The sequence below is a fragment of the Oncorhynchus nerka genome, linkage group LG11 (genome assembly GCF_034236695.1).
Source record: "Oncorhynchus nerka isolate Pitt River linkage group LG11, Oner_Uvic_2.0, whole genome shotgun sequence".
In the NCBI taxonomy this organism is placed as follows: domain Eukaryota; kingdom Metazoa; phylum Chordata; class Actinopteri; order Salmoniformes; family Salmonidae; genus Oncorhynchus; species Oncorhynchus nerka.
In genome coordinates, this window is record NC_088406.1 from 53,158,254 (window position 1) to 53,294,921 (window position 136,668).

Below are 136,668 nucleotides of genomic sequence, written 5' to 3' on the forward strand. Positions count from 1 at the left end.
TATTGCAAAAAATATGTTCTGACTACATTAGGCTATATGTAACTAATATTATTAGATGAGAGATGAGAGTTATATTTGCTGCATGGAATGTGTATTATACTGTTATTGATTACTCTATTTTAAGCCTTTTAAAGCCTCTACATTCTTCTTCATATTCTTCAAAAGACCTATGCATAATTTTTCTAGAGAGAAAGGGGAAATTCGTGGAAGTGCCTGAAAAACAAATGAGAAAGGACAGGGAAAGGAAATATGGTGTTGAAAAATCAGCTCTTCCCTTTCCTCCCTTCTGGCTTCCTGTCAGGGGCCAATGCTTTGCACACTCCTCTGAGCCCATGAACTCACTGCGATCAACTCTCCTCACAAGCAATCCGATCCTAGATCAGTACTCCTACTCTAAGACTGGTGGAGGCATAGAAACCATGTGTTTGATACCATTCCACCCATTCCGCTCCAGCCATTACGACGAGACCCCCCCCCCCCCCCCCCCCCCCCAATTAAGGTGCGATCAACCTCCTGTGTCTAGCACGCTTTATGAACACAGGCCCTGGACTTTTCCATTTCTGATAGTTACAGTCAAAACACAAACTGAAAACTGTTCACTATAGGGGTAATTAAGGTTTCCAGGTTTAACATACCTGGCAACCCTTTGCTGTTTGTTTCCAAGTTAGCCAACCCCTTCCCATGTAGCCTAGGCCACAGCATATAACCAACTGTGTTATTATGGTAGAGTCTGAAGTGACTGATGTTGGTTTTCTGAGACTACCAGATTAGCATCAACACTCAATCCTATCTCAGGTCTGCTCTGGCATAAAACAGGCTTTTTTACTGACTGACAATGTGTAAGTTATGTTGATACAGATTTCAGGGTCATTGCTATCTGGTTATCATATCAAATCAAATCAAATGTTATTGGTATACACCCCCACCCTTCTTTTTCCCACAGAGGTGTTTATCTCTGTCGGCACGATGCTTGAAGAAGCCCGGTGGCTGAATCGACTCAGACAACATATCCCGAGAGAGCCATGTTTCTGTGAAACAGAGAATGTTACAATCTTTGATGTCTCTCTGGAAGGCAACCCTTGCTCTAATTTCGTCTACCCTTGTTGTCAAGAGACTGGACATTGGCGAGTAGTATACTCGGAAGCGATGGGCGGTGTGCACGCCTACGGAGCCTGACCAGGAGGCTCCGTCTGCGGCGATGTTGTTTTGCCTCGGCTTCTGGGATTAGATCCACTGTCCCGGGTTGGGGTCCGAACAAAGGATCCGCTTCAGGAAAGTCGTATTTCAGGTCATAATGTAGGAAAATTGACATTGTTTTCTGGGCTAACAATGTAAGAAATAATACTTAAAAAATAAAAATAAAGTTTTCAAAGGACTCAAAGTGAGGCAAACATCTCTGTCAGCGCCATCTTGCAGTCGGTAATCACAAAACAACCTCACAAAAACTGTCTTGTATTGTCTGGAGTTTGCTGCCTGGAACAGTCTCACCAAAGTTGTCCATGTTGTAGCCTCATTACTGGCTAAATTAACACGCACCACCCGGCCCTAGAATTTCCTAATTTCCTCAAGTGAAAGAACACAATGTTCTCCTCAGGCTAATGCTTGACCATTACATAATTAATTCCCAATTTTTCTCTTAACTGTTTTATTTCTTATTTCCTGCCCTGGTTGTCAAATCTTTCCCCCAGCACACAGTAGATCTAGGCTATAATAGCAGGAACATTTGTATATGAATGTTTGATATTCAATGAAAGTAGTGTGTGTGCGTGCGTGTGCGTGTATGAAATAGACGTTTGCTAAACATGTACAATTCTCGTGATCAGTATAGCATATCACTCAAAGACATCTTTTCAGTCTCTCTTCCATTCTTATCAAATAAATGTGACTTTGATTAGATTATTGTGTGGGTGCAGCATGGAGTAGCCTAATTTCATTATGCCTATGAGTGCAAAAAAAACATAGCAAGGTATGACAAGCATTCCTCCTTTCCTCCTTTTATCTTCGATGGATTTACTCAAAATAATGAGCCTTTCGCCGTGAGAGGGGTTTAAAAAACGCTTTACCGGATCCTGCAAAAACTTCGACCTAATTCTGATTGGACCATATGCGATTTTTCGCCCCTCTCTCAGGCTTTGACGGGCGGTTACGGATTTTCTCGAATTTACACGAAAGTTTAGTGAAGATGAAGAAATGGATTTTGTTAAACTGCTCGGGACTGTTCTCGCCGTTTTCTGCCACTTAGGATTCACCCAATTTGAACACAATGGTGAGTGTTGACAGGGAAACAATGTCAAACTTGTCAAAGCCCGTTGTCAAAAGTTAACTGTATGATTAACCAAAGGTTATCTAATGCATTGCAATATTGCGCTCTATTGATTGTGCGAAAGAAAATCGTATTATGTAGTACCCAACGAAAGAAGAAAGATTATGGAACGTTAAAATGTTTAAATAGAAACTTCAAATGTCACCCAAAATCGAGTGATTTTGTAAGCTAGATGGCAAAAACAGTCACTGCAATATTTCTCTTCAATAGGCCTAGACATTGCCCAGAGCAGGCTTTTTGTTTTGGTTTGTGTGTTGGGAACCTATGATTCGTTTTGAGATGGGCCATTATGCTCAGAAGTAGGCTACAGATTTAGAAGACCAATGTGATATGTAATAGCATAAAGGTGGTGCAAATATCAAGGTGGGTCATATTACTTTACATATTATTCACTGTGGTTTGCAACATTATTAGTAAAAGCTCTAATAATAAAGAAAATATGGCAATAGGTCTACATAAAATCAAGAGATCTTGCACATAGGCCTATTATCATGTAATCCATGTATGCTAATACATGTGCCTTATGTCCTCCTGAATGACCATTCTGATTTGACATTATTTATTACCCACGTTTAGATTTGCAATTTTCCAATTGAATTTGCAATTTGATTTGCTTTCTTGATTTGCAATTTCTTGTTTTCCAATGCGATGCACTGTAGGCCAGAGGATCTGCCTGCGTGGCACAGAGCGACCCTGCTACAGGATCAACTACTTCCAGGACCCACGGCGGAGGGTGACCTTCGATGATGCCAGGCAGGCCTGCAGGACGGATGGGGCAGAGCTCCTCAGTATCGAGACTGACAATGAGCAGCGTCTGGTCGAGAGGTTCATCCAACAGTTGCAGGCCACTGATGGGGACTTCTGGATCGGGCTGCACAGAAGCCCACGCCACTGGGTGACTACCATAGGATGCCCTTCGCAGTACTACTGGCTGGATGGCAGCAAGGCCAGATTCAGGTGTTCTTGTGTTTTACTTTGGTTTCAAGTCTAGGAGATCCCTGCAGCTGTTGGCATGTACACCACAGGAAAATACAGGGCCATAATAGAGATACCTCACATGACTCACATGAGAGTCATCAAAGAGCATCAGGGATTAACATATGTTGGTGTCTACATGCTTTGAGAGTCATTGCTATTTTATCGGTACAATTTGTATTATCATGAATGTTGTGGTATTGGTAGTGTTGGGAAAGCTACTCTGAAATATAGTTTACCCAGCTACCAATTACTTCACACTGAAAGAAGTTAAGCTACACTAAAGGTACCCTTAAAAAATATAGTTGACTTAACTAAAGTTACTTTGAAAAAGTAGTTAACTTCATGCAAACTACTTAATGGAAAAATATGATATCTAAATCTGAAATGTCATAAGACGACAAGTTGCCAGAACAGATCACCGTTGTCAGATGTCAACAGATGTTATTTACCCTGTTAATCACAAAAATAAAATGCTTCAAGTGAGAATTAGGCAGGTCTGAGGCCGAAAAAAGGATTGCAAAAAGAGTAGTGTGTAGTTCCAGTAGTTAGCTACACCACTACATGGCAAAAGTGATTAACTACTGAAAACACTACCTTGATTTGAATTTAGTTCAACTACCACCAAACTACTGCAAAATGTAGTTCAATTACTAGTTGAACTACATAGTTCACTACTCCCCAACACTGGGTATCAGTAGGATGAGAGTCCATTTTCAGAGGCATGCTGTTGACTATCAAAGGATCTCTGATAAAGTTGTTGACCTATGGAAAACACGCTTGTTGCAGAAACTGGCATTGGGACGAGCCATCGTGTGGCAACGAGATGTGTGTGGTGCTGTACCACCAGCCTTCTGCCCCCCCTGATGAGGGGGGGCGCTTAATGTTCCAGTGGAACGATGACAACTGCAACACCAGGAACAATTTTGTCTGCAAGTACTCCGAAGGTGAACTGTACCCTGGACATGTTCTGAGTAGACAAACGTTGTGGAACATTGCAGATAGAAATGTTATGAATAGAGTTGACATGATTTGTTATTCTACATGTCAGAGAGTTATGTTTGTTTCACATCGTGTTTTTCTAGCTGAACGATCCACAACATTGTGCCCTGCAAAACATGGCCCCGGTGTCCTTGATAGTGTTCATATTTAGACATGAACAGATTAAAAGGGTTGTATTCAACAGACAGCAAATGGAAATAAAGGAGCCTAAACAGGGAGGGACTAACTGAATTTGTCCAATTAGAATCTCTTTTGTTGACAAGTTCTTTTGTTACGGATTGCAACGGTGTGCACTAATGAATTTGGCAATGTTACATTACATTTATCCTATCTCAATCCTGTAGTTTATCTCCGCTGAAGGAGATAATATTGCATGGTATGATTTTGATTGAATACCAGTTTATCAACAAGGAACCATAGAAAATATAATTCACAGTCAATATAGTCCATATACTTTTGCAGCTGACGATTCTCTTTCTCTCTCTCACAGAAAAGTTACCAGTGTTTACTGTGGTGTGGAATTCATTATACACAGGTAAACCCACCCCTGCAACTAACATTTAGATTTTTTTTAAGGTCAAATATGTGAATCCTTGAGATGAGCGATTTGTTGATACTGAGATCAACAGCTTGAACATTGTTATGACATCACAATTCTCAATCTCCAAAGTGTCTATGTAAAGGATGACATCTAGTGGCAAAGATTTATTAATCACAATATAATAGAAGAGAATATAATAGAACATAAAAACCTCATCAGTGTCATTGAATCAATCCTCTTACCAGATAATAGAGGCTATGCGTGACAAATACAGTAGGCTATAGTACAGTTACAGATTACCAGTGAATTTGCTTGAAACTGTTGCTCTGATTGAGTTTATTCCTAGAGAGTTTATTTGCATATTAGTCATCCTGTACTTGTTTACACATTGCTGAATCACACATGCTCAATCTTTCTTCTCTGTTGAAGACAAATGTTGCTTATTTTGGTCTGCACATTTATATTTGGGCAATATGACGTTTTTGTATATCAATCCAATTTACAGTGTCTGTCTATTTACACGTTTTGCTCATTATCTATTTTCCAGTTGCCCCAATTATATCTTTAATACCAATCCTCCCATCAGCTAAAGTGAGTGATGAGAAGACAAAACTAGGACTGTCTGAATCATCAGGTAAAAAATCTGCACTCTTCATGTCTATCGAGTTTGATCCTTGGTTATGAAATATTGTACATTATAAACTGAGTGGTTCGAGCCCTGAATGCTGATTTGGCTGACAGCCATGGTATAACAGACCGTATACCATGGGTATGACAAAACATTTGTTTTTACGACTCTAATTACGTTGGTAACCAGTTCATAATAGCAATAAGGCACCTCTGGGGTTTGTGATATATGGCCAATATACCACGGCTAAGGGCTGTGTCCAGGCACTCCGCATTGCGTTGTGGGTAAGAACATCCCTTAGCCATGGTATACACCCCTTCATGCCTTATTGCTTAATTGTGTCCCAAATACAATAAATGATCTCCTCATTTATTTTCCAAAGTTTCTTTCCAAAATGATTCATAGTGAGGTGCCAACTTACTGTCATTAGCCTGGTCCCAGATCTGTGTGTTTGCGCTATTATGTCAGCTCCTTTTCATTGACAATGACTGACAAGGAGTTGACATGATAGCGCAAACAGATCTGGGCCCAGGCTATAATGCCATTGTCTTACCTCTGGTGTTTTTTTCTCTCCCTTCAGTATCTCTTTCAGATAATGTCCTGTATGTCTCCTACATTCTATTTGCTACCATCCCTATTCTACTGCTGCTGCTTGTGGCTACAGGAGTCTTCTGCTATAAACGGGCTGCCAAAAGGTAATACTTGTTCGCTTCATTGAATAATAACAGGTAATAATACATTTTGTATGTTAGGCACCTGTCACGGTCACCAAACATTATTTAAAAGTATGTCAAAAAGAATCTATGGGTAAAAAATGACACGGGTAAGAGGGGCAAAACAGAGGGAGCTTTGCAAGAGGGCTTGTGAAACACAATCAACATCAGACGTCACAGAGCATAAGAGATGTTTTGTTTTGAGGTTGGTTTAAATGCCGTACTTGAAATAAGCAATGATGGAGGTGTTTGTGGCGCGCTACATGCCTCTGTAACTGATAGTGTAACTCTTTATGCAGGAGAAAGTCTCCAACAGACAGCTACCCTAAGCAAGAGCAATGGGGTACAATGTCCACTGCGGCCTGCAACATCCAAGGACCCTATGCCTACCAGGACATCACCAAGCTTCAACCAGCCGAACTGGAGAGCATGGCACCTGAATCAATCAAGAAGATGTCCTTCTGTGCCTCCTCTTTTGATTCCCAGTGTGATGATTACGAGAATGTTTCAAACATGGAGACAGTGACAGAGAGTGGCTTTGTGACCAACGATATCTACGAGGACTGGCAAAACCAGGGTCGGCACTATCTCAACGAGACTGGATGGGTGGAGAATGAGATCTATGAGTAATGTTGCGGCCCTGCAGTGCCTCTCTCTTTACCACATGTCCACTGGGCCATCTGGGCATCTGACTCTTTTTGTCTCCATTCATCTTTCATATCTCCTGCTGGTGGGTTGTATGGCACCATGTGATGCGAGACAGGATGGACAGATCCTGTGTGGTATTATATAGTGTTCGCTTTAGGGTACGCCCACTAACCGTACAAAGAGGCCTATGGTGTCACCCCCATTTGAGGTTTCCTGTGTGGAAGTTGATGTCAGGGAACAAGACAATATCTTCGGAAATTCGGATAACAGAAGTCTGACCCCACGAAACCTCTGAGCAATGGCTGCCTGCGAGAGATGATCCTACCAGTGATGTTTAACAAAGCCTCCACTGCTATGACTCCAGTTTGAGCTGGCTGGATAAAGTCATAATGTGCCTTTTCATGGCTACACCAAAGTCCTGGTTGAATAACAGAGTGTAGCATTTGTTTATTTGCCTATTCCTGTGTCTTCATCTTAAAATCTTGTATTTATCACAATGTCGTGAGAAAAATCAAGAAAATACATGTTTTGCGTACATGGTAGATTCATGTGGGCCTGACTAGAGTGTTGTGAAAAAGTAGTCTTAACGAGCTAAAGCTGAGTGTTCTTGGAGGATGTCGGACAGGAAATACCAAAAGCACATCTGGAACTCGCACATACAGGAAATCTAGCAGTGACAGCAGATGCTTTTGGGGTGCTGCGCTCAACAGTTTTCCATGTAAGGCTGTCACGATAGGTTAATTAACAAAACATGTACTTGCTGGACCTGTAGGCCTATATGAGTGATATTTCAAATATTGCGCACCGCTCTGGCTACAAATAAATGTTTTGTTTTAAGTTTTTTTTATAATAATGTGCCTTTTATTGTGTTTTTGTGTACAAGAAGAAAGAAAAATAGACCATTTATAAGCCGTAAAACCTTTGGTAAGATATAGCTTACTTTACTGTACTATAGCAAACAGTACATACTTATGGCTTCCATATTGTTTGTTTGACCAGCAGATGGTGCTGTTTCATGTCATATTTCAACTCTTTCCATTGGTCTCGAACTCCAGCAGTTTCACTCAAATTCTATGTTGATCGCTAGATGTGCAATAGGTATGTTAAAAAAAGGATAACAATGTGCTAATATTCTGTCATATTATTGTATTATTCTCAAACCAATTGATTTGGCTTAATAACATGTATCTAAAATGTATACTGAACAAAAATATACTGAACAAAAATATAAACGCAACATGCAACAACTTCAATTTCAACAATTTTACTGAGTTACAGTTCATACAGTATAAAGAAATCAGTCAATTGAAATAAATTCATTAGGCTCTAATTTATGGATTTCACATGACTGGGCAGGGGTGCAGCCATGGCTGGGCCTGGGAAGGTATAGGCCCATCCACTGGGGAGCCAGACCTAGCCAATTAGAATGAGTTTTTTTCCCCACAAAAGGGCTTTATTACAGACATAAATACTCCTTAGTTTCATCAGCTGTCCAGGTGGCTGGTCTCAGACGATCCCACAGGTGCAGAAGCATGATGTGGAGGTCCTGGGCTGGCATGGTTACACATGGTCTGCGGTTGTGAGGCCGGTTGGAAGTACTGCCAAATTTTCTAAAACGATGGAGGCGGCTTATGGTAGAGAAACTAAGATTCAGTTTTCTGGCAACTGCTCTGGTGGACATTCCTGGAGTCAGCATGCTTGCATGCTCCCTCAAAACTTGAAACATCTGTGGCATTGTATTGTGTGACAAAACTGCACATTTTAGAGTGTTTTTTTTATTGTCCCCAGGACAAGGTGCACCTGATGAATGATCATGCTGTTTAATCAGCTTCCTGATATGCCACTCCTGTCAGGTGGTTGGATTATCTTGGCAAAGGAGAAATGCTCACTAACAGGGATGTAAACCATTTTGTGCACAACATTTGTGAAAAAATACACTTTTTGTGCATATGGAACAATTCTGGGATCTTTTATTTCAGCTCATGAAACACTTAACATATTTTGTATATATTTTTGTTCAGTGTACAACCCTGAATTGCAGAACACACACCATCCAGCATAATCCAAATTAATGTTGCCGTTTTGTCCGTAGCTGGGAAACCTGGCAAGCATCTCACACTCTCTTCTCAAAATGTATGATTATTTTACCACAGCCGTAAAGGGCAATTGCAACCAACAAAAGTTATAATAACATGTATTCGTGGTTGCATCACTTGCATGCATCATTTGCGTTGTGCACAAGCATGTACACATTACATAGTCAGAGACCAGCTGCACACACACCTTCACACATCAAAACAACATGCATGCATGGATTAATGTGCTAGTATAAATGTACATAAATAATTCACCAGTCCAATCCCTGCACTTTGACTCAGAGTAACAAAAGCTTTTTCTGTGCACCTGCAGGTCAAACTTCAAAGTCAACCCTCCACTCAGGGCGGCGAGCAAACAGATATCAGAATAGCAATGTAACCGGTTGACGTAAGAGGTGGGTCCGGTTGGCTTGGAAACGAATTGGCACTGAAGCGTGGAACCGCTTCAGAGGCCCGCCCCCTGTAGAAATACCCCCATGGCTCTGACGTCAATGTACGTCAACGAGAGAATATGATGCCTCCTGCAACTCAACTCATGTACTTTAGCTAATATAGGTAGCTAGCTGAAACAGTATAGCTCTATTGTATTGGAGAAGGTGGCGTGACAGCCGTAAAATGTATTCTGTCGTCTCGTTGGTCTGAAGGGTCTTTAACGTTCAAACTGGCCGGGCGACCGAGAAATGGACTTTGTCTATTTTGAATAGACAACATTTTAGCGGGCGGTTTGTTTTCCCTTCAACATCTGTAGGCTCAAGTCGCGAGTCCCTAGGTCCTCACCCCCAAACCACATTTAATAAAGCATGGTCATGGCTGACAATCACCAAAAACCGATGGTCCGGGGTCCTGTCCGAGTGGGCTTCTACGATATCGAACGTACTCTAGGAAAGGGTAATTTCGCAGTTGTGAAGCTGGCTAGACATCGCATTACCAAGACGGAGGTGAGTGCTGAGAATTAGCTAGCTGGCTGGCTAGCGTGCTAGTTAACAGTGAGCTAAGCGTGTGATTCTCTTGCAAAGGGCACTAACCTTGTCTTTTAACTAACACGCTAGTGGTTACTTGCCCCCTGCATTGCAGTTGTAAGTTAGCTAGTTATCTAAAGTTATATTTGCACATTTATTCTGTAGTTGTCTCATTCGGTTCACATTTGACATTGGCATGTTTAGACTTCACACCTACCTAGTTTACTATGTCTTATTTTTGCAAAGATTCTGAACCTTACATGAAGAAAGTTATAGACTAGAAATTTACCAACTATTATGTAACTTGATAATCATAACTGTCTATGATTAGCAAAATTGTGTGTCACCCAGTTTTACATTTAGGCAACGTTAGCCTAACTGTGAAGTTGATTCATTCATGTGTGTTCATGCCATGAGATTCACATTATCTCATCCAAATCAAATTTGATTTGTCACATACACATGTTTAGCAGATGTTAGTGCGAGTGTAGCGAAATGCTTGTGCTTCTAGTTCCGACAATGCAGTAATAACCAACGAGTAATCTAACCTAACAATTCCACAACTACTACCTTATTAACACAAGTGTAAGGGGAAAAAGAATATGTACATAAAGATATATGAATGAGTGATGGTACAGAACGGCATAGGCAAGATGCAGTAGATGGTATAGAGTACAGTATATACATATGAGATGAATAATGTAGGGTATATAAACATAGTGACATAGTTTAAAGTGGCTAGTGAAACATGTATTACATAAAGATGGCAAGATGCAGTAGATGATATAGAGTACAGTATATACATATGAGATGAGTAATGTAGGATATGTAAACATTATATTAAGTTGCATTGTTTAAAGTGGCTAGTGATACATTTTTACATCAATTTCCATTATTAAAGTGGCTGGAGTTGAGTCAGTATGTTGGCAGCAGCCACTCAATGTTAGTGGTGGCTGTTTTAACAGTCTGATGGCCTTGAGAGAGAAGCTGTTTTTCAGTCTCTCGGTCCCTGCTTTGATGCACCTGTACTGACCTCGCCTTCTGGATGATAGCGGGGTGAACAGGCAGTGGCTCGGGTGGTTGTTGTCCTTGATGATCTTTATGGCCTTCCTGTGACATCGGGTGGTGTAGGTGTCCTGGAGGGCAGGTAGTTTGCCCCCGGTGATGCGTTGTGCAGACCTCACTACCCTCTGGAGAACCTTACGGATGTGGGCGGAGCAGTTGCCGTACCAGGCGGTCATACAGCCCGACAGGATGCTCTCGATTGTGCATCTGTAGAAGTTTGTGAGTGCATATGGTGACAAGCTGAATTTCTTCAGCCTCCTGAGGTTGAAGAGGCGCTGCTGCGCCTTCTTCACAACGCTGTCTGTGTGGGTGGACCAATTCAGTTTGTCCGTGATCTGTACGCCGAGGAACTTAAAACTGTCCCGTCGATGTGGATAGGGGGGTGCTCCCTCTGCTGTTTCCTGAAGTCCACAATCATCTCCTTTGTTTTGTTGACGTTGAGTGTGAGGTTATTTTTCTGACACCACACTCCGAGGGCCCTCATTTCCTCCCTGTAGGCCGTCTCGTCGTTGTTGGTAATCAAGCCTACCACTGTAGTGTCGTCCGCAAACTTGATGATTGAGTTGGAGGCGTGGGTGAACAAGGAGTACAGGAGAGGGCTCAGAACGCACCCTTGTGGGGCCCCAGTGTTGAGAATCAGCGGGGTGGAGATGTTGTTACCTACCCTCACCACCTGGGGGCGGCCCGTCAGGAAGTCCAGTACCCAGTTGCACAGGGCGGGGTCGAGACCCAGGGTCTCGAGCTTGATGAGGGTACTATGGTGTTAAATACTGAGCTGTAGTCGATGAACAGCATTCTCACATAGGTATTCCTCTTGTCCAGATGGGTTAGGGCAACCTCAATGTTGTGCAATACACTGCCTTTCTTTAACCATGGATCAATACCTTGCTTCATTACTCTCACTAACAATTGTGTGCAGTTTTGTATAATGTTATGTATAATGTGGTCAACAAGCCACCCCATAGTCCTTGCCCCCCCCCCCCCCCCCCCAGCACTACACAGCTGATTCAAATAACCAACTCGTCATCAAGCTTTGATTATCTGAATCCGCTGTGTAGTGTTAGGGGGAAAAACCAAAACATGCACCCAGGGGGACTCCGGGACCAAGTTTGGGAAAGCCTGCACTGTTGTAAACAACCATGGTGTAAACAATCATATAAATATCTAGGGAATGCAACATGGGTTAATGCATTGGTTACATAACCCAATAAAAATATAACTTTGTTGCCTCTTCTTGGGACAATCAGTGTGTAGCTGTTGTGTACACTATTCACAGACGCTAATAGTCCTTGATCATGACTCTCATTTCCATTACATTACACATAAGTCTTTGGACGAAGGCATCTTCTGTGCAAGGGAGTTTTAAGTGCACTGACACTCAATCTGAACATTAACGAGCGTAATGACCGTATCTTTCGTATCAGCGATTTCCAAAAGGTTAAATTGATCAAATCAAACTTTATTTGTCACACGCGCCAAATACGACAATTGTAGACCTTAACCAACAGTGCAGTTGAAGAAAGAGTTTACCAAATAACAATAATAAATAGTAACACAATACAATAACAAGGCTATATACAGGAGGTACCGGTACCGAGTCAATGTGTGGGGTTACAGTTTAGTTGAGGTAATTTGTACATGTAGATAAGGGTGAAGTGACTATGCATAGATAATAAATGATGAGTAGCAGCAGTGTAGAAAACAAATGGAGGGGGAGTGTCAATGTAAATGATCCAGTGGGCTTTTCATTAATTGTTCAGCAGTCATATGGCTTGTGCTTAGAACCTTTTAAGGAGCCTTTTGGTCCTGGTCTTGGCGCTCCGGTACCGCTTGCCGTGCGGTAGCAGAGAGTACAGTCTATGACTTTGGTTACTGGAGTCTTTGACATTTTTTGGGGCTTTCCCCAGACACCGCCTAGTATATAAACTCAGCAAAAAAAATACTTCCTCTCACTGTCAACTGCGTTTATTTTCAGCAAACTTAACATGTGTAAATATTTGTATGAACATAACAAGATTCAACAACTGAGACATAAACTGAACACGTTCCATAGACATGTGACTAACAGAAATTGAATGTGTCCCTGAACCAGGGGGGGGGGGGGGGGGGTTAAAGCAGAAGTAAGTCCATATCTGGTGTGGCCACCAGCTGCATTAAGTACTGCAGTGCATCACCTCGTGGACTGTACCAGATTTGCCAGTTCTTGCTGTGAGATGTTACCCTGCTCTTTCACCTAGGCACCTGCAAGTTCCCAGACATTTCTGGGGGAATGGCCCTGACCCTCACCCTCCGATCTAACAGGTCCCAGACGTGCTCAATGGGATTGAGATCCGGGCTCTTCGCTGGCCATGGCAGAACACTGACATTCCTGTCTTGCAGGAAATCACGCACAGAACGAGCAGTATGGCTGGTGGCATTGTCATGCTAGAGGGTCATGTCAGGATGAGCCTGCAGGAAGGGTACCACATGAGGGAGGAGGATGTCTTCCCTTTAACGCATAGCGTTGAGATTGCCTGCAATGACAACAAGCTGAGTCCGATGACGCTGTGCAACACCGCCCCAGATCATGATGGAACCTCTACCTCCAAATCGATCCCGCTCCAGAGTCCTTTGACGATAACCGCGAATCCGACCATCACCCCTGGTGAGACAAAACCGGGAGTAGTCAGTGAAGAGCACTTTTTGCCAGTCCTGTCTGGTCCAGCGACGGTGGGTTTGTGCCCATAGGCGACGTTGTTGCCGGTGATGTCTTGTAGGTGTCAACCGACTATGATTTTTCAACGCCGATACCGATTATTGGAGGACCAAAAAAGCAGATACCGATTAATCAGCCGGTTTAAAAAAACAAACATTTTATTTATTTGTAATCATGACATTTACAACAATACTGAATGAACACTTATTGAACACTTATTTTAAATCAATTTAGCCACAAATAAATAATGAAACATGTTCAATTTGGTTTAAATAATGCAAAAACAAAGTGTTGGAGAAGAAAGTAAAAGTGCAATATGTGCCATGTAAGAAAGCTAACGTTAAAGTTCCTTTCTCAGAACATGAGAACATATGAAAGCTGGTGGTTCCTTTTAACATGAGTCTTCAATATTCCCAGGTAAGTTTTAGGTTGTAGTTATTATAGGAATTATAGGACTATTTCTCTCTATACCATTTGTATTTCATTAACCTTTGACTATTGGATGTTCTTATAGGCACTTTAGTATTGCCAGTGGAACAGTATAGCTTCCGTACCTCTCCTCGCCCCTACCTGGGCTCGAACCAGGAAAACATCGACAACAGCCACCTTCGAAGCAGCGTTACCCATGCAGAGCAAGGGAAACAACTACTCCAAGTCTCAGAGCGAGTGATGTTTGAAACGCTATTAGGCGCACCCCGCTAACTTGCTAGCCATTTCACATCGGTTACACCAGCCTAATCTCGGGAGCTGATAGGCTTGAAGTCATAAACAGCGCAATGCTTGAAGCACCGCAAGGAGCTGCTGGCAAAACGCACGAAAGTGCTGTTTGAATGAATGCTTACGAGCCTGTTGGTGCTTACCATCGCTCAGTCAGACACAATTTCACCTGGTTAATATTGCCTGCTAACCTGGATTTATTTTAGCTAAATATGCACGTTTAAAAATATAATTCTGTGTATTGATTTTAAGAAAGGTATTGATGTTTATGGTTAGGTACACATTGGAGCAACAATACGCACAGTATTGCCATGTAGGACACGCTAGATAAACTAGTAATATCATCAACCATGTGTAGTTAACTAGTGATTATGATTGATTGATTGTTTTTTATAAGATAAGTCTAATGCTAGCTAGCAACTTACCTTGGCTTACTGCATTCGCGTAACAGGCAGGCTCCTCGTGGAGTGCAATGAGAGGCGGGTGGTTAGAGCGTTGGACTAGTTAACTGTAAGGTTGCAAGATTGAATCCCCGAGCTGACAAGGTAAAAATCTGTCGTTCTGCCCCTGAACAAGGCAGTTACCCCACCATTCCTAGGCCGTCATTGAAAATAAGAATGTGTTCTTAACTGACTTGCCTAGTTAAATAAAGATTAAATAAAGGTGTAAAAAAAAAATTGGGGCCCAAATTGGTGTCCAGAAATACCGATTTCCGATTATGAAAACTTGAAATCGGCCCTAATTAATCAGCCATTCCGATTAATCGGTCGACCTCTGTCTTGTGAGGACCTGCCTTATGACAGGCTTACAAGCGCTCAGTCCAGCCTCTCTCAGCCTATTGCGGACAGTCTGAGCACTGATGGAGGGATTGTTTATTCTTGCTGTAACTTGGGCAGTTGTTGTTGCCATCCTGTACCGCAGGTGTGATGTTCGGGTGTACCGATTCTGTGCAGGTGTTGTTACACGTGGTCTGCCACTGCAAAGACGATCAGCTGTCTGTCCTGTCTCCCTATAGTGCTGTCTTAGGCTTCTCACAGTACGGACATTGCAATTTATTGCCCTGGCCACATCTGCAGTCCTCATGCTTCCTTGCAGCATGCCTAAGGCACGTTTACGCAGATGAGCCGAGACCTTGGGCATCTTTCTTTTGGTGTTTTTCAGTCCGTAGAACGGCCTCTTTAATGTCCTAAGTTTTCATAACTGTGACCTTATTTACCTACCGTCTGTAAGCTGTTAATGTCTTAACGACCGCTCCACAGGTGCGTGTTCATTGAACAATCATGGGAAAGTGTTTAAACCCTTTACAATGAAGATCTGTGAAGTAATTTGTAAAAATCTAAATAATCTTTGAAAGACAGGGTCCTGAAAAGGGGACGCTTCTTTTTTTTTTGCAGAGTTTAGGTCCTGGAATGCAGGAAGCTTGGCCCCAGTGATGTACTGGGCCGTACGCACTACCCTTAGGCCGCCCCCCTACAGCGCCTTGCGGTCGGAGGCCGAGCAGTTTCCATACCATGCAGTGATGCAACCGGTCAGGATGCTCTCGGTGGTGCAGCCTTAGAACTTTTTGAGGATCTGGGGACTCATGCCAAATTTTCGGTCTCCTGAGGGGGAAAAGGTGTTGTCGTGCCCTCTTTACGACTGTCTTGGTGTGTTTGGATCATGGCAGTTTGTTGGGGATGTGGAAACCAAGGAACTTGAAACTCTCGACCCGCTCTGCTACAGCCCGTCGACGTTAATGGGGGCCTGTTCGGCCTGCCTTTTCCTGTAGTCCACGATCAGCTCCTTTGTCTTGCTCACATTGAGGGAGAGGTTGTTGTCCTTCAACCACACTGCCAGGTCTCTGACCTCCTCTCTATAGGCTGTCTCATCATTGTCGGTGATCAAGCCTACCACTGTTGTCATCAGCAAACTTAATGATGGTGTTGGAGTTGTGTTTGGCCACGCAGTCGTAGGTGAACAGGGAGACCAGGAGGGGACTAAGCACACACCTCTAAGGGTCTCCAGTGTTGAGGATCAGCGTAGCAGACGTGATATTGCCTACCCTTACCACCTGGGGGGCGGCCTGTCAGGAAATCCAGTTGCAGAGGGAGGTGTTTTATTCCCAGCGTCCATTACTTAGTGATGAGCTTTGTGGGCACTACTATGGTGTTGAACACTGAGCTGTAGTCAATGAACAGTATTCTCACTTAGGTGTTCCTTTTATCCAGTTGGGAAAGGGCAGTGTGGAGTACGATTGAGATTGCGTCAACTGTGGATCTGTTGGGTTGATATGTGAATTGGAGTGGGTCTAGGGTATCCTGCAGGATGCTGTTGATGTGAGCCATGACCAGCCTTTCAAAGCACTTCATGGCTACTGACGTGAGTGATATGGGCAGTAATCATGTAGGCAGGTTACTTTGCTTCCTTGTGCACATTACCAAGGTCGTCTGCTTGAAACATGTAGGTATTACAGACTCAGTCAGTGAGAGGTTGAAAATGTTAGGCAAGACACTTGCCAGTTGGTCCGCGCATGTTTTGACTACACGTCCTGGTAATCCGTCTGGCCCCGCCGGCTTGTGAATGTTGACCTGTTTAAAGGTCTTGCTCACCAAGAGCGTTATCACACTGTCGTCCTGAACAGTTGGTGCTCTCATGCATGCTTTAGTGTTGCTTGCCTCGAAGCGAGCACAAAAGGCATTTAGCTCGTCTGGTAGGCTCGCGTCACTGGGCATCTTGCGGCTGGGTTTCGCGTTGTAGTCTGTAATAGTTTTCAAGCCCTGCCACATCCGACGAGCATCAGAGCCGGTGTAGTAGGATTCAATCTTAATCCTATATTGATGCTTTGTTTGTCTGTGGGCATAGCGGGATTTCTTATAAGCGTTCGGATTAGTGTCCCACTCCTTGAAGTGGCAGCTCTAGCCTTTAGCTCAATGCAGATGTTTTCTCTAATCATTGGCTTCTGGTTGGGATATGTACTTGCGGTCACTGTGGGGACGACGACGTCAATGTACTTATTGATGCAGCCGATGACTGGTATACTCCGAAATGCCATTTGATGAATCCCGGAACATATTCCAGTCTGTGCTAGTAAAACAGTCCTGTGGCGTAGCATCTGTGTAATCTGACCACTTCCGTATTGAACGAGTCACTGGTAATTCCTGCTTTAGTTTTTGCTTGTAAGCGGGATTCAGGAACATCGGTTTGTGGTGGTAAATAGACGGCTACGAATAATATAGATGAGAACTCTCTTGGTAGATAGTTTGGTCTACAGTTTTTCATAAGGTGCTCTACCTCAGGCGAGCAATACTTCAGGCGAGCAATACATTGAGACGTCTTTAATATTAGACATCTCGCACCAGCTGTTATTGACAAATAGACACACTCCCCCGCACCTTGTCTTATCAGACGTAGCTTCTCTGTCCTGCCGATGCATGGAAAATCCCACCAGCTCTATATTATCTGTCGTCGTTCACGACTTGGTCAAACATAAGATATTACAGTTTTTAATGTCCCGTTGGTAGTATAATCTTGACCGTAGGTCATCCATTTTTATTTTCCAATGATTGCACTTTGGCCAATAGAACGGATAGCAGTGGGAGTTTACTCACTCGCCTACGAATTCTCAGAAGGCAGCCCGACCTCTGCCCTTTTTCCCCCGTCTTTTCTTCACGCAAATGACAGGGATTTGGGCCCGTTCCTGAGAAAGCAGTATATCCTTCATGTCGGACTCGTTAAATATTTTTTTTTCCAGTTCGAGGTGAGTAATTGCTGTTCTGATGTCCAGAAGTTGTTTTCGGTCATAAGGGATGGTAGCAGCAACATTATGTACAAAATACGTTTTTAAAATAAGTTACAAACAACGCGGAAAAACTAACAAACTAGTACAATTGGTTAGGAGCGCGGAAAACGTCAGCCATCCCCTCCGGCGCCATTCTACACGCCATATCTCCATGCTACAGCACTTGTTATTCTACCCCCCCCCCCAAGCCATAAGACTCCTGAACAGCTAATCAAATGGCTTCCCAGACCAGGCCCACCCATTTACTCTTTACTGGTACCCTCTGTATATAGCCTCACTATTGTTAATTTACTGCTGCTCTTTAATTATTTGTTACTTTAATGTTTTATCTTTGACTTATTTTTCTTAACTGCATTGTTGGTTAAGGTTTTGTAAGTAAGCATTTCACTAAGGTCTACATGTATTGTAGTCGGCGCATGTGACAAATAAAATGTTATTTGTTCATGGAAAACAGACGGAAGACGAGGCGACCACCTGTGCTAATTAGCTACGGTATCTAGCATACTCCGAACACCTGTGTGTAACTCAGGAAGTGTAGCAGGAGTGACATTTCATCAGATGGAGGCAACCATAGCTTTATTGATCTGTGCAAAACGTATGCATGGCTGAAAACTGTAGGGAGAAGGCAGAATGCCGCCTAGAGTTTGAGAGCAATCTGCTTTAGTGACTTTGACGGTAGAATGTAATGAATGGGTGAGTTTTTTGTTGAGCCCCGATGCTTGCTCTAAATGTTAACACGCATCCTTGTGGTACAGTTCTGGAAACATAAGGAACTTATCTTTCATATCGGCAAGAAATAATAATAAAATAAAATTTAAAAAAAGGTTAAATTACTACACACCTTTTTATAGGGTTAGGCTTCAAACACGGCCGTATTTCCATGTTACATCGCTTGTTTATGGAAACAGACGGAAGAGGGGTGGATTAGGGAGAGGCTATATGGACACACCTAGTGCCCAAATTGATGACATGTTGCGCAGTTGAGTCGGGTGGAGCTTAATGGATTCGGTTCAGTCAGTCCTCCTGATACACCCTTCCCAGCTTTTTAGTTTATGCTTGCTAGCTTGCAAAAAGAGCAGCATGGTGCTAGTTAAAACTTGTAAAATAAAGTAATGTTTGTTTCGATGGGCAAGGGAGAAATAACTTGTTGTTAGGGCTGGCACAATTATCGTAGAATCGTGTAACCGACAATTAAGGACATAAACCGTGAACACATTTTTTGTTGTTGTAATAATCGTCTTACTACTTACTACTACTTCTTAAGGGTGGATTCAACATTATATTTAGTAGACATACACTGCTCAAAAAAATAAAGGGAACACTAAAATAACACATCCTAGATCTGAATGAATGAAATATTCTTATTAAATACTTTTTTCATGACATAGTTGAATGAGCTGACAACAAAATCACACAAAAACTATCAATGGAAATCTAATTTATCAACCCATGGAGGTACACTCAAAATTAAAGAGGAAAACCACACTACAGGCTGATCCAATTTGATTTAATGTCCTTAAAACAAGTCAAAATTAGGCTCAGTAGTGTGTGTGGCCTCCACGTGCCTGTATGACCTCCTTACAACGCATGGGCATGCTCCTGATGAGGTGGCGGATGGTCTCCTGAGGGATCTCCTCCCAGACCTGGACTAAAGCAGCCGCCAACTCCTGGACAGTCTGTGGTGCAACGTGGCGTTGGTGGATGGAGCGAGACATGATGTCCCAGATGTGCTCAATTGGATTCAGGTCTGGGGAACGGGCGGGCCAGTCCATAGCATCAATGCCTTCCTCTTGCAGGAACTGCTGACACACTCCAGCCACATGCATTGTCTTCCAATCTAGCATTGTCTTGCATTAGGAGGAACCCAGGGCCAACCGCACCAGCATATGGTCTCACAAGGGGTCTGAGGATCTCATCGCGGTACCTAATGGCAGTCAGGCTACCTCTGGCGAGCACATGGAGGGTTGTGCGGACCCACACCATGACTGACCCACCGCCAAACCGGTCATGCTGGAGGATGTTGCAGGCAGCAGAACGTTCTCCACGGTGTCTCCAGACTCTGTCATGTCTGTCACGTGCTCAGTGTGAACCTGCTTTCATCTGTGAAGAGCACAGGGCGCCAGTGGCGAATTTGCCAATCTTTGAGTTCTCTGGCAAATGCCAAACGTCCTGCACGGTGTTGGGCTGTAAGCACAACCCCCACCTGTGGACGTCGGGCCCTCATACCACCCTCATGGAGTCTGTTTCTGACCGTTTGAGCAGACACATGCACATTTGTGGCCTGCTGTAGGTCATTTTGCAGGGCTCTGGCAGTGCTCCTCCTGCTCCTCCTTGCACAAAGGCGGCGGTAGCAGTCCTGCTGCTGGGTTGTTGCCCTCCTACGGCCTCCTCCACGTCTCCTGATGTACTGGCCTGTCTCCTGGTAGCGCCTCCATGCTCTGGACACTACGCTGACAGACACAGCAAACCTTCTTGCCACAACTCGCATTGAAGTGCCATCCTGGATGACTCCGTCTCATGCTACCACTAGAGTGAAAGCACCGCCAGCATTCAAAAGTGACCAAAACATCACCCAGGAAGCATAGGAACTGAGAAGTGATCTGTGGTCAGCACCTGCAGAACCACTCCTTTATTGAGGGTGTCTTGCTAATTGCCTACAATTTCCACCTGTTGTCTATTCCATTTGCACAACAGCATGAGAAATGTATTGTCAATCAGTGTTGCTTCCTAAGTGGACAGTTTGATTTCACAGAAGTGTGATTGACTTGGAGTTACATTGTGTTGTTTAAGTGTTCCCTTTATTTTTTTGAGCAGTGTATTATTATTCTAGTCTTACCATTGTTATTGTAGATGTGGACACGTTGTTTTTAGAGTGCACAACCTACAGTAGACTACACATGTGATTAAAATTATGATTTCATTCCATTTACGAGTTGTCAATTTATTCATTGTCTTTTTGTTTGGAGCGCTCCTGTCAATCTGGAGGGAGGACACGTACTTGATTATTCACAGAAGGAAGTAAGCGGCCAACAAGTGCTCAGCATATGTGGGAACTCCTCCAAGACTGTTGGAAAAGCATTCCAGGTGAAGCTGGTTGAGAGAATGCCTAAAGTGTGCAAAGCTGTCATCAAGGCAAAGTGAGGCTACTTTGAAGAATATAAAATATATTTAGATTTGTTTCACACAAGTATTTCTCTACACCTGCATTAACATCTGCTAAACACATGTATGTGACCAATAAAATTTGATTGGATTTTTTGGTTACTACATGATTCCATGTGTTATTTCATAGTGTTGATGTCTTCACTATTATTCTACAATGTAGAAAATAGTAAAAATAAAGAAAAACCCTTGAATGAGTAGGTGTGTCCGAACTTTTAACTGGTACTCTAGCTAGGTAATTAGCACAGGTAGGGCACTGGGAGAGGCTATACGGAGACGCCAGGTGCCCAAAATGTATGACGCACGTCATGCAGCAAGAGTTGAATGGGGACGAACGGATTCAGTTCAGTCAGTTGTGCTAATGAGCCCTCACCAGCTAGCTAATTTATTCTTGTGAGTTCAATGACAATTAGAAACTTGTCTGCCAAAGTTGGGACTTGAGAGAGTCATTCCATTTCTATCGGGGTAATTGTTTATTTTTATGTAGATATTAATGCCGTAGTTGTACATTTTCGGTAAAAATCACTACAATAAATGTGCTTTAGCTGTCATCCTGGCATGATATTGGCCACACAATCTAGCTACTTCCCTCTCCTTACTGCAGGACAGCAGGGCTCGGCATTAGCCGGCAAGCAGGAACTAAGGACACACTGTGCCCGGTGATGTTGTGTTGCCTGCTTGCATTGCAAACTCTCATTGAGCAGTAGACTGTATCACGGTGACTACCAATACTACAAGTTATTTGTTTTGTGTAGGCTGCTATCCTACTCAAAATATAATCAAGTGGGATGGAACAAATTGGCTACGTTAGCTGCTGCCAGCAACATGATACATCTGCCCGGTGAAGCGAAACAGTGGGAAGAACCTCGATACAAACTCGTTACGCTAACTAATTGGCATGTCAAGGTGACATCCAGATGGTGACAAATGTTTCCATATATAGGCACACACCCTATATTTCAATAAAATCAACTATACATAGGCTACTGAGCTTGTCTGACGCTTTAGGCACTGCGATTTAAAAAGACATACATTACAACAGGGAGCCAGAGATCACTATAGCCTAACAAGAAGAAGAAAAAAAACTGTTCTTGACCAGATTCTGTCCCTTGCACTCCTGAAGTTGCTGGTAATAGGCTTCACCAGCGGTCGGCAACCTTTTCCATTTGGAGTGTCAAGTCGTACCATTTCTACTGATCTGCGTGCCAGTTGTGATTATTCAGATGCACATTTTCGTGGAACAGTTTCATTTAATTTTATAATAAGTCTTCATATCTCAAAATCAATGTCGTGGTTTGTATCTAAATTATACAAATCTAAAAGTATCTTTTATAGCCATTTTAATAATAGGTTGCATAGCTTACAAATATATTTTAACACTTTTTTTGGGCTACTACATGATTCCATATGTGTTATTTCATAGTTTTGATGTCTTCACTATTATTCTATAATGTAGAGAATATTAAAAATAAAGAAAAACCCTTGAATGAGTAGGTGTCCAAACTTTTGAATGGTACTGTATATGCGTCTCCACACCTGTATGTAAACAGAAGACGTATGCCACAAACGTGTTGTCAATGAAAAATACCGTTGGCTGCAACTGTGTAGAGTGTATGTGTATTTGTGGAATTATTTTGATGTGATCTGAAAGTAGGGGGATTTATGTTTCTATAACCGTACCGCATTTGAGAATCAATTCACATTTAGTTGGAGTATTTGTCTGTTTTGGCTTCCAAAGCCATTTCCCCTTTAACTAGAATATTTTTAGGTCCTTGGATTATAATGAGTATCGTTAGGCTCCTTTAGTCCATTATGGGGCTACTCTGTACATAACTAGTAATTGCAAAGCAAATCCGTCAGCCCCTGTTGAGTGTTAACCGCTTGGATATGGTATTAGCAGCAGCCCACTCTCCTGGATTCTTGACTTTTCAAGATTTAAAATCTCTCTCGTTACTCATATCGTCTTAGTGATCTTGTGGTCAGTAGGTCCTCAGTTCAAGAATGCCCCCGACCTTACTTGACCTCCTTGTAGAGGCTGGCAGTAGGCCTAACGCCTCATTACTCCGAAAGCGTCTTTGTGTTTTGGTACACCAGAAGTACATTAATTTCCAATGGAACACTGCGTTTGCCTTGCAGTGCCTTCTGTGTGATGCATACATTGGAAATATTGAACGTATGCGTCAAACAATATGCGTAGACGGCTTGACAGAAATGGTAGCAGGAGGTGAATGTTGAACACATCCAGATAATGCTGCGTACCATTTTGCGCAATGATGTAGGTGTGATCAAGATGGACATGTCTTCTGTTCATAACGAAGAGGGAGGGAGCATTAGTGCTGTGATATGGATGTAATCAAGCATTGTATTGGGTAAGATTAGAGTAGAATGATTTAAAGGCCTCCACTCGTTTTCGTTTACTCCAGAGCTTGGCTTGCAGACACTTGTATCTCTTCAAGTCCTGGTGGTGATGAAATGCTGTTTATGAGAGAGCGAGGCTTGGGATATTGCATGTTATCATGACATGGACACTGTTAATCAACTCTTGCAAGGATGAAGAAATTGCCTGTTTTCCAGCAGCTTCTGCTCGTGTCTGCCCCCCCTTACCTCTCACCCAGTGTGGATGACAGAATATAAAAGCTGTTTATGATTTCCCCTAGCAAACAGTTTTTTGTGCAAAGGATAGCGTTTGAGTTTTATTGTCTGTGCTCGCCTTGCAAGAACTTAAGAGTGCTGTGGGATTATATTAGGGAGAGCTAGGCCTACTGCTTACCGCTTTTGCTTTTGTACTTTCTTAGAATTATCTGCCTCAGTTTAAGCAACACTTTAAAATGTATGCCTACACATAAAAAAAAATATATATATATTATTATTCCTTTACACAAAAAAGACCTCAAGGGAATCCTTTTGAATGTTTTGTCCAGGGACTCATCACTGTATTCTGTGTTCTACAGGTTGCCATTAAAATCATCGACAAGAGCCAACTAGATGCTGTGAACCTGGAGAAGATCTACCGGGAGGTACAGATCATGAAAATGTTGGACCACCCGCACATCATCAAGTTGTACCAGGTAAACCTCTCCTTTTTTTAAAACACCAGTATTCAAAATATAATCCATTTTTATTTGTTCCTCCTGGGTTTTTGTATAAATGTGCAATGCCTATGGTCATTCAGGACATTTTCTAATGGGTGAGCAAACATCTCCAATCTACCTGGCCTTCACAGTCCTAGACCTTCATAGATATCAGAAGTGACGTCTGACGGAGTTAATAACTAACCAACCAAGCAACGTGTCAAGGTGCTTAACAAAATTTCACACAAACTGTATTGTAGTGTTCAGCCTCTCGTGTTAATAGCAGGGGGGGGAAGCAATGTTCAGCTGTCAAGCGCCACAATCAGAGGAGGTCCTCTACCAGTCATCCCGAAAATCCCACCCCAGACTTCACTTTTTTTACATAAGACTTTAGGTCACTTTGGTCGTTGGGAATGTGAATAGCAGTTAATTATTATTACACAACCAAATGGCTCTGGTCCAGGCTTTTGCTGTGTAATCACAGTGTATCATTATTTCCAACAGCTCTTCCATACAAACGGCATGGGTCAATTAGTCATTTCCTTTCAGGCCTCATAAACAGAGGGCAGTAGGCTTGGCATCGGCTCTCTCATCTCCAAACAACCCCCCGTTCAGTTTGTCTTGGGGTCTTTGCTTCACAGGATGCCCCCTCAGCGGACTCAGAGGCCCAAGTTTCCCACAGTCACATACACAGCTCTTCACTGTTTCCAATGAACTCCTCATCCCCACCTTCATCAATATATGGCCTATTTGTCCCCATCAAGCGTTCTCAACAACTCAGAGAAGTTGTAGGCTATAATGTTGATATTTGCATGGGATAACAATCCATGTAATTTCTCCATTTGCATCATTGACCAAGTACTGTGACAGAATTTGGATAGTAAGTGCCATGTGATCGGCATGTTATGGAAAGCACTGGGATAAGTGACATTGATTATCCCTACAGGGTTTTTGGTAAAGTCATGGAGACAGGGGCATATTGGTCAGAAATGGTGCAGAGTAAAGGGTAAGTTAGCCCAGATGGGAATTTACATGAAATAACCACTTTGTGGGATTTCTATGTGAATGTATCTGATGCGTTTGTGTTAATAATAATAATGTGTTTATATATATATTTTTTTTAATTTTACCTTTATTTAACCAGGCAAGTCGGTTAAGAACACATTCTTATTTTCAATGACGGCCTGGGAACAGTGGGTTAACTGCCTGTTCAGGGGCAGAACGACAGATTTGTACCTTGTCAGCTCGGGGGTTTGAACTCGCAACCTTCCGGTTACTAGTCCAACGCTCTAACCACTAGGCTACGCTGCCGCCCCAACCCTTTGTTTTCTTTGGCTAATTCTAGGTCACGTCCCAAATGGCATCCTATTCCCAATGTGGTGCACTACTTCCCATAGGTCCCTGGTCAAAAAGAAGTGCACATAGGGAACAGTGTGCCATTTGGGATGCTGTGCACATAGGGAATAGTGTGCCATTTGGGATGCTGTGCACATAGGGAATAGTGTGCCATTTGGGATGCTGCCCTGGTGTCCTCCCACACACACCTCTGGCACTATCAGTACCCTCTCTCTACTGGGAATAGCGGAGCCATTCAACCAGAACTTCGTTCCCATTCTCTCATGTGTTCCATATTTGTGTCATTTTTGTAATTCCAAAGAATAAAGCATTCTTTTTTTTGCTGTGAGCATCATATATGAGCGTTTACGGTGTGACATTTGCAACATTTACTCTGCTGATCAATGCAAGTTTGTATTAATTCATTTGTTCTTTTATGATCCTTTCATTTAAGACTGTTCTGCTGTTCTCAGTACACCCACGTCAGCCAGCATAATACTTCCAGGAATCTATGCACGAGGATTATCAGATGAATTTACATCTTAACAGCAGCAAGGTCATTGCTGAGGTTGGCCTTAATCTGTTTTGCTCTGTGCTTATTGCTTACTCATTGTTTCCTTCCCTTTTTCACAGGTAATGGAGACCAAGAACATGCTCTACTTGGTGACAGAGTATGCCAAAAACGGGGAGATTTTTGGTAAGTGAAGCAGACGTACCAAGTGAATTTATTCCCGACTGGAAACGATGTCTAACAAATTTAGCTGAAAGATTTTTTTGTCATGAGTTGTCACCTCTCCTCCTGTTAGTAATATTGTATGCTGTAGCCTATATGCTGTGTACAAAACATTAACACCTGCTCTTTCCATGACATAGACTGACCAGGTGAAAGCTATGATCCCTTATTCATGCAACTTGTTAAATATATTTATATCAGTGTAGATGGAGGGGAGGAGACGGGCTTAAAATCCTTCTTTAACTTTGAGAGAGTTGAGACATGGTTTGTGTACAGTGGGGCAAAATATTGTCAAAGTTCTCCCACTTAAAAATATGAGAGATGCCTATAATTTTCATCATAGGTACACTTCAACTACGACAGACAAAATGAGAGAAAAATCCAGAAAATCACATTGTAGGATTTTTTTATGAATTTATTTGCAAATTATGGTGGAAAATAAGTATTTGGTCACCTACAAACAAGCAAGATTTCTGGCTCTCACAGACCTGTAACTTCTTCTTTAAGAGGCTCCTCTGTCCTCCACTCGTTACCTGTATTAATGGCACCTGTTTGAACTTGTTATCAGTATAAAAGACACCTGTCCACAACCTCAAACAGTCACACTCCAAACTCCACTATGGCCAAGACCAAAGAGCTGTCAAAGGACACCAGAAACAAAATTGTAGACCTGCACCAGGCTGGGAAGACTGAATCTGCAATAGGTAAGCAGCTTGGTTTGAAGAAATCAACTGTGGGAGCAATTATTAGGAAATGGAAGATATACAAGAACACTGATAATCTCCCTCGATCTGGGGTTCCGCGCAAGATCTCACCCCGTAGGGTAAAAATGATCACAAGAACGGCGAGGAAAAATCCCAGAACCACACGGGGGGGACCTAGTGAATGACCTGCAGAGAGCTGGGACCAAAGTAACAAAGCCTACCATCAGTAACCCACTACACCGCCAGGGACTCAAATCCTGCAGTGCCAGACGTGTCCCCCTGCTTAAGCCAGTACATGTCCAGGCCCATCTGAAGTTTGCTAGAGAGCATTTGGATGATCCAGAAGAAGATTGGGAGAATGTCATATGATCAGATGAAACCAAAATATAATTCAACTCGTCGTGTTTGGAGGACAAAGAATGCTGAGTTGCATCCAAAGAACACCATACCTACTGTGAAGCATGGGGATGGAAACATCATGCTTTGGGGCTGTTTTTCTGCAAAGGGACCAGGACGACTGATCCGTGTAAAGGAAAGAATGAATGGGGCCGTGTATCGTGAGATTTTGAGTGAAAATCTCCTTCCATCAGTCAAGGGCATTGAAGATGGAACGTGGCTGGGTCTTTCAGCATGACAATGATCCCAAACACACTGCCCGTGCAACGGAGTGGCTTCGTAAGAAGCATTTCAAGGTCCTGGAGTGGCCTAGCCAGTCTCCAGATCTCAACCCCATAGAAAATCTTTGGAGGGAGTTGAAAGTCTGTGTTGCCCAGCAACAGCCCCAAAACATCACTGCTCTAGAGGAGATCTGCATGGAGGAATGGGCCAAAATACCAGCAACAGTGTGTGAAAACCTTGTGAAGACTTACAGAGAATGTTTGACCTCTGTCATTGCCAACAAAGGGTATATAACAAAGTATTGAGAAATGTTTATTATTGACCAAATACTTATTTTCCACCATAATTTGCAAATAAATTCATTAAAAATCCTACAATGTGATTTTTGGGATTTTATTTTCTCATTTTGTCTGTCATAGTTGAAGTGTACCTATGATGGAAATTACAGACCTCTCATCTTTTTAAGTGGGAGAACTTAAACAATTGGTGGCTGACAATACTTTTTTGCCCCACTGTATCTGTGCCATTGAGGGTGAATTGGCAAGACAAAAGATTTAAGTGCCTTTGAACCGGGGGCATGGTAGTGCAGTGGTTCCCAAACTGTGTTGGCGGGGAGTGGGGGTCTTTTAAAATTGTATTTATTTTTTTGCAACTCAGCCCGGCTTCCAAGATACTCTTGAAAGTTGTAATAGTAGAATGCACAAGGTGTGCACTTTCAAAATTGGGTAGTGCATCATCAGTTCCTCTTGTCTGGTCAGTCATTGCATACGTTCGAGAGCTTTTAAACGTGTAAGAAATGTCTGGATCAACTAACCCATGTCAGCTAATGTTTTTTAGCCCATAGATTTTATTTATAATGTTGTAGTCACTCAAATGTCACATGAATACACATTATACATTGCAAAATGTAGAATGTTCTCTGCAGCCCATGCCAAAATGGGTAGAATTGCTTGAAATAGGCTTTAAACCGGCAACATTTTCTCTCTGCCAACCAGAGGGGTGTGTCATGAACCATGCTTGTGCCCATAGAAATAAATGTGGCACGCACACAGGGGTGGCGCAAAATGTTCCCCAATGCTGGAAGGGTGGCCTGAGTGAAAAGGTTTGGGAACCCTGTGGTAATGGGTGCCAGGTACACCGGTTTGTGTCAAGAGTTGCAATACTGATGCGTTTTTCACGCTCAATAGTTTCCCGTGTGTATCAAGAATGGTCCACTACCCAAAGGACTTCCAACCAGCTTGACACAACGGTGGGAAGTATTTGGTGATAACATTGGCAAGCATCCCCGTGGAACACTTTCGACACTTTGTAGAGTCCATGCCCCGATGAATTGAGGCTGTTCTGAGGGCATTGAAGGTCCTCAAGAACATAGTGGCCTCCATCATCCACCACCAAGGCTCTTCCTAGAGCTGGCCACCCAGCCACACTGAGCATTCGGGGGGGAAGGCCTTGGTCAGGGAGGTGACCAAGAAACCCGATGGTCACTCTGATAGAGCTCCAGAGTTCCTCTGTGGAGATGGGAGAACCTTCCAGAAGGACAACCATCTCTGCAGCACTCCATCAATCAGGCCTTTACGGTAGAGTGGCCAGACAGAAGCCACTCCTCAGTAAACAGCACATGACAGCCCACTTGGAGTTTGCTAAAAGGCACCTAAAAGGACACTCGGACCATGTGAAACAAGATTATCTGGTCCGATGAAACCAAGATTGAACTCTTTGGCCTGAATGCCAAGTGTCACATCTGGAGGAAACCTGGCACCATCCCTACGGGAAGCATGGTAGTGACAGCATCATGCTGTGGGGATGTTTTTCAGCGGCAAGGACTGGGAGACTAGTCAGGATCGAGGGAAAGATGAACGGAGCAAAGTGCTGTGAGATTCTTGATGAAAACTTGCTCCGGAGCGCTCAGGACCGCTGACTGGGGGGGGGCAAAGGTTCACCTTCCAACAGGAGAATGACCCTAAGCACACAGCCAAGACGATGCAGGAGTGGTTTCGGGACAAGTCTCTGAATGTCCTTGAGTGGACCGGACCAAAGACTGGAGTCTCTGGAGAGACCTGAAAATAGCTGTGCAGCGACGCTCTGTATCCAACCTGGAAGAGTTTGAGAAGATCTGCAGAGAAGAATTGGTAAAACTCCTCAAATATGGGTATGCCAAGCTTGTAGTGCCATACCCAAGAAGACTCAAGGCTGTAATCGCTGCCAAAGGTGCTTCAACAAAGTACTGAGTAAAGGGTCTGAATACTTATGTAAATGTGATATTTACTTAATTTAAAAAAAAAAAAAAAAAAAAATTTTTTGCTTTGTCATTATGGGGTATTTTAGAATAAGGCTGTAACGTAACAAAATGTGGAAAAAGTAAATGGGTCTGATTATTTTCCAAATGCATTGTATGTTACTGATTGGCTTTTACGTAATCTTTTGTCTGTTGAAGGACAGGCCGTAGGGAAAAGGAATGCCTCCACCTGTTGTGAGATGATTTGATTAAATGTTCTCTTGAGTTCCCCACCATTTGCATTTCTTGCCCCAAAGCTTACTTTCAGTGAAGATTGTCATAGGTGAGACCCATTGTGTTAAAACCATATAATTAGAATTCTATGATTGTGAGTCGAGTAGATAGTGAATTTGGAGATGATTTCCTAGACTATGTTTTGACTTAACAAATCTGGTAGTTTGTTCTAAGACCATCGTTTACATTGTTGTGCCACTTGGATGGCACCCACCGGAGCAGGGAGAGGGCAAGGAGGCGGCACGGGTTAATAGCGCTTGTCTGACCTCCATATTCAGTTTAGAAGTCAGTCAACAACAGGCTTTCTTCAATACCCTTCTGTATCTGTACAGAGATGATACCGGCTTACCTGTCCGTTCTATATGCCCACCATAAGGTGGAATCTAAACCTAAGATAATATCGTATGATGTAGGTCAGATGTGAAAAGCATGTTAGCAAAGTTAGCTTTTCTACGGTACATGGATGTCACAGACAGGCCTTCTTCCCAACGCAAGCCATTTCCCAATGGTTATGTAAAGTGATTTTGAGTTGTTTTGCATGATGTTTGACACATCATTGTACTGTAGGCAGTGCAGAGCTGTGTATAGTGATCCTCTTGTTCTGTGTGATTGAGGCTGTGCACAAGGTGAGTGGGTTGGTTAACCTTTGCCCCATTTAAAAAGTGGAAGACAAACATTTGGGATTTTACTACTGGACTGCAGCAGTTATTGATTTGAAAAAGCGAGAGGTATACTAGCTGTGAAGAATTAATAAGAAAGTGGTCATGAAAGGAAGGAAAAACCAGAAGAAATAACCTAATTCGGTTCTGTAAGTCCTATCTTGATGTACCATTGCGGTAGGAGGCGCATGTTCTATCACCAACAGACGCGCCAGGCTCTCTGGTCTGCTCCAATATGAACCAGCACTGCTGCCACCAGCCATCTTGGTTAGATAAGCAGCATTTTCTGCTTCTCGCATTTTTTATACAGTTGAAGTCAGAGGTTTATACACCTGAGCCAAATACATTTACTACGGTTTTTACAATTCCTGACATTTAATCCTAGTAAGAAATTGACTAAGGTCTGTTAGTCACCACTTTATTTTAAGAATGTGAAATGTCAGAATAATAGTAGAGAATTATATATTTTTATTTATTTCTTTCATCACATCACAGTAGGTCAGAAGTTTACATACACTCAATTAGTATTTGCTAGCATTGCCTTTTAATTGTTTCACTTGGGTCAAATGTTTTGGGTAGCCTTCCACAAGCTTCCCACAATAAGTTGGGTGAATTTTGGCCCATCCCTCCTGACAGAGCTGGTGTAACGGAGTCAGGTTTGTAGGCCTCCTTGCTCGCACACGCTTTTTCAGTTTTCTATAGGATTGAGGTCAGGGCTTTGTGATGGCCACTCCAATACCTTGACTTTGTTGTCCTTAAGCCATGTTTCCACAGCTTTGGAAGTATGTTTGGGGTCATTGTCCATTTGGAAGACCCATTTGCGACCAATCTTTAACTTCCTGACTGATGTCTTGAGATGTTGCATTTCTCCAAAAAGTACGATCTTGGTCCCCATGTGCAGTTGCAAACTATAGTCTGGCTTTTTTTATGGCGGTTTTGGAACAGGGCTTCTTCCTTGCTGAGCGTCCTTTCGGGTTATAATTTTCTAGAATAGGCACAGTCAACTTAGTGTATGTAAACTTCTGACCCACTGGAATTGTGATACAGTGAAATAATCTGTAAACAATTGTTGTAAAAATGACTTGTGTCATGCACAAAGTAGATGTCCTAACCGACATGCCAAAACTATAGTTTGTTAACAAGAAATGTGGTTGAAAACGAGTTTTAATGACTCCAACCTAAGTGTATGTAATCTTCTGACTTCAACTGTATTTTTGTATAGAGGGAGCAAAGGGAGTGCTTGCTTGACACGTGAATGATGACATTTCTTTACCCGTGAACAAAGTGAAGAGACGAGGCCCGCCGCAACGTTGTCTGCCTTATCCATGCCCATTGACGATGCACAGAGTGCGGTTGAGTTTTTTGCTTGTCCATGATGGAGCTGGTAACATGAGTGCAGGCAGATATTAAGTACAGTGCCTTCAAAATCTACTTTTTCATCATTTGTTGTGTTACATGGTGGGATTCAAATGGATTTAATTGTCAAGGATCTAAACAAAATACAACATTTCTAACTTAAACAATATATATATATTTTTTTAATTATACAAAATTACACTAATACAGTGTGTTTGGAAGTATTCAGATCCCTTTACTTTTCCCAGATTTTGTTACGTTACAGCCTTATTCTAAAATAGATTTAAATCGTTTTTTCCTCATCAATCAACACACAACCCCACAATGACAAAGCAAAAACTTGTATTAAATGTTTGCAAATGTATTAAAAATTAACTGCAGTATCACATTTTACATAAGTGTTCAGACCGTTTACTCAGTACCTTGTTGAAGCACCTCCGCCAGCAATTACAGCCTTGAGTCTTCTTGGGTATGACGCTACAACCTTGGCACAACTTATATAGACAGGTGTGTCAGTTTGTGTGTGTTTCTTTCTAAATCATGTCCAATCAATTGAATTTACCACAGGTGGACTCCAATCAAGTTGTAGAAACATCTCAAGGATGATCAATGGAAACAGGATGCACCTGAGGTCAATTTTGAGTCTCATAGCAAAGGGTCTGAATGTGAATAAGTTCTTTATTTTTCTAAATATGAAAAAATACTAAAACCTTTTTTCACTTTGTCGTGGGGTATTGTGTGTAAATTGCTGAGGTGTATTTATTTCATCCATTTTAGAATAAGGCTGTAACGTAACAAAGTGAAAAAAGTCAAGAGGTCTGCATACTTTCCGTAGGCACTGTATATATTGATTACATAAGTATTCAACCCCCTGAGTCAATACATGTTAGAATCACCTTTGGCAGTGATTACAGCTGCAAGTCTTTCTGGCTAAGTCTCTTAAGAGCTTTGCACACCTGGATTTTACAATATTTGCACATTATTCTTTTGAAAATGATTCAAGCTCTGTCATTACTAGACAGTCATTTTCAAGTCTTGCCATAGATTTGCAAGCAAATTTAAGTCCAAACTGTAGCTAGGCCACTCGGGAACATTCAATGTGGTCTTGGTAAGCAACTCCAGTGTATATTTGGCCTTGTGTTTTAGGTTTGTCCTGCTGAAAGGTGAATTTGTCTCCTAGTGTCTGTTGGAAAGCAGACTGAACCATGTTTTCCTCAAGGATTTTGCCTGTGCTTAGCTGTATTATTTTTATCCTACAATACTCCATAGTCCTTGCCAATGACGAGCATACCCAGAACATGATGCAGCCGGCACCCTGCTTGAAAATATTAAGTGGTACTCAGTGACACTGTGTTGGATTTGCCCCAAAGGTAACTCTTTGTATTCCAGACATGAAGCTAACTTTTTTTTGCAGTTTTGCTTTAGTGCCTTATTGGAAACAGGATGTTTTGGAATATTTTTATTCTGTACAGGCTTCCTTCTTTTCACTTATTTAGGTTATTGTTGTGAGGTAACTACAATGTTGTTGAGACATCCTCAGTTTTCTCCTGTCACAGGCATTAAACTCTGTTTCAAACATTGGCCTCATTGTGAAATATCTGTGCAGTTTCCTTCCTCTCTGGCAATTGAGTTAGAAAAGACGCCTGTGTCTTTGTAGTGACTGGGTGTATTGATACACCGTCCAAAGTGTAAGTAAGAATTTCACCATACTTCAGGGGATATTCAATGTCTGCTTTTTATTTTTACCCATCTACCAATATGTGCCGCCCTTGTGAGGCATTGGAAAACTTCCTTGGTCTTTGTGGTTGAATCTGTGTTTGAAATGCACTGCTCGACTGAGGGACCTTACAGATAATTGTATGCGTATGCTACAGAGATTAGGTTGTCATTCAGAAATCCTGTTAACCTCCACGGGATCGATGTCCTCCCCACGGTTGAGCTAATGTGATTAGCATGACGCTGTAAGTAAACAAGAAAATGTCCATGTCTTATATGGGCGGAAAGCTTCAATTCTTGCTAATCTAACTGCACTATACAATTTTACAGTAGCTATTACAGTGGGGGGGAAATGCTATTGTTTGAGGAGAGTACACAACAACAACTGGTTTGATACATTCACCTCTGAAGGTAAATAATGTACTTACATTGAGTAATCTTGCTCTGATTTGTCATCCTGAGGGTCCCAGAGATCAAATGTAGCATAGTTTTGTTTGATAAAATCCGTTCTACAGTTTGAACCCCTGCTGTGTCTGCCCCCCACCCCCACACATATGTGATTATTATCATATCATTTGTGTATGTTCTCTATAGTTATGTACTTGAAAATATATAAATTGACCAGACTTTGAACAGTAATGCAATGGTTCATTGGATCAGTAAAACTTTGCAAATACACTGCAATCTAAATTACATCTAGACTCCTAAGTGATATAATGGCATTTCTCTTGCATGCCATAACAAAGGTGTTAAATACATTTCAGATTTAAATTTTTAATTCATTTGTAACAATTTCTAAAAACACAATTCCATTATGGGTGGGGTGTGTGTGTGTGTGTGTGTAGGCCAGTGACCCAACATCTCAATATAATACCTTTTTAAATTTAGGCTGTAACTCAACAAAATGTGGAATAAATCCAGTAGTGTGAATACTTTCTGAAGACACTGTTTTTCGTGTTCCATTTTTTTACATTTTCTTACACACACACTCACGTCTTAGGGTGTGTGATTTTGCCAAGTCAGAGTAATGCATGTATACAGAGGTTCAGGCGAAGGGAAATGTAGCAAATCAAACGGTTGATGCCTTTTGGATGGTCATCGTGTGTGTGTGTGTGTGTGTGCACAAAGCAGCGATACTGCACTAAATAAACAGACTGTGTGTTTGACACTGCGTCTCCCCGTGCCTGGGTTATGCCAGGGCCAAGCTCAGAGCTGACACTGGTGTTGATTCTAACAACAGCCATCTTGTTTTCACCACGACTGATAATGAAGGGTACAGAGTAGGGGCGAGTGAATGGGACAAAGACGACTGCATTGATTCCGGGCCCGCATCCCAAATGACACCCTTATTCCCTTTTTAGTGCGCTTCTTTTGACCAGGGCCCTTAATGTGTGCACTACATAGGAAAATAGGGTGCCATTTGGGACTCTTTTCCGGGGCCGTATTGGCTTCTGTGGCACTTGGAAGACTTGTCTTGCAATCAGCCTATTATGATAGAAATAGACTGGACTTGATTGTGCGCTCAGTACATTGGGTAACCTCATTTCAAAGAATCCTACCTCTACCCCTACCCCTTTCAACAGCCCCCACCCCCCCCACAGCAACTTGCCCAAGCCTCCCCCAAATAAAGGTCAAATAAAAAGATACATGTAAAAGAAATCGCTGTTTAGAAGTCCTATTTATAAGCCTACTGCTCTCGGTCTGTGTCCATCCAGCTTTGTCCTAGACTCTTGAGTGTCAACTAGCTAGTTGTCTGGGAGCAGATCTAGTCTGTCCATCCCATATAATTACTAGAATAGACATTCCTATACAAGTCAATGACTTAAACTGTTTCAATAGGTCTATTTCTACGATCCATCCCAGCCCTATGGAGTTTGAGTCTGGCAGGGTAGTGGGTGCCGGACACAGTGAAAGCAGCCATTCCAACCTGTCTGCTGGCTAGTGAGCCTCACCCACCCAGCCCTGCAGGAGTGGATCAAACCTGGAGAAATTGGGTCAACCACAAATAATGAGAAGGAGCGGCGGAACAGAACCTCCAGGCAGAGGAGAGGGGGGAAAGAGGAAGGGGATGTCCATTTGAATTTGGAAAGAGGGTGAAAAAATGTAGGCCATGCATATTAACTGCCAGAGAGTGGGTGGGTGGGTTTTATTGACTAGGCCTGAACACATCTGTCTTCTTGATAGAGTGCCCCGGCGAGATTAATTTTGCCTGTCAACTTCTTTTGTCTGCTGCAATAGTTGGGTCTATAATGTTTTTCTTCTGTTACTCAGTAGGTATCTGTTTTTTTTTCTGAGCAGAAAAGGCTTGGCTACACTGTTGACTCACCTAGCTGACACTAGTATCATCTCTTTGCTGGCTGATTTGACCTGGGGCATGCTCGGTAAGTGTTGGATTGTGTAGCCTATGGGTACGTCTTTACTTCAGCACTAAGTTTCAGGAAAATACATTTGGAGCTGAGACGTTGAAGGCAGGAGAGCGTCGTTATTGCCCTTGTTCGGTGGGCAGGTTCTGCTTGGCTGTCTGGATGCTGGCCAGCACAGAAATTTATGGACGCCGGGTCCTGCTCTCGCTCGGCTCTCCAATCTCTTCTAAACCTGAGCAGCTGTTAAAAGATTACACATCTCCCCAACAGACCTGGAACTCGGTGCTCTTCTGAGCTTTTTCCTCATTGTTTTTAACACCCTGTCCTAGATCTGTGATTCATCATTCACCCCCACTCCCCCTCTTTTTCCCAAAATGCAACACTTCTTTGACTGAGTACACCTGACTGTGCCATGTTGTCGGTCCTCCTTGCCCCTTCTGACGTTCAAGCAGTGCATTACTCATACATCTACTGGTGTGATGAACATGCTTTTTTTGTGTGTCATTAGCCCTTAGCGGAAGCACTCTGGAGTGAACCAAACGCTGTTGCTAGTGTGTGAAAGGAACAGATTAGGCTAACAGTGATGCTGAAGGTCTGGCTTGCCAGGGCTGGTTTACCTTCTAGCTAGTACAGTGCCTATAGAAAGTCTACGCCCCCTTTAACTTTTTTTCACATTTTGTTGCATTACAAATAGGGATTAAAATAATTTTTTTTTGTGTCAATGATCTACCCAAATACTCTGTCAAAGTGGAAGAATTCTAAGATTTTATAAAGATTCATAGAAAAAAAACACACAAATACCTTGATTAGATAAGTATTCCCCCCTGAGTCAATACATGTTAGAAACACCTTTTGGCAGTGATTACAGCTGTGAGTCTTCTTGGGTAAGTCTCATCAGAGCTTTGCAGACCTATATTATGCAATATTTGCCCGTTATTATGTTAAAAATTCTTCAAGCTATGTGAAGGTGTTGGAGATCAAGTCATGCCATAGTTTTTCAAGAAGATTCAAGTCAAAACTGTAACTTGACCACTCAGGAACATTCACTGTCTTCTTGGTAAGTCACTCCAGTGTAGATTTGGATTTGTGTTATTATCCTGCTGAAAGGTGAATTCCTCTCCCAGTGTCTGGTATAAAGCACACTGAAGCAGGTTTTTCTCTATGATTTTGCCTGTGCTTAGCTCCATCCCATTTATTTTCATCCTGAATAATTCCCCAGTCTTTGCCAATGTCAGGCATACACATACAATGCTGCAGCATGTTGGAAAATAAGGGGGCTGAGTGTTGTTTTGGATTTGCCCCAAACATAAGGCTTTGCATTTAGGCTTTGCAATATTACTTTAGTGACTTGTGCCATGCATGTTTTGGAATATTTGTATTCTGTATATGTGTATTTTCTGTATAGGCTTCCTTCTCTTCACTCTGTCATTTAGGTTAATGTGTAGTCACTACAATGTTGTTGATCCATCCTCAGTTTTCTCCCATCACAGCCATTGAACTCTATAGCTGTTTAAAATCCCCAATGGCCTCATGGTGACACCTAAGCAGTTTCCTTCTTGTCCTGCAGCTCAGTTCAGAACGACTGTATATTTTATGTGTCTGGGTGGTTTAGTACATCAGCCACAGCATAATTATTAACTTTCAAAAATCATGTCAACCTCTGTGTTGTGTTTCTCGTAATGTCTATTTCAACGCAATATAAATAGTATGTAGCACAGTGAACAACACTTCTATTGTCCAATGTCATGGTGTCAGCTAATTCCAGCCAGACTGGTATCCAGGATCCAAAGTCCAAACTTTCTCTAGCGAGGGATTGGTCAGGTACGATAGAGCTGTAGGCCTACTACTCGGTGTATGCAGAGAGGTTTATCGCATAGCTGTGTTGTGTAGCTGCAGCAGCCCTAGCCCACCCAGTCTCTGTATTCAGAGCACCTCGCCACATTCCCATGCCAAGTGCGTTTTTCATATTTTTTTTTATTAGTGACACGCCACAAAGACAAGCCTCAGTCAAGAAGGGTAACAATATGAAATGTGGCACCCTCTCTAATCAGTGTAATGTTTTTCTCATTTCCTCTGAAGTTAACCATTTATCAGAAGCACTGTCTGTCTATAATATCACAGTTTCCTGGAACTTTAGCCGTGTTCTTTCCCATCTGCATGATGATCTCTATGTATATGAGTGAATTATAATTCAGCTTAATGCTTGCTATTGCCCTTGCTCCATCTGTCATTTTTTATCAAGCCCTCTTGTTTAAGCACAGGATGGTCAACGGTGTTATTGTGAGGTACATCGACCCCCACCTAAATTACTTGAAATGACTCGGACTCTAAAAACCCAAACTCTGGTTGGGCACCTGAATTTCTTCAACGTCATTTTGCCCTACTGTAGAGGGATATGGGTGCTCATTCCTCTCCGTCTCCTTCCCTCCATGCTATGTGAGGGTGTGAAGTACAAGCCTGCATGCATGGTTGCCTGCTGGTTGGAGGTGTGAAGAGGCCGCCATGAAACGTGTTCCCCAGAGGCTGTTGATGAGGCTGGATGAGAAACGATGAATTAGGAAGTATTAATTCTCTCCCCCATTATATCTGTTCATGGGCCTGCAGGATTTGAAGGTTGTAATTGGCGTAACGAGTTTGATTTGATTTGACATTTGCGGATGGTTACAAATAATTTTTAAATGCCACATGCACTGAATACAACAGGTGTAGATCTTACCGTGAAATGCTTATTTGCACCATTTGATTAACTGTTCAGCAGTCTTGTGGCTTGGGGGTAGACTCTGTTAAGAAGCCTTTTGGTCCCAGACTTGGTGCTCTGTTACCTCTTGGATAGGGAATTCAGTGTGGATTATGCAGCGAGAATAATTTTTGGAGTTGCTGTGTGCGCTCGCATAGACTATTAGCATCATTGAATACTGATTAAAGAAATATAAACAGAATCGAGCCATGATGGGTCCATGATCGTTAGAGATGGACAGTGGGAGTTTTTTATATATATATATATATATAATATATATATATATTTTTTACATGTAGACTATTCTAGTTGTCAACCAAAACAAGATAAGCCAAGTCCAAAATAGATTCAAATGTAAGCATTTGTCTCAGGGAAAGGGTGCGTGGCCCAAATAGTTTCCTCCTGTTTGTCCCTCAGAAAGGCAGCGTAAACGTCGGGACAGAAGAGTGTGGTACAGCTCTTTGCGCAACATTGCAGCAGCCAGGGACGTTGGAGTTAGGTAACTCCCTCCCCCTCTTATGAGCAATTTTTATATATTTATATACACACACACAGTTGAAGTCAGGAAGTTTACATAAACTTAAATTGGAGTCATTAAAACTAGTTTTTCAACCACCCCACAAATTTCTTGTTAACAAACTATAGTTCTTGAGAGTTGGTTAGGACATCTACTTTGCATGTCACAAGTCATTTTTCCAACAATTCTGTACAACAGACCGATTATTTCACTTATAATTCATTGTATCACAATTCCAGTGGGTCAGAAGTTTACATACACTGAGTTGACTGTGCCTTTAAACAGCTTGGAAAATTCCAGAAAATGACATCATAGCTTTTGAAGCTTCTGATAGGCTAATTGACATAATTTGAGTCAATTGGATGTGTACTTGTGGATGTATTTCAAGGCCTACCTTCAAACTGCTTGACATCATGGTAAAATCAAAAGAAATCAGCCAAGATCTGAGAAAATTGTAGACCTCCACAAGTCTGGTTCATCCTTAGGAGCAATTTCCAAATGCCTGAAGGTACCACGTTCATCTGTACAAACAATAGTACGCAAGTATAAATACCATGGGACCACGTAGCCGTCATACCGCTCAGGAAGGAGATGCGTTCGGTCTCCTAGAGATGAATGTACTTTGTGTCACGCCTTGGTCATTGTATTTTGTGTTTTTTGTTAATTGTTTGGGTAGGCCAGGGTGTGACATGGGTTTATATGTTGTTGTCGTATTGGGGTTTGTATTATTTGGGATCGCGGCTGATTAGGGGTTTGGTATAGGATTGGCTGCCTGAGGCGATTCCCAATCAGTCAGGTGATTCTTGTTGTCTTGGATTGGGAACCGTATTTAGGCAGCCTTAGTTTCGCTTTGTGTTTCGTGGGTGATTGTCCCTGTCTTTGTGTATTCACCAGATAGGCTGTAATTAGTGTCACGTTCCGTTTGTTGTTTTGTGTTGTATAGTTATTTCATGTATCACGTTTTTCTTCATTAAAGTAACATGAGTAACCTACACGCTGCATTTCGGTCCGACTCCCTTTCTACAAACGAAGAACGCCGTTACACTTTGTTGCAAAAAGTGCAAATCAATCCCGGAACAACAGCAAAGGACCTTGTGAAGATGCTGGAGGAAACCGGTACAAAAGTATCTATATCCACAGTAAAACGAGTCCTATATCGACATAACCTGAAAGGCCGCTCAGCAAGGAAGAAGCCATTTCTCCAAAACCGCCATAAAAAAATCCAGACTACGGTTTGCAACTGCACATGGGGACAAAGATCGTACTTTTCGGAGAAATGTCCTCTGGTCTGATGAAACAAAAATAGAACTGTTTGCCATAATGACCATCGTTATGTTTGGAGGAAAAGGGGGAGGCTTGCAACCCGAAGAACACCATCCCAACAGTGAAGCACGGGGGTGGCTGCATCATGTTGTGGGGATGCTTTGCTGCAGGAGGGACTGGTGCTCTTCACAAAATAGATGGCATCATGAGGGAGGAAAATTATGTGGATATTTTGAAGCAACTTCTCAAGACATCAGTCAGGAAGTTAAAGCTTGGTCGCCAATGGGTCTTCCAAATAGACAATGACCCCAAGCATACTTCCAAAGTTGTGGCAAAATGGCTTAAGGACAACAAAGTCAAGGTATTGGAGTGGCCATCACAAAGCCCTGACCTCAATCCTATAGACAATTTGTGGGCAGAACTGAAAAGGCGTGTGCGAGCAAGAAGGCCTACAAACACGACCAGCTCTGTCAGTAGGAATGGGCCAAAATTCACCCAACTTATTGTGGGAGCTTGTGGAAGGCTACCCTAACCATTTGACCCAAGTTAAACAATGTAAAGGCAATGCTACCAAATACTAATTGAATGTATGTAAACTTCTGACCCACTGGGAATGTGATGAAAGAAATAAAAGCTGAAATATATCATTCTCTACTATTATTCTGACATTTCACGTTCTTAAAATAAAGTGGTGATCCTAACTGACCTAAGACAGGGAATTTTTACTATGATTAAATGTCAGGAATTGTAAAAAAAATATATATATAGTGACGCCTCCAGCACTGAGATTCAGTGCTTTAGACCGCTGCGCCACTCAGGAGCCCTTTATTTCCTCATGCACAAACAGGCCAGTTCTGAGTAACCTCCCTCCTAGTTGGCTGATGAGGAAATAAATTGGTCAATCGCTTCATTTTGAATGTTTTCTGTGTGTTAAAGTAGGCATAGGCTATAATGTGTTTGTTACTACCCAGCGGAGCAGTGTCTGTGTTAGTTGGGCCTGTTAGGGCTGGGTCTGTGGGCTTGGCTGGCTGAGGGCCCGGGGGCTGACCCAGCACTCCTGGGTGTGGTGACTGACCGCATGATTACATCCATGCGGGGGGATGTTTACTCTGCTTCATCAACCCGATCACAGAATCACAGGCCAGGCTCCTGATTGTGGCTCATCACTGTCCTGTCGGCTGGCTGTCTGGCTGGGAGAAGGGTGGTTACTGTAAGAGTAGTTGAGCGAGCTGAGGTATTCCATGCCTCTGTGATTGTGCTCTACAAACATGGATTTGGCTAAACAAACCCAAATGGAATTGTACTAGCCAATTACTGTTCAGGCATGAGCAGAGTGGTGATTCTATTAGTTACACTGATGGATTTGGTCTAATATGTAGTCTAGCAAGCCTTAGCTAGGAAGAAGACTTTGAGAACACAAGTCTACATGTTTGAGGCCTTTGCAGCTTAGCCACCCCTGATTTGAATGTAAGACAGCTGAACTTATGACCCTCTCCCCCTCTCTAGACTACCTGGCCAAACACGGGAGACTGAGCGAGCTGGAAGCGCGGCGCAAGTTCTGGCAGATCCTGTCAGCGGTGGAGTACTGCCACAACCGCAACATAGTCCACCGAGACCTGAAGGCTGAGAACCTGCTGCTGGACGGACACATGAACATCAAGATAGCAGGTAGGCGGTCGGTGCATTAAAGCCCGAAGTTTTGTCTGTTTTTTCCTGATCCAATTACCTGTGTCGTTTTTGACAAAGTTACCTGAATTTTGCAACCCTACTCTTAGTGTTTCAGGGTAACCTAAGAATAATCTTGGAATTGCCAGCGGGATGGACTGTGTGAGAGTTTCACAAAGTCATGAAGAACCTGTAAATCGACATAGGCCTAGAAAGTGTAAACCAAGTCTTTTTTATATTGCAGTGAGAACAACTTCACAACTTGTTTTGATCAGAACATTGCTGTTGGATTACATGGCCAGGAGCAATGACCTCAGCGACGGTTCAGTTCTGAAATGTCTAACGACCAGAGCAGGCCATTTGCACTGTGTTGAGAGGCAACCAAAGTCCCCCAGCTAGATGAGGGAAGCGGGAGCTGAAGCTAGGCCGTACTGCACAGAGCCCTGGGCTGCTGTTGCATTATCAGGAAGATGGTATTTTGAGCGGGCCAGTGAAAAATGTCATCGAGCATCTGGGAGAGTGCCGGGCGAGAAGGAGTGTTCTGAGACACGGTGATACGATGTGCGCATGCCCACAGAGTCCCCGTGTTCCTGCTCCAGGGGTGTTAGATCTAGGCTAGTCCGGACAGTGACTGATGGAGAGAGAGACGTGGCCGGGGCTTCCTAAGAAGCCTGTTTTCCCTTCCTTGGCCGTGTTCATTAGGGCAGGAATGGAAAACGTTTCCAAACATTTTTCAGCTTAAAATGAAAATGAGTCCCTGTAGTCCCTCGGTTTTAGTCAGTTTTGTTCTGTTTGATGTCTAATGAACACAAACCAGTTTGTGTCTCTGGATGTAAGAGAAGATTATCAGTTGTTGTGAGTGGTGGCGGGTGGTTATTGTTATTACCAAAGGCAATATCGCCACCACAATAACTCCGATCCAATTGTTGGGGAAGGTACTTATTTTGAGAAACTGACCAATGAAACGACATTAACCTAGGATTACAAATACATCAGGCAGGCACACAAGAACATTGGTACATCCTGTGCTTTGATTGGCTTAGATGAGGAAGTTTGTTGTTTTGTTCGAGTCTCTCTGGATTTAAAAGAGACTCACTGCACAGAGAAACAGATAAATATTCCCCCAGTGATATTTAACCCCTGTTTTACCTCACCGAAGGACATTGTGTGGTTCACGTTTCATCCTCAAATAAGAGGATTTACTGCCACATTAGTCCCCCTTTCTAAAGGTCTCCTTTTGTATACCCAGAACTGCCCTGGTGGTCAATCGCTCAGAAGCTCTGTGGTGCTGTGGTGGTTGATGGTCAGTCAAGGAAAGGTCACCCAAGTGCCAGGCAGCGAGGGGTGTTGCCTTTGTTTCCACTTCAAAGAGAGTGGGTGTGTGTGTGTGTGTGTGTGTGTGTGTGTAAGCGAGCTCAGCACGTTCTAAGAAGCAGCCAGATCATGCACTTATCAGGAAGCCTCTTAAATGGATTGGTTCTGCTGCTGCAGAAAACAACATTTGATCACAGGGGTACACTGCTCGCCACCCCCCCCCCCACCCATAGTATGTCTTGTTTTATTTTTCATGGACCAAGCTGAAAGACCACCCTCTACAGAGAATAACATGTTCATGGTGCAGGTGTTATATCATCATTCAGCCACCCCCTCATTCATCCTCCCCAGTGGTGGAAGTCATTTGATATGGCCAAAATGTATGCTTTTGTACCTCAGACAGGATAATACTCAACCACACACACATTTCCCCAGCTGTATAAATCTCCATAGTAAGCTGAGCTCTCTATGCACTTGTATCAACTTGCGCAAGGACACATCGCATTATCCCTCATTATAAACACACAACCACTGTTGGCTACTAGCTAGCGTTGACCCCCCAATATTTGGAACAGGAAGTAGTCTAGATAGTGTCTACATCCCATATTACACTTTATTCTTAATTTAGTGCACTACTTTTGACCAGAGCCCTGCTCAAAAGTAGTGCACTTAATATGAAAAAGGGATCCATTTGGGACACAGAGTGATCAGGGCTGGGCGTGGCGTTGCACAGCCCACCGTCCACACATAGCGAGCCCCTGGCCTGTTGGGAACATTGACGTCAGCCAGCCGCGCTGCTCAGTATGCAGCCCGCAAAGTGGGTCAGCTCCTCTGATAAACCCTCACTCCTTCCTTAGTCTGCCTTAACATGCCTTGCCGTGACTCTCACCGTCATATCATTATCTCGCCTAGTCTATTTTTTTAAATTTTTTACTTAACTAAGCAAGTCAGTTAAGAACACATTTTTACTTACAATGACGGTCTCGGGCAGAACGACAGATTTTGACCTTGTCAGCTCAGGGATTTGATCTAGCAACCTTTCGGTTACTGGTTCAACGCTCTAACCACTAGGCTACCTGCTGCCCCAAAATCTACAACTTACTTATAGGCTTGAGGTGTAGGATTGACCGCTTCTTTTGTCTCTAGTTCAAATGTAGGCTAAAGCCAAGGCTAAATCTAGACGTACGTATACGTTGCCTCTCATTGTCACATTTTGACCTTGATGCAATTGCATTGCTAGAGCCAATTTGTCATGTGAGGTATAAAAAAAAGGGGGAGAAGCATATTTCAGATTACTATCATTCAGTAAACCCAGATTCACAGTATTACTAGACTATAATCCAGACGTGCATGGGATGGATTCGTGTACATTTTAGATGATGGTTAAGAAACCTTGTGTTTTTAGATAGGCTGGTCAATGGCAATGCTGCCCTGCTGCTGTTAAGTGTGTGCTGTGCAGTCTGGTATACATCACACAGTGTTTCCTTTAGCTGGCAATTGCCCGCTTTTGCCTTTATGAAAAGGCCATTTAAATAAATCTGTTGCTGGCCAAAATGACTGGGAGAAAAATGCTGTTTATTCATTTATGGAAATACCAGTTGATATAAATACATTTGATCGTCATGCTTTTCAGTCTATAGGGTAATTTGCATAATTTAGAGGAATTAAATTGGCCTGTGTATTTCCATTAGTCATAATGGAAGCCTATCTTATTTATCCAGCACAACTATCAGACGCGCACAGCATACAGAGACAATTTTGAGTGGGATTTCTGCTGCAGCTCCCAGTTGGCTGCTGGAGTAAAACACGTGCTTTTATAAGCCAATTCATTGCACAACCATTCTAAAGGCATGTTGTTAACAGTTTTGGTGCACAATTAAAATTCTACGTTTTATTTCTCAACTGTTCATTGAAGCACACCTCCCATTAAAGTGCAGGCAACAGGCTATCATATCAGCGTGTCACCCACCACTTTACAATGTGAGCTGGAGGCAGTATGCACTTTGAAATTATATGTAATTGTTTGAAAGCTGAAAGTTTTATTTCATGTTATGAGGCATGTCTTACCTTGCTTCAAAGTCGCCTATAGGCAAAATACGACCATGGACTTGAAGGTAATTATTTTATAAAGACTTCATAGGCGGTGCATGAGTTTCAAGGGTGGGGAAGATTACAATTTATTCTACTGTTCTGTGTGCCAGTTATTATTTTATATATGCATTTTCATGGAACTGTTCCATTTCAATAATAAAGTATTTTTTAAATAGCTTTCTGTGAGGAATTATAGTTTTAATATATTGTCATTTGCAATTGATGATTAAAAAAAACGTTCCTACATTACCTAGCAGCAGGCCAGGTAGTCGTACCTGCGTGCTCAGGCTCCCTAAAACATTATCAGGACAGAGAAACGGGGGGTGTTCATCTTAAGATGAATGCACTAAGCTGCTCTGGATAACACTGTCTGCTAAGTGACTAAAATCTCAAATGAGTACAGGAGGAGACTAAGCACGCACCCCTGAGTGGCCCGTGTTGAGGGTCAACATGGCGGATGTGTTGTTGTCTACCCTCACCACTTGGGGGCGGCCTGTCAAGAATTCCAGGATCCAGTTGCAGTGGGAGGTGTTCAATTCCAGTATCCTGAGCTTAGTGATGAGATTGTAGGGCACTATCGTGTTGAATGCTGAGCTATAGGGAGCCCTCACTTCGGCAAATCTGACCACGACTCAATCTTGCTCCTACCGTCCTCAAACAGGATGTACCCGTGACTAGAACCATTCAACGCTGGTCTGACCACGCTTCAAAATTGTTTTGATCACATGGACTGGGAAGACTTCCAGGCAGCCTCAGAGAATAACATTGATCTATACATACGCTGGCTCTGTGAGTGAGTTTATAAGGAAGTGCATTGGAGATGTTGTGACCATTAAAACCGACCCTAACCAAAAACCTTTGGATGGCGGCATTCACACGAAACTGAAAGTGTGAACCACCGTATTTAACCATGGAAAGAGGACTGGGAATATGGCCAAATATAAACAGTGTAGTTATTCCATCCGTAAGGCAATCAACCAAGCAAAATGTCGGTATAGGGACAAAGTGGAGTCACAATTAAATGGCTCAGACACGAGAAGTATGTGGTAGGGTCTACAGGCAATCACGGACTACAAAAAGAAAACCAGCCACGTCACGGACACCGACGTACTGCTTCCAGACAAACTAACCTTCTTTGCCCGCTTTGAGGAATTACAGTGCCACCGACGCGGCCCGCAAACAGTCAAGGGGAGGTCCTTCTCCGTGGCTGATGTGAGTAAGACATTTAAGCGTGTTAACCATCACAAGGCTGCTGGCACAGACTGCATCCCTAGCTGCGTCCTCAGCATGCTCAGACAAGCTGGCTGGTGTGTTTACGGACATATTCAATCGCTCCCTATCCTAGTCTGCTGTCCCCACATGCTTCAAGATGGCCACCATTGTTCCTGTACCCAAGAAGGCAAAGATAACTGAACTAAATGACTACCGCCCTGTAGCACTCACTTCTGTCATCATGAAGTGCTTTGAGAGACTAGTCAAGGATCATATCACCTCCACCTTACCTGCCACCCTAAACCCACTTCAGTTTGCATACCACACCAACAGGTCAACATACAATGCAATCACCATCACACTGCCCTATCCTAAGAGGAATACCTATTTAAGAATGCTGTTCATTGACTACAGCTCAGTATTCAACACCATAGTGCCCTCCAAGCTCATTATCAAGCTGGAGGCCCTGCGTCTCAACCCTGCCCTGTGCAATTGAGTCCTGGACTTTCTGACGGGCCGCCCCTTGGTGGTGAAGGTAAGAAACAACATCTCCACTTCGCTGACCCTCAACACTGGGGCCCCACAAGGGTGCGTTGTGAGGGCACTCGAAGTGTGGTATCAGGAAAACGACCTCTCACTCAACAAAACAAAGGAGATTATCGTAGACTTCAGGAAACAGCAGAGGGAGCACCCCCAATCCACATCGAAGGGACAACAGTGGAGAAGGTAGAACGTTTTAAGTTCCTCTGTGTACACATCACAGACAAACTGAAATGGTCCACCCACACAGACAGTGTGGCGAAGAAGGCGCAACAGCACCTCATCAATCTCAGGAGGCTGAAGATATTTGGCTTGTCACCTAAATCCCTGACAAACTTTTACAGATGTACAATCGAGAGCATCCTGTCGGGCTGTATCACTGCCTGGTACGGCAACTGCACTGCCCTCAACCGCAAGGCTCTCCAGAGGGTGGTGCAGTCTGCACAACGCATCACCGGGAGCAAACTACCTGCCAGGACACCTACAGCACCCGATGTCACAGGAAGGCCAAAAAGAGAATCAAGGACAACAACCACCCGAGCCACTGTCTGTTCACCCCGCTACCATCCAGAAGGCGAGGTCAGTACAGGTGCATCAAAGCTGGGACAGAGAGACTGAAAAACAGCTATCTCAAAGCCATCAGACTGATTAACGGCTATCACTAACTCAGAGAGGCTGCTGCCTACATAAACTCACTAGTCACTTTAAACATTGCCACGTTAATAATGTTTACATATCTTACATTGCTCATCTCATATGTATATACTGTATTTTATACCATCTATTGCATCTTGCCTATGCCACTCACCCATATATTTGTGTGCATATTCTTATTATATCCCTTTAGATTTGTTTGTATTAGGTAGTTGTTGGGGATTATTTGATTACTTGTTAGACAGTACTGAACTGTCGGAACTATTTTGAAATGCACAAGCATTTCGCTACACTCGCATTAACATCTGCTAACCATGTGTATGTGACCAATAAAATGTTATTTTTATTTGTAATCAATGAACAGCGTTCATATGTAGGTGTTCCTCTTGTCCAGGTGGGAGAGGGCAGTGTGGAGCGCAATAGAGAGTGTGTCGTCTATGGGACGGTATGCAAATTGGAGTGGACCCAGGGTGTCTGGGATGATGGTTTTGATGTAACTTGTGACCAACCTTTCAAAGCATTTCATGGCTACAGATGTGAGTGCTACGGTGCGACAGTCATTTAGACAGGTTACCTTGACGTTCTTGGGCACAGGGACTATGGTGATTTGCTTGAAATATGTAGGTGTTAGACTGGGTCAGGGAGAGGTTGAAAAGGTCAGTGAAGACACTTGCCAGCTGGTCAGCGCATGCTCTGAGTATGTGTCCTGGTAATTCTTCTGACCCTGCAGCCTTGTGAATGTTAACCTGTTTAATGGTTTAGCTCACATCGGCTACGGAGAGCAATGTCACACACTCGTCCGGGAACAGCTGGTGCTCTCATGCATGGTTCAGTGTTGCTTGCCTCAAAGTGAACATAGAAGGAATTTAGTTTGTCTGGTATGCTCACATCACTGGACAGCTCGCTGCTGGGTTTCTCTTTGTAATCCGTAATAGTTGTAAGTCCTGCCACATCCAACAAGCGTCAAAGCCGGCATAGCAGGATTTGATCTTAGTCCTGTTTTGACATTTTTACTCTTTGATGGCTCGTCGGAAGTCTTAGCGGGATTTGTTATAAGTGTCCGTGATTGATGTGGTAAACTACTCAATGTTATCGTTTGAATCACGGGAACATATTCCTGTCTGTACTAGCGAAACAGTCCTGTAGCTTAGCATCCACTTCATTGGAACCCTTCCATATTGATCGTGTCAATGGTACTTCCTGTTCGAGTTAGTCAAATGTTAGTCTGAAGTACTGCCTATGGGCTTCCCAATGGGCCCTGGTCAAAAGTAGTGCCCTAGAAATGGAATAGATTGGCGTTTAGGATGCAGACAGGGACACTGCTGCAGCTTGATAAGGGTTGATCTTGGACATTGGATCTCACGGGGTCGACAATCACTCAGGGAGAGGTGAGCGCATCATTTGGCCGGAGCAATGAAGAGACTAAATCAATTTGAAAAGCTGTTGAACACTGCTTTGTGCCACGAGGTCCAACACTACCTGCCCCCATTACGTAAACCAGATTATTAATATTTGTCGCAACGCATCTTCTTCCCTTGGCTTTATATAGCTGTGATGATGGTGATTAAAAACAAATACTAAAAATAGTTATTCATCTGATAAATGTTAGTTGTTACAACAGGGTCCTTTAACACCGACGAGCTCCACAGATAACGGTCTCTCCATTCTCATACTCGAGGACAACGACACTGAAATGTATTCAAATAGAATCTTAAACATAAGGAACAGACAAGCGAGGGAGTGAGACAGATAGAGAATGAAAGGGGTGGGGGGGCAATTTGCAAAAGTAAAAGCGAGCAGCTTCATACTGGTAAAAGATTTGGCAACACGTTGTTGAATTTTAATGGAAGGCAGACTTTTTTTTCGAGTTATGATTAAGATCAAGTTGTAAGTTTGTCTCTCGCTCTCTACCTTCCTTGGAACAATCAGAACAGTCATTCTATGAGCTAAAGTCAGTCTCCTGGGAGATGACCTCATGAAGGCCCAGCTAGCCCATCAATGGCCTCAACACACAAATATGTGCATTACATATTGAGCATTACATATCGCATTGGCAAAAAAAAGCAACGTCAGGTTGTTCTACAGTGCGTCCTAAATAACACCCTATTCTCTAAATAGTGTGCACTACTTTTGACCAGAGTAGTGCACACTATATTTTGACCGCATGCACACACACATTTGTTTGTTCTAATCTGGAGCTAGCTTTAAAGCTACCCCTGTGCTATAGGTAGTCAGTGAATCAGCCACCTTCTGATCCTCTGACCCGTCTGCTGTTTCTCCCTCTACCTCGCTCTCTTTCTCCCTGAGTAGTCACTGTTCTGTCTGCATCTCCCTCTGTTCCGAGCCGTTCCCTTCCATCCTTCCCTCACCTCTTACCACCCATTGCTCACTTACTCAGCCAGCCAAATGTGCCCAGGCAGAACCCTCCATACTATCTATGGTCAGAAGAACTCAAGGTGAAGGTGTGTAATAATGAAGTTAACAGTGTCATTCTCCCCTTTGTTAGATTTTGGCTTCGGGAACTTCTTCCAGCCCGGAGAGCCCCTGGCCACGTGGTGCGGCAGCCCGCCCTACGCCGCTCCAGAGGTGTTCGAGGGACAACAGTACGAGGGCCCCCAGCTGGACATCTGGGTAAGACAATGCTCTTGTTTGCATCCTAAATGGCCTCCTTATTCCCTCAATAGTGCCCTATTGGCCTTGTTCCCAAGTAGTGCACTATATAAGGAATGGGCTGTCCATTTTGGGGACACACCTGCTCTGCGAGGAGTCACAAATACTGCTACTAGTACCTCTGTATTACACACCGAGTGTCCCTGAACTGACTGTACATTGTCTTTGAAACTGGACCTACTCTAATCATGGGCATTAGAAGCAATAGTGAGGCCAACCAATGTGCTTCCAATCAGATTAAACAAAGAGAAAACTGGGGCAAAGTGTTGCGTCCCAAATGGTACCCTACTCCCCACATAGGGCGCTGGTCAAAGGTAGTGCACTATCAAAAGCAGTGCACTGTATAGGGATTAAGTTGCCATTTGGGATGCAGCCAAGGTGCTCAACTGAGAGGTGAGATTTTTTTTAAAGATACTGGACATGATTGCGTTGGGGGATCTGATTGTGAATCAACAACCCTAGTCTGCTGATCAATTGTTTCCTTTCCCTCTAAGCCTTGCAGTGATAAGTTTATGATAATTACATCTTGCCATAAACCAAATAGCCCTACCTACCCTCTTTTTCAAAGGTGCCCTGAAAACATCATGTGCGAGCATAAGATTTCCCAACCTCTTTTTATAGCCCTCCCTGTTTTACGGCATATTGAACTCGCCGTCGCATACATCTAGGTGCCTTTGTACATGATTGATCTAGTTAAGTGAGTGTAAAGATTTTTTCCACTGCAGCCCCTGACCTAGTGTGTGTCTGTCTGTCTGCCTGCGTGCATGCCTGCGTGGTTGGCTGTCTCAATGTAGAGTATGGGGGTGGTGCTGTACGTGCTGGTGTGTGGTGCCCTGCCCTTCGATGGCCCCACCCTGCCCGTGCTCCGACAGCGCGTCTTGGAGGGTCGCTTCCGCATCCCCTACTTCATGACAGAAGGTGAGACTCAATAACATAGTGCTTACACCCCAAAAAAGCCTGAAGTAACACCAATGCTCCTTTGGAAAAACACCATCCGAAGCCAAAAAGCAGTCTGTGTTGTTGTTGGAAAGGTTTTTGTTCGTTGGTGAATACCAGTAGAGGACATTAAAGGGGCAATACGGGATATGAAAAACAACAAAATGGTCACTCCACCGCTTGTTTTGGTAAACTGCTGAGGGATGGGGCTTTAGAATTTTAATCTCCTCGAATCAATGGCGACATAGTTAATTTAATAGTCCCCAAAAATGTATATACCAATCCCGGATTACCCCTTTAAATGGCTGCTTGGAGCTCTTCAGAATCCACTCTGTTGTGTCTCACCACTGCACAGGGGTCTAGCATGTAAGGAATAGATTGACCGCTTTTGACATGAGGCTCAACTGCATTGCATAAATACCTGTTCGAAACACCTGTCCAAAATGGAACCCATCTACTACTAGGGCAGGGAATTGCCAGGGACATCACGATACTATATATATATATATATAAGACTGTTGACATCAAGTGGAAGCGAAAGGAACTGCAAGCAACTGCCTTAGAATTCTAGATTCCCAATGAAAACCATATTACATTTAACATTTAAGTCATTTAGCAGACGCTCTTATCCAGAGCGACTTACAAATTGGTGCATTCACCTTATGACCTCCAGTGGAACAGTAGTGCATCTAAATCTTTTCAGGGGGAGGGGGGGTGAGAGGGATTACTTTATCCTATCCTAGGTATTCCTTAAAGAGGTGGGGTTTCAGGTGTCTCCGGAAGGTGGTGATTGACTCCGCTGTCCTGGCGTCGTGAGGGAGTTTGTTCCACCATTGGGGGCCAGAGCAGCGAACAGTTTTGACTGGGCTGAGCGGGAACTGTACTTCCTCAGTGGTAGGGAGGCGAGCAGGCCAGAGGTGGATGAACGCAGTGCCCTTGTTTGGGTGTAGGGCCTGATCAGAGCCTGGAGGTACTGAGGTGCCGTTCCCCTCACAGCTCCGTAGGCAAGCACCATGGTCTTGTAGCGGATGCGAGCTTCAACTGGAAGCCAGTGGAGGGAGCGGAGGAGCGGGTTGACGTTCTCCCAAGAGAACTTGGGAAGGTTGAACACCAGACGGGCTGCGGCGTTCTGGATGAGTTGTAGGGGTTTAATGGCACAGGCAGGGAGCCCAGCCAACAGCGAGTTGCAGTAATCCAGACGGGAGATGACAAGTGCCTGGATTAGGACCTGCGCCGCTTCCTGTGTGAGGCAGGGTCGTACTCTGCGGATGTTGTAGAGCATGAACCTACAGGAACGGGCCACCGCCTTGATGTTAGTTGAGAACGACAGGGTGTTGTCCAGGATCACGCCAAGGTTCTTAGCGCTCTGGGAGGAGGACACAATGGAGTTGTCAACCGTGATGGCGAGATCATGGAACGGGCAGTCCTTCCCGGGAGGAAGAGCAGCTCCGTCTTGCCGAGGTTCAGCTTGAGGTGGTGATCCGTCATCCACACGGATATGTCTGCCAGACATGCAGAGATGCGATTCGCCACCTGGTCATCAGAAGGGGAAAGGAGAAGATTAATTGTGTGTCGTCTGCATAGCAATGATAGGAGAGACCATGTGAGGTTATGACAGAGCCAAGTGACTTGGTGTATAGCGAGAATAGGAGAGGGCCTAGAACAGAGCCCTGGGGGACACCAGTGGTGAGAGCACGTGGTGTGGAGACGGATTCTCGCCACGCCACCTGGTAGGAGCGACCTGTCAGGTAGGACGCAATCCAAGCGTGGGCCGCGCCGGAGATGCCCAACTCGGAGAGGGTGGAGAGGAGGATCTGATGGTTCACAGTATCGAAGGCAGCCGATAGGTCTAGAAGGATGAGAGCAGAGGAGAGAGAGTTAGCTTTAGCAGTGCGGAGCGCCTCCGTGATACAGAGAAGAGCAGTCTCAGTTGAATGACTAGTCTTGAAACCTGACTGATTTGGATCAAGAAGGTCATTCTGAGAGAGATAGCGGGAGAGCTGGCCAAGGACGGCACGTTCAAGAGTTTTGGAGAGAAAAGAAAGAAGGGATACTGGTCTGTAGTTGTTGACATCGGAGGGATCGAGTGTAGGTTTTTTCAGAAGGGGTGCAACTCTCGCTCTCTTGAAGACGGAAGGGACGTAGCCAGCGGTCAGGGATGAGTTGATGAGCGAGGTGAGGTAAGGGAGGAGGTCTCCGGAAATGGTCTGGAGAAGAGAGGAGGGGATAGGGTCAAGCGGGCAGGTTGTAGGGCGGCCGGCCGTCACAAGACGCGAGATTTCATCTGGAGAGAGAGGGAGAAAGAGGTCAGAGCACAGGGTAGGGCAGTGTGAGCAGAACCAGCGGTGTCGTTTGACTTAGCAAACGAGGATCGGATGTCGTCGACCTTCTTTTCAAAATGGTTGACGAAGTCATCTGCAGAGAGGGAGGAGGGGGGAGGAGGATTCAGGAGGGAGGAGAAGGTTGCAAAGAGCTTCCTAGGGTTAGAGGCAGATGCTTGGAATTTAGAGTGGTAGAAAGTGGCTTTAGCAGCAGAGAGAGAAGAGGAAAATGTAGAGAGGAGGGAGTGAAAGGATGTCAGGTCCGCAGGGAGGTGAGTTTTCCTCCATTTCCGCTCGGCTGCCCGGAGCCCTGTTCTGTGAGCTCGCAATGAGTCGTCGAGCCACGGAGCGGGAGGGGAGGACCGAGCCGGCCTGGAGGATAGGGGACATAGAGAGTCAAAGGATGCAGAAAGGGAGGAGAGGAGGGTTGAGGAGGCAGAATCAGGAGATAGGTTGGAGAAGGTTTGAGCAGAGGGAAGAGATGATAGGATGGAAGAGGAGAGAGTAGCGGGGGAGAGAGAGCGAAGGTTGGGACGGCGCGATACCATCCGAGTAGGGGCAGTGTGGGAAGTGTTGGATGAGAGCGAGAGGGAGAAGGATACAAGGTAGTGGTCGGAGACTTGGAGGGGAGTTGCAACGAGGTTAGTGGAAGAACAGCATCTAGTAAAGATGAGGTCGAGCGTATTTCCTGCCTTGTGAGTAGGGGGGGAAGGTGAGAGGGTGAGGTCAAAAGAGGAGAGGAGTGGAAAGAAGGAGGCAGAGAGGAATGAGTCAAAGGTAGGCGTGGGGAGGTTAAAGTCGCCCAGAACTGTGAGAGGTGAGCCGTCCTCAGGAAAGGAGCTTATCAAGGCATCAAGCATATATTAGGTATTTTGGATATAAAAATAATCTTTATGGAACAAAATGAACTTTTATTGTGTAACTGGGAGTCTCGTGAGTGCAAACATCCGAAGATCATCAAAGGTAAGCAATTTAATGTATTGCTTTTCTGACTTTCGTGACCAATCTACTTGGCTGCTAGTGTTTGTAATATTTTGTCTACTGAGAGAGATGTTCTTACATAAACGCTTGTTATGCTTTCGCCGAAAACTGTATTGAAATGTGTCACGCCAGGTGGATTAACAACAAGCTAAGCTGTGTTTTTGCTATATTGCACTTGTGATTTAATGAAAATTATATATTTGTAGTAATTTAATTTGAATTTGGCTCGCTGTATTTCAGCAGGTGTTGATGAAAATGATCCCCGCTAAAGGGATGGGTGCGACAAGAAGTTAAACAGCTTGGGAAATTCCAGAAAATTATGTCATGGCTTTATAAGCTTCTGATACGCTAATTGACATCATTTGAGTCAATTGGAGATGTACTTGTGGATTTATTTCAAGGCCTACCTTCAAACTCTGTAGCTCTTTGCTTGATATCATGGGAAAATCAAAAGAAATCAGCCTCAGAAAAAAATTGTAGACCTCCAAGTCTGGTTCATCCTTGGGAGCAATTTCGAAATGCCTGAAGGTACCACGTTCATCTGTACAAACAATAGTACGCAAGTATAATCACCGTGGGACCACGCTGCCGTCATACAGCTCAGGAAGGAGACGCGTTCTGTCTCCTAGAGATGAACGTACTTTGGTGCGAAAAGTGCAAATCAATCCCAGAACAACAGCAAAGGACCTTGTGAAGATGCTGGAGGAAACCGGTACAAAAGTATCTATATCCACAGTAAAAACGAGTCCTATATCGACATAACCTGAAAGGCCGCTCAGCAAGGAAGAATCCACGGCTCCAAAACCATAAAAAAGCCAGACTACGGTTTGCAACTGCACATGGGGACAAAGATCGTCCTCTGAAACAACATAGAACTGTTTGGCCATAATGACCATCATTATGTTTGGAGGAAAAGTGGGGGAGGCTTGCAAGCTGAAGAACACCATCCCAACCGTGAGGCACGTTTGACCCAAGTTAAACAATTTAAAGGCAATGCTACCAAATACTAATTTAGTGTATGTAAATTTCTGACCCACTGGGAATGTGCTGAAATATACCTTAGCCAAATATATTTAAACTCAGTTTATCACATTCCTGACATTTAATTCTAGTAAAAATTCCCTGTCTTAGGTCAGTTAGGATCACCACTTTATTTTAAGAATGTGAAATGTCAGAATAATATTTGAGGGAATTATTTATTTCAGCTTTTATTTCTTTCATCACATTCCCAGTGGGTCAGAAGTTTACATACACTCAATTAGTATTTGGTAGCATTGCCTTTAATTTGTTGAACTTGGGTTAAACGGTTAGGGTAGCCTTCCACAAGCTTCCCATAATACGTTTGGTGAATTTTGGCCCATTCCTCCTGACAGAGCTGAGTCAGGTTTGAAGTCCTTGCTCGCACACGCTTTTGCAGTTCTGCCCACAAATTTTCTATAGGATTGAGGTCAGGGCTTTGTGATGGCCACTTCAATACCTTGTCTTTTGTTGTCCTTAAGCCATTTTGCCACAACTTTGGAAGTATGCTTGGGGTCATTGTCCATTTGGAAGACCCATTTGCGACCAAGCTTTAACTTCCTGACCCATGTCTTGAGATGCTGCTTCAATATATCCACATCATTTTCCTACCTCATGATACCATCTAATTTGGGAAGTGCACCAGACAGTCAATGATACAGTAGAAAAAGCATATATACAGTGTGTGCAAATGAGGTAATATAAGGGAGGTAAGGCAATAAATAGGCCATGGTGGCGAAGTAATTACAATATAGCAATTAAACACTGTAGTGATAGATGTGCAGAAGATGAATGTGCGTAGAGATACTGTAGAGATACTGGGGTGCAAAGGAGCAAGATCAATAAATACAGTATGGGGATGAGGTAGTTGGATGTGTTATTTACAGATGTGCAGTGATCTGTGAGCTGCTCTGACAGCTGGTGCTTAAAGTTAGTGAGGGAGATATGAGTCTCCAGCTTCAGTGATTTTTGCAGTTATTTCCAGTGATTGGCAGCAGAGAACTGGAAGGAATGGTGGCCAAAGGAGGAATTTGCTTTGGGGGTGACTAGTGAAATATACCTGCTGGAGTGCGTGCTACGGGTGGGTGCTGCTATGGTGACCAGCGAGCTGAGATAAGGCGGGGTTTTACCTAGCAAAGACTTGTAGATGACCTGGAGCCAGTGGGTTTGGCGACGAGTATGAAGCGAGGGCCAGCCAATGAGAGCGTGGAGGTCGTAGTGGTGGGTAGTATATGGGGCTTTGGTGACAAAACGGATGGCACTGTGATAGACTGCATTCAGCTTGTTGAGTAGAGTGTTGGAGGCTATTTTGTAAATGACATCAACGAAATCGAGGATCAGTAGGATGGTCAGTTTTAAGACGGTATGGTTGCTTTGTTGCGAAATAGGAAGCTGATTCTAGATTTAATTTTGGATTGGAGATGCTGACGGAGAGTTTACAGTCTAACCAGACACCTAGGTATTTGTAGTTGTCTACATATTTTAAGTCAGAACCTTCCAGAGTAGTGGTGCTGGACGGGCATGCAGGTGCGGTCAGCGATCGGTTGAAGTGCATGCATTTAGTTTAACTTGCATTTAAGAGCAGTTGAAGGCCACGGAAGGAGAGTTGTCTGGCATTGAAGCTCGTCTGGAGGTTAGTTAAGTGTCCAAAGAAGGGCCAGAAGTATACAGAATGGTGTCGTCTGCGTAGAAGTGGATCAGAGAATCACCAGCAGCAAAGCACCCCCACAACATGATGCAGCCACCCCCGTGCTTCACGGTTGGGATGGTGTTCTTCGGCTTGCAAGCCTCCCCCTTTTTCCTCCAAACATAATGATGGTCATTATGGCCAAACAGTTCTATTTTTGTTTCATCAGACCAGAGGACATTTCTCCAAAAAGTATGATCTTTGTCCCCATGTGCAGTTGTAAACCGTAGTCTGGATTTTTTTGTGGCGGTTTTGGAGCAGTGGCTTCTTCCTTGCTGAGCGGCCTTTCAAGTTATGTTGATATTGGACTCGTTTTACTGTGGATATAGATACTTTTGTACCTGCTTTCTCCAGCATCTTCACCGGGTCCTTTGCTGTTTTTCCGATTTGCACTTTTTGCACCAAAAAAAACGGTATGATGGCTGCGTGGTCCGGTGGTTATTACACATGCGTACTATTGTTTGTAGGTAAACTGGGATATGACTACAGTTAATCAGGGTGATTTCCCCCCCCCCACAAAATAGACAGGTATTTTCCTTTCCAAGATCTTATCTATTTTTGCTAACTTTCTATAAAAAGGTATTGGAGTGAGATCATTTCTTTCTTTCGGGATATGTATACCGAGTATGGCCACATCCCTGTCAGACCATTTTATTGGTAAACTACACGGTAATGTAAAAGTTGCATTTTTTTGTATGTAATAAAGTTCACCAATCATAATTTGATTTGAATCCAGAGAGGTTAGAAAAAGTATCTAGATCCTCTATTATACTGTGGAGGGATCCAAATTGTGGATTTAAAAGAACATGAATCATTAGCGTACAATGACACCTTTGTTTTTAAGCCCTGGAGTTCTAACCCCTTAATATTATTGTTGTGGGGGTCAACAGGCTTTGTTCAGGGAACTATTTAGTCCTTGTTGAGAATGTAGGAGTGTTACTTAAGCCCCCTCGCCTGCCTGCCTGCAGCCCCCTGGCCCGCTCCGGTCCTGTTCCCTCCTTTTGCTTCAGAGGAGAAGAACAGAGTGCCGTTTCCTCCTCCACTTCCTCCCTACATGTTCTCACACTCTGCTACACGCACGCACACACAGTACGGTACAGAGGCTCTCTATAACAAATCAGGCAGCACTGTACTGTTAGTACACTGCTTTGTTTTACCTCCAGTACTGTACATTCTTTGAAGTCAGTATTGAAGTTGCCCTGGGCTATTGGGTGTAACAACATAAATCCGAGATAAAGAAAGCAGGGGGGGGGGGAGTGTTAACTGTCCCAGCCCTGAATATTTCCATGGTAGTGTCATAATGTACAAAAGAGAAAAGAAGAGGGTCAATGTGGATTACATAGTTTCTCTTTCTCTCGCTCATTCCTCTCTCATACCTCTCTCTTGCTGGCTTTCTCTCCCAGAGAAGTGCTCATTTGGCAGCAGAGCAGTCATCATGAATAAGACCGTAGATCGAAGGATGAGGATGAGTAGGTTGCTCGGGCTGAAGAGGTGAGAAGAGGAGAGACGCAGACTGGCGCGCACGCGCACAGAAACACACAGATGCAAACACACGCACAGCCTCAGCCCAGTGGGCGGTAATCCTATTAAGACCCTGCGGTTAGTGACGTCAAGCTCATTTAGCCGCTAACTGAAGGTTAAGAGTCCTCTCCATCCTCCTCTATGAGAGACGAGGGAGAAGGAGAGATGGAGAGGGATGGAGTTAAGTCAGAGAGAGTACGAATGAGAGGGGGATAGAAAGAGGACAACGGGGGGGGGCTAGAGAAAGGAGAGGGGACGAGCCCACTGTGCATTCCTGCCTGAGATCATTTGTTTTTCTTAGCGTGAGTAGTGGAGGCACTCCTTCCTGTGGCCTGCCCTGCTTCAATAGAACCGCTTTGTTTCCCCCAACGTAACGTTTCAGCTGGAGCGCTCTCTTCACTCAAATGAGGGTTTTCTTCCCTCTGTACTCTCGGTACATGGTGCACTCAGTATCACTGTCCCGGGCTGCGTGTTGTTGTGTATGGTCTGATGTGTCAGGGGAAAATGTGTAAAGTCAGACGTGACAAGAGAACACTCTCCTCTCTGTCATCAGACAATGTCTCAAGTGAGGGCTCTCTGTAATGGTTCTGAGTACCAGGGATTGTACATACATTTTCTTCCCCTTTCTCTCTCTGTCTCCGTCTTTATTATTTTGTTCTCTCCCCTTCTCCCTCTCGTCCTCCCTCTCCCAGACTGCGAGCACCTGATCCGGAGGATGCTGGTGCTGGACCCGTCCAAGCGTCTGTCGGTAGCCCAGATCAAGGAGCACAAGTGGATGGCACTGGACGTGCCGGTGCAGAGGCCCATGCTGTACCAGCAGGAGAGCGACCTGGGCGTGGGCGAGTACAGCGAGCAGGTTCTGCGGCTCATGCACAGCCTGGGCATCGACCAACACAAGACAATCGAGGTGAAAGATGACCGAGAGAGATGGCGCCTTGTTTCTTATATAGGGCTCTGGTCAAATGCAGTGCACTGTAAAGGGAATAGGGGTGCCATTTTAGAACGCAGGCAATATCTATGCTAGCAGAGCCGGCTTTAGCCTTTTGGTGGCCCTAAGCAAGATTTGGTTGGACGGCACCCACCTCGTGGCAAAACAACACTGTTTTGAGACCCAGGCTGAGTTCCTTTTTTAGTCGCTTATGTCTGGAACCGGCCCCTACACTAGCAAACTAAAGAGAATGAAGCAATGTGTTATTTTATTTATTTGAGATTTTATTTAACCTGGTAAGCTAGTTGAGAACAAGTTCTCGTTTACAAGTGCGACCTGGCCAAGATAATGCAAAGCAGTGCGACACAAACAACAACACAGTTACACATGGAAGAAACAAGTGTACAGTCAATAACACAATAGAGAAAAGGAAAGTCTATATACAGTATGTGCAAATGGCGTGAGGAGGTAAGGCAATAACTAAGCCATAGTAGTGAAGTAATTACAATTTAGCAAATTAACACTGGAGTGATAGATGAGCAGATGATGATGTGCAAATAGAAATACTGGTGTTGTGCACAGATTCGAAGTAGTGTGCCAGAGTGGATATTGGCTGTATCTCTTAATCACACCCTATTATGAGTATTGATGTTGGCACAGCTGTGGTCCTCTAGCTCAGCTGGTAAAACATGGCTCTTGCAATGCCAGGATAGTGGGATTCGAACTAGCGACCTTTCGCTTACTGGCCCAACGGCTAGGCTACCTGCTGCCCTATGTGTAGTGGCTGTTTCAAGAAAACCAAACCATATATTACATTCAGGGTGAAGAACAATCTAACATCAAGTTATAAAATACTGAACTATCCCTTTAAAGATGCACTATGCAGAAATTCTAATAGTTCGCCTTATTTCAGTTTGTGACAAAAACAAGCAAGTGTCGTGTAGAGACTCCATTGTACCATCTAAACCAGTGGTTCCCAACCTTTTTTTGGTTACTGTACCACCAACTGAATTTTGCTCTGTCCAGTGTACCCCTGAAGTACTCCCCGCTCGTGCATTTTACCAGCAGGCCTATGATCTCCTGGGTCTTCTCAAGTACCCCCTGTGGATAGGCCAAGTACTCCTGGTTGGGAACCACTGATCTAAACTGCTGTGAAATATATTTTTTACCCCCCCCAAAAAAACTAAACTTAAGTACGGGATGCATAGAAGTGGTGCACATAGAACAAATCTACCTCTTCAATGAGTGACAGATCAATAACTCAGATTTCTATGTGAATTTGGTCGGTCGGGTCTCCCAAAAAGTTACATATTGCAGCTTTAACATGGTTTGTCCCTCCCTGTGTCCAGTCGCTCCAGAACAAGAGTTACAACCACTTTGCTGCTATCTACTACCTGCTGGTGGAGCGTCTCAAGTCCCACCGCTGCAGCTTTCCTGTGGAGCAGCGGCTTGACGTACACCAGCGCCGGCCCAGCACCAGCGCCGATCAGACTGTCGTCAAGGTAACCCCCGCTATCTTCGTCGCCGGTTTTCAGCGCCACAAAGCAGATCTGTCTGTGTGGTGCATTAGTATGGTTGTCTGTGGTCCTAATGATCAAAGACATTTCCATTCACACACCTGGCTTTTCAAAGAACATGTATTCATTAATTCATTAATGAAGCGTCTTTTCTCTTCCTTTCGCTGCCATCTTTTTTTTCCCCCTCTATCCATTCAACTTCCTTTCTTCCTTTTTTTCTCTTTCTGTTACCTTTCACCCTCTTCCTCTCTTTCTTTGATTCACTCTCTATCCATTCCTTTCACCCTCTGTCTTTGATTTGCTCTCTATCCATTCCTTTCACCCTCTTTCTTTGATTCGCTCTCTATCCATTCCTTTCACCCTCTTTCTTTGATTTGCTCTCTATCCATTCCTTTCACCCTCTTTCTTGGATTTGCTCTCTATCCAATCTTTTCACCCTCTTCCTCTCTTTTTTTGATTCTCTATCCATTCCTTTCACCCTCTTCCTCTCTTTCTTTGATTCTCTCTCTCTCCAACTTTTATCCTCATCTCTTTCTCCTGATCTTCTTCCCTCATTCTCTCTCGCTCTCTCTGTACCCCTCCATCTATGTCCCCTACAGCCGAGCGGTGGCTCCCCCCAGGTGGGTCTCTTGCCCCAGGGGGTGCGGGGTCTCCTACGCTCCCCGGCCCTGCCCCAAGCCTCTGCCGATGCCTTTAAATTCCCGCAGTCACCTCTTCTGCCTGAGCACAGCTTCATGGTTGAGGACGTGGCCACTCCTAAAGTAAGTCACGACGCCAAACAACATGTAATCTAAGGTTACGAGCTATTCTGAACCACCCTGGCCTGTGGACACCCACTATGTGGAGTGTTATCCAGTTTTCCAGCTGGATACAAACAAATTGATGTTCATATTGAACAAACTCATGGAGAACCTCCCCTGTTTGAAAACGTTTCAAAAGGTTTTCTCCTACTGAACACGACCCTGTGGTGCACTTATTGCAACTGGACAGTGGTGACGCTACAGAGGACCGATCCTCCCCCCCCAGGCCACCCCAACCCCGACTGGCCACTGCAGTTGAGTTATCCAAGAGGGGACTCTTGTCTGTATTTAATTTAGTTTAGCCCACTCATGCTGCCTTCTCCTTTCTCCCTCCTTTCCTCCCCAGGGGGCTCTTTGTTCAAGGCTGTCCCCAACGCCCCACAGCCAGGCAGCGAGAGAACAGAGCGTTGCCAGTTTGGCACTCAATAGAACAACAACACAAAATCAGCTGAGGACTGACACAGTCCAGCCCCAGTCCCCTCTTACCCCCTTTTATACCTTGTGTGGGAACTTCTAGTTAATTCCACCTGAGGCTGCATCCTAAATGGCACCCGACTCCCTATTTAGTAGTGCACTACTTTTGACCTGGGCCCTGGTCAGAAGTGGTGCACTATAAAGGGAATATGGTACCATGTGGGATGTTGCCTGAGTGATGGATGGTGGTAACTGCGTCACAGTTATGTTATGAAAGAGCTCTGACTCACATTTCACTGAGGTCGGGGCTCCACAGGGAGAGTACATAAGCTGGGACCGTGACGGTGTGTCTGTGTGTTAACCTCGTTCAAATCCCCTGTCCTATTCTGACCCCTCCTGACCTGGACCTGCTGCTAATGCTACTTGGCTGGCCCCCATTCTCTCTTCTGCATTCCAAATGGCGCTCTATTCCCTATATAGTGCACTACATTTGATCAGGTCCCATAGATTCCCTATGGGTCATGGTCAAAAGTAGTGCACTATATAGGGAACAGGGTGCTATTTGAGATGCACTCTGTCTGTGCACCCTGCCCTAGCCACAGCCTGGTTATCAGAGGGGGAATGGAGGGATGGGTCTTGCCCTGTGAGCAGGTCCCAAGAGCCATTAAGGCTTAGGCACTGGGCTGGCTGGGTCTAACAGTAACCGCAAGGCCAGCTGCCCCTCGCTAGTTTACGTAAGCCACTACACTCAGTCCCCTCTGTCTGTCTGTCTGTCACTGGCTGGGGCCACACATCTGATATGACAGCTGCCAGTTCTTTACAGCTCTGGGCACAATCAGAGACCTCTCTCCCTCTCTCGCACACACACACTTAGTGTTGGACCATGTGACATCTGCTGTACTCTTGTCCCTGCACGTCTGGATCCAGACTCTCTCCCTTACTCCCCTCCTCCTCCTCCTCCGCTAAGTGTCTGTCTTTATCTGTGCCAGACTGTGACCTTTTCTTCCAGCCTGGCCAGGCTTTAGCATTCGACTTCGCTCCTGACGTCAGCACTCTACGTTGAGCAATCTACCATTCCCCTGCTTTCTGCTGTGTGTTGAACAGCTGCCTTAGTTTTATTCTGACCATTATTTATCACTTTTACAACCAATTTTTTTCTTAACTTACGAACTATACTTAAAAAATATATATTAACCCTCATTAAAAAATGCTGTGTAACCAGCAGGCTTGCGAGAGATTAAATCAAAATAACGCTCAAGTGTTATCTTGGTGAGGGAACACGGCGTGGCCCCTCAAAAACAAGGAACTAGCCTGATCTCTGCAGCAGGAGCACCAGCAGCAGGAGCACCAGCAGAACACATGACCAGGATGCTGCTTGTTGAGGCCGTTCCCTCTGCCCTCCCTCACTCTTTATGAGCCCCTGCTGGCTCTAAGCACTCTAGGGACTAGGAATGAATCCCAAATGGCACCCTGTTACCTATTTTAGTGCACTACATTTGGACAAACTAGTGCACTAATAAGGGTATAGTGTGCCTTTTTTCCCCACCTTTATTTAACTAGGCAAGTCAGTTAAGAACAAATTGTTATTTTCAATGACGGCCTAGGAACAGTGGGTTAACTGCCTTGTTCAGGGGCAGAACGACAGATTTTTACTTTGTCAGCTCGGGGATTCGATCTTGCAACCTTTACGGTTACTAGTCCAACGCTCTAACCACTAGGCTGCCTGCCGCCCCTTTTGGATGCACATTAGGCACTAGTGCAGTAATAGGCTGGTGTGGCCTGGGTTCGTGCAGCCAGCCCCTCTCCGTCCCCAGTGTGTTGAGTAACAGGCAGCATTCCTGGCCTAGCACGCTTCAGGGGACTGGGTTCAGGAATTGTACGAAGCGGCTCTGACTGGAGGAGCCCGGGGTTCTGGTTACCCCGGCAACTCATCCAGATGATCCGTGTCAGCGAGGGGGTGTGTCAGAGAGGCAGACAAGTGTGTGCGTGCGAGTGCGTGAGAGATTTGTGTCAGAGGGAGACATTTGTGTGCGAGAGAGACACTGAGCGAGAGGCGTGTGTGTAACGAGCGAGCCTGATTGCGTCTGTCTCTGTGGAAGAGTCTCTTGTTGCACTTTCGGCCAAAGCACACTTCCTGTACATGCATACCAGACTTCCTCCCCTCTCCCCTCTTACAGTGTCTGAGCAACGGTGGGGGGGTAGAAAGAAATGGCACATTTGGTTTACTCATCCAGTCCCCAAGCCTTGCAGGATTGTAGGTGCAGAGCTGTCCACTCCAATAACACAAGTGGAGAGGGCCCTCTGGATGTGCACATTAGGGGAAAGCTGCCTGGTCATGAATTAATAGAGGAGCCATTTACCGTGTGTGTGTGAGACCGAGGAGGTCCCATTCACGTCATAGTCTCATGCTGCCCCATAGGCATGAAGATAAATGGGGAGAGCAAAGTGTAATGGAAGTGTTTAGGTGAGACCCTCTCTCATGATGAGTAACCTTGCCTGGGTGCTGGAAACTCACGTTAGCTCCCCAGAGAGAATGCCCTGAGAGTCTGTGTTGGTAACCCAGTTTGAACTCTATAGCGAGTTCCCAAGGACTATGGGATGAAAATGAGCTCTTTTGCAAACAAACTGGCACTTGAGCATTGATGTGGAAAGGGAATGAATGTCCCTGTGAAATACATTTCATAAATGGATTGCTCCAGCAAACAACTCACCGTGCCTCTCCTGGTCTTTAGGTGAATGGCTGCATGCTGGACCCCCTGCCCCCCACAGTGCTGCGCAAGTCCAGCGCGTCGTCACCCAGTAACATGATGGAGACGTCCATCGACGAGGGCATAGAGACGGAGGAGCCCGACGCCGAGGACGACCCCGCCCACCTCTTCTCCGCCTTCCAGACGGCCCGCTTCGGCCAGCGCCGACACACCCTGTCCGAGGTCACTAACCAGCTGGGCCCCGTCATCAACCAAGGTAAGATCTGAACCAAGGCTTTGGGACATTAGAGAATCATATAGGTCATTGGCTAGATAGGGGACATAGGGCTGTGTTCATACGATGGGTTGTTGATCTGCTAAGCCAGCAAGTATTGCGTATGTGAATGGTGAAAATGTGCGCTTCCAGTGCAAATTGTTATTTTAAAGGCACCACATTTATTCATAGGTGGATGAATGGATAAATGAATGAGTGGATGGACTGGTTTGATTTATTTATTGTATCTAGCTGAGGCTAGAGGGGTACACTACAAAGCAGGATCAACAGGTTAATAAAAACTGAAATAACTTGATTTTCTGGTTAATTTAAGAAAGCTAACCTTAGTGTGTTTTGGTTATTGAGGCAATTAGACCATGCCCATTTAATACATATCTTCTTAAAAAATAAATAGTTATTTCAGAATATTCTGGTAAGTTAACTGGCTAAGTCATTGGTCTTGCTTTGTAGCATACTTCTCAGGAATCTTTCCAGCGACCTTACCCGGGAAACGGGCTGTGGCCATTATGGAATTTGGGGTAACGATTAATTGTGCAAATGGTCACTGTTATATTCAGAATTATTATTATTAATTTGTTTTAGCTTGTAATGCATCTTAATACATTATTTGAAAATGTAGCTATCACATACCTAATGAATACAAGACAGCTTCAGTGACACCCTTGTCTCTACCTATAGATTTTGACAGCTTTGAGCTTTTCGAAATGAAGGGTCTCCACCCAACCATGTCGTTCTGCTCGTAAAATGATTGCTAACTTTACCCACTTCGTGTAAAAAAACAATATATATATTAAATTAAATTCCTATTGGGTAAACTATATCTACTTGAATGTAAAAGTTCAATCCCCTCTTATCATAACATGACTGTATGAAAAACGATTGACAACAACGTTTCTTTTTTGTTCGCGGTTATTGTCCATAGTGTCGGTTACACGTTTATATGATAATTGTGCCAGGCCTACCTGGAAAAACCTGTGGCCCTAATTAGAGCAATATCCAATACACCAGTAGTACTGTCAATGAACCCTGTACCCTGAACCCTGTATTGCTGTGAACCAACAGGTAAACTGTTCACCATGGGCCACAACCCGTCCCTGGGCAGCGTGGACTCTGACATAGGCTACGACATGGGCTCCTTGCACAGTGACCTGGGTCTGCTGGAGGACGCTCCCTCTCTCAGCGAGGTGGTCCTGGCCAACACCCACAGTTCGGGGCCCCACATGACCCAGGGCCCCTTCATGAGCCAGCGGCCCCCCAACCCCACCATGCAGGGCCTGAGCTCCCAAAGGAGGGAGGCCCACAATCGCTCGCCCATCAGCTTCAGGGAGGGACGTCGCGCTTCCGACACCTCCCTCACACAAGGTGAGATCCACTGGTTGTCTCTCGATCTTTACTCCTCTCCTTCTCAGTCTTCCTGTTTCTTTCACTCCGTCTTTCCCTCTACATTTCTCCCTTTCTCTCTGTCGTCAGCCTCCGTCTCATAAGACACCCGGTGTGACTTTGCTCCAAAGTAGAGCACTATATATACCAGGGAATAGGGTGTCATTTGCTAAATGAAAAATACAATTGACTTCAGGTCTCCATCTGAGCATCTTGTCCTCCCTCAACCCCTGAACATGAGGCCCCTGAGAGACGCCATCATCAAGGTCTCGGTCTCTAATCATTGCACAGACGACATGACACCCCTGTGAACCGCAGCTCATTCACACCCCTGTACACACACATTTTCAAGCTGAAATTGGCTCTCATTCTCTTTTATTTTCTTCTCTTTCACCCACCCACTCTGTCTTTCGCTTTTCTCTCTTTCTCTCTCTGATGATTCATTTTGTGAATCAGACTGCGCTTTGAAGGTTTGGCCCACATAGCTCTGTTTTTAATGTTTAATCCCGTAGCAGCAGAAAAAGCACCCTGTATAGTAACTTAGTTAATAGCGCTTAAAATGTATATACAGGAGGTGTGTGTGTGTTTCCCCTCCCCCCAGCTGCCTCTTCAGTCTGCGCACACACACAGCAGGAGCTAAGAGTCACCGGAGCCCCACTTCTTTGTAATGGCTGTTTGAAGCGCCTGGGTTCTGCGTGCCGCTGCAAGGAGGAGATGTGGAGAAGCTTCTCAAATCTTTATATAGCCTTATTATTAGGATGAGTCAGGTCCCATGGTTCACGCCATCATGAACAGTCAGCCAGCCTTTTAGGAGCCGGAGATGGATTTTTATTACAATCACCATTACACACACACTGTTACCACCCACCCACCCACACACACACACACTCATGACGTACATACTCTCTCCCTGCAGGCGGTGAAGGTAGGGCTAGAAGTGATGGCCATGTCATTTCAGTCGGAGATGCAAGGGAACCGGGTTATAACAATTAGTTTGGATGCTATAATCCCAACTCTATGTTGTCAGGTCTGGTTGCGTTCCGGCAGCATCTCCAGAACCTGGCGCGGACCAAAGGCATCCTAGAGCTGAACAAACAGATGTATGAGCAGATGGGCTCTGGGGAGGACCCATCCTCCATGAGGACCCTGGGGCCACATGCAAACCTGCAGAACCTGCTGGACCCCAAGCTGCAGGTCAGTACTGGCTCCACAGTGACCGAGAGTGAGATCCCACCCAGCAGCACCACTCCTGACCTCACCAGTGATTAGTTAGCCAGCCAGCCGGTGAACCACAGACCAGGCTGGTTATATAATGATCCGTCCGGACGAAGAGGCCAATTGTCTCCTTGTTGACTGTCAGTCAGCCCCTGGAGCTGCACAGAGTGAATAAAGCCATTGTTGAGGTAATACTGCTGCCCATAGCAATGACTGGTGCCCACTGGGCCTTCACTCGCTCAGGGAGCGAGAGAAAGAGGGAGAGTGAGGTTAGAGGGAAAGTGTCGTGCCTGTGAGAGAGAAAGGCAATCGAGTTATCTTGGAAGTAACTGTGTGACTGACTGAAACTGAATCGCCAAATCTGGGAAGTAGAATGTACCGGCTGCCGCTTGTAAACGGGCAACAACAATGAGTCAATTGAATGGCCACTAAGACGGACAGAGAGAGGGCACGATCCATCTGTGAATCGGTACATCCATCTCCCTTGCCCTAGAACAGTGCATCCTGTGGTTGCTGCGTGTCAACACAAGGCCTGTGTGTGTGTGTGGTTGGTTGGTTGGTTGTGGTGGTATATACACAGAGGCTTAGTCTGTGACTCAAATGGCACCCTAGCCATTTGGTGCTCTGCTTTTGACCAGGGCTCTGGGTGAAAATAGTGCACTAATAGGGATTGGGAATAGGTGCCATTTGGGACAAAGCCCTAGTGGTCGAAAGGGCTTATTGGCAGCATGCCTGTCTGTCCACAAGGTCCCTATAGTTGTTTCCCACACAATCACTATACACAGTCAGCAAAAACATTAAAACAACAACAGCAACACACTGGCCCTGTATACAAGAGTGGCAATGACTTCATTACTCAGTGGAGCTGTGTGAGTGTGTGTTTTCAAGGTGCGCGCCTCCACGTCAGGGTTTCCGTTGGGACAACGTGACCGGGAAGATTTGAATTTTCTTTCCGTTTGAGAAAATGTACCAGGCCCATATGCATTGGGTGCGTAAAGCCGTTCGGGCGTCCACCAACGGTGCTCAGGATGACAGAGATCACGTTTATCTTATGATAATTCATCTTGACAGAACATGCAACTCCTGTGATGAAAAGCCATTCTAAACAGCGGTGATCAAAATCTCAGTTAGAAACTTAGAATGAGGGGGAATCTAAAGATGCCGCAACTAGGATGTATTGCTAATATGACAAGGAGGCCTTTGGCCTCTGGACAATGAAAGAAAATGTATATGAAAACCAGTAGAACAGGTGAGAAATGCTGGTTTCAATTGACAGATTTTGCCCAGGCTACTTTGAAGCAAAGTAAGACATGCCTCGTAATATGACGTAAAACATTCAGGTTTCAAACAATGAAGTATATGTTTTCAAAATGCATACTGCCTCCAGCTCACGTTGCAAAGTGGTGGGTGATGTGCTGATAGCCTGCCTACCGTTACCTATGCACTTGAATGGCGAATTGGAAGGCGTGCTTCGATTACCAGTTGAGAAATAAAAATAGTAGCTCTTTTTTAATCATGGCGATCAAAACTGTTTTTAACATGCGATTGCATATAGAATTACTGTGCAATGACTGGGCTTATAAAAGCATGCTTCACTCCAGCAGCAACGTGCTTGAGGAACCGCAGCAGCAGGTCTAGTGCTGTCTGACAAGTGATATTCCGCTCAAAATAGGCTGTGTATGCTGTGCTCGTGTGATAAATTGTGACTAACGAAAATGCACACTCTCAAATGAATTCCCCTAAATTTAGCAAATTACCCTAAAGACCGATAAGCATGACGGTCAAATATGTATTTCCATTGACTGAATAAAAAGCGATCTTTTACAACGGGATTGTTTTTTTCCCCCTCCGGGTAAATTTGGTCGCCAACAATTTGATCTGCTTTTCGTCTGTAACCCAGTGAGATTGTGAGTGTAACCTCCTCTGAACTCTTCTGTGTGTATTATGTGTTTCAGGGAGAGGCATCCAAGCACGAGGATAACTTGGCTTTATACCAGGGTGGCGCCCAACCTCTACTGTCCCGAAGACAAAGTCTCGAGACGCAATATCTCACGCACAGACTACAGGTACTAAACCATTCAATCTGTCTTATACTGTATGTATCTCAAATATGTATTAAAGGAGTAATCAATTACAATTAAACAATGACTAATAAAATGTTAGTTTGTCTGCATCACTGTAAGATTTTCTCAATTTCACTGTCATTTTATACCTATCAATGATTATGGATGGCACATTTTGAGACTGATAAGATATAGTTATTGAATCCCTCATATGTCGCTCTCTCTCCGTTACAGAAAGCTAGTGTCATGGCTAATGTGAGTCCTGCTAGCTGCCAGCTCTTCTGTAAGGAGAATCCTCGGAGTCTAGAGCAACAGCTGCAGGAGCATAGGTACATTATTAGCTATTCACACTTATCAAACAGATCCCACCGACTTCTTGTTTTCCTGGTTGTCTCTATAACCTATATCGCTTTATCTTCAGGTTGCACCAGAAGAGGATGTACCTCCAGAAGCAGACTCACCTCCAAACCTACTTCAACCAGATGCAGATAGTGGAGGGTTCCTATCCAGGGGACCCAGGGGCCCCTCTACAGCAGCTGGGGGCAATGGCTGGGGCCCACAAGCAGCAGGGCAGCTCCCAGTCCTCTCCTCCCTACACCCAGGCCCTCAGCCCCCTCATGGAGCCCAGCGACAACCTGGTCTACGACACCTACCTGGCCCACCACTACCCCCACCCTCACTCCCACCTCAGCCCAGTACTCATGCCCCCCGGCCTGGCCGGCCAGCTGCAGAATCACCCCCCCGAGGCCCTGGGCTACAGCTACCAGCTGTGTGACCAGCAGGGACAGTTTCACTCCCCTCAAGAGGCACTTTATCCAGAACAATACGAGTTCCCCCTGGAGCCCGGGCAGCCACACCCTCATGGCCCAGGAGAGGCACCTGTAGCCGGGTACGAGGGGCTGGCACTCCCCGCCGAACTCCAGGACTCCTTTCTGGACAGCGAGATGATGGAGACTGTAGACTCGCAGCACGGCTTCGTACTGGTGAACTGAAGCGGTGGAACTGTGGGGAGAAAGCGGTATTACCGACAGTTGAAAACCTACACAGCATTATGTCGTAGATATGATGGAGTGGAGATGGGGGTCAAGGTACATGGGAAAGTGTTTTATTTTTTATTTTTTTGTATCAATGAATACTATTTTTGTTTTGTGGTGAACCAACCTCAGAACCTTTCTACCAAAATCATCCCCATCTCCCTTCTTCCCACTCCTCTGTTCCCATCAGCCCTATGCTAGGACCCAGGCCTGGTGGCTGCCTGGGCGATAAGGGCGTGCCAGCATGGCTGGCTGGCTGGGTATATGTGGATGGATGTTGCCATGATGGGAGGTGTCACGTGTGAAGTGATATCGCTCCACAGGAACACAAATTGCCTCAAAGCTGACAGCAGCCGCAGCAGCCTCGTCGAGAAGAGCTGGACTTAGCACAGTTTGGTCGTTTGGAAGACATGCACAACGGAACTTGGCTTACCGAAAGCACAATCCAAACGACAACCATGCTATTTTGTATTGAAATAGGACAAGAACTCTCAAAGACACATTTGCGTGTTTGACATAGTAAAACAAGAAACGAACAAGAGACAAAGTAATGAATTAATGCGCGAGTGATAAGTGCAGTGTTCGTCAATATTTTATCGTGGCAATATTGAAGCAATATATCCATCTGGGACTAGGGAGCCGCACGGGCGACTTCCTCACCAGAAAGTCGTACTTTAATGTGACGTTTCTCGGGAGAAATCCAGTATGATGACTCACAGCCAACATATCCACAGTGACAGCTCATCACCGCGTAGACAGCGACGACGTAATCGTGAGATAATCCCCCCCCCCCCCCCACCAATCCCATCGAAGCAGATAAAAGGGAAGAAAAAAATGCAAAAACAGAACTCCAATCTATATTTAATGAAGAGAAACACTATTTATGTTCATGTTCCTTATAAACGGGGTAGTTATTTCCAACGAACCACACAAATCAGTTTGGGAAGCCCTTCACTAGGCTCTGAAAGGAATAAGTTAAGTCCCTTCAAATCAGTCTGCTGCACTAGTGTTATAAGTGAGGGTTTTATCTCCAGATCGTGTCCTTATACCTTCTGGGATGTCCAGCTGATGTGGGACTAACCGTGTTGAGGTAGAAAACATCTAATCATGATTCTGTGGTGTAATAGACCTAAATACCTACTGGGTTTCTGAAGGAATGTGTTTCTCTAACCTAAAGGTTGCTGTAGAAAAAATATATATAATGAGATGAAGGAAAAGACAAACGTAAGAACGGAATGTTAGTCACACAACACTGGATTAATTGTGTCAAGTTTCACAATGGCTCTCTCACAGCAAGCTTAGAATGAACACTTCACTTTTGAATCTACTTGAAGCATACAGGTCTCTGATGAAGACATAGAACTCTACTTTTCATGAAATAGGATGAAAAACAGAAGTGGTCGAGGTCCGAGGCAAAGTCTGCTTCTCAAAATGGCAGCCTATTCCCTACATAGTTACACTGCTTTTGTGGGCTCTGGTCAAAGTAGTGCACTATATAGGTATACGGGTGCCATTTGGGACACTGCCATAGACTAGACTACAGGATTGTCTGTGGATGCTGAATTACTGGAGCACTTTTACGAGGTAAAAAAAGGAAATAGAGCGAGAGCGAGGTGGTGGTGGTAGTCAGAATGGTGTTTAGCCTAGTCTGCTGCTTCCCCGGGAGACTAAAACAAAAGCGAGGGAACCATTCACTCTCTGTTATCCCAATAAATGGACACAAAACATTTGGTTCTATCAAAGAAAGAGCAGAGAATAACACTATTGGTTGTTCATTGTGCTTTGTAAAAAAAAAAATGGGGGTTTAGAGACTTGAGTGCTCTCAAGATGCAACAAATATTGTGTTGAGTGTGAATAGTGTTCAGTGTGCCTTTTTTTACTTGTTTTGTTGAAGATTAGAGTATTTTAGCGTTGTATTTCTCGTTTTAATTCCCGTTATGTTTTTATTTTGGAGTATCCTTTCCGGAAATAAGTAGACCCAGGTTTTTACAAAGGTACGAAACCAAAGTCCCCTCAGACGTTTCCCTGTCCAACCACACCATGTGGAGTTAGGAGCTTCTTGGTTTTAGCTTCTTGACAGTGCTTTTATTTTGGTCCATCAGTATATGCCATTTAAAAAAAGTATTATAGCAATATTTCTAAGTAATAGTTTAAGATGTAAAGAAAATAATTAAGATTAGGAGTGGATGTGTTTCAGTATCATAATTTCACTTCCTGCTGACAAACGCCTGTCTTTAGAAAATCCAATTTTATATTTACCTTCATTGATGTTGACCACACATAAGCTAACTTGCTGTTGAGATTAAAAAAAGGTTTATCGGACAACGTGCGTGTGCGTATTTCTTCATCTACTTTTTCCCCCAAATAATCTGACTACGCAGCTCTTGTGTTGGATCCAATGATGGATATATTTATGGCCATGGTTGAATAATAGGCTCTGTCATTCCCCAAAACACAGCTCACTATTTCAGATTCCATTACAACAGCCCAAATAGGGACATCAGCGGATCTTCTATTGTACCAGTATAACCTGTGTAGGCGTAAAGTAATGAACTGGATGGGTGAATCACACGTAGCCCTTTTATAATAAACAGTTGAGTCACACAGTACATGAGCCTGAAATCGTTTCAGCTAAAATATCCACGGTCTCCATTGTCAGTTATTAATAACACTTCATTACCCAAACTCGGTTCAACATCCAAATTGATCGGTAATGTGGCATGGGGGTTTTGTAAAAACACTCTTAACCGATGGCCATGTGGCGTCCATTATGGTGTTGATAAATATGTTCAGGGTTCTTTTTAACACCATTGACTCACTCCTAGTGATGTGAGTAATTAATTAATGACATGATTGGACCAGAGTTAATGGTCTAAACTCCTGGAGTGAAATGTCCGCCCTCACCAGCACGGTACATTTGTCATCGCTAGGTGTGGAGTAAATCAGGGCCTGTATTCATAACGCTGCTGATCTAGGATCAGGTCCCCCTGTCAATATAATATTCATATGATCTAAAAGGCCAAGCTTGATCCTGGATTAGCACTCTTCCTCTGAGATGCTTTATGAAGGTGGCCCAGGAATGGGTGTGAATAGAGACTCGGACTGAGTGAAAGGTTCCACTTTTCCCAAAAAGTTCTCTCGACATGACTGTACTCTATATCCCTCTTGGTTCTCTTGTCTAGAATTACATCAGGATTGCCTACAGGAGTTCCACTTATAACTAGACCAACCAGTTCCCGTTCCCATCGGTGTCCGTCTCAGTTGCTAACTGGATTGTTGTCAACACAAACAAGCTTCAGAGGTTATTATTCAATTTGTTCAAGCATTGCTCCCCTTACTAGGCTGATGCCCTTGCTATTTGTTGAGTGAACCCAGAGATGCCATGTCCGCCCATTAGTGCACTGCCCCCCACATTGCTGCATTTCCCTCCTATTGCTCCACTCAAGTCTACTGTAGCCTATACAGTCGTGGCCAAAAGTTTTGAGTGACACATATTAATTTTCACAAGGTCTGCTGCCTCAGTTTGTATGATGGCAATTTGCATATACTCCAGAATGTTATGACGAGTGATCAGATGAATTGCAATGAATTGCAAAGTCCCGCTTTGCCATGCAAATGAACTGTATCCCCCCCAAAAAAAACATTTCCACTGCATTTCAGCCCTGCCACAAAAGGACAGGCTGACATCATGTCAGTGATTCTCTCGTTAACACAGGTGTGAGTGTTGACGAGGACAAGGCTGGAGATCACTCTGTCATGCTGATTGAGTTTGAATAACAGACTGGAAGCTTCAAAAGGAGGGTGGTGCTTGGAATCATTGTTCTTCCTCTGTCAGCCATGGTTACCTGCAAGGAAACACGTGCCGTCATCATTGTTTTGCACAAAAAGGGCTTTACAGGCAAGGAAATTGCTGCCAGTAAGATTGCACCCAAATCAACCATTTATCGGATCATCAAGAACTTCAAGGAGAGCGGTTCAATTGTTGTGAAGAAGGCTTCAGGGCGCCCAAGAAAGTCCAGCAAGCCCCAGGACCGTCTTCTAAAGTTGTTTCGGCTGCGGGATCGTGGCACCACCAGTACAGAGCTTGCTCAAGAATAGCAGCAGGCAGGTGTGAGTGCATCTGTACGCACAGAGAGGCGAAGACTTTTGGAGGATGGCCTGGTGTCAAGAAGGGCAGCAAAGAAGCCACTTCTCTCCAGGAAAAACATCAGGGAAGGACTGATATTATGCAAAAGGTACAGGGATTGGACTGCTGAGGACTGGGGTAAAGTCATTTTCTCTGATGAATCCCCTTTCCGATTGTTTGGGGCATCTGGAAAAAAGCTTGTCCGAAGAAGACAAGGTGAGCGCTACCATCAGTCCTGTGTCATGCCAACAGTAAAGCATCCTGAGACCATTCATGTGTGGGGTTGCTTCTCAGCCAAGGGAGTGGGCTCACTCACAATTTTGCCGAAGAACATAGCCATGAATAAAGAATGGTACCAACACATCCTCCGAGAGCAACTTCTCCCAACCATCCAGGAACAGTTTGGTGACAAACAATGCCTTTTCCAACATTATGGAGCACCTTGCCATAAGGCAAAAGTGATAACTAGGCGGCTGGGGGAACAAAACATCTATATATCAAAAATATCTAAAGACACTGAAGCAACAAACTTTGTGAAAATGAATATTTGTGTCATTCTCAAAACTTTTGGCCACAACTGTATATACCAGAACAGTAGAGTGAGCCTGCTGAGCCATGACTAGAGTGCAGTTGAAAAGTTACCGGTTGTGAGGACCTCCACATAAGTGGATGATGAGATCACTTGGCTTTTACAGTACAGATTTTCCATAAAACTAGAGCAGGAATACAGTTAATCCAATCAGGCCTGTAATCCCATTCAGACTAGTTACAATGTCAGGTAACTGCCAAAATAAAGGAAACACCAACATAGTGTCTTAATAGGGCGTTGGGCCATCACGAGCCAGAACAGCTTCAATGGGCCTTGGCATAGATGCCACAAGTGTCTGGAACTCTATTGGGGGGGATGTGACAATTTTTCCACAAGGAATTCCATCATTTGGTGTTTTGTTGCTGATAGTTGAAAATGCTGTCTCAGGCACCGCTCCGGGATTTCCAATAAGTGTTCAGTTGGGTTGAGATCTGATGACTGAGACAGCCGTGGCATATGATCATCAAACCATTCAGTGACCACACGTGCCCTGTGAATGGGGTCATTGTCATCCTATGAGGGCATAGCCATGGTAGCCAAAATAATGGCTTAGTAAGCATTTTTATGCATGATGTGATGTTAATTGCCTAATTAACTCAGGAACCACACCTGTGCAGAAGCACCTGTTTTCAATATACGCTATATATACAAAAGTATGTGGACACCCATTCAAATTAATTGATTCGGCTATTTCGGCCACACCCGTTGCTGACCGGTGTATAAAATCGAGCACACATCCATGCAATCTCCATAGACAAACATTGGCAGTAGAAAGGCCTTACTGAAGAGCTAAGTGACTTTCAATGTGGCACACAGGATGCCACCTTTCCAAAAAAGTCAAATTTCTGCCCTGTAGAGCTGCCCTAGTCAACAATAAGTGTTTTTATTGTGAAGTGAAAACATTTCGGAGCAACAACGGCTCAACCGTGAAGTGGTAGGCCACACAAGCTCACAGAATGTGACCATCAGAAGAAAAAAATGCCTGTCCTCGGTTACAACACTCACTTCCAAGTTCTGCTTCTGGAAGCAACATCAGCACAAGAACTGTTCGTTGGGACCTTCATGAAATGGTTTCCCATGGCCGAGCAGCTGCACACGAGCCTAAGATTGCCAAGCGTCAGCTGGAGTGATGTAAAGTTTGCCGCCATTGGACTCTGGAGCAGATGCGTTCTCTGGAGTGATGAATCACGCTTCACCATCTGGCAGTCCGACAGACTAATCTGGGTTTGGCGGATGCCAGGAGAACGCTACCAGCCCGAATGCATAGTGCCAACTGTAAAGTTTGGTGGAGGAGGAATAATGGTCTGGGGCTGTTTTTCATGGTTCAGGTTAGGCCCTTTAGTTCCAGTGAAGGGATATCTTAACGCTACAATGCAATGATGTTCTAGACGATTCTGTGCTTCCATCTTTGTGGCAACAGTTTGGGGAAGGCCCTTTCCTGTTTCAGCATGACAATTTCAATTTTTTTATTTCACCTTTATTTAACCAGGTAGGCAAGTTGAGAACAAGTTCTCATTTACAATTGCGACCTGGCCAAGATAAAGCAAAGCGGTTCGACACATACAACAACACAGAGTTACACATGGAGTAAAACAAACATACAGTATAAACAAGTCTATATACAATGCCCCCATGCACCAAGCGAGGCCCATACAGAAACGGTTTGTCGAGATCGGTGTGGAAGAACTTCACTGGCCTGCAATGAGCCCTGACTTCAACCCCATCAAACACCCATCTAGTGGAAAGCCTTCCCAGAAGAGCAAAGGGAGGACCAACTCCATATTAATGCCCATGGTTTTGGAATGACACGTTCGTGTAGTGTACTTTGTATCCCTCATTTATGCAAGTGTTTCCATTATTCTGGCAGTTACCTGTAGTTAAGATGTACAGAAACCCTGTGTTACCTGTAGGAACACGCAGAACAACCTAATGTGCTCAAGGAATCTGAGATCCATCAGGTATTCCTGGACACAATCCATGTGCATGCTAGATGAGCACATCTAATTGGCTATTTGTGCCTTAGCCAATGCTATTCTGTGAAAGCACACTCAATGAACATACCCATTTTACCTTCTTCAAATAGATTACATTCCAAACAGACTACTTCATTCACTGATGTAAGTGTAACCTACACTAAGTTGTCACGATTATAAACACTCAACAGATAAAAGTAGGTCCCCTCTAAAGGTACTGTCTCACGACACAATGTCCATCACAATGTGTTTTTTAATTTATTTTTTAAAGCCATCAGCAACATTAGACTCTGTGACCTTCTGGTCCCTATCGCAGTGCGTAGTCCACTGCGCTAGCAGGGGGGGAGTGAACCACGGTTTTTTATTTATTTCAGTTACATAAAGCTGTTCAGTTAGTCAATTGTTTAGAATGTCAATAGAAATGTGATTTGTTAAGTATGTTGGGTAAGGTTGGAAAGCAAAAGCTGCATTAGCATTCGAACTGGTCAACCTTGTGTGTCGCAACCCGCATTTAATGCTCTCCATCCACCTCCAACCTATCTCCCTGCGAGCCTTTTCTTTATTTGACTTGAACCTGTCAAATCTACCCACTGGACTGTCACTAAGGTCTGCCAACTGAGCTTTCATAACCAATCAATTCTTACTTATTCTTATATTATCACAGCCGTTTATTTTGATCGTCTGTACCGGTCTAAAAATGTGGGCACAATCAGAACAGGGACAAGATGACACAGGACACATGTTAACACCAGGTATAAACGGGGCTTTTCAATATTATGTCTTCCAAATCAGAACTCTACCCTCTGATCATGCTGGTAAAACTGAAATCAATGGTTGCCATGACGACGGGTGAAGGACCACAGCATACTTCTGCTCTCCAGCTGAGGTCAGAGTACTCATCAGTTTAACCCTCTGGGGTCAGTTGAAGCTACACTGAGAAGCGGGTACCAGTCAAAAGCAAACAGACAGAAACAGGGAAAGACTACCTGGACATTTTAGTTTCCCCATTCCGAAACGAAAAATGTTCTGTCGCATGCCATAATGGACACGGCCCTGATAGAAGATGGATATAGCTGACAATGAAAAAAGAAACCTCCACATGAGAAGATAGTTGATCAAAAATACCTGTCTAGCCTGACCAAGATCCCTTTAGCCTGACCTACTACTGATATGTCTGTTATAGAGTCGCAGACATGACCATACAAGGTTGTTCATTCTAGGTCATGTGCCTGCTGGGATTCGGGTTGCCTCTGACCTTCTGGTGGCCAGATAAAGTAGAACACCTTAAGACCGACCGAGACCTACACTGACTACCGCTCATCAGTTACACAAGATCCTTAGTACATGGAAGAGGTCTGTGTCTTCTTTTACATGGAACGAGAGCATATGCTTGGCTATGACTTATGTATTAAAACTGTAGTCTACACACGATAAGGAGAAACACTTCAGAAGCGTCATGTCTATTGATCAGGGCACCCTTACTTAGATACAGTTGTAAGATTAAGTTATAAGGCCTGAGAAGGTGTGGTATATGGCCAATATACCACGGCTAAGGGCTATTCTTATGCACGATGCAATGCGGAGCCCTTAGCCGTGGTATATTGGCCATATACCGCAAACCCCCTTGGTGCCTTATTGCTATTATAAACTGGTTACCAAGGTAATTAGAGCCGTGGAAATAAATGTTTTGTCATACCTGTGGTATACGGTCTGAAATGCCATGGCTGTCAGTCAATCAGCATTCAGGGCTTGAACCACCCAACTTCTAATTAAATATATTATACAGTAAATATTGTATGGTTTATTTCACACCGAATGAACTGTAAGATATTGAATTTGTCCATCAGTGCCCCCACAGAAACAGAGGCAAGGCACTTCTGCTTGTGATGGTCGAGCGTGCGAGATAGACAGAATAACCTACTCCATACAGTTGCGTGAGAAAGAAAGGACAGATTGAGGGCAGAGTGACTTTAGTAAAAATTCTACCTTTGTCATTTGTCACTGAGAGAAACCAACTGGAGGACGTCTCTTCCCCCACTGAGCTGAAGTACCTGTCATCATTACTTTATCTACTTTCAGAGGAGCCAGCGACATTGTTTTAGTTTTCTCAAAGTTTACAGCTGTTCTGACTGTTTGACGGTTTCAATTACTAGTATCCAAGAGCTAACAGAATCCATAACCCTTCCATTCAGTAGCGCTGGGCTTCCTGTATGAATTATGGCTAATACTATTGAATCAAAACAAACGTACTTTTAAAAAGGTCTTATTTAACTGTTATTTAGGCTTCAGGCACATTAAATCTCCAAATAAGTCTGTTCGGCAATCAAGTGCGGAGGATTATTGCATAAATTGAACAGTGTCCAGCTGTGACCTCATTGCTCCAGGCTCCCTATCATGTCATTATAAACCACCAACACTCCTCACATGTACTAGTACAGTACTGTTATGCGACCATGTGACGTAAAGACTAACCTTTGCATAACGTGTAGGCCTATAACAGCGATGAGCTATAATCGGGGATGGGCCGTGGGTTATGTAGGCTGATGGAGATTTTTGAGAGATTAAAAAGCGTTCCCATGCGATGGCTTTGTTTAGTGTTTAAATGCCTGAGTGCTCTTTTTATAACAACGGAAGTGGTGTTTGTGATGTGCTGCCAAGGTCTCCCCGTGTGTAACCCTTTCAGTGTGACAACCAAGTGAAAGTGGCAAATAAAAAACTATCTCCTTCAACATGAATTCGCCCTCTGCTAACTGTTGAATATGAAGGCCAACTTGAAACATAGTTCATTCACTATGCTGCTGCGCTAAGTCAGAACATCCTCAAAAAGCATAGTTATCACTAAAGAATTTCATTTTTATATTATCACTTCTCTGTCCACTCATTTCATCCTGTTGTACAAATTTGGAAATCCTATATCTGCAATTGATTGAATTCCAGAATCATTATCATCATACACCTTTTCTTATTTGACGTCATCTAAGTGAAGTTGCAGTAAGTCCCAATCAATTCATCCCTGAATTGACTTTGAGGTGATTGACAACTGTTTTGCAACAGAGCGATTCTAATTGAGCAAATTCAGTTACATCCCTGCCTGTTTTGTACAGTTTGCTTCTGTTTGGTTCCTAATGAATACACCTCTGGGGCCAGTTCAGGATCAGCAACAGCACAGAACATTCAGAGAGAGATGTATGACCCACCCAGAAGAAATATGATTGTCATCTTGTAGAATAGGAAATGTGTCAGTTTAATGTATTATAAGTCTATCTGCAACGTTCTGGGGCAGGTTTCCCAGACAAAGATGAAAAGGCTAGTTTTGGTCTATAAAGCACTTTCAAAGGAGAACTGCTATTAAGCATTCTTTTTAGGGCAATAGGCAGTGGTCTAAAGTACTTAAGTAACTATACTTTAAAGTACTACTTAAGTTGTTTCTTGGGGTATCTGTACTTTACTATTTATATTTTTGGCTACTTTTACTTCACTACAATTCCTAAAGAAAATTATGTGCTTTTTACTACATACACTTTCTCTGACACCCAAAAGTACTTGGGTACATTTTGACAGGAAAATGGTCCAATTCACACACTTATCAAGAGAACATCCCTGGTCATCCCTACTGCCTCTGATCTGACGGACTCACTAAACACAAATGCTTAATTTGTAAATTATGTCTGTTGTAATGTGCCCCTGGTTATCCGTCAATAAAAATAAAAAAGGACATTTGTGCCGTCTGGTTTGCTAAATATAAGGAACGTGAAAGGATTTTTACTCTTGATACTTAAGTATATCTTAGCAATTCCGTTTAGTTTTGATACTTAAGTGTATTTAAAACCAAATACTTTTTTACTTTAACTCACTCAAGTAGTATTTTACTGGATGACTTTTACTTGAGTCATTTTATATCAAGGTATCTTTATCTTTACTCAAGTATGATAATTGAGTACTTTTCCACCACTGGCAATAGGCTTAAAGGGATAGTTCAACCAAATTACAAAATAACATACTGGTTTCCTTACCTTGGGATGGATTCAATCAATAGTGCTGCTTTACAGGGCGATTAGAAATGTAAAGGCCATGTTCCCACGTTAGCAGAGACTGCATTCACGGTAAACACTGTGTATGTTGACTCAATCAGAAATTACCTTAACATTTCAATCGCGCTAGAGTGCTGAACTTCAGCGATATGGATTGAATCCAGCCCCTTGTAAGCAGTCCATTGACTAAACCAATGTGTAATTTTGTAACTTGGGTGAACTATCCCTTTAATCTGTGTCCAGGAAACCAGCCCCTGAACGATTCACCTCAGTGAACAGGTCCTACCCACTGAACACAGATGTCATTCCAACATCTAGTTTTGATTTACATTTGGTTGAGATGTCAAGTGGTCAACTAATGTGAATTCAATATGAAATCAACAAAAAAATCACCATGTTGGATTTACGTATAAAGTTGGGTGAAAGAAATACAAAATTCCCTTAAATGTATGACTTTTTGCAAATCCAATCAGTTTTCCACATCGATTCAACGTCATCCATTTTTTTGAGGTGGAAACAACATTGATGCAACCAGTTTTTGCCCCGTGGGTAGGGCACACATCACAGAGTTGACACAAGGTATAAGTAGTTAGGCTCCAGTTCCTCCTGTCTGCATGATTCCCTGTTGCCAAAACAACCTGCCGGTTATTTATATTTCATCTCCACAGCAGCTGCCATTCCATAATGCTGAAACATGAGCACAGGAACATCTGAAAACAATTGACCGCAATGGGTCTCCATGGATGGACTGGAGGTAGCTGGGTTGATCACTGAGAGAGCTGTGCAAACACACTTTGAAGCACTGACACATGTAGATAGATAGGACACCAGGTCGGCACATGGCCCAGGCATGGATGGACCTCTGTGGAGAGAAAGAAAGCACCTGGCTTGACTCTTACTGCCATTAATAAGAGGGCCAGCAGCTCATCTGGTCATCCATTTTAACCATTAGGCCAGAGGGTGATTCACTTTGCTGGTTTTCATTTTTTCTTCTAATAAAGGACTGTTTCAGATCTGGTGTTGAGTGAGCTATCTGGCCAATCAATTACATTATTTGATTAATTGATCAATTCACTAACCAGTAGCTCTTGAGGCCCATAACTGAATAGCTCTGCATTGAACGTTAGATTAAAACGTGTTGTCGATTTGGTTACTAGTTTGCAAATGTTAGATTAGAACTTGTTTTTGAGATCTATACAATATAAATGATCTGGTTGCATTAGTCAGCAGTAATTACCACTATTATACAAAAACTGTCTGCATCCCAAATGGCACCCTATTCCCTATAGTGCCACTTTTGACCAGGGCCCATAGGGCTCTGGGTGAATCTACAGAATTGGTATGTCTCCAGGAAATGTATTTACATAATGATATATTCTAATTCATTCCAAGACAATAACACACATATTGTTAACTCTTCCTAACCACATGTAACATATGGATTTGCATTAATACACGCATCAAAAGTCTCAATGCAAAGTTACATCTCACTTTTCTATTTTTGGTGTTATTACATAAAACCAATCAGAATTCAGAAGAATGCCAAAGTCATGTCGGGGAAAATATTTCCGGGGTGTGGTGTAATATGGAGAATCTGCAAGCCAGCCTATTTCCTATCATGTAAACTCCAACAGAAATAACTTCAAATGTATAACTTCAAATGAAACCAAATCTTTGGCACTCATGACTACTCGTTTCAATGAAATGTTCAGCCAACTTACAAGCAAATACTCTATGAATGTATTGTTACAAATCAACTTACAAGCAAATACTCTATGAATTTATTGTTACAAATCAACTTACAAGGTTGCTAGCCAAATAGCCAGCTAACGTTAGCCCTACTAGCCTGCTAACGTTACATTAACACTGAATGAGTCAGCCAGTTGCTATCAACACCTAGCTAACAGCTACAGTGCTCTCAGAAAGTATTAAAATATCCCTTGATGAATTCAACAGTTTGTGTTACAGCCTGAATTCTAATTGGATAAAATGTAAAAAATATATACACTACCGTTCAAATGTTTGGGTATCACTTATAAATGTCCTTGTTTTTGAAAGAAAATAGCATTTTTGTTCCATTAAAATGATCAGAAATACAGTGTTATTGTTGTAAATGACTATTTGTTTATATAACTCGGCAAGTCAGTTAAGAACAAATTATTATTTTCAATGACAGCCTAGGAACTGAACTGCCTTGTTCAGGGGCAGAACGACAGATTTTTACCTTGTCAGCTCAGGGATTCGATGTAGCAACCTTCCGGTTGCTAGTCCAACACTAACCTCTAGGCTACCTGCCGCCCCATGGAATATCTACATAGGCATACAGAGGCCCATTATCAGCAACCATCACTCCTGTGTTCCAATGGCATGTTGTGTTAGCTAATCCAAGTTTATATTTTAAAAGTTTAATTGATCATTAGAAAACCCTTTTGCAATTATGTTAGCACAGCTGAAAACGGTTGTGCTGATTAAAGATAAATAATAAAACTGGCCTTCTTTAGACTATTTGAGTATCTGGAGAATCAGCATTTGTGGGTTCGATTACAGGCTCAAAATGGCCAGAAACAAAGAACTTTCTTCTGAAACTCGTCAGTCTATTCTTGTTCTGAGAAATGAAGGCTATTCTATGCGAGAAATTGCCAAGAAACTGAAGATCACTTACAACGCTGTGTACTACTCCCTTCACAGAACAGCGCAAACGGGCTCTAACCAGAAAAGAAAGAGGAGTGGGAGGCCCCGGTACACAACTGAGCAAGATGACAAGTACATTAGATTGTCTAGTTTGAGAAACAGACGCCTCACAAGTCCTCAACTGGCGGCTTAATTAAATAGTACCCGCAAAACACCAGTCTCAACGTCAACAGTTGCTCCGGGATGCTGGCCTTCTAGGCAGAGTTGTAAACAAAAAGACATATCTCAGACTGGCCAATAAAAATAAAAGATTAAGATGGGCAAAAGAACACAGACACTGGACAGAGGAAGGTTGGAAAAAAGTGTTATGGACAGACAAATCTAAGTTTGAGGTGTTTGGATCACAAAAAAGAACATTCGTGAGACGCAGGAAAAATGATGCTGGAGGAGTGCTTGACGCCATCTGTCAAGCATGGTGGAGGCAATGTAATGGTCTGGGGGTGCTTTGGTGGTGGTAAAGTGGGAGATTTGTACAGGGTAAAAGGGATCTTGAAAAAGAAAGGCTGAAACTTAATTTTTCAACGCCATGCCATACCCTGTGGACGGCGCTTAATTGTGGAGCCAATTTCTTCCTACAACAGAACAATGACCCAAAGCACAGCTCCAAACTATGCAATAACTATTTAGGGAAGAAGCAGTCAGCTGGTATTCTGTCTATAATGGAGTGGCCAGCACAGTCATCGGCTCTCAACCCTATTGAGCTGTTGTGGTAGCAGCTTGATCATTTGGTACATAAGAAGTGCCCACCAATCCAATTTGTGGGAGGTGCTTCATTAAGCATGGGGTGGAATCTCTTCACATTACCTCAACAAATTGACAACTAGAATGCCCAAAGGTCTACAAGGCTGTAATTGCTGCAAATGGAGGATTCTTTGACGAAAGCAAAGTTTGAAGGACACAATTATTATTTAAATTAAAAATCATTATTTATAACCTTGTCAACATCTTGACTATATTTCCTATACATTTTGCATCTCATTTCAGGTATGTTTTCATGGAAAACAAGGAAATGTATAAGTGACCCGGCAGTGTATATTCTCACAAATCTACACAGTATGCAAAACTAACTATATAAGAGATGTTAACGTAGGCAGAACGCATTGGAGTAGGCTTCTCCCCATAACAACAGTGAAAACATGTTTTTTGAAATATTTGCAAGTTGAAATACAGTTGAAATACAGTTGAAATACAGAAAATGATATACAGAAATATCTAATTGACTATTGATTTGATTACAGAAGTACTCACACACCTTTGCTATTACATTTCAAATTGAGTACAGGTGGATCAAAGTTCCTTTGATCATCCTTGAGATGAGGCTACAACTTGATTGGAGTCCACCTGTGGCCAATTCAATTGTTTGGACATGATTGAAAAAGAAACACACCTGTCATGGTAAGGTCCCACAGTTGACAGTGCATGTCCGAGCAGAAACGATACCCTGAAGTCCAAGGAACTGTCCATAGACCTCCAAGATAGAATTGTGATGAGGCATAAATCTGGGGAAGGGTATAAAACCATTTCTATAGTATTGACATTTTCCAAGCGTACATCATTGGGAAACTGAAAAAAATATGGAACTACCCGACCAAACTGAGCAACCGGGCAAGAATGACCTTGGTCAGGGAGGTGACCAAGAACCCACTCTGACAGAACTATAGAGTTCCTTGGCTGAGATGGAGAACCTGCTTGAAGGACAACAGTCTCTACAGCATTTCACCAATCTGTGCTTTATGCGAGAGTGGCCAGACAGAAGCCACCCCTGAGAAAAAGGCACATGACAGCACGCCTGGAGTTTGCAAAAAGGCACATGCAAGACTCTGAGCGCATAAGGTAAAAGATTATGGGGTCTGAAGAGACAAAGCGCTATGTCTGGAGAAAACCAGGCACAGCTCATCACCCCTCCAACACCATCCCTATAGTGAACCTTTTACTGTGGGAATTGTGATCGAATCAATGCAATATTAGACACTTTCAATGCAAGACTTATTAATATTATTATTATTATTATTAATAACTATACAAGAGATTTTATTGTAGGCAGAGCGCATCGGAGTAGGCTTCTATTGCATTTACAGGCACAACTCAGGCACCTATTCTACACAGACCAGTGCGCCATAACCAATCAGAGCTGCAGTAGGCCTATATACAAATAGATCATTGCCATATATGGATCTGTGCCATTCACTTTGAACTTGACTGTTTTTACAGCATCAGCAGGCGTGGGGAGATCCGCTTGTTTGCTAGTTAGTGAGTTATTAGCCAAGTTATATATCATTTGTAGTCAACAATGGGGGAGTGATTGCTTCCTACAAGGGCACCAAACCTGTGAATTTCTAGACATCTTTGAAAAGGAGTCAGGTAGCTTTTTTGTCTTAAAGAGGCTGAATGACAGATCAGCTATTTCCATGTTAAAATGTTATGGGATGCATTTTCTCCAATGTTTTTGATGGTAGGCCACCGGAAGTTTCACAGAATTTTCACAAAGTTCAAGGTTGTGCTCAGCAGACCTGAAATTTGCTCAGTGATGAAAGAAACTAGAGGGAACATCGGTGGTGGCAGAGTCATGCTATGGGGATGCTTTTCAGTGGCAGGGACTGGGAGACATAAGGATAGAGGGAACAATGAATGGAGCCAAATACAGGCAAATCCTTGATGAGAACCTGCTTCAGAGTACAAATGACCGTTAGTCTGGGGGGCGAAGATTTACCTTCCAACAGGACAATGACCCGCCGCTCCCCATCTAACTTAACAGAGCTTGACAAAATCCCCAAATCCAGATGTGCAAAGCTGATTCAGACATACCCAAGACGGCTCAAAGCTGTAATTGCCGCCAAAGGTGCTTCTAAAAAGTATTGTCTCCGGTGTGAACAAAACTCTAAAAACATGTTTTGACTTTGTCATTATGGGCTGTTGTGTGTAGATACATTAGATATAAAATTAATCCATTTTGAATTCAGGCTGTAACACAACAAAATATGGAATAAGTCAAGGGGTATGGATACTTTCTGTAATCCAACGTTTTGAAAATACATAACACCATCTAACCAAATATCAAAGAATGTTAGCTGTTTGCAGTTATCTTAGCCAGCAACCTAGCTAGCCAGCCAGCCAGCCAGCCAGCCAGCCAGCCAGCTAAATAATAATAATAATACACATTTTAAAAAGCAGCCAACCAGCTAATGTTAGCTATTTAGCCAAATAATGTTAGCTATTAGCTTAGCCAGTCTAGCCAATCAGCATGGCCATGGTCGGAATGGTTGAGCCCAACTACTGGACTAACCGCACCACCCTCTGGACAGCCCTGTGATTGAGGACGGTTTAATTGCCGTACCAGGCGGTGCCGTGCCAATGTTCTCAATGGTGCACTTGTGGAGGTTTAAGAGAGTCTTCGGGGCAAAGACGCATTTTTTCAGCCTCTTGAGGTAAACGCCTTCACCACACTGTCTGTGTGAATGGACCATTTCAGGTTGTCAGGGATGTTCACACCGAGGAACTTGAAGCTTTTCACCCTCTCCACTGCGGCCCCATCGATGTGGATGGGGGCATGCTCTCTCTGTTGTCTCCTGAAGTTCAGAATCAGCTCCTACATTTTGTTGACGCTGAGGGAGAGGTTATTTTCCTGACTCCACCAGGGCCCTCACCTCCTCCCTGTAGGCTGTTTTGTCGTTGTTTGTAATCAGGCCTACCACTGTTGTCGTCAGCAAACTTGATGATACAGTTGGAGACGTTCGTGGCCACGCAATAATGGGTGAACAGGGAGTACAGGGAGGGCTGAGCACCCACCCTTGTGGGGCCCCCATGATGAGGATCAGCGTGGCGGAGGTGTTGCCTATCTTCACCACCTGGGGAACTTCTGGATATTAGATCAGTGATCACTTACCAGCTTTTCGACCAGAAATGAGATTTCCCTGAATTGGAGCCTTTATTTGAACTCCCCAAAGCAGTTCCATTCATCGTGGGGGCTGCTCCATGACGCCACCACAGCGGAATAAGGAGTGTGCTCCTAGTCATACTAAGGGGGCATACATACCATCCACCGCTTCCGAGTATATTACTCGCTAACGTTCAGTCTCTGGACAGCAAAGCATATGAGTTCAGGGTGAAAATCTCCTTCCAGAGAGACACCAGGGAGTGTAACATACTCTGTTTCACTGAATCACGTCTCTCTCCGAATATACTGTCCCTGTCCATTTAGCCAGCAGGGTTCTCCATCCATCGCGCAAACAGGATGAAAGAATTCCTGGGGGAGAAAAAAGGTGGAGATTGTGTGATTGTGGTAATGTACAGGAACTCAAGTCTGTTTGTTCCTACTGATCTGGAATATCCACCATCAAATGCCGACCTCATTACCTTCCAAAATAATTTTCTTTGGCTCGCTAAGAACTACACTGGACTCTGCGAACTGTAAACCGTATATCCTGAGGCGGCATTTATTGTAGTTTGGGACTTTAACAAAGAAAATCTGAGGAAAACGCGACCGAAGTTCTATCAACACATCTCCTGGGTCAGTCATGGTGTGGGGTGGCATTTCTTTGGGGGGGCCGCACAGCCCTCCATGTGCTCGCCAGAGGTAGCCTGACTGCCATTAGATACCGAGATGAGATCCTCAGACCCCTTGTGAGACCATATGCTGGTGCGGTTGGCCCTGGGTTCCTCCTAATGCAAGACAATGCTAGACCTCATGTGGCTGGAGTGTGTCAGCAGTTCCTGCAAGAGGAAGGCATTGATGCTATGGACTGGCCCGCCCGTTCCCCAGACCTGAATCCAATTGAGCACATCTGGGACATCATGTCTCGCTCCATCCACCAACGCCACGTTGCACCACAGACTGTCCAGGAGTTGGCGGATGCTTTAGTCCAGGTCTTGGAGGAGATCCCTCAGGAGACCATCCACCACCTCATCAGGAGCATGCCCAGGAGTTGTAGGGAGGTCATACAGGCACGTGGAGGCCACACACACTACTGAGCCTCATTTTGACTTGTTTTAAGGACATTACATCAAATGTCCTTGAGGACATTCATTAAAGGTTTTCCACTTTAATTTTGAGTGTGACTCCAAATCCAGACCTCCATGGGTTGATAAATTTGATTTCCATTGATCATTTTTGTGTGATTTTGTTGTCAGCACATTCAACTATGTAAATAAAAAAGTATTTAATAAGAATATTTCATTCATTCAAATCTAGGATATGTTATTTTAGTGTTCCCTTTATTATTTTGAGCAGTGTATTTTAGCAAATGTAATAAAAATGTAAAACTGAAAAATCACATTTACATAAGTATTCAGACCTTTTAAAGCACATTTGGCAGTGATTACAGCCTCGAGTATTCTTGGGTATGACGCTACAAGCTTGGCACACCTGTATTTGGGGAGTTTCTCCCATTCTTCTCTGCAGATCCTTCCGAGCTCTGTCAGGTTGGATGGTGAGCGTCACTTCACAACTATTTTTAGGTCTCTCCAGAAATCTTAGATCGGGTTCAATTCCAGGCTCTATCTGGGACATCAAGGACATTCAGAGACTTGTCTCGAACCCACTCCTGCATTGTCTTGGCTCTGTGCTTAGGGTTAGGGTCTTGGCTTCCATCTCGCCACTCTACCATAATGGCCTGATTGGTGGAGTGCTGCAGAGATGGTTGTCCTTCTGGAAGGTTCACCCATCTCCACAGATGAACTCTGGAGCTCTGTCAGGTTGACCATTGGGTTCTTGGCCACCTCTCTGACCAAGGCCCTTCTCCCCTGATTGCTCAGTTTGGCTGGGTAGCCAGCTCTAGGAAGAGTCTTGGTGGTTCCAAACTGTTTCCATTTAAGAATGGTGGAGGCCAATGTGCTCTTGGAGACCTTCAATGCTTCAGAAATGTTTTGGTACCCTTCCAAAGATCTGTACCTCGACACAATCCTGTCTCGGAGCTCAACCTCATTGTTTGGTTTTTGCTCTGACATGCACTGTCAACTATGGAACCTTATATAGACCTGTCCAATCCAAATCATGTCCAATCAATTTAATTTACAAAAGGTAGACTTCAATCAAATTGTAGAAACATCTCAAGGATGATCAATGGAAAGGGGTCTCAAAGGGTCTGAATACTTATGTGCATAAGGTACGTTTATTTTAATGTTTTATGAATTAGTAAATATGTCTAAATACCTGTGTTCACTTTGTCATTGTGGGGTATTGTGTGTAGATTGATGAGGATTTATTTGTATTTTATCCATTTTAGAATAAGGCTGGAACGTAACAAAATGTGGAAAAAGTGAAGGGGTCTGAATACTTTCCGAATGCACTGTATTTATGAAAAATACAAAAACAGTTTTGGAGAGCCTTTAAGCACAAAATATATTAGTGAGTAAAAAACAGTGGTTTGATTCATCTGGAAAGTTGACATACACAATTGTTCAATACATGAAATATTGGAAGGTGAGAAAAGTGTGCAATTGGGGTTGAACAGTAGTACTATAAATCGACCCTTAATAATTCTCACTAATCATGGATATGTGACGACAACAGTCCAGTTGTCGTAAACCGTGCGCTAGGCTAAAGGTTTAAACTGCTACGTATGGTCTGCGTTCCATAATGATTCAAATAGGCTATATATCCCAAATTATTGCACAACTTGTAACACGTTTTTTTTTTATGTAGTTATTTTTAAAATTTTATTTATCCGTTATTTTACCAGGTAAGTTGACTGAGAACATGTTCTCATTTGCAACAACGACCTGGGGAATAGTTACAGCAGAGGAGGGGGATGAATGAGCCAATTGTAAACTGGGGATTATTAGGTGACTGTGATGGTTTGAAGAAATAAAGGGTCATCTAACAATGGAGTGGAATGAGGCAAAAGTCAGTGACAGTTATACACAGAGTATACAAAACATTAACACCTGCCCTTTCCATGACATAGACTGACCAGGTGAAAGCTATGATCGCTTATTGATGTCACTTGTTAAATACACTTTCAATCAGTGTAGATGAAGGAGACAGGTTAAAGAAGGATTTTTAATCCTTGAGACATGGATTGTGTATGTGTGCCATTCAGAGGGTGAATGGGCAAGACAAAAGATTTAAGTGCCTTTAAACTGGGTATGGTAGTAGGTGCCAAGTGCACAGGTTTTTGTCAAGAACGGCAAAACTTCTGGGTTATTCACACAACAGTTTCCTGTGTGTATCAATAGTCCACCACCCAAAGGACATCCAGCCAACTTGACACAACTGTGGGAAACATTGGAGTCAACATGGGCCAGCATCCCTGTGGAATGCTTTCGTCCCCTTGTAGAGTCCAAGCCCTGACGAATTGAGGCTGTTCTGAGGGCAGAAGTGGAGGGGTACAACTCAATATTAGGAAGGTCTTCATGCACAGGTGTATATGCACAGTACCAGTCAAAAGTTTTGGACACACCTACTCATTCAAGGGTTATTCTTTAGTTTTTATTATGTTCTACAATGTAGAATAATTGTGAAGACATCAAAACTATGAAATAACACATGGAATCATGTAGTAACCAAAAGAGTGTTAATAAACAAATCTAAATCTATTTTATATTTGAGATTCTTCAAAGTAGCCACCCTTTGCCTTGCCTTGATGACAAGCGTTGCACACTCTTGGCATTCTCTCAACCAGCTTCACCTGGAATGCTTTTCCAACAGTCTTGAAGGAGTTCATACATATTCTGAGCACTTGTTGGCTGCTTTTCCTTCCATCTGCGGTCCAACTCATCCCAAACAATCTCAATTGGGTTGAGTTCGGGTGATTGAGGAGGCCAGGTCATCCTTTGCAGCACGTCATCACTCTCCTTCTTGGTCAAATAGCCCTTACACAGCCTGGAAGTGTGTTGGGTCATTGACCTGTTAAAAACAAACGATAGTCCCACTAAGCGCAAACCTGATGGGATGGCGTACGCTGCAGAATGCTGTGATAGCCATGCTGGTTAAGTGTGCCTTGAATTCTAAATAAATCACAGTGTCACCGGCAAATCCATTTCAGAATAAGGCTGTAACGTAACATGTGGAAAAAGTGATGGGCTGTGAATAGTTTCCGAATGCACTTCATTTGCATTCTTCAGGTATTTCTTTGCGCTTCGTCTCCTTCACACAGAACTCGTGTCTCTTTCCATGTTACATCTGCAGGGCATATGTTTTAGTAGTATGCGTGCAGCCTTTTGTGTGTGGTAGCCATGCTGGGTAAGTGTGTATTGAATTCTAAATAAATCACTGACAGTGTCACCAGCAAAACACATCACACCTCCTCCTCCATGCTTCACAGGAGGGAACCAGACATGCGGAGATCATCCGTTCACCTACTCTGTGTCTCACAAAAACACAGCGGTTGGAAACAAAAATCTCAAATTTGGACAGATTTCAACCACTCTGATGTCCATTGTTCCTGATTCTTGGCCCAAACAGGTCTCTTCTTATTATTGGTGTCCTTTAGTAGTGGTTTCTTTGCAGCAATTCAACTACGAACGCCTGATTCACGCAGTCTCCTCTGAACAGTTGATGTTGAGATGTGTCTGTTACTTGAACTCTGTGAAGCATTTGGGCTACAATCTGAGGTGCCGTTAACTCTAATGAACATATCCTCTGCACCAGAGGTAACTCTGGGTCTTCCTTCCCTGTGGTGGTCCTTATGAGCCAGTTTCATCATAGCGCTTGATGGTTTTTGCGAATGCACTCGAAGAAACTTTCAAAGGATTGACTGACAATCATGTCTTAAAGTAATGGACTGTTTCTCTTTGCTCATTTGAGCTGTTCTTGCCATAATATAGATTTAGTATTTTACCAAATAGGGCTATCTTCTGTATACCACCCCTACCTTGTTAACACAACTGAATAGTTTAAATGTATGAGGAAGGAAATTCCACAAATTAACTGTTAAGGCACATCTTTTTATTGAAACGCATTCCAGGTGACTACTTCATGAAGCCTGAGAAATGCCAAGAGTTTGCAAAGCTGTCAAGGCAAAGGGTGGATACTTTGATGAATCTCAAATGTCAAATATATTTAGATTTAACACTTTTTTGGTTACTACGTGATTCCATGTTTTATTTCATAGTTTTGTCTTCACTATTATACAATGTATAAGGTGTGCATAGGTGTGTCCAAACTTTTGACTGGTACTGTGCATATACACCTTCCTAATATTGAGTTGAACCCCTTCACTTCTGCCCTCAGAACAGCCTCAATTAGTCAGGGCTTGGACTACAAGGGGACGAAAGCATTACACAGGGATGCTGGCCCATGTTGACTAAAATGTTTCCCACAGTTGTGTCAAGTTGGCTGGATGTCCTTTGGGTGGTGGACTATTCTTGATACACACAGGAAACTGTTGTGTGAATAACCAATAAGTTTCGCAAGTCTTGGCACCTACTACCATACCCTGTTCAAAAGCACTTAAATCTTTTGTCTTGCCCATTCACCCTCTGACAATCCATGTCTCAAGGCTTAAAAATCCTTCTTTAACCAGTCTCCATCTACACTGATTTAAAGTGGATTTAACAAGTGGTCAAAGCTTTCACCTGGTTCATCTGTCATGGAAAGGGCAGGTGTTAATGTTTCGTATACTCTTGTGTAGAACGGTCACCGACTTTTACATTACACCCATTTACACACGCTTAACTCAGGTCAGAATTAGGAGCTTTGGCGTGCCAGGCTAAACTTCCCTGCCGTTTTGGTCCGGTGGCTTTCACATAAGAGCCTGAAGCGAACTGGTGCACATGTACAGACACTGTGTGTGACAGCAGTCTAATCTTGCTCGTTGCGGTGCTGCTGTGCAAAGTCATTTCGCTCAATACCTTTAAGGCAACAAGATCTATAAACTTAAGGGTGGGCAGACAACTAAACAGTTACAACACTCAATGCAAAAGTGTATTCAGTTCAAGTACAGCGTCACAATTGTGGAGAGAACTTAATAAAAACCAAAGCAGGGTATAAATGTTATGGGCCAATCAAGGTTTGTTTATTTAAGAGACCGATGAGAAAATGGGGAGGGAGACAGGAGGGAAAGACGAGTTTCTTTTGACTGTATTCAACCAAATCATTCACACACACCCTTCCCATCCCATATTATACAACCACCCACACAGAGCCCTGCAATTCTCAGTGCTCCCCGTCCTTTTAGCCTCAGTGGTCAGCCTTGTTCAACTGACTGAATGACAACCCGTGAGGAGTGATGCCTTGTCTTTAGAGAACACAAAACATCATTACGACATAAAATTAGGGCAATCAAGAGCTAAACCTTACGAAAGCTTACTAAAAACATTGCTCATCAGTAATTGGCACAAAGATTAAGAGCAAGAGAGATTAAACAATTACACCCAATGCCCCCCCCCCCCCCGTGTCAAATGACTCAGAAAAAGAAATAACACCAGTGATGAACTGAATACATAAACAAATCTATAATAACAAATCAAATGATGGGTGGTGGTGGTCCCCATTACTAATGGGACACCATGATTTGGGCAATGAGGTCCCCCTATCTACTTCCCCAGTCAGATGAACATGTGGATACCATATTTATGGCTCTGCATGCAGTTTGAAGGAAGTTACTAACTACTACAGGCTTAATTGCTAACTAGCATTAGTTAACGAATGCTCACGAAACTACCTCTAACTTCCTTTGTACTAGACATCGAGACATAAAAATGGTAGCCCCAAGTTCATCTAACTCTGGGGAAGTAGATAAAGGGCAATTGCCAAAAATCCCGAAGTATCCCTTCACATTTCGATAGAACACGGTGAGTATTACTAATTTCTCAGACAAATTCAATTGTAATTCATTGCACACAGAACACCTGCGCAGGACAGAAAGCGAGGATGGGGTGTTGCGCAAACTGCTTTTATGAATACATGAGGAACATCCCCAAGGGGGGGGGGGGGGCAGCACATGTAAACAAAATATGCGGGTGCCTTAGCCTAGCAGTTCTTCACGAGCAAATAAAACAGCCTTCCTCACCATCTGCTGCAGCAATAGCATCTGTCTAGCACTTGGACATGCAACCAAGAGCTGGCTCGCGTGTTCTGGGTGTTTCGTACAGAGAAATGTGGCAGCGAATGGGGCCGTGCTAATAGAAACGTTAGTCGGTGGCTATGTATGTAGGAGAGGAATGTGTGGGTCAAACCAGCAATGCTACTTATGCAGTGGTCAGCATGCAATGCTTAAATGCATGTTTCATCACACTTGGAGAAGCAAAAGAGTTACAGCGAGGGGAAATTAGAAGCCTGTGCTTTTCCTGAACATTTTATTATCTCTGAGAGTAAAGAAAAAAAAAAAGACAAATAGGTGTTAATAGGCTCCGTTAAGTCTCCGTACATCACCAGTTGCTCTTGAACATCAATAAATATATTGTGAAGTGTTTGCAATGTCACGACATCTTGGGTTGTTGTTTCCTCTGGATAGCCAAGCTTGGGTTGGTTTATGCCAGGGCCAGAACTAAGGGGAGAAATTAATCAGAATGACAAGATGGACTAACATTCACATTGGGAAACGCATTCAGCAGGGCACATTGTAGAACGCTCAGATACACATAATATAGGCCATTTCTAACAAACATGCGTTTGACGTAGCACAAGGACTACCAGCAGCTCTATTCATGGACATTTCTATTGGCAATGTTCCACAACATGTGCCTAACTGAACGTGGCCCTAGTGAGGCAACTTCATACAAGAAGAAAATGGACAGAGTACTATACTTACCGCTTATAGCTTCCTGGGCAAAGTACTTAACATCCATATCTGTGTCTGTGTCTAGTTTCTCCAGGACTGGTTTCACCTCTGTCTGCAGAGCACTGAGAAAAACAAAACATTTCACACAGGGCACACATTTTCCACACCCTCCCGTGCCATAATGGTTTAGCTGACTGCAAGGAATTACGGTTGGACATGGAGATCTGGGCCGTGTTCAGTAGACGCAAAACATACCGTCACAGAATAACTCAAATGAGCATCCTTACTGGGCCAGTTCAGGCAAGAGCCTCATCGGTTTCATAATTGTTACTCCTGTTTTGTGCCCACTGAACACAACCCTGATGTAGACTGTGGTCAAGTCATCGGAGATGGGTGTTCAGGTAGGCCTGAACGAGATGAACGAGGGCTTTGTGATGGACGAGGAGGACGTACTTGCTGTCAAGGACGGGGCCGATCTTCTGGAGGGACTTGGCCACATTGAAGCGCACGTTGGCCACCTGGTCGTTGGACATCTTGAGGACCACAGGCAGCATCTGCTTAGTGGTGATGTCCTGGCCACAGACCTCAGACAGAGCCTGGGGTGGATGACATAAAAACCAACAATGCATAAACAAATGATCGTTAGACACAAGTGACTAAATTACTCTGGATAAGAGCATCTGATAAATGCCTAAAATATCAGATTTAAAAGTCATGATAAATTACCAGAATAAATGACGGGGACAAGTAAGGTACCTGCTAAAAAAGTATAATTGTTTTAGAAGTAAAATGTTGGCCAATGACTTGGTTTAAATCCATCTGAGGTTTAAGGAGATTAACCCTATACTACGAATCAGGTTAGAGGCGTAAGCGAGGTAACTTTGATCAATTCAGGGTTCAAATCGGGATAACTGGTCATACGAAAGTGGCTCACCTTTTAGCCATTTCTATGGCAACTGATCCTTCAGAACTAACCTGCTCCAAGGCAGGCCACTAACTCCACTTACCCTGAATGAAATGACTGAGCTGCGAGGTGAGGACCAATGAAATCAGATTCCCTCCCTTTCGCAAAGTTTGCGTCATCATTCACGTAATTTGTGAGAGATGAATGATCACACATTTTATTAATGAAATGGGTTATAGTCATATTAAAAAACCCATCTCACTAAACATTTAGTAATGACAGCAAGCATAAGAAAGTTCACGCATAGTAAAAGGGTTATATGACATAATACCATTATTTTATAGATGGGGGGGGGGGGGGGGGGGGGACAGCCGTTTGTGCATTGATAAGCACCCCAAAGTCGGCATTAACGATACGTAATAAAAATATGCACTTTAATATCCTACTTTATACCATAGCCTGCGAAATTTGCAAGAGCGTCTCTTTCAAGTTGATTTCAGCAAAAGTCGTCACCGACTCTCCCATGGATTGATGGTTCAGCATCAACTGGAATAGTTTGGCGTTCAACTAGCCATGTGCGACATGCATGCAAAGTTACAAGCCTGCTTGAGATGGCGGCAGCTACATGATCAATATCCACCTTGGTAATATGACTAGCTTTATATAAAAACCTGAGTAGATCTAGCTTCCAGCGTATTATACGCCTAGTGTCTAAGGGTTTGTGTGGTGTACTTGTCAGGAGGACTCACGTTGATGCAGAAGAGCGTGGTCATCCTGTGCAGGTAGTTGGGGTCGTTGGCCATGCCCAGCACCTTGGGCACGATGGTGTTCTGGGCCCACTCGGCTCCAAACTTCTCCACCAGCTTCATAAGGTTACAGGTGGCTGCCTCGCGGATAGCGTATACTGTCGAAAACACACACATTTGAGACATTGGCCTGTAGCACTAGATAAACTACTAGGCCCAACTATTTTTAGTAGTAGGTGTCAAGAAAAAAAAGTGGTCAGAAAAAAAAAAGTGTTATGTTTTCCTTAATAGAACTAGGTGGACCTATTGACTTAACGTTACTCAAATTAAATTGCGATCTAAAATGGTGTACAAAACTCAATTATCTCACAGAGATAAACATATTCAAACTCTACAAGGGAGTAGGTCGTCAGTACACTACTCAGGAAAAACCTGAGTACACGGCACTTGCAAACATTGCTAGGTTTCTTGGTTCTTTTGGGCGCTTTTCTAGCCATTTGGCAGCCATCTTTGGATTATTGTCAGTTTGTTTGCCAAATAACAAATAAATAACATGGAAAATCTCCCATTTGCATGGAAAACATGTCCATCAGTAATCGTGGCTAGAGAGGCTAGTGACTGCAGAACTGCTCAAAACACTCAATTGTGCCCAGAATACAGTGACATAACATCTGGGTACACACATGCCTGATTACCTGATATTCAATACTGGCTTATAAACAGAGCCAGGGAGACCAGTGGGCCTGGGTAAAACACATTTCTAAGCCACTGACAAACCTGGCTAGAAGAGCATTGCCATTGGCCTGTGGAACCCAAGGCTTTGGCGCTACAATGAGATATTAAAACCGGTGCGTGACTCTGGCCATGTCAGAAATCTGTCTGGGCAACTTCTTACTAAAACTACATACGGTGTACTAATCACACTACTTTGAACATACTGTTCAGTATAAATGCAGTAAGCCACAAACTAGGCACACCCATCCTGAGAAATGTCATCCAATGCTTAATTGCGCTGTTTCCCACAATTCTTTCATTTTGGTACAGCCCATCCTCTTTATCAGCTGTTGTCAAACAAGTGGGTTTGAAAAGACGCTTCTCTTCCTTAATGTGCAGCGAATTCTACTAGAGGAAGCCAAAATGAGGACATACTGACATTTAAAAGCAACATCTTTAATTGTTGAAATGTCATAACTTTCTTCACTGAACAAAAATATAAAATGCAACATGTAAAGTGTTGGTCCCATGTTTCATGAGCTGAAATAGATCAACACTTTCCTAACACACACAAAGCTTATTCTTCAATTTTGTGCACAAATTTGGTTAAATCCCAGTTAGTGAGCATTTCTCCATTGCCAAGATAATCCATCCACCTGGCAGGTGGATTGACTTTTTCCGCGTAAACTCGGATTTGAGGGCCAAAGCGGGTAGCTATGTTTTCAATGTTTTTATCTTAGAGGCTTGATTGTCTCCGACTTAAAACACTTCCAACGAGATTTATAAAAATAAAGAAAATGGGGGAAAAGGTGACATGGGTAGCGACGTTTGATCATGTTAGGAAGAAGATTTGTATGGCACCATATACATGACCAGCTAATGTAAAAGTCCATAATATCAACAAAAGGGCCAAATGGACATGGAAGGGTAACCGTTTTGGGTGTAATTTTCTCTTACGCTATCGGTCATCAATAAAGTGTGTAACCAATAATATCTTATACTTCACAGAGTCGTGGCTGAACGACGACATTATCAACATACAGCTGGCTGGTTACACACTGTATCAGCAGGATAAAACAGCATCGACTCGTAAGACAGGGGGGGTGGACATATGCATATTTGTTAACAGCTGGTGCATGATGTCTAAGGAAGTTCAGGTTATGCTCACCTGAGGTAGAGTATCGCTTAATAAACTGTAAACCACACAATCTACCTACAGAGTTTGTCTGTATTTTTCATAGGAGTCTACATACCACCACAGACCGATGCTGGCACTAAGACCGCACTCAATGAGTTGTATTTCGCCACAAGCAAACAGGAAATACTCATCCAGAGGCGGCACTCCCAGTGGCTGGGGACTTTAATGCAGGGAAACTTAAATGTGTTTTACAAAATTTCTAACAGCATGTTAAATGTGCAACCAGAAGAGGAGAGGGGGGAGGACAAAACAACTCTAGACCACCTTTACTCCACACAGACGTGTGCAAAGCGATCCCTCGCCCTCCATTTGGCAAATGTGACAATTCTACCCTCCTGATTCCTGCTTATGAGCAAAAATGAAAGCAGGAAGCACCAGTGACTCGATCAATAAAAAAGGGGTCAGATGAAGCAGATGCTAAACTACAGGCCTGCTTTGCTAGCACAGACTGGAACATGTTCCGGGATTCTTCCGATGGCATTGAGGAGTACGCCACATCAGTCATTGACTTCATCAATAAGTGCGTCGATGACGTAGTTCCCACAGGCACTGTACGTACATACCCCAACCAGAAGGGATGGATTACAGGCAACATCCGCACTGAAGGCCAGAGCTGCTGCATTCAAGGAGCGGGAGCTTATAAGAAATCCCACTATGCCCTCCGACGAACCATCAACCAGGCAAAGTGTCAATACAGGACTAAGACCGAATCGACGCTCGTCGGATGTGGCAGGGCTTGCAAGCCATTACAAGAACAAAAGGGAAGCACAGCCGAGAGACACGAGCCTACCAGACGAGCTAAACTACTTCTATGCTCGCTTTGAGGCAAATAACACTGAAACATGCATGAGAGCACCAACTGTTCAGGATGACTGATCTTGCTCTCCGCAGCCGATGTGAGAAAGACCTTCATACAGGTCAACATTCACAAGGTCGCAGGGCCAGGCGGATTACCAGGGCGTGTACTGCGAGCATGCGCTGACCAACTGGCAACTGTCTTCACTGACATTTTTAACCTCTCCCTGTCTGAGTCTAACACCAACATGTTTTAAGCAGACCACCATATTCCCTTTGCCCAAGAACACTAAGGCAACCTGCCTAAATGACTACCGACCCGTAGCACTCACACGTGTAACCATGAAGTACTTGAAAGGCTGGTCATGGCTCACGTCAACACCATTATCCCAGAAACCCTAGACCCACTACAATTTGCATACCACCCTAATAGATCCACAGACGATGCAATCTCTATTGCACTCCACACTGCCCCACCTGGACAAAAAAGAACACCTATGTGAGAATGCTATTCATTGACAACAGCTCAGTGGAGCAGATTGAGTGTGTCAAGTTCCTTGGCATCCACATCACCAACAAACTAGAATGGTCCAAACACACCAAAACATTCATGAAGAGGACAAGACAAAACCTATTCCCCCTCAGGAGACTGAAAAGATTTGGCATGGGTCCTCAGATCCTCAAAAGGTTCTACAGCTGCACCATCGAGAGCATCCTGGCTGGTTGCATCACCACCTGGTATGGCAACTGCTCAGCCTCTGACTGCAAGGCACTACAGAGGGCAGTGCATACATCCCAGTACATCACTGGGGCAAAGCTTCCTGCCATCCAGCCACCCTAGTCATAGACTGTTCTCTCTGCTACCGCACGTTAAGCGGTACCGGAGCGCCAAGTCTAGGTCCAAGAGGATTCTAAACAGCTTCTACCCCCAAGCCATACGACTCCTGAACATCTAATCAAATAGCTACACAGACTGTTTGATTTAACTGCAGGGATGTCCACAAGAGCTGTTGCCAGATAATTTCTCTACTATAAGCCGCCTCCAGCGTCATTTTAGAGATTTTGGCAGTACGTCCAACTGGCCTCACAAACGCCGACCATGCAGGCACGGGACCTCCACCTAATAAGGCCCTTTTGAGGGGAAAACCCTTATTCTGATTGGCTGGGTCTGGCTCTCAAGTGAGTTGGCCTATGTTCTCCCTGGACCACATCCCTGCCCAGTCATGTGAAATCCATAGATTGGGGCCTTATGAATTTTCCAATTGACTGATTTCCTTATATGAAGTCCGTAAAATTGTTGCACTTATATTTTTGTTCAGTATATTTAGCCTACTATTTAAAATGCAAGTACAGGTATTTGGACTGTGTCTGACAAATGTATAGGGAATGTTCAACTATTGACCCATCTGCATCCGGTTTCTTCTATTCTACAGCCATGATGGTTGTCCATAAAGCCAGAAGGGAAATGGGGGATATGGTAAAGTAAGGTAGATTGTGTTATGCATAGCGGAGAAAATGCCTCGACACTGACAATGGGTCCGTTTCGCATTTAGGAGGTTAGGATTGGGGGAGGAAATCCTGATCCTAGATCTGTAGCTTGGAAAAACTGTTGACCAGAGCTAAAGTCTTCCATGCTGAAATTTAAGCAGGTTTTCTGAGGACAAACAGAACCTAGTCTAAACACTGAGGACAGCTCTCAGAAGACATTTATTTCTAAACAGGATTACTAAAGATGCACTCGAGCGATAGGCCAACAACAGATTCAATCTTGCTGTTCAAGGCTTTATAGACTTGTTGGCTGACAATGTCACGAATATGATGCGCGCATCGATTTGGCTGAAAGGTGTGAGTTATGATTGAATGGTCAGATAGTTTAACAATAACAAGAAGCTGCCAAGTGGAGAACCACAGGTGGCTCGTTGGTAACGTGTGTTGTTTTGACTGATGTTTCGCAGTGCTTCCCCTATAATCAAATTGCCACTCATTTAAAAGCAGTCCCCATGGTTTAACACGCCCGCCCCCATATTTGCCAGTTACTCACAGACAAAGGGCAACAGTAAAATAGCAATAGTGAGGCTATATACAGGAGGTACCGGTACAGTGTCAATGTGCGGGGGCACCAGTTAGTCGAGGTAATTTGTACATGTAGGTAGAGTTATTAAAGTGATTATGCATAGATAATAACAGACTAGCATCAGCGTAGAAGAGGGTGGGGGCACTGCAAATAGTCTGGGTAGCCATTTGATTAGATGATCAGGAGTCTTATGGCTTGGGGGTAGAAGCTGTTTAGAAGCCTCTTGGACCTAGACTTGATGCTCCGGTATCCCTTGCCGTGCGGTAGCACAACATTGAATTTAACTTGCTCAGCTAGAGCGGAGAGGGCAGGAGAGACATTAAGGAGAGCGCATTTCCCTGGCCTCTCCCAGTCCAAGTCACTGGGTTCTTATCAGACCTTTGTCATTGGCACAGCCGTGAGGCTGAGAGCTGCAGCCTGACACGTCTCTCTCTCTCCCCCCAAACCAGAGGGTGCGGGGGAGGAGGGAAGCTGGAGAAGAACTGCTAGCTGAGACAGCAGCATGGGACATGATCCGTCTGGGACGTGACCCACCTCTGTCCAATGTTGGAGTCCTACTCCCGCCGACTTCTCACGGTGTGGACACAGAAGTCAAATGCATTGAACAGAGAGTGGTGTGTATTAGTGGGGGGGGGGGGTTCTTACCGTGGTCAATGAGCCATGCCATGCAGAGGGTGTTCAGCTTCTCGTCAAAGAACTCCACTCCCTGGGGTAGAGATTAGCAGAGAATATATTTCTAAACAATTTTCAAATAAAATCCCCAAAAATAACATCCAAACATTGCAGTGGAAGCAACACTATTACTGAATAGTAATTGAGGGTGTTACTTTCTACATAGAAATCACAAATAAAGCTAGCTGAATTACTTACACATTGCATAGACTCTTTTTTTTACAATGATGTTGGTGACCAGCACTTGCCCACCATGAACTGCGGCACACACGCATGGCACATTTGATCAAAAGTAGTGCACTATGTAGGGAAGAGGGTGCAAGGGCTCTGGTCACAAGCAGAGCACTATGTAGGGAATAGGGTGCCGTTTGGGACACAACCGAGGACTCACCAGCTGTCCGGCCAACAGGGGCATATACTCAATGATGGCCAGGCGGACCCTCCACTTGGCGTCCTCAGCCAGCTCCACGATAGCAGGCAGCAGCGACTGAGAGAGCTGGCGGATGCCGATCACCTCGTTGACACAGTCCAGGTTGGAGATGATGTTGAGGCGCACCTCAGGGCACTGCAGGGAGAAAGAGGGGGATGGAGAAAAAGAGCAAGAAAGAGAGGGAGAGAGAAGAGAGCAGTGAGAGGGATCTCTTGTATGAGTCGTGGGGATAATTACATTAGGGAACATTACATGTCATATGTCCTTCAAGAATGAAAGCCCTTTTATTTCAAGTGTTCTTCAGTGGCAAAAATCTATGCGACAGAAAATCTGGGCTATTGCTTATGCTTCCCCATCTGCTTGTAATGACGCCTTTCTTGGCTCCAATCGCAACATGACATTAGCAACAACGGCTAAAAGAATTGCCAAAGACATTGCGCTCGTTCCCAACTCCTGCTGCCAGTCCCAGACCCTTGGTTCTTAGCCTCTGAATGTGCAGACACATTTCACATCAAGCTTTTTGTGAAACAAATAGGATACGACAGAGTTGGCAGCCAGCTGAGGGACAGTACAAAATCCAATAACTAAATATATGGAGTAGAAATATTGACGAAAACAGATTATTTTTTATATCCGTGAGTCTTTCGGGCTGTTTTGCAACTCAGTTGTCCGTTTTGACTGTAATCCTTTATGACACAAACCCTGTCAACTCAGCGTTGGCTGCAAGGCAAACTAGAACATCTTTTAATAGTAAGGCTGCCATAGATGACAGCCAATCGTATCTGTGTATTTGTGCACCTTTATTTGTTGCAGGGCAGTTTGCGTCATCTGCCCAAACCTTTCCACTCCAGTATCAATAAGCCACCAGAAATACAGTGCCTTAAATATACCCCTGGACCTTTTCCACATTGTTACATGACAGCCGTATTCTAAAATGAATTAAATGAATAACAATCCTCAATCTACACACAATACCCCATAATGACAAAGCGAAAACAGGCTAGAAATCTTTTTTTTTTTTTTAACAAACAGAAATACTTTATTTACATACGCATTCAGACCCTTTGCTATGAGACTTGAAATTGAGCTCAGGTGCATCCAGTTTCCGTTGATCATCCTTGATTGGTGTCCACCTGTGCCAAATTCAATTGATTGAACATGATTTGGAAAGGCACACACGTGTCTATATAAAGGTTCCAGGGTTGACCATGCGTTTCAGAGCAAAAAAACAATTCATGGGGTTGAAACTGCCTCCCTCAATAGAGCTCGAATACATTTTGAAAAGATTTCTGCAGCATTAAAGGTCCCAAACAACAGTGGCCTCCACCATTCTTAAACAGAGGTTTGGAACCACCAAGACTCTTCCTAGAGCTGGCCACCTGGGCAAATTGAGCAATCGGGGGAGAAGGTTCTTGGTCAGGGGGTTGACCAAGAACCCAGTGGTCACTGACAGAGCTTTAGAGTTCCTCTGTGGAGATGGGAAAACCATCTCTGCAACACTCCACCAAATCAGACCTTGATGGTAGCGGCCAGACGGAAGCCCCTCAGTGAAATGCACATGACAGCCCACTTTGAGTTCGCCAAAAGGTACCTAAAGACTCAGACCATGAGAAACAATTCTTGATGAAACCAAGAATAAACTCTTTGGCCTGAATGCCAAGCATCACGGCTGGAAGAAACCTGGCACCATCTCTACGGTGAAGCATGGTGGTGGCAGCATCATGCTGTGGGGATGTTTCTCAGCAGCAGGGACTGGGAGAATAGTCAGGATCGAGGCAAAGATGAACGGAGCAAAGTACAGAGATATCCTTGATGAAAACCTGCTCCAGAGCACTCAAGACCTCCAACCGGCGTGAAGGTTCACCTTCCAACAGGACAATGACCCTAAGCACACAGCTAAGAAAAAGCAGGAGTCCCAATGTCCTTGAGTGGCCCAGCCAGAGCCCAGACTTGAACCCAATCTAACATCTCTGAAGAGACCTGAAAATAGCTGTGCAGGTACGCTCCCCATCCAACCTGACAGAGCTTGACGGGATCTGCAGAGAAGATGGGGAAAAACTCCCTAAATACAGGTGTGCCAAGCTAGTAGCATCATACCCAAGAAGACTTGAGGCTGTAATCGCTGCCAAAGGTGCTTCAAACTAGTGAATAAAGGGTCTGAATACTTACGTAAATGTGATCAGTGTTTTAATGTGAATATATTTGGAAACATCTCAAAAAAATTGTTTTTGCTTTGTCATTATGGGGTAGTGTGTGTAGAGTGATGAGAAAAACAAACAATTTAATCAATTTTAGAATAAGGCTGCAACGTAACAAGCTGCGGAAAAGGACAAGGGGTCTGAATAATTCTAAAGGAACTGTATGTAAATGTAGTCGGCTAGCGCCAAAGTCCTACTTCATGTGGATTTTGGCTGTGATACAGGCCACATTTAGGAAGGATATGTCAGAATGAAACCACACAGAATGAAAATCTCAAACAGCCTAACAACACTACAACAACTATCACCAGGAAAAAGATTCAAACCCTATCAGGGTCATCCCTTGGTTTATACGCCGGTAGGGAGCCAGTCAGGTACATCTGATCCTGAACAAGCCCAATAGCATTAGAGGACATTAAGGGGGTGATCAGATCAAACTCCAAGTCAAAACCAGTCCCTACCAGTTTCAGCCTATTTTCTGCCATTTGGTGCCTAATGAACAGAACGAATAGGAGAAGTAGTGACTGGTGTTTACCTCGTCCTTGAGCTGGGCCAGGAACAGAGGCAGCAGGTGCTCCACTGTGTTGTCTTTGCCCAGGATAGTGGACAAGCCCATGATGACAGAGGCCAGGGCAGATTTCACATGCTGGTTGGTGTCAGACACCAGTTCCTGTCAGGAGAGAAAGAGTCAGACATTTCAGTGGACAGGGACAGCAAATCAAGTATTTTCAAATAGGGCAATATTATATGACAATATTACTGCTACATTGATATTTCCCTCGGGAGAAAAGTGGCATCGAAAAAAAGTTAGAGAAGCACTATGACAATGTTCCTCAAGAGGCGTATAAAGTCAACATCCTGCCCATAGAATACGGTGCCGTTGTGGACAGGGTAAGTGCAAACTAGCCTCTGTGTTGAAATTAATCATATGTTTACACAAGCTGACCCGGCACTGTGAAGCATAATGTGCTCTACAGACCAGGCATTCACACTATATACACACACAAAACTGCTGTGTGTGGACACCCCTTCAAAATTTGTGGATTTGGCCATTTCAGCCACATCCATTGCTGACAGGTGTATAAAAATCAACCACACAGCCATGCAATCTCCATAGACAAACATTGACAGTAAAATGGCCCGACTGAAGAGCTCAGTGACTTTCAACGTGGCACCGTCACAGGATTCCACCCAGTCTATTTGTCAAATGTCTGCCCTACTTGAGCTGCCCGGTCAACTGTAAGTGCTGTTATTGTGAAGTAGAAATGTCTAGGAACAACAGCTCAGACAAAGTGGTAGGCCACACAAGCTCACAGAATGGGACTGCAGAGTGCTGAAGCTCATAAAAATGGTCTGTCCTCGGTTGCAACACTCACTACAGAGTTGCATATTGCTTCTGTTCGTCGGGAGCTTCATGAAATGGGTTTCCATGGCTGAGCACCCATACACAAGCCTTAGCCCACCATACGCAATGCCAAGCATCGGCGTGGAGTGGTGTAAAGCTCACCGCTATTGGACTCTGGAGCAGTTGAAACTCGTTCTCTGGAGTGATGAATTAAGCTTCACCATCTGGCAGACCGATAGACTAATCTGGCACCTGCACAAATGCACAGTGCCAACTGTAAAGTTTGGTGGAGGAGGAACAATGGTTTAGGGCTATTTCATGGTTCGGACTAGGCACAATAGTTCTAGGGAAGGGAAATCTTAACGCTACAGCATTCTGTGCCTCTAACTTTGTGGAAGGCCCTTGCCTGTTTCAGCATGGCAATGCCCCTGTGTACAAGGCAAGGCCCATACAGAAATGGTTTGTCTAGATCAGTGTGGAAGAACTTGACTAGCCTGCAGAGCCCTGACCTCGACCCCATCAAACACCTTTGGGATTAATTGTAACACCGACCACGAGCCAGGCATAATCGCCCAATATCAGTGCCCAACCTCACTAATGCTCTTGTGGCTGAATGAAAGCAAGTCCCGCAGCAATGTCCCAACATCTAGTGGAAAGCCTTCCCAGAAGAGTGGAGGCGGTTATAGCAGCAAAGGGGAGGGGCCAACTTCCTATTAACGCCCAAGATTTAAGAACGAGATACAGTGGGGCAAAAAAGTATTTAGTCAGCCACCAATTGCGCAAGTTCTCCACTTAAAAAGATGAGAGGCCTGTAATTTGCACCATAGGTACACTTCAACTATTTAAAAAATCCTGAAAATCACATTGTAGGATTTTTTATGAATTTATTTGCAAATTATGGTGGAAAATAAGTATTTGGTCACCTACAAACAAGCAAGATTTCTGGCTCTCACAGACCTGGAACTTCTTCTTTAAGAGGCTCCTCTGTCCTCCACTCGTTACCTGTATTAATGGCACCTGTTTGAACTTGTTATCAGTATAAAAGTCACCTGTCCACAACCTCAAACAGTCACACTCCAAACTCCACTATGGCCAAGACCAAAGAGCTGTCAAAGGACACCAGAAACAAAATTGTAGACCTGCACCAGACTGGGAAGACTGAATCTGCAATAGGTAAGCAGCTTGGTTTGAAGAAATCAACTGTGGGAGCAATTATTAGGAAATGGAAGACATACAAGACCACTGATAATCTCCCTCGATCTGGGGCTCCATGCAAGATCTCACTCTGTGGGGTCAAAATGATCACAAGAACGGTGAGCAAAAATCCCAGAACCACACGGGGGGGACCTAGTGAATGACCTGCAGAGAGCTGGGACCAAAGTTTTGACCTCTGTCATTGCCAACAAAGGGTATATAACAAAGTATTGAGATAAACTTTTGTTATTGACCAAATACTTATTTTCCACCATAATTTGCCAATAAATTCATTAAAAAATCCTACAATGTGATTTTCTGGATTTTTTTCTCTCATTTTGTCTGTCATAGTTGAAGTGTACCTAATGATGAAAATTACAGGCCTCATCTTTTTAAGTGAGAGAACTTGAACAATTGGTGGCTGACTAAATACTTTTTTGCCCCACTGTATTTGACGAGCAGTGTCCATATAATGTCGTTTAGTGTTTTTCCACTGGTTCTTTTCTCAATTGCTTTCATGAAAACAGTTTGTCATTTATCCGACATAAGTTAATAGCTGCACCGAGCTCATATACAATATTTCAGTCATATTTGGACCAGCTTTACAAAAGTTAATAAGGACTTGGGATTTGACTAAAGATGGTATAGGCTAAAATTGTACTTTTGTATTTTATGCTGGAGTTGTTCCTAGAAGAGCTGTTATTTCCCCAAAATGAATATTTCCTAAACAAAAAGGGATGTCATTTAAACTCAGGAACCAACCAGTGCGTTCCAACACAGACAGTGAATAGGAGTTGTGGTGATTTGGTAGACATTTTAAATACAACATTGCCCCCTGCTGTCCAAAGGCTATACTGAGCTCAAGTCCCCATCTCCTCACAAGCCCCCAAACTACAATGCATAATATCCTCCCAGTTCACTTATAGAAAGTATGGCCAAAAACAGGTTAATCAGTTTAACACTCATGCTAGAAATTGATTTGCGGGTGTCTAAAAATATCCGCTGCCTGCGCATTTGCACTTCTGAACAAAATAATTTGCTTACCTCCATTGTCGAGACTTCAGAACACATGACTGTTCGCCTAAGGCACGACAGCTTGATTTAAAAAATAATAACAATGTTTTAAGAAGAATGCTTTTTTAATTGCCTCTTCGTAAGTCATGGGTGCTAGGAGTTACTTCCATCAAGTGAGAAATTGACAGGTCAAAGAAACCAGGACAAGCTAGCAGAATAAGAGGGATAAAAGTGAACCATGGCTGTTTTTTATATATACCTTGACACAGGGCAAAATGTGAGTCATGATAATGGTCTCTCTGCTGTCTTCTGGAAGGTTCTCACAGAACTCTGAGGAAAGAAATGGGGTTTATAAATACTGTGGTCTTTTAGACGTTTAAAGCTTCTCATTCAAACAGTTATTTTTCATTTCAACAGGGGCTTTCTTTGACTGGCGGATATAGTCCATACACTCACCCTTGACCTTGTTGGCAGCGGCGGCTCGGACCTCAGCCTCGCAGTCCTTTAGCAGATTCTGGAAGGCTGGGACCAGGTCGTTCTTGGTGATCTCTGGGCCCACCGCTTTCTGGAGCTGTGGAATCAGTGACATGGCAATTAACATCCACCACTAAACCCTTTGTGTGAGACTCCATGACCAACACACTCAACTGATGGGATTCAGGTTGGGAACACACAGGCTACAAAGTCCATGGCGGCAAGGTGGAAAGTGCACAAAACTATTTGCCATTGCCAGGCTTTAATTTGTGTGGACGTTTCCTGCAAACTGTTGAATTGGACAAGGGAACTTCTACCACAGACATAGCAATTAACATCCAGCAGACATGTCCATCTACAGCTCTGACATGATCCCACCTTCAAACCTTACTCTGAGATTTGCTGATCAACACACTAAACTAATGGGATTTCAGGTCGGGAACCCAGGCTACCAAAGACCATGGTGGTGAGGGGGAAAGTGGTAGAAAACCTTTCAGTTAAGTGTGGTGCACAAAAAAAAGTGTGAGGTATCCTGAAAGCTTTCACATTTGATTGACTGAACTTCTACATCATATTATTGAACAGTGGCAATATGTCCCATTTTATACTAAATGACAACAGAATGTCATATGGGTTAGCAATCAATGTGTTAGTGTAATGAAGTTAAGTGGCAATGAGGACATTAAGAATGTTCTACACTGGGGGACTAAGAACATTACAGGGCCCCATAACAGTCCTGCTATCCATGTCCACCCTACTTTCCCCTTGCAGCATTGTATTACTTAAGTTCAATACAGTAAAGCAACGTAAAATAAAAACGCCTAGACTAAAATGACAGCAAAAATCATGCAAATACATCTGACAAATTAGAAAATTCTCTCAAAATGCCACTTTTTTCTCTACAAATGGGCATACTAAAAACTACTAAAATAACCATTTTAAAGTGACCACTTGTGAAGCATTGAATGTCGTCCCCCATTGCTTCCATTCCAGGTTGGGTAAAGCAGCAAATATTTGAGGCATTATGGCTAAATGCAGCATATCAATGTTTCCACATGCTCACCTCAGAGAACTTGTCAGCCACCATGTAGCGGACCCTCCAGGACTTGTCCTCAGCGGCCTGGCGCAGGGTGGGCATCACCAGCGTCTCCAGGTCCTCCTGGGGCAGCAGTGTGGCGATGCTCACACAGGCTTCTACAGCCAGCAGGCGCACTGAGTCCTACAGGCAGGGGGACAATGGGATTATTTCTCATTCTGTGCCAATTTAATAAAATGGTGTAACTGCTGAGACATTGGGGTTAACAATAGCTAGACCCAGTTGTGAGTCCCAGGTGGGGCTACCTACTGAATTCGCAGAAATATTCATCCATCCCCATTCAAAAACAGCTAATATGTATGGCCATGTTATTTATATTGGTCAGTCGATTTAGGAATTGTGTGGTAGAACTCCTGGCACTTCCCACCGCAATGTCACAGAACGCCCTGTGTGCTTGTAGAGTACATGCATGTACCTGCTCATCGGAGGCCAGTGCGGTGAAGAGCGAGATGATGTCACTCTTGACATAGTCCAGCTCCAGAACCTTGGCGAATTCCCCAAGCTTGGAGGCTGCGGCGCGACGTACCATGGGAGTGTCATCTGAGCACAGAGTGCGGAAATGCCTGTGGAGAGAACATGCCACCCACCATCAGACCATAACTCCATTGTATCTCCTCTACACAAAAAGAGTAGCTAAACATCCCGATCTGATTGACTTGGGACTGGAAGGCTAGTATGTGTGACTACAGGAGATGGGGGCATGGGACCCCTGATATGAGACAAAGTAATGTCCGCAATTCTAATATTATGCTCCTAGTGATTATAGTGGGGGACACATAATAGACCATATTTCAATCGCTAATCATGTCTAAACTACAACTCTCCTGATATAGCTACTCACTGGCGAATTTCAGCCTTGACGGTGCTGGACACGCGGGGGTAGCAGACGCTGAACAGGCCACAGGCAGAGGTGCGGGAGGTGAACCAGTCACCACTGGCCAGCCTCTTCACCAGGGGCTCAAAGTGCACCTCCAGGTCCACAGGAGAGTGCTCCTGGGAGATCTTACGCAGAGACTCCACAGCCTTGTCTCGCACCACCGTTTCCTCCACGGTAGCCAGGCTCTCCAGCGGCGGCTGCGGAGAAAGACACAGGGACATAAGTATGTGTATGTAGCGTAGCTGACTGGATATGTTGAGATAGGTGTATATGCATTGGTTAACTCTGTAAAATTGTGTTGTAAGGTCTATATGTTGATTATCTGTATGCATCTTATATGCTCAATACCAAATTTGTTTTTTAACAGATACATACCAGCAGACAGTGAACATATTCAGGGCCTCCCACCAGCATGGTGAAGTTGCCCAGCTGCTCAGCCAAGGCAAGAAGCACCTCATCCTCATCATAGATGGTGTCTACAAGAGGTCAGGTGTTGAACATAATTGAAAGAGTGGGGGCACGGGGGATTGGCATGACAACACAATTAGATAGATGAATTCTACTGGCTTCAACGCATGCTATCTCAGAACAATTTCCAGCAAAGTGACAATGCTAATGCTGGTTGTGCAATGTCCTGTGAATCTCTTTAAAGAGTGTTGACTCAGTCAGAATTATTAGCCTTTCACACGTCTTGACTCATGATGGCTGTAACTGGGGACTTAAGGTGAGGACATACCTGTGAGGAAGGGGAGGAGTTCAGTGCGGGTCCTCTCCACTCCAAGGGCCAATGCGATGGTAGACAGCTTTTTGATACTGTTCAGTCGCAACTTGGAACGTAAACAATGCCAGATAATGTTATTACATGAAACTTACAAGAGAGGCCACCATTAGCCATAAAAAGATTCTTCGCATTTCAGTGAGGCGAACTATGAAGACTATTTCAGATATGAGCATTTCAAAGAGAAATTAATTCCCTTTTAGGTGCCTTCCTACAAACATAACTTTTTTTCTAGAGTATAGATAACGAGTGTGTTTTGTAATGCTTTCAGACACCAAAGCCAGATGCAGATATATTACATAACTAACCATGTCAGTAGTTACCTAACTAACGTTAACTAGTTAGTTACAACATGAAAATAATGATCATCTCACTTCCATTACCAGGGTGGAGCTGGATGACTGTCGGGTACATGAAGGAAGGAAGCTTCCTTGTAATAATGTAATTAGCAGATATATATATATATATGAGCTTGCTAATCAGCATACAGTAAGGTTGTGTGTACATTGTACATTTTAATACTTCAATAACAAACAAGTAGCTAGGTTAATTTACAAGTTAGCATGCGAATTGGAGCTAGATAGCTAACGTTAATTAGTTAGTTCGCTGCTAACTACCGACTGTAGCATTGATAGCCCGGCACAATAGCTAGCTAAACAAGTGACCCAGTAGTAACTAGCTAACGTTAGCTAGCACCAGTTACTTTTACACACCGCAAAAAAACGAGTTAGTTACCTAGCTATACATTTTTGACAGTGACTAAATACGACATGCAGCTATTCCGTTTGATATTTATCACACCATGTAACACGCTTATAGCCAGCTAACGTTAGCCAGACTGGGTGCGCCAGGGCTGAGATTTCATGAACAGGCCAAAAGGCCTAACGTTAGCTAACGATCCTTTTTTAAATCAGACATGTTTAAGTAAAATAAACACCACCAATATAATATCCCAAACGAACGTCTTATGATCAGAGCATCGGTGATTACCTGCACATCCTCATTACGAAGCTCGTCAATGAGAACCGCGATGGGGTAGAGAGAATCGTCTCCATCAGCTCCTGCCATTTTGGATTTATGTTGCATTAAACGAAAAGCGATTCACTACGGGGTTTCTTATAAACAACCACCACCAGGGGCTTCCTTTCTCCACGGACTTGTATCGTCGTCACAAGTTACCACAGTTACAAATTCATAAACCCCGCCTATTTATTTTTTATTTTACTAGGCACGTTTCTACCATTCTTAAAATCAGATTTTAAACCTAACCACACTGCTAACCTTATGGCTGACCCTAAAACTTAAATTAAGCCCAAAAAGCACTTTATTTTCATGAATTTTTATGATATAGACCATTTTGACTGTAGCTTTGATGCGCGAGAGTATGATACCGATAGTTGATGTTCTCGCTGGATTTGCATGTTCACCAAAAAGGCCCCGGAATCTGTGTATGGATCTGAGAAGTAATTTGAATAAGACTGAGCATTTTGTTGAGTTTCTTAGTTTACGTATTATGAGCATATTTAGATAGAAAGAGGCGAAGCAATGGGGATGATTGGGCCCGAAATATATATTCTCCAGTAGGTAGCGTTTTTTCCCATATACCTAGCCAGGAGTTTTTGTTTGTAGGTCAATGAGAGAGCGTTTAATAGATCCCAACGGTGGGAGTGTCATAATACCCATACACCTAGCGGTCAAACAGGAAAACGGTTCCAATCTTTTATCCACCATTAATTTTTCCTATATGGGATTTTAGAAACAAATAAATAAGAACTGTGTTTCATGAGGGCTACTTCCGGCGCCGACAGAGATGGCCGCCTCGCTTCGCGTTCATAGGAAACGATGCAGTATTTTGTTTTTTTGTGTTATTTTTGACATTGTTACCCCAGGAAATCTTAGGTTTTTATTACATACAGTCGGGAGGAACTATTGGATATCTTGCCTAATGCCGTTCGGCCATCACTCATTCATATATTCGGCCATCACTTATTCATTCCTTTACACTTGTGTGTATAAGGTAGTTGTTGTGAAATTGTTAGGTTAGATTACTTGTTAGATATTACTGCATGGTCGGAACGAGAAGCACAAGCATTTCGCTACACTCGCATTGACATCTGCTAACCATGAGTATGTGACAAATAAGATTTGATTTAACCATGGCATGATGTTTTGATAACCATGTAAATCTCTTTCAGACACGGTGACTTATCAATATATTCAGCTCTATTTACTCAGATTCGAAAATGCAAATTAGCATCAAAGTAGACATCATGCAAGACTGCAAATCCCTGCACGTCATCTCTAGCTGACACCTTTACTAACATGTATTGTGTCAATTTAAAACTGGCCCAAAACAGTTCACAGAATTGTTTGCATACCGCCCCAATAGGTCCACAGACGACGCAATCGCCATCACACTGCACACTGCCCTATCACATCTGACAAAAGGAATACCTATGTAAGAATGCTGTTCATTCACTACAGCTCAGCCTTCAACACCATAGTACCCTCCAAGCTCATCATCAAGCTGGAGGCCCTGCGTCTCAACCCTGCCCTGTGCAATTGGGTCCTGGACTTTCTGATGGGCCGCCCCCAGGTGGTAAAGGTAGGAAACAACATCTCCACTTCACTGACCATCCGACACCGGGGCTCCACAAGGGTGCGTGCTCAGCCCCCTCCTGTACTCCCTGTTCACCCACGACTGCGTGGCCATGCACGCCTCCAACTCAATCATCAAGTTTGTAGACAACACAAAAGTAGTGAGCTTGATTACCAACAACAACGAGACCGCCTTCAGGATGATCATGTACTTCAGGAAACATCAGAGGGAGCACCCCCCTATTCACATTGAAGGGACAGAAGTGGAGAGGGTGGAAAGTTTTAAGGTCCTCGGCGTACACATCACAGACAAACTGAAATGGTCCACTCACACAGACAGTGTGGTGAAGGCAGCGCAACAGCACCTCTTCAACCTCAGGAGGCTGAAGAAATTTGGCTTGTCACCCAAAACCCTGACAAACTTTTAAAGATGCACAATCGAGAGCATCCTGTCTGGCTGTATCACAGCCTGGTAAAGCAACTGCTCTGCCCACAACCGTAAGGCTCTCCACAGGGTGGAGCGGTCTGCACAATGCATCACCGGGGGCAAACTATCTGCCCTCTAGGACACCTACAGCACCCGATGTCACAGAAAGGCCAAAAAGATCATCAAGGACATCAACCACCCGAGCCACTGCCTGTTCACACCGCTACCATCCAGAAGGCGAGGTCAGTACAGGTGCATCAAAGCTGGGACCGAGAGACTGAAAAACAGCTTTTATCTCAAGGCCATCCGACTGCTGAACAGCAATCACTAACTCAGAGAGGCTGCTGCCTACATTGAGACCCAATCACTGGCCACTTTAATAAATGGGTCACTTCATACAATGCACTCTAAATAATGCCACTTTAATAATGTTTACATATCTTACATTACTCATATCACATGTATATACTGTATTTTATACCATCTATTGCACCTTGCCTATGCTGCTCGGCCATTGCTCATCCATATACTTACATGTACATATTCTCATTCACCCCTTAAAATTTGTGTGTATTAGGTAGTTGTTGGGGAATTGTTAGATTACTTGTTAGATATTACTGCACTGTTGGAACTAGAAGCATAAGCATTTCGCTACACTCACATTAACATCTGCTGACTCGGTGAGTGCGTTTATAAAGATGTTTATAATGTGTATGTGACAAATACCATTGGATTTGGAATATCTACATAGGTGTACAGAAGGCAAGTATCCTGGAGTCGCCTCTTCACGGTAGACGTTGAGACTGGTGTCTTGCGGGTACTATTTAATGAAACTGCCAATTGACTTGAGGCATCTGCTTCTCAAACTCGACACTAATGTACTTGTCCTCTTACTCAGTTGTGCACCGGGGCCTCCCACTCCTCTTTCTATTCTGGTTAGAGACAGTTTGCGCGGTTCTGTGAAGGGAGTAGTACACAGCGTTGTACGAGTTCTTCAGTGTCTTGGCAATTTCTTGCATGAAATAACCTTCATTTCTCAGAACAAGAATAGACTGACGAGTTACAGAAGAAAGTTATTTGTTTCTGGACATTTTGAGACTGTAATCGAACCCACAAATGCTGATGCTCCAGATACTCAACTAGTCTAAAGAAGGTCAGTTTTATTGCTGCTTTAATCAGCACAACAGCTGTCATAACATAATTGCAAAAGGGTTTTCTAATGGTACATTAGCCTTTTAAAATGCTAAACTTGGATTAGCCAACACAACATGCCATTGGAACACATAATGGGCCTCTGTACGCCTATGTAGATATTCCATAAAAAAATCGGCCATTTCCAGCTACAATAGTCATTCACAACATTAACAATGTCTACACTGTATTTCTGATCAATTAGATGTTATTTTAATGGGCAAATTTATTTTGGCTTTTCTTTCAAAAACAAAGATATTTCTAAGTGACTCCAAACTTTTGAACAGTAGTGTACATTTAGACAATTTATTCATTACTACATTACCTAGCATTAGATAGTTAATCCAGAGATTCTTACCTTTGCCTCGATTCAGCATTCTCATCCAGATCATCATGGCATCTGTAGTTCTTTATGATAGACTTATTAGCATTTCAGTTTTTGGGGGTAAATACAGGCAACTATATTGATAAACCACCTTGTCCAATAGAGATTTACAGTTATCAAAACGTCACGCCGGGGTAAGCCATCACGAAACACAGCACTTATTTTAAGTGTTTCTAAAATCCCATATGGATAAAATGAATGGTGGAAAAACAATTAGAACCATTTCCCAGTTTGACCGCTGGGTTTTATGGGTATTATGGCTTATACTGTTACTGTATTTGGTTAACAACAAATGAGATGACTTATTTGCTACATAATGCTTAGGGTAAGAGTGTACTGACATAAGTAGGATATCCAGGCAACTTTGAGGGAAAAAAAACACTTTATATCTGAGTTGTTCACACACTGGTGCCATCTGCTCTTGCTTCCTATTTTTGAGGACGTTTATTTTGTTAGAGCAGCTACTTAAACTGTGGTATGTTTTTCACTTGTAGCAAATATATTTAGTCCTAAAATCAGGAAATAAGTTATCTGGTTCGTTCAGCCATCCATATGGGAAAAATGAAAGGCGAAAGAATATAATTTTGTAATAAACACTGAAAATAAGTTTTGAGGTTAACACAGGTTTAGGAGATCTTATACGCTTTGTTCTATGAGATAATATGACCTTTATGAATTATGAAGCCTTTGCGATTTCTGTTTTATTATTACACAAATTCTTCTAAATTCACAATGTGAAGTTAGCTGATGATAATATCATAGAACAAAACGTATAACAAATCCTATGCCGTGTTTACCACAGACCTTATTTTGTGCGTTTATCCCAAAACGCCATTCATTTTTCACCCCACCCAGTAGGTGGTGGCAATACACCATGAAAGAATGTTGTCCTCCGCAAAACTTCCCCGAAGAAGAAGTTCACCAAAAATGGCAGCGCAGCAACAACCCGGTGGACCGATTCCCCAAGTTGGAATGCAGCAAGCTGCTACACTTCAACAACAACAGTTGAGTCAACAGCAAGATTTCGACCCTGTTCATCGATTCAAAATGCTTATTCCACAATTAAAAGAGAGCCTCCAGGTACTCCACGTTTTGTTTACATGAGCTCGTAACAATGGCTGGTCAGTCTGGTCTCTTCACTGCCACACAGAGGGGGAAAGGCGAATTTTCGACCAACCTTTACTTGGCGATCCTTCCAGTAATCCAACAATGTGTACGCTGCCATCTGTCTATTTCAAATATTACCATTGATTGAGACGGGTGAGTGTCATTCAACCGGTAGTTAAATTGGGAGGTGAGGTGGGGGGCGTCTTTAGTTCGGGGGCACTCAGCCAAGGTTGTAGCCAGCTGACTAGCTCTAGAACTCAAGCCTTTACCCAGCGTTAGAGTTCTCAATCAATCCGGCATATAACAGCTGGATCAATGAACTACAATACTGACGCTCTGTTGTAACGTTACTAATCCTGCTTCTGATACGGGTTTGGAAACCTTTGGAACTTTAACATTCACATCAGTGAGAAAAACTATTGTAAATACATAAGGCAAACTTACTGTAGGCAGTTTATCAAAGTTGCGTCCTGGCAAACCAAGGTAAGAAACTTCCTCCCCAGTTAAGCTCAAGAGGAGGAAGTGTAGTCTCTGTTAGTCGGTGGTGAAAATAAAATTGCCGGGTGTAAACAGAAAGCAACTTTGCAAAACAACATACAGTAAATATATTTTGTATTTTTACAATTATTTCTTGCTTATATTAAAGTTAAATTCAAAATATTTCCAATCCTCTATCGCATGTGAGGTGTAGGCCTATAGGGCCCGGCCTATGTGAGTTTAGAGAGTTTCGGCGCTCCGTCAGCGGTCGTTGCATTGTCCCTTTTATTAACTAATCATAACTGAAATTGGTGTCATGAGAAGGGCTAGTAGCTCACCTGTGTAATGACTGGGCATGCATGTTTTCCCCCTGTGCCACTCGCAATTAGAAAGCGCCCAGAAGAGTATTATTTTCTCCCATAGAATGCGACATGCTTGAATAGGTAAACTATTCTACTATGGGGTTGACTGAGGAAATATTAAATGTGGACAATTTTCCATTATATAATTCAAAATTAGCATTACCAAAGGTACAGGTGCCCCACCTGGCTCTAATTTGGATCATAGGTGCAGGGTTTGGGACCCAGCCCAATTCAACCCATTCAAGATTTCTGAGTCGCACTCATGACATGCATAACACCCACCTGTCTCAAGAAGATTTGAAATAGACAAGATGGCAGCGTACACACTGTTGGATTACCTAATGGAGCAAAAAAATGGATTTAATTTAATAACGGAGCATCTTCTATGTTCAACTAGCAATGCGTTGTCTTCCATGTTAGGGAATTGAGAAAGTATAGACAAGTTGGTTGAAAATTCTCTGTGCTACGCTTTACACTACCTAAATAATAACACCCATCAGCCAGCTGGAACAGTAGTAATGGTCTGACTAGGCAATATTTTTAATGCTTAACTTTTTTAGTTGAACTGCAAATAGTGGTGAGATACAGTGAATATGGTGATAATGCTTTTTAATGCAATATAATATGTATGCATAGTAACAACATATTGTATATAGCTATGTACATGGTTGCAAAATGTAGCTACACCAAATATAGGATAACTAAGCATTATTTTCTGTCTAGAATGTCATGAAGATTGCCTCTTTAAATTTGGGACATAATACATCAATTGACAATGGCATGTAAGTACCCTTTTCCCCCTCTCAATGGCACACACACAGCCAATAAGCGTGTGTTTTCTGGAACTGAAGATGCACAACTTTCCTTTGTGTTTCAGAAAGAGCAGTGATGCCAGTGTACAGCGGTTTGACAAGAGTCTGGAAGAGTTTTATGCCCTATGTGATCAGCTGGAACTCTGCTTAGTGAGGCACACACACAACCTACTTGTATTTCCATGCTCCAGTGAAATTGTTCACCACCTCTTTTCTTCTTTTTGAATGTTACCCCCTTTTTCTCCCCAATTTCATGGTATCCAATTGTTAGTAGCTACTATCTTGTCTCATCACTACAACTCCAGTACGGGCTCGGGAGAGACGAAGGTTGAAATCCATGCGTCCTCCGATACACAACCCAACCAACCCACACTGCTTCTTAACATAGTGTGCATCCAACCCGGAAGCCAGCCGCACCAATGTGTCGGAGGAAACACCATGCACCTGGCGACCTGGTCAGCGTGCACTGCGCCCGGCCCGCCACAGGATTCGCTAGTGCGCAATGAGACAAGGACATCCCTACCGGCCAAACCCTCCCTAACCCGGACAACGCTGGGCCAAATGTGCATCGCCCCATGGACCTCCCGGTCGCGGCCGGCTGCAACAGAGCCTGGGCAAAGAACCCAGAGTCTCTGGTGGCACAGCTAGCACTGCGATGCAGTGCCTTAGACAACTGCGCCACCAGTTCTCCACCTCTTGTTACTACACAAATGTCTTATTTCTATTTGGCTTTTAGACTTCCAAGCATCATTCACCATAACATACAGTATAGTTTATACATTCATAAAGCTGGCAGCCTGGTCATCCGCTCACTTTTACTCCTCTTTTGTTTCCCCCACAGCGGCTTGCCTACGAGTGCTTATCCCAGAGCATTGACAGTGCCAAGCACTCTCCTAACCTGGTCCCAACAGCCACCAAGCCTGACACCGTGCAGACAGAGTCCCTGTCCTACTCACAGTACCTCAGCATGATCAAGTCGCAGATCTCCTGCGCCAAAGACATTCATAACGCTCTATTGGAGTGCTCTAAGAAAATCGCAGGAAAGGGCCAGCCACCAGGAATCCTGTAGAAATGGGCATTTCATTATATTATTATTTTTCTAAAGTTATTTGTGTTTTTTGTTGTAATGATTGATAAAGACATACAAAGTTGATTTAACTGTTTAACGGATGCCCCTCTTCACTTTTCTTCCCCCCAAAAATCAGAAAAGTAGAAATAATGTCCTCGAGCATCAAGTAATGAGATTCACAGCTTCCTCAGATTATGGAAAACCAACTGTGCCTCAGATCCAGCCAGTCATAATTTCAACAACGCTATCCCACTTTTGACACCAATGGGGTCTTGACGAGGTCACTAGGTGTTGAACTAAGGTTGCTATAGTATTTTTACAAGCCAATGCCATTTTTTTATTTTGTTCCCTCGCTTCACAAAAATAAAATACTGAAACCTGTTAAACACTTAAAGCTGCAATGCCCAGTGGTGAAACAGCGATGTTGGTTTGCGATATTACGACAACGAAGTTACTGACAGACGTTTTCTTCCCCTCGACATCATTGCATGCGTGACAGAAAAGCACAAAATGAATACTGCCATTTTTTTTAACCATGCTGCTCCACGCTCCTGAGCTCGGCCAGAAAATTAAATAACAGAGGTGGGACATCTGTGGTGCCGTTTCCCGCTACTGTAACCAAAATGATCAAATTCTCGTTCATTTCTCTTGTCTTTATTCAGAATGGTGCTTTGCCAGAATGTGGACCGTTTGTCAGCATGCTAAGCTTAGCCAATGCTTTAACAGCCCATTGGATTCCATGAAAAAAACAACTGTTAGCGTTGGGGGGAATTCAACAACACAACGAAAGTGTTGCTATATCATTAGCTAACCTAGCATGCTGACAAAGGGCTGTTTAATTAAAAACTCAGTATTTCAATCTTCTCGATTCATAATTTCGGGATGATTAGGAGTACAGCGAAATATTCCATCTCTGGATTGAAGTACGTTTTCCATTTTTTTTGTCACATTCACATGGTTAGCAGATGTTAATGTGAGTGTAGCGAAATGCTTGCGCTTCTAGTTCCGACAGTGCAGTAATGTCTAACAATTTGCCAACAACTACCTAATACACACAAATGTCAAGGGGTGAATGAGAATATTGACATGGAAGCATATGAATGAGCGGCATAGGCAAGGTGCAATAGATGGTATAAAATACAGTATATACATGTGATATGAGTAATGTAAGATATGTAAACATTATTAAAGTGGCATTATTTAGAGTACATTGTATAAGTGACCCATTTATTAAAGTGGCCCGTGATTGGGTCTCAATGTAGGCAGCAGCCTCTGAGTTAGTGATTGCTGTTTAGCAGTCTGATGGCCTTGAGATAGAAGCTGTTTTTCAGTCTCCCGGTCCCAGCTTTGACGTACCTGTATTGACCTCGCCTTCTGGATGGTAGCAGTGTGAACAGGCAGTGGCTCGGGTGGTCGATGTCCTTGATGATCTTTTTGGTCCATATACCGCGCCGGGCTCTGGAGGTCCACATTCTGGCATAGCACCGTTCTGAATTCAAGAGAGAAATGAACAAGTCTGATCATTTTGACTACCGCTACTGCGGAGTTCAGTTTTAATCAAGTTTGTATGCCCTAAGGTGTAAATATTATTTTGTTTAGTCACAAGTAGTCACATGACCTAATATGACCACCAGAGAAGTGACTGAGTCATGTGTTGGGAATTCTGTACCAAAGCTGTCCAAGACCAGCTACTATTCAACCAAACTGCAAAACCTCTGTGTGGCCGGGTAGCTTTGTCTTAATTATAATAAACCTTTTTTACTCACTTTCATTTATTTTCTTTTACATACATTTTCTATATATACACAAACACAGTGCATTTGGAAAGTATACAGACCCATTCACTTTTTCCACATTTTGTTACGTTACAGCCTTTTTGATTATTTTTTTTTTGTCAATCTACACAGAATATCCAGGTTTACACATTTTTGCAAATTTATAAAAAATGTTGAAAAAAAACAAGTATTGAGATCCTTGAAGCATATTTGGCAGTGATTACAGCCTAGAGTTTTCTTGGGTATGACACAACAAGCTTGGCACACCAGTATTTGGAGAGTTTTCCCCATTCTTCTCTGCAAATCCTATCAAGTTTTGTCAGGTTGGATGGGAGCGTCGCTGCATAGCTATTTTCAGGTCTGTCGAGGGGTGTTCTATTGGATTCAAGTCCGGGCTCTGGGCCACTCAAGGACATTCAGAGACTGTCCCGAAGCAACTCCTACTTTGTCTTGGCTGTGTGCTTAGGGTCGTTGTCCTGTTATTAGGTGAACGTTTCCCCCCGTCTGAGGTCCCGAGTGCACTGGAGCAGGTTTTCATCTCTACTTTGCTCTGTTCATCTTTCCCTTGATCCTGACTAGTATCCCAGTCCCTGCCGCTGAAAAATATTTCCCCTAGCATGATGCTGCCACCACCATGTTTCACTGTAGGGATGGTGCCAGGTGTCCTCCAGACAAGACACTTGGCATTCATGCCAAAGAGTTCAATCTTGGTTTCATCAGACCAGAGAGTCTTGTTTCTCATGGTCTGAGAGTCCTTTAGTTGCCTTTTGGCAAGCTACAAGTGGGCTGTCATGTGCCTTTTTACTGAGGAGTGGCTTCCGTCTGGCCACTCTACCATAAAGGCCTGATTGGTGGAGTGCTGCAGAGATGGTTGTCCTTCTGGAAGGTTCCCCCATCTCCACAAAGGAACTCTGGAGCTCTGTCAGTGACCATCGGGTTCTTGGTCACCAACCTGACCAAGGCCCTTCTCCCCTGAATGCTCAGTTTGGCTGGCCGGCCAGCTCTAGGAAGAGTCTTGGTGGTCCCAAACTTCATCCATTTAAGAATGATTGGAGGCTACTGTGTTCTTGGGTACATTCAATTCTGCAGATACTTTTTGGTGCCCTTCCCCAGATCTGTGCCTCGACACAATCCTGTCTCAGTGCTCAACGGACAATTCCTTCGACATCATGGCTTGTTTTTTTTCTCTGACATGCACTGTCAACTGTGGCCTTTTTTTATATTGACAGGTGTTTACCTTTACAAATGATGTCCAATCAATTTAATTTAACACAGGTGGACTCCAATCTAGCTGTAGAAACATCTCAAGGATGATCGATGGAAACAGGATGCAGCTGAGTTCAACTTCGAGTCTCATAGCAAAGGGTCTGAATACTTATGTAAAGGTATTTCTGTCTTTTTAATACATTTTCAAAATGTCTTAACCTGTTTTTTCTTTGGGTATGGTTTGTGGATTTGAGAGGGGGAAAGTATTTAATACATTTTAGAATAAGACTAACGAAACTAAATGTGGAAATTGTGAAAGGGTTTGAATACTTTGAGTGCACAGTATGTATATATGTATGTGTATATTTTGGTTTTTATTTTTACTATTCTCTACATTGTAGAATAATAGTGAAGACATCAAAACTATGAAATAACACACATGGAATCATGTAGTACTCAAAAAAGTATTAAACAAATCAAAACATATTTGAGATTCTTCAAAGTAGCCACCCTTTGCCTTGATGACAGCTTTGCACACTCTTGGCATTCTCTCAACCAGCTTCACCTGGAATGCTTTTCCAACTATCTTGAATGAGTTCCCACATATGCTGAGCACATGTTGGCTGCTTTTCCTTCACTCTGCGATCCAACTCATCCCAAACCATCTCAGTTGAGTTGAGGTCGGGCGATTGTGGAGGCCAGGTCATCTGTTGCAGCACTCCATCGCTCTCCTTCTTGGTCAAATAGCCCTTACACAGCCTGGAGGTGTGTTGGGTCATTGTCCTGTTGAAAAACAAATGATAGTCCCACCAAGCGCAAACCAGATGGGATGGTGTGTCGCTGCAGAATGCTGTGGTACCCATGCTGGGTAAGTGTGCCTTGAATTCTAAATAAATCACAGACCGTGTTACCAACAAAACACCTCCTTCTCCATGCTTCACGGAACCAGACATGCGGAGGTCATCATCCATTCACGTACTCTGCGTCTCACAAAGACACAGCGGTTGGAACCAAAAAATCTCAAATTTGGACTCATCAGACCAAAGGACAGATTTCAGCCACTGATGTCCAATTGCTCCTGATTCTTGGCCCAAACAGGTCTCTTCTTATTGGTGTCCTTTAGTACTGGTTTCTTTACAGCAATTCGACCATGAAGGCCTGATTCACGCAGTCTCCTCTGAACAGTTGATGTTGAGATGTGTCGGTTACTTGAACTCTGTGAAGCATTTATTTTGGCTGCAATCTGAGGTGCTGTTAACTAATGAATTTATCCTCTGCAGTAGAGGTAACTCTGGGCCTTCCTTTCCTGTGGCGGTCCTCATGAGAGCCAGTTTCATCATAGCGCTTAGATGGTTTTGTGACTGCGCTTGAAGAAACTTTCAAAGTTCTTGAAATTCTCCGGATTAACTGACCTTCATGTTGTAAAGTAATGATGGACTGTCATTTCTCTTTGCTTATTTGAGCTGTTCTTGCCATAATATAGACTTGGTCTTTTGAAAATTCTTACAGAGGGACACCTAAAGTCAATCGTAAATGAATCATTGTTTATTGTCAGCGCGCTGGGGAGGTTCCAACAAACTTAATGCACCATAGGGAACGTCTGTCAGAAGCTCTAATGGGGCAGTCCCGTTTGTTCTCTTATATACTGCGGACAAGTCATATTTGCATGTTTTTTCTTATTCATCATTAACGTTTGCTTCATTCATGTGACTAACCAGTACTGGGTCATGCATGTGACAGACCAATACCTCATGAGGCTTCTTCTCTAAACTGAGACCTTGAAACGGATATATTAAAACAGGGGTCTGGGTGTACTGCTAAATTGTAGATACTGATAGGGAGGGTTCCTTCAGTCACTTACTTGCATGAACACAGAAAAGGGTTATTATAAAAACATAAAACACAAATGTATTAAATAGAAAAGTATCAACCATATTTTCCATCACATTCCATCCTCTTATAACTTCTGATAATAATCATTACATTTTATTGAACCTTTTATTTATACAGGTTTTTCTCATTGAGACCTGGTCAAATAGCAGCAGTGGGAACAAAGTTTCCAACATAACAACTTGCATACATTAACACAACATTAAACAAAGCTATAGACACACATACAGTACAACAATTATATATTACGTTAAAAAAACACGAATATCTTGAAACAGCTGGCCTAAAGACAATTACACTCTTCTATGATATTGACATCAATCAAGTGTTTAAACTCAACCAACGAGACTAGATCTTTACATTTTAAAATGTTCAGGAGAGAATTCCAGGACCACTGGGGCTGCATGATATACTGAATCAAGTGCTCTCAGGGTAGTGGTTGAGACTGGCATATACAGCTCTGGAAGAAAATAAGAGACCACTGCAAAATTATCAGTTTCTCTGGTTTGACTATTTATAGGTATGTGTTTGGGTAAAATGACAACATTTCTCCCGAATACCAAGTAAAAATATTGTCATTTAGAGCATTTATTTGCAGAAAATGACAACTGGTCAAAATAACAAAAAAGATGTTGTGTTGTCAGACCTCGAATAATGCAAAGAAAATACATGTATTGTAATTTTAAACAACACAATACTGTTTTAACTTAGAAAGAGTTCATAAATCAATCACAGCTTTAATGCGTCTTGGCATGCTTTCCACCAGTCTTTCACATTGATGTTGTGTGACTAAAATCTAAAACCGCCAGTAATGTACATCATACAAGCTCCTTCCTGGCCTCCAGAGAAAATAAGCCTTATGCTGGTAATAAAAACCTATTCTCAGCTTGAGCTTTCTTATCAAGTTCTCCATATGCACAGTGAAGCTCAGCTTGTCATCAACCCACACACCAAAATCTTTGTACACTTTGACTTGCTCTATAGTATGTCCAGACAATGTAGCAATGACTTGATTTAGTAACATGCCTGGCATTTGAAAATACCATGCATTTTGTTTTACCCAAATTCAGAACCAGCTTTAAATCATACAGATTCTGTTGTATGATGTTAAATGCTCTTTGGGCATTTTCACAAGCTAAAGATAAACTACTACCACTACTACCAAAAAATAACAGTATCATCTGCATAAAAATGAAAATCCACTGTTTCAATATGATCCCCAATGTTGTTATACAAAATGAACAACAGTGGGCCCAAAATAGAACCTTGTGGAACACCTGCACAACTTTTGGACTCAGATTTACAACCATCTGCCATTACACATTGTGTACAAATTGATAGGTAATCAAGAGCATGACCAGTAATTCCACAACATTTTAACCGTTGCACTAACACAGCATGGCCCGCGGTGTCAAATGCCTTCAACAAATTAATAAAGACAGACACACAATGTAACTTCTTGTCAAGAGCACAGTGGATGTCATTTAAAACCTTCAATATTGTTGAAACAGTGCTGTGGCCAGATCTAAAACCTGACTGCATTCCATTTAAGATGTTTTCTTGGAGGTAGTCCTTCAGCTGCCTAATAATTAAGGACTCCAGTACCATAGAGAGTACAGACAATTTTGTATATTGGGCAATAGTTGTCAAGTAGCGAAGGATCTACACCTTTCTGGAGAGGCAGTACAACAGCAGATTTCCATAACTTGGGGATTTCCTTAACATCAAGTTTGAGGTTAAAAATACATGTTAAGGAGGAGCAATGATGTCTGCAGCTAGGTGTAGGAGGCGGGGGTCTAGATCATCAGGGCCAGGTGATTTTTTTGTATCAATTTCTTTCAGGGCTTTATGAACTTCTGAAACAGAGAAGGATGAAAATGAGTGCACAGGGGTGTCAGGTAAATTCATAGGGGGCTCAATTATACATTTAACCTTTTCAAATAAACTGCCTGCATCTAGAAAATGCTGATTTAAGGCTTTCAGAATGGAGGTTCTCTCAGTTACAATCTGTGTGTCTACCAACAATTGTTTGGGAAGCTGTGTATCTTTTTTGCACTCCAAACCTTTCACTACTTGCCAAAATGTGGATGTCTTATTTATGTTTCCTGAAGTAGATTTCAGGAGGTGGTCTGCTTTCAATTTACGGACCATAGCCACACCCATATTTCGAAGACGTTTAAAAGCCATCCAATCATCTGCCGAACCAGACCCTCTTGCTTTAGCCCACTTAGCATTTAGTTCCCTTAGGATTTTAGTAAGTTCATCAGTAAGCCAAGGGTTCTCTCTGCCCTTATACCTGAATTTTTTAAAGAGAGGCATGCTTATTGCATACATCCTGGAATGCATTGTGGAAGTAAGAAAAGGCTAGTTCAACATCAGGGACTAATTCCATTCTATTTCATTCAATGCTAGATACATGTAAAAAAAATTGGATATCAAAACGTTTCCAGTTCTTTTTCGTGATGACCTGTGGATATTGCTTAGGAATTTGACCCTCTCTCACACAGGCAATGGCACAGTGATCACTTATGTCATTTGCAAAAATACCAGAAGCATTAAAACAATGAGGAGTATTGGTTAAAAGATCAAATCAATCAAAGAGGATTTCAGAGAATATTTTATATTCAACCTAGTTACACTGTTGACAACCTATAATCTCACTTGGATTGTCAACAGTGTAACTAGGTTGAATATAAAATATTCTCTGAAATCCTCTTTGATTGAGCCAGCAGTAGCAGATGGAGGTCTAACAACAAGATATAACAATATTTAAAGATGAGCCAAGGTTTAGGTTCAAAGACAGATATTCATATTGCTTAGGTTTAGTAACAGAAGTCAGAACGACCGCCGAGAACTTGTCTTTTGCGTATACAGCAACATCACCACCCTTAGATTTACGATCTGTACGAAAAACAATGTAACCATTTATGTCAATATTTTTGTCTGTAATAGATTTTTTGATCCAGGTTTCAGAAAGCATAAATACATCATGGTTAGCAGTTTTTATCCATACATTCACAAAATCAAGCTTCGGTAGAAGTCTTCTTACATTCATATGCAGAAACCAGGCCACTCTGACTACTTAATTCAGCAGGGGTAAGAATGTCAGGACCTGGGTTAGATTGCACATTTCCAGACAGTAGAAGCAGCAAGATAATGGCAAGTCTAGATCGGGGGTTACAACATTTGGATTTACAGACAGCACTTGAATGACAATCCATAGTCACCAGAATCTTTAATGCCACATATTTGAGGAGATGTGTAAAGTCCAGAGAGACAGTCCTGACATGTAAGTGCAAGGGTCCGATTTCTCCCATGTTGTTTGGGAGAAATGTGCATAGTTCTCACATGTATTTACAAAGCAAGCGTGTGGTTTGACACAATACTTGAGGGAGAAACAGTCATATATTTCTTCCAGCAACGGGCTCTAAAAGTGTCGCCAACATTGTCGAAGCCAAGGGGAGACAACAGCAAAATGAACAACAGCAACATGTTTGTTTATTGCCCTAAGAATCACTATTCAAATAGTCCAACAGCAGATCAATAAAAAGTCAGCGATGTAGGCAAGCAAAGCTGCGGGAGGAGAGAGAGTGGCGAGGGCACCTGTACCAGACTGGGAGAGACAGATCCAGGCAGCCGGGGACCAGTGCAGCAGGTGAAAGCATTAGATTTGAGCTTCTATCAAAAGGAGGTTCTATCAAATTACATCATTATAATAAAACATAAAAGGTTACACTTCTAGTAACTACATCATTATAATGAATCCTAATAAAGCTAATAATCTACAATCAAAAGGTTATAATCAGCGGGAATGAGTATCAAAAATACTCACACATAAGGGATCTGTAGATTCAGAGGTGAATAAATCTCTCAATGTTAACCATTGCTTCCATATCTCTTACCACAATAGGGTTGTCTTGACCTATGGTTTTCACTAAGTAGGACATCAACTTCGTCAAAATCAAAAACCTTGTCGTTTAACAATTCTGCTAAGAACTTCAAAAAGTTGGTGCTGGCTCTTCAGCTCAGTGTTCCACATAATGGAAACAGGTTAAGGGTTTAGGTTACCCTACCCTCAACTTGTTCAATGAAAACCACCTTCAATCATTACTCATCGTCCGTAATCTACAGGGAGAAATGGGAGCTCATCCAGAGTTGGCAGCTCATTTTAGTTTCTTCATCGTCTGGAGGAGCAGAAAACATGATAGCTGCTGAAATCTTACCAGCTATGGAGGCACAGATTGCCTTACAGCATGTTAATTACACAATTAAGCAAACTAAACAAAAAAACACATGCTGCTGCCCATTGGGCAATTTTGGATCCAACCAAGTTGCAAGCGCCCACTCTGTTTTTTGGGGAATGACTCTTAGCAACAGGGGCGGCATGTAGCCTAGTGGTTAGAGCGTTGGGTCAGTAACCAAAAGGTTGGTGTATCAAATCCCCAAGCTGACTAGGTAAAAATCTGTTGTTCTGCCCCTGAACAAGGCAGTTAACCCACTGTTCCTAGACTGTCATTGTAAATAAGAATTTGTTCTTAACTGACTTGCCTAGTTAAATAAAAAAGTTTTTTTTTAAACAGTGGCAATGTGATCTGGGACAAAAGTACAATATGCATCGCCAATGATTGCACAAGTGCCCCCTTGACCTGCAGAGACAATTTACGCAATTATTTTAGCATTTCCTATTTTCTCTACGTCTCTAGAGATCTCTTAAATTTGGTCTAGGGCACATGTATATTGACTTTCACAAGGAAGAGAGAGAACACATATTATAACAATTTGACACCAACCTTGATTGGGGCAAGGTGAGACCAATTTACAATCTAGTGGCTCTCCTCAAAATGTAGGTGCATAGCTCTGTTTCTAGAAGCCTTGCTTTGACAAATCATAATTATAACTGTTGATAAATTATCCAACCCAAATGTAGAATGATAGTCTTTAGTGCTTCACATTGGTTCTATATCTTTAATTTAAGACCCCCAACTTAGCACACACCATTTATTGTCAGAATGTACATTTCCATTGACATACAATAACATTCATCTTATAATTCTAGCGTTAACTATTCTCTTGGTAATGACATATTGGTATCTCAAAGCATTCTTAGTCTAAATTACCTATACATTTCACAGTGTGCAGACCTCCACAATCAACTTGATACCCCAAATAAACAATTTTGGATAAGCCAAATCAATTATGGGCATGGTTGACCACCCCCCTCCCTTATGGCACTCATCCTTCTGGCGTTTCTTCATGTTCTTCTTCATATAGTGTTTCAGTTCTCAGGTCTCACGGTAGAAGTGGTGAAGGACCATAATGAATAACATTTTAGCCATTGCTTCAGCCAATTAGGGGTGTTGAGGTTCACACTGTTCTTGGTCAAATGATCTCTTCCATGCATCTAGACACATCTGTGGTCACCTTCGCCATAACCTCGCGAGTGGACAGATCAGAACAACAGTTTAGTTTAGGGCATTTCTGATTCAGAAATGATTACTACTACCAATATACTTAATACAGATTTCTAAAACAAATGTCAAAGAGAATAACAACACATAGTTGAAACCATATTTCTTTCCCAAAGTGTCTTATACTCCCCTTTCACCTTGGCGATCTCACTGCAGAGTTACAGTTCAGTGGTTCTATTTATCCCAAGGCACTTGCCTTAGGAAGCCCTTCAAAGGGAGAGATACAGAATCATTGATAAAACATTAAAAACAACTTGGTAGCGGACATTCCCATCAGTTGTATATGAATTATACTTCAGACACATTGAATAGGCACCTTCTAAAGGAAACAATCCCAGAGCCCCTCTCTTGTAATCATTGTCATTTTGATCTGTTGCATTGACATACAATTCTGTACAAACTTTACCTAAATACCCCACTGTCTCTCTTACAGCCTGTTTGAGTTCAGTGTTTACCGGCGGTAAACTGAACAAGAAGGTTATCTCCAACCCAAACAACAGATGACTTTAAACATGAGAGCAGTGGACCAGGCCTTTAAGAGTGAGTTGTCTCTAATTTAATCAGTCCCAAAGCTCAATCTTCTTCAAATTACTCAAATATTGCATTATTAGAATACTACCTGAAAGCCAATTACTATTCACTTTGTTACTTTCACTAGTCTCCATATCAATTTCCTTCAACTAAGGACTCCCTTCTTCCCAATAGGTAAACCTTCTTAATCTACTACTACTGATACACACGGATCACTCAAACAACATTCTGCTTTTCCCTCTATTGCAATGTTTAAAACAAAACAAACATTCTCCATATTGGAAGGCCTTGTTTTCATTTTAGTTTACCCTAACAATGTTACTCTTAATATTTATTTCAAATTTCTGTTGAATTATTCACTTTCTGCTTCACACTAATTAAATGTATATTATTTTAAGATTCATATGTAATGTGCCGAAGGGGAGAGATAAACAGTTATTATAACTGGGCTAGCCCGGCCTATCAGTCCACTGTCATTGGAATGTTCTATCCATAACGTTTCTGGCACCTGAGACAAAATAGACTAGGAGGCAGTGTCAGACCCCCACCCCTCCTGGGGGAGTGGTTCAATTTGCCTGCTTACTCATTGGTTTAATATCTCATTGTTTGGGATATCAATGAAAACTCCATTGGGAGTGCAATAAATTGAAGCCTTTAAGTTTAGTTAACAGAAAATCATGTTCAACGTTCATTGGTTCTATTAATCATTTTATTATTATTCTACCTATTTCAACAAGGAACACAGACTGAGACCAAGGTCTCTTTTACGTTTACACATACAGTTTAGGTACAATGATTAAGAAACTCAACAAGACAAACAAAACGATCACAGATAACACAAAAAAATACAGCAGCAGATTACATTTACACGCAGGTTATTCCCCTAACAGCATTACCGGAAACAGATTACATTTCCACGCAGGTTATTCCCCTAACAGCATTACCGGAAACAGATTACATTTACACGCAGGTTATTCCCCTAACATCATTACCGGAAACAGATTACATTTCCACGCAGGTTATTCCCCTAACAGCATTACCGGAAACAGATTACATTTACACGCAGGTTATTCCCCTAACAGCATTACCGGAAACAGATTACATTTACACGCAGGTTATTCCCTAACAGCATTACCGGAAACAGATTACATTTCCACGCAGGTTATTTCCCGCTTAAACAGCATTACCGGAAACAGATTACATTTACACGCAGGTTATTCCCTAACAGCATTACCGGAAACAGATTACATTTCCACGCAGGTTATTCCCTAACAGCATTACCGGAAACAGATTACATTTCCACGCAGGTTATTCCCCTAACAGCATTACCGGAAACAGATTACATTTCCACGCAGGTTATTCCCCTAACAGCATTACCGGAAACAGATTACATTTCCACGCAGGTTATTCCCCTAACAGCATTACCGGAAACAGATTACATTTCCACGCAGGTTATTCCCCTAACAGCATTACCGGAAACAGATTACATTTCCACGCAGGTTATTCCCCTAACAGCATTACCGGAAACAGATTACATTTCCACGCAGGTTATTCCCCTAACATCATTACCGGAAACAGATTACATTTCCACGCAGGTTATTCCCCTAACAGCATTACCGGAAACAGATTACATTTCCACGCAGGTTATTCCCCTAACAGCATTACAGATTACATTTCCACGCAGGTTATTCCCATAACAGCATTACCGGAAACAGATTACATTTCCACGCAGGTTATTCCCCTAACAGCATTACCGGAAACAGATTACATTTCCACGCAGGTTATTCCCCTAACAGCATTACCGGAAACAGATTACATTTCCACGCAGGTTATTCCCCTAACAGCATTACCGGAAACAGTTACAAGCAATACAAAAATAAAAATCCTATTGGTTAGGGGAAAGTCCCGTACAATGTTTTAACCTTATCATACCTCACATTATCCACAAAGGGACCACTCTGAACATTTCTCCGAATACTATTTACACCACTTACGTACGTCTACGTGTGGGTGTGCAAGTTATGTAGTATTATAATTTTTTATATTGTTACTTCATCAGATCTCCAGTAACCCATTATCTTCAATATTATGTTACTTTATCTCTAGTAACCAATATATTCGGGTATTTGGGTATCTTTCTCCTTTCATATCTCCACTTACAGAATAACGTTATACCATCAAACTCCACTGATGAGTCACATTATCCTCATGTAATTGAAAGTCATGTTAACCTTAGAGACATGTTATCCTCGTTACTAATGAGACATGTTATCATGTTGTCCTCGTCACTAAAAAGACATGTTACGTAGGAGATTTCTGAGACATTTCTGAGACATACTTTACCTCTAGATCCAATGGCGGTGGTGGACAGAACACTAGATAATGTTACATATTTAAAAACTCAGCCCACAGAACTGGTTGTGGCATTCATTCACCTCTTTCACAGGTGTGCTAGTCGCCAGACAGCTCTCATTCACGCAGTAATTTATAGCTGAATTTCAATCAGCAATCACACGTGAGCACGTCTCCTGACAGCTCTCATTCACCCAATCATTTATAGGTACATTTGAATCTCAATCTTGTTATCCAAATTTCAATCAGCTTAATATCCAAAATTCAATCTGATTATCCAAATTCCAAATTCCAATCTTAATATTAATAATTTCAATCCATTTATTATCCACATTTCAATCATCCAAATTTCAATCAGCTTAATATGTAATTTCTCACATCCACATTCACTCAGTACTATTCCCAAACACCCTCCTCATTACCACATGTGCATCTTCAAAAATCCTCGTTGTTTCTTGCTATGCGCCATATGTATCTTCAACGGTTCTCTTGCCGCTACTTGCTATACATATAACACCCCATATTCAAAAATACCTTGTGTCATTTTATAGTGGCTGCAGACCACGTAGAAGTTTCTTGTAAATGCCTACAGACAGCTGTCAGCGGGGCTTTCCATTGTACCGTTACGTCTTCTCATAAAACTAGTGAATAAAAATATGGGTACCTTTTTTATCAGTGCTTAAGTAAAAATACTTTAAAGTACTACTTAAGTAGTCTCCGGACTCGGGAGTGGTCGAGAGCCATGCATCCTCCGATACACAACCAAGCCGCACTGCTTCTTAACACAGCACGCATCCAACCTGGAAGCCAACCACACCATTGTGTCAGAGGAAACATCGTACACCTAGCGACCTGGTCAGCATGCACTGCACCCAGCCCACCACAGGAGTCGCTAGTGCGCGATGAGACAAGGATATCCCTGCCGGCCAAACCCTCCCTAACCCAGACGACGCTAGGCCAATTGTGCGTCTCCCCATGGACCTCCCGGTCGCGGCCGGCTGCATTAGAGCCTGGGCTCGAACCCAGAGTCTCGAACCCAGTGCCTTAGACCACTGCGCCACCCGGGAGGCCACTGTACTTTACTATTTTTGACAGCTTTTACTTCATCACATTCCAAAAGAAAATTGACTTTTTACTCCATGAATTTGTATTGACACCCAAAATTAGTTGTTAGATTTTGAATGCTTAGCAGGACAGAAAATGGTCCAATTCGCACACTTAACAAGAGTACATCCCTGGTCATCCCTACTGCCTCTGATCTGGCGGACTCACTAAACACAAATGCTTTGTTTTTAAATGATGTCTGAGTGTTGGAGTGTGACCCTGGCTATCTGTAAATAAATAAAAAAGAAAAATTGTGCCATCTTTTTTGCTAAATATAAGGATGTAATGATAATTAATGATAACTAATATGAAACTTTTGATAGTTAAGTATATTTAAGCAACTATATTTACTTTTGATACTTAACTATATTTTAAACCAAATACTTTTTTACTCAAGTAGTATTTTACTGGGTGACTTTCACTTTTGAGTCATTTTCTAGTAAGGAATCTTTACTTCTACTCAAGTATGAGAATTGAGTACTTTTTCCCCACCTCTGCTTTTTAAGCGTT

At 43.2% G+C, this 136,668-nt stretch overlaps 4 protein-coding genes across 5 annotated transcripts; 3 read left to right on the forward strand and 1 right to left on the reverse strand.

Moving 5' to 3' along the window:
• Positions 1–978: 978 nt before the first annotated feature.
• Positions 979–7,675, forward strand: laynb (layilin b). The gene is made up of 7 exons (XM_029673236.2): positions 979–2,266; positions 2,983–3,280; positions 4,088–4,245; positions 4,791–4,835; positions 5,389–5,475; positions 6,050–6,164; positions 6,482–7,675. Exons 1-7 carry the CDS (start codon positions 2,191–2,193, stop codon positions 6,810–6,812), a joined length of 1,110 nt encoding a protein of 369 aa, XP_029529096.2. The 5' UTR covers positions 979–2,190; the 3' UTR covers positions 6,813–7,675.
• Positions 7,676–9,427: 1,752 nt separating this feature from the next.
• sik2b (salt-inducible kinase 2b) lies at positions 9,428–74,150 on the forward strand. 2 transcript variants are annotated; one of them, XM_029673237.2, is made up of 15 exons: positions 9,428–9,864; positions 24,254–24,370; positions 26,342–26,405; positions 42,390–42,551; positions 50,866–50,990; positions 51,824–51,947; positions 60,185–60,399; positions 61,770–61,922; positions 62,537–62,698; positions 65,884–66,115; positions 67,196–67,495; positions 68,541–68,707; positions 70,684–70,794; positions 71,026–71,120; positions 71,213–74,150. In XM_029673237.2, exons 1-15 carry the CDS (start codon positions 9,727–9,729, stop codon positions 71,781–71,783), a joined length of 2,736 nt encoding a protein of 911 aa, XP_029529097.1. In that variant the 5' UTR covers positions 9,428–9,726; the 3' UTR covers positions 71,784–74,150. The 2 variants fall into 2 exon arrangements, with proteins under 2 accessions (XP_029529097.1, XP_029529098.1); XM_029673238.2 differs by lacking the exon at positions 62,537–62,698.
• A 21,010-nt stretch (positions 74,151–95,160) lies between these two features.
• On the reverse strand, positions 95,161–114,503 carry ppp2r1bb (protein phosphatase 2, regulatory subunit A, beta b). The gene is made up of 15 exons (XM_029673239.2): positions 114,395–114,503; positions 113,363–113,453; positions 113,002–113,102; positions 112,591–112,823; positions 112,165–112,312; positions 111,717–111,872; positions 110,636–110,750; positions 110,439–110,509; positions 107,162–107,296; positions 104,390–104,563; positions 103,972–104,032; positions 98,549–98,703; positions 97,349–97,491; positions 96,926–97,017; positions 95,161–96,661 (listed from the first exon to the last, which is right to left on the reverse strand). Exons 1-15 carry the CDS (start codon positions 114,488–114,490, stop codon positions 96,645–96,647), a joined length of 1,788 nt encoding a protein of 595 aa, XP_029529099.1. The 5' UTR covers positions 114,491–114,503; the 3' UTR covers positions 95,161–96,644.
• A 4,397-nt stretch (positions 114,504–118,900) lies between these two features.
• On the forward strand, positions 118,901–123,597 carry LOC115137140 (mediator of RNA polymerase II transcription subunit 29-like). The gene is made up of 4 exons (XM_029673240.2): positions 118,901–119,085; positions 120,675–120,733; positions 120,829–120,913; positions 121,605–123,597. The coding sequence occupies exons 1-4, from the start codon at positions 118,933–118,935 to the stop codon at positions 121,830–121,832; spliced, it is 525 nt and encodes a 174-aa protein (XP_029529100.1). The 5' UTR covers positions 118,901–118,932; the 3' UTR covers positions 121,833–123,597.
• Positions 123,598–136,668: the final 13,071 nt, after the last annotated feature.

Excerpts from the sequence above, each read along its gene's own strand:
- laynb (XM_029673236.2), top strand. The coding sequence starts at position 2,191 with ATGGATTTTGTTAAACTGCTCGGGACTGTTCTCGCCGTTTTCTGCCAC. Across the intron at positions 3,281-4,087 it reads GGCAGCAAGGCCAGATTCAG|AAACTGGCATTGGGACGAGC; the intron begins GTGTTCTTGTGT and ends CGCTTGTTGCAG. Across the intron at positions 6,165-6,481 it reads TATAAACGGGCTGCCAAAAG|GAGAAAGTCTCCAACAGACA; the intron begins GTAATACTTGTT and ends CTCTTTATGCAG.
- sik2b (XM_029673237.2), top strand. The coding sequence starts at position 9,727 with ATGGTCATGGCTGACAATCACCAAAAACCGATGGTCCGGGGTCCTGTC. Across the intron at positions 68,708-70,683 it reads TGCTGGACCCCAAGCTGCAG|GGAGAGGCATCCAAGCACGA; the intron begins GTCAGTACTGGC and ends TATGTGTTTCAG. Across the intron at positions 70,795-71,025 it reads ATCTCACGCACAGACTACAG|AAAGCTAGTGTCATGGCTAA; the intron begins GTACTAAACCAT and ends TCTCCGTTACAG.
- ppp2r1bb (XM_029673239.2), bottom strand. The coding sequence starts at position 114,490 with ATGCAACATAAATCCAAAATGGCAGGAGCTGATGGAGACGATTCTCTC. Across the intron at positions 112,313-112,590 it reads GTCAAGGCTGAAATTCGCCA|GCATTTCCGCACTCTGTGCT; the intron begins GTGAGTAGCTAT and ends TTCTCTCCACAG. Across the intron at positions 107,297-110,438 it reads ACATTTTGCCCTGTGTCAAG|GAACTGGTGTCTGACACCAA; the intron begins GTATATATAAAA and ends CTCTCCTGACAG.
- LOC115137140 (XM_029673240.2), top strand. The coding sequence starts at position 118,933 with ATGGCAGCGCAGCAACAACCCGGTGGACCGATTCCCCAAGTTGGAATG. Across the intron at positions 119,086-120,674 it reads AATTAAAAGAGAGCCTCCAG|AATGTCATGAAGATTGCCTC; the intron begins GTACTCCACGTT and ends TTTTCTGTCTAG. Across the intron at positions 120,734-120,828 it reads ACATCAATTGACAATGGCAT|AAAGAGCAGTGATGCCAGTG; the intron begins GTAAGTACCCTT and ends TTTGTGTTTCAG.